The sequence below is a fragment of the Setaria viridis genome, chromosome 6 (assembly GCF_005286985.2).
Source record: "Setaria viridis chromosome 6, Setaria_viridis_v4.0, whole genome shotgun sequence".
Lineage (NCBI taxonomy): Eukaryota > Viridiplantae > Streptophyta > Magnoliopsida > Poales > Poaceae > Setaria > Setaria viridis.
In genome coordinates this window covers 20064230-20207637 of record NC_048268.2, presented here as the reverse complement: position 1 = coordinate 20207637, position 143408 = coordinate 20064230, and the positions used below count along the sequence as shown (strand labels likewise).

The 143408-nt window shown below is 45.2% G+C and overlaps 5 protein-coding genes across 12 annotated transcripts; 2 read left to right on the top strand and 3 right to left on the bottom strand.

The window, feature by feature from the left end:
- Nucleotides 1–20208: 20208 nt before the first annotated feature.
- LOC117860874 (grpE protein homolog 2, mitochondrial) lies at nucleotides 20209–23518 on the top strand. Of its 3 annotated transcripts, none has more exons than XM_034744282.2 (6): nucleotides 20209–20445; nucleotides 20891–21092; nucleotides 21162–21352; nucleotides 21593–21760; nucleotides 21866–21994; nucleotides 23136–23518. In XM_034744282.2, exons 1-6 carry the CDS (start codon nucleotides 20293–20295, stop codon nucleotides 23241–23243), a joined length of 951 nt encoding a protein of 316 aa, XP_034600173.1. In that variant the 5' UTR covers nucleotides 20209–20292; the 3' UTR covers nucleotides 23244–23518. The 3 variants fall into 3 exon arrangements, with proteins under 3 accessions (XP_034600173.1, XP_034600170.1, XP_034600174.1); XM_034744283.2 differs by having other exon boundaries at nucleotides 20211–20445; nucleotides 20891–21047; XM_034744279.2 differs by having other exon boundaries at nucleotides 20891–21352.
- A 931-nt stretch (nucleotides 23519–24449) lies between these two features.
- On the bottom strand, nucleotides 24450–28197 carry LOC117860875 (uncharacterized). Of its 2 annotated transcripts, none has more exons than XM_034744284.2 (3): nucleotides 27738–28188; nucleotides 26247–26390; nucleotides 24450–24823 (listed from the first exon to the last, which is right to left on the bottom strand). In XM_034744284.2, the coding sequence occupies exons 1-3, from the start codon at nucleotides 28056–28058 to the stop codon at nucleotides 24626–24628; spliced, it is 663 nt and encodes a 220-aa protein (XP_034600175.1). In that variant the 5' UTR covers nucleotides 28059–28188; the 3' UTR covers nucleotides 24450–24625. The 2 variants fall into 2 exon arrangements, with proteins under 2 accessions (XP_034600175.1, XP_034600176.1); XM_034744285.2 differs by lacking the exon at nucleotides 24450–24823 and adding an exon at nucleotides 24833–25455 and having other exon boundaries at nucleotides 27738–28197.
- A 46760-nt stretch (nucleotides 28198–74957) lies between these two features.
- Nucleotides 74958–78791, top strand: LOC117861367 (uncharacterized). Its single transcript, XM_034744906.2, has 8 exons — nucleotides 74958–75396; nucleotides 75514–76245; nucleotides 76609–76725; nucleotides 76819–76997; nucleotides 77082–77175; nucleotides 77280–77357; nucleotides 77831–77932; nucleotides 78233–78791. Exons 2-8 carry the CDS (start codon nucleotides 75700–75702, stop codon nucleotides 78362–78364), a joined length of 1248 nt encoding a protein of 415 aa, XP_034600797.1. The 5' UTR covers nucleotides 74958–75396; nucleotides 75514–75699; the 3' UTR covers nucleotides 78365–78791.
- Nucleotides 78792–80445: 1654 nt separating this feature from the next.
- On the bottom strand, nucleotides 80446–99837 carry LOC117862137 (protein ENHANCED DOWNY MILDEW 2). The gene is made up of 20 exons (XM_034745653.2): nucleotides 99679–99837; nucleotides 98877–99318; nucleotides 98683–98779; nucleotides 98070–98117; nucleotides 97800–97981; nucleotides 93902–93998; nucleotides 93712–93807; nucleotides 92450–92697; nucleotides 92271–92354; nucleotides 91709–92116; nucleotides 90671–90815; nucleotides 90489–90590; nucleotides 89544–89636; nucleotides 88689–88730; nucleotides 88326–88436; nucleotides 87378–87449; nucleotides 82283–82401; nucleotides 82122–82185; nucleotides 81902–82051; nucleotides 80446–81825 (listed from the first exon to the last, which is right to left on the bottom strand). Exons 2-20 carry the CDS (start codon nucleotides 99287–99289, stop codon nucleotides 80605–80607), a joined length of 3792 nt encoding a protein of 1263 aa, XP_034601544.1. The 5' UTR covers nucleotides 99290–99318; nucleotides 99679–99837; the 3' UTR covers nucleotides 80446–80604.
- A 19112-nt stretch (nucleotides 99838–118949) lies between these two features.
- LOC117860630 (uncharacterized) lies at nucleotides 118950–131541 on the bottom strand. 5 transcript variants are annotated; one of them, XM_034743978.2, is made up of 13 exons: nucleotides 131399–131541; nucleotides 129473–129919; nucleotides 129291–129387; nucleotides 128677–128721; nucleotides 128224–128426; nucleotides 125791–125887; nucleotides 125613–125708; nucleotides 124676–124923; nucleotides 124482–124562; nucleotides 124094–124402; nucleotides 123726–123807; nucleotides 121912–121953; nucleotides 118950–121437 (listed from the first exon to the last, which is right to left on the bottom strand). In XM_034743978.2, the coding sequence occupies exons 2-13, from the start codon at nucleotides 129904–129906 to the stop codon at nucleotides 119482–119484; spliced, it is 3690 nt and encodes a 1229-aa protein (XP_034599869.1). In that variant the 5' UTR covers nucleotides 129907–129919; nucleotides 131399–131541; the 3' UTR covers nucleotides 118950–119481. The 5 variants fall into 5 exon arrangements, with proteins under 5 accessions (XP_034599869.1, XP_034599871.1, XP_034599873.1 ...); XM_034743980.2 differs by having other exon boundaries at nucleotides 118950–121434; XM_034743982.2 differs by lacking the exon at nucleotides 131399–131541 and having other exon boundaries at nucleotides 129473–129538; nucleotides 129625–129765.
- Between the last annotated feature and the right edge of the window lie 11867 nt (nucleotides 131542–143408).

Below are 143408 nucleotides of genomic sequence, written 5' to 3'. Positions count from 1 at the left end.
TCTCCATTCTACGTTATTCTCTCCATTCTACGTTATAGGTCGTAAGGCTCTCAAAATATAGATTTAAGTCACTAAAATGTGTGCCATTTGAGATCAAAAGGTCAAAATGCCTAACACTCCTCGTTATAAATTATAAGTTGTTTTTGCTTTTATTTTCCTATGTATTTATATTTAGATATATAGCAAAAGTTATATACATAGAAAATCTAAAATAACTTATAATTTGGGACAGAGAGAGTAGTAAAGAAGCCCGAGAGTAAATATGGAAAGGTGAAACCTGAAGGTAGGGATGGATATGGATGTATAGAAATCTGTATTCGTATTGCCAAAAATGTCAATATTAATATTTATAATTATTTTTAATATGGATGTCAAACTTGATTTAGTTTTCAGTTTTTTTTCTCCATCCGATTTTAGATTCGATAAAATTGTGGAATATCCGACATAGTCATATTTCGAAAGAAGAATAAAGTATCGGATAAAACCATCTAAAACTTATTTTGAATAATTACTAATTACAAATATTTTTAATTTTAATATTGCTAATAAGATAATGATGTATTTTATATTTATGGAAATATTTATTTATATTTATTCAATATATTCAATCATTTAAATATTTATTAGTAAACATGTTATTTTCAATAAGCTATCTATTATGTATTATATACTCATTATTTACTCTTGTAGCATAATTTTTTATCGACTATTAAACTAATAATAAAGCAAATTGATACTCGTTACAACGCTATATGCTATATTCCAATATCCGAATGTGAACTATTTGTTTTGTATTCATATTCGATAATATTTGTATTCGTATCTGAGTTCGAATTGAAATGTGGTAAACAGTGATATTTGAATTCGATTACATGTGTATTCGATCCGAATCCATCCCTATCTGAAAAGAACTAGATAGAGTCTAGCTACAAAGATTCGTGTAATGTCAAACAACAGTATATGTGCATGAGAGTCAGCAGCTGCAGAGCTTGAACTTTGCCAAGTTTAGGAGAGAGCAAAATAAGGTTGCGCACGAGTTAGCCCATCTAGCCCTACGTTCGGACCAGTATTGTGTTTCTTTTTCCCATGTTCCTAAGTGTGTTAATGCGCTCGTTTGTAATGATACTTCTTAAGTAATAAAGCTCTCTCCATTTCGAAAAAAAATGAATAGGCTGGTAGAGCTTGTGATTGATAAAATCAACATGAACATCACAAGACTAATGATCTTTGCTTCCAACTTCAATTTTATAATATACGTGGACATGATTTTCCAACGTACTACCTCCGGTCCATAATATTTGATGTTGCCGACCAGACTTTTGGCCTGCAGTCACAAATAAAACGAATCGGAGGTAGTATCTACACCGGTAGAAAACTAAGTATTAGTCCCGGTTGGAAGGGTGCAAATCTCTAAAAAAATCATCCGGGATAAAGCCATCGAGACAAAAGGGGTGTCTTTTATCCCAAGTCCCTCAACCGAGACTAAAGACACCCTTTAGTCCCGGTTGGCATACTAAATGGGCTGCCACGCCAGGCACGGTACAGGCCCACTTTTATCCCTGTTAGTAATACCAACTGGGATAAATGGTTTTGCAAAAAAATTTGAGAAATAAATAAATTCCCGGGGTCCAGGGAGGCCTCCCTACACGCGCAAGTCACTAGTCACAGGTCACAAGTCACGCGATTTTCACGCAAAATATGCGCGTGCGCGGTTCGTGGATTCGAGCCACGACCTCAAGCCTCGCGCGTAGCTTCCTTGCCATCCCACCTACACACGACATCTGACTATATAGTGGATCCAATCCTTTTATACTAATTCGTGGGGGATCCTTTTATCCCAGTTGGAAGCACCAATCGGGATAAAAGACCCCCTTTTATCCCGGTTGGTATTACAAATCAGGATAAAAGTATCCGAAGGATTTAGTCTACACATGGGGACCCTTTTATCCCGGTTTGTAATACCAACCGGGATAAAAGACCTGATGACGTCGGCTTCTGACACGTGCTTGGAATCGGCGTCAAAGAAGGAGAAAGGGGGCCGATGCGGCGGACTAGAAGCTACAATTGGGAATCGGCCGATTGAAGCTACAATGTTCCGGCCGACTGGTAGAGGGAGTTGATAAAGGCTGGTTGATTGGGAGTTGGGATGGTTTGGCCAGTATGGGCCTAAGGTGGGCCAAGATGAAGATTAGATGAAGATGGAGTTTGGCCAGTGGGAAAATAATAACCAACTCGGATACGAGTTGTGTTTGTAAATATTCGTTGTCGTTTAAAATTAGAGATAGATTCTAGTCGGTTAGGAAATCAGTTGTAACAAGGTATAAATAGCTGCCTCAAGAGGCATGTAAAACAACACATCAATCAATACAACAAATCTACTCTTTCCTCATACTTTACTTTCAAGTCGGCGACTTCGCCAAAACCTTTTTTCTTTCACGAGTTCGTACGGATTGGCAGGACTGCATCTACACGATCTCCGGCCGATTCTGTAAGTTCCGCTTATCGAGTAATATCTAAGCTTTAACTTCGGGCGCAGCGCTGTTATTTTGTTTAGATTTATTCACCAATTATCGATATTAACTAGAGTCATAGGTTTTACCTATTATTTTAGTTTTTATCACCAGTTATCCAGCTTGAGGTACGGACTGTCGTCTTTTATTATTTTTATCCTTTATCATCACATAGCCGATTAGATCCACTCCAAGTGTTGTTTTTGTAGTGTTGTTTAGGTTGCTCTAGAAGTTTTCCTTACGGTTGCTACGTGAGTATCGGCTGTCGTATAGCCGGTCATCTCTATAGTAAATTGGCCGATTCGCTGATACGCTCTTCAAGACAGATCAGAACTCTAGCCGATCGAAACCCCTGGAATCTAATATTCTTCTTTCCTTGTCAATCAACAGCTCAGATTGACTGGCACGCCGCGCAAACCGCACAAAGGCAATAACCCGAACAGGAGCTAAGCAAATTCTCCCGGGTCGTGTGTCCGACGCTAAGGGTCATCGGCCGATTTTCAGCACCAACACACTTTTGGCATGCCTGGTGCGACAGAAACAAGATCCAACATGTCGAAGGCTGCTGAGATCTCCGAAGATAACATCATCGAAGTCACGGAAGCAGATCTCAAGGACGATCAAGAAGAGGAAGTGGCGAGGGCTATAGAAGAATACAGGAAGACATGCCTGCAATCTTTCAGTCGTATCAGAAGCGGAGAGACCGTCAAGAAAGCTCCTCTCCCCACTTCCCGCCATATCACCATCGCCGAAGACTCAGGGAAGATGTCTGAGATGATTCAACAGCCCGTGTATCAGGCTATGATTGACCAGTCCACGGTGATGACCAATACCGTGTACAACGCTGTTATCAGTTCCTTGGTCAGCAGCGCAGCTCAGGGGTATCAGGGACCAGCTTATGCCCCTCCGATCGTGGCACCAATTAGAGGATTCTCAGCGGTGCCAAACGCGTCTCACTCGGCTCCTCAGCCGATGCAGATGCAACATGGAGGGTACAACACTTCAATGCCCCTAGGGTACAATGGCGCATCATTCTACCAATCGCAAGCGCCATCTCATTGCACTCCAATCTCCTCGGTACAACCGCCACTCTCAAACTCGACGCCATGGGGGTAGCAGCAACAACCGCCGGTCTAGATCCGTCAAACAGTTATGGGAAGTCTCCAGTCCAGGCGTTATTCAAGTCGACTACTCGGCCGACAGCCCCGCAATACCAGCCAGCCACTTCAGAGATCGGCGGAGGGGTAGGCGCTTCAGAACCGCTCAGAATTGCGGCGTTGATGATATTGTACGATGAAACGGCGGATCCCCTACGTCAGCAACCATCGGCTACTCAACCGACAGCCCAACCACAAAATCTGCAGCATACTCCGGTCCATCACCCAATCGTGGCACCGCCAGTCCAACAGCATGTAGCGATTCCTCAACCGGTCGTGCATCAGCAGCAGGTGGATTGGACCGCAAGGATAGCGGAGGTAATTCAAGATCAGTTTGGGTTGAAACCAAAAATACAAACTTACACGTACAAGATGCCATACCCACCTGCTTATGACCTGTTGACGTTCCCTCATCGATACAAAGTCCCCGACTTCACCAAGTTCTCGGGCCTGGATGACACGTCAACGGTGGAGCACGTGAATAGATTCGTCATCCACTGCGGGGAGGCCGCTACGCAAGATGCTCTAAGAGTGCGACTGTTCTCGTCGTCCCTGTTCGGATCAGCCTTCCAGTGGTTCACTACACTGCTGCCCAACTCCATTGTTACCTGGGCCAATTTGGAAAAGCAATTCTATAAATACTTCTATGTGAGGGTCCACGAGATGAAACTGTCAGACCTAACCGGCCTCAAGCAAAGAAGTGACGAGTAGGTGGCCAGCTATACACAGCAATTCAGGGAAGTTAGGAACAAGTGCTACACCTTGGTCTTGACTGACACCCAACTGACCGAAATCGCCTTCCAGGGACTCCTACCGCACATCAAAGAGAAGTACGCCTCCCAAGAGTTCGAAAGCTTAAGCCAAGTCGTTCATCGGCTGTCCGGGCAAGAGATACACCCCTTTGACCAACAAAGGAACTTTCAGAAAAAGGTGGCGTATGTAGAAGGGTCCGAATCAGAAGAAGAGGCGGAAATCGGTCTAGCAGAGTGGGTAAAAGGAAAAAAACCGATATCGTGCCCGTTTGGAAAGAAGTAACCAGAAACATTTGGCTTCAACACGTCAAAGGCCGACAAAATCTTCGACTTGCTGCTTCCAGAGGGGCAGATCAAACTTTCGCCTTACCACACCATTCCGTCGGCCGAGCAACTCAAAAGGATAAAATATTGCAAGTGGCGCAATGCTACATCCCACGACACAAATGAGTGCAAGATCTTCCGACAACAGATACAGTCGGCCATTGAGCAAGGAAGACTAAAGTTCGAGGTTCCAGTGAAACCAGTGAAGCCGATGAAGATCGATCAACACCCCTTCCCCATCAACATGGTCGACATAGGAAGAAACGCACTACAAACCAAAGTGCTGACCAAAGTGTGGATCCCAGAAATCAGGCCACGGTCAAGGATGTCAAAGGAAAAGGACGGATGGAAGACGAAGGTGAAAGATCAGAAAGGCCACGTCAACCTATTACTTCCCAAGACTTACTCAACAAGTATCAGCAGCAGCGGGAAGATTCAAGACGCCGCGAGGAGATGATGCGCCGACACGAGGATCACTGGAGGTGCCCGTTTTTCATCCACTGCTGGGAGAATAACCTCATATTACCGTCGGTCGATAACTACCCCGAGTGCAACGACCAGTATCGCAGCAGCTGTCCGTTCAAGAGATCACACTCCAGGGATCGAAGACTAGAGCCGATCAGCAGAAACAGGCACGAGCAAGAAGATTGGCTCGTTTCAGAGCGTGATCGGCTGGGGGGGGGCAGAGTTGACCAGCATAATCGGCTGGGGGGCAGGACTAGCACACATGTTCGGCTGGGAGAGATGGCCGACGCGAGTCTCAGATGAGAATCCCCTAGGGCGAGAGCCAGACTGGGAGCGCACAAAATTGAGAAGCAAACCAGTAAACCCTAGATGGTGCCCAGACGGTTTGACTAAGTCCTAGAAACGAAGGGTCCAACGTCTGCGCCAATGGGAGCAGCAGGAAGAAGAACAAAAACAAGCGATGGATAAGAAAGGGGACATGTCTCGAGTTTGGCGCCCCAGAAGAAAAGTCGGTGAAGGAGACAACGATCTTGATTCGGCAGTTGACGTCAGCATGGTGTTCATTTTGCCGATGCAGTTCATGGCTCCCGCTGATCGAGATGACGCGATAGAGATAGAGGAGCGAATGGCACAATTGGCTATGGAGCCAATGACCGCCACTTTTGAGAAACCCAAGGATGAAAAACGCCAGCATCTCAAGGCCCTATTCCTTTGGACACATCAACGGATGACCAATCGCCAAGCTATTGGTAGATGGAGGCACTGCTGTGAACATCATGCCATATGCTATGTTCCGCATGTTGGGCAAAGGTGAAGAAGATCTAACCAAGATGGATATGATGCTCAAGGATTTCGAAGGCAATGTATCTCTGGCCCAGGGGGCACTTTGCGTCGACCTCACCATCGGAAGTAAGACCCTACCCACCACTTTCTTTGTTATTAATGGCAAAGGCTCCTACTACATGTTGCTCGGGCGAGATTGGATCCACACAAACTGCTGCATCCGGTCTACGATGCACCAATGCCTTGTCCAATGGGTCGGCGACAACATCGAAGTAGTCACCGCCGATTCCGCCTATAGCGTTGCCGCGGCCGACGCACAACAGTGGAGCTGCGATCACGTCAGATGCATATCTGGCAAGGTTTGGGACATCAATTTCCTAAAGGTGTTCGATTTCAGTCTACAGCCGATCCAAGCAGTCGGCTCAAAAGAATCAAGTTAAAATGGATCAGTTCGTCCGAGAAGATGGGGAGCTCGGGCACGGGTTTATGTCGGCCGATTCATTGGAGATGGTGGACCTTGGAGACGGCAGCAAGCCAAGGCCGACGTATATTAGTGCTAGGTTAGAACCCGAGTATAAGCGTGAATTAACGAGTCTATTACGAGAATTTAAAGATTGCCTTGCTTGGGAGTATCATGAGATGCCTGGTCTAGACCGGTCCATCGTCGAACACCGATTGCCTATAAAACCAGGGTATCGGCCGTACCAGCAACCTACAAGACGTTGTAATCCTAAAATTTTACCTGATATAAAGGCCGAGATTACAAGACTAATTGAAGTAGGGTTTATTCGACAATGTCACTATGCCGAGTGGATTTCCAATATTGTGCCCGTATACAAGAAAAATGGAAAGCTACGTGTGTGCATTGACTTCAGGAATCTTAATCAGGCTACGCCGATCGATGGATATCCGATGCCGACGGCTGACGTTTTAATAGACGCCACCGCAGGACACAAAGTCATCAGCGTCATGGATGGTAATGCTGGGTACAATCAGGTATTAATGGTCAAAGAAGATATTTCGAAGATGGCTTTCAGATGCCCAAGCCACCTCGGTTTGTTCGAGTGGTTAGTAATGACTTTCAGTTTAAAAAATGCTGGAGCTACGTACCAACGGGCTATGAATTATATATTCCACAAGCTTATTGGTGTCGTGGTGGAGATCTACATTGACAATGTCATGGTTAAGTCAAAGGGGTATCAGGAACATCTGGCCGATTTGCGAAAAGTCTTGGAATGCACAAGGCAGCATGAGTTAAAGATGAATCCAAACAAGTGTGCCTTCGGTGTTTTGGCTAGACAGTTTTTGGGATTCATGGTTCACGAACGAGGCATCGATATCAACCGGAAAATTATAGCTGCTATCAAAAAAGTCATGGCCCCACAGAACAAGATTGAGCTATAGTCCTTAATCGGTAAGGTTAACTTCATCCGACGGTTCATATCTAACTTGTCTGGGCGTATTCAAGCTTTCACCCCTTTGTTGAAATTAAAACCCGATCAAGAATTTGTATGGGGTGAGGAATAGCAGAAAGCATTGGACGACATCAAACAGTACCTAGTCTCGCCACCAGTATTGGTTCCGCCGTAGGCCGACAAGCCATTCAAATTATACCTGTCGGCCGATGAACGAGCTATTGGGTCAGCACTGGTCCAGGAATTTGAACAAAAAGAAAGAGTAATCTATTATGTCAGCAGGAGACTCCTAGACATTAAACTAGATATCCTCCGGTGGAATGGCTGTGCCTTTGTCTATATTTTTCATGCACCAAACTCAGGCACTATCTATTATCAGCAGAGTGCATAGTCGTATCCAAAGATGATGTGGTCAAGTACATGTTGTCATTGCCGATTTTGAAAGGGAGGATTGGAAAGTGGAATCTAGCTTTCTCAGAGTTCGACCTGAGGTATGAATCGGCCAAAGCTGTTAAGGGCCAAGTAATGGCCGATTTCTTGGCCCAGCACTGTGGACTAGAAATTACTGTCGTCGAACCAGCTCCATGGACACTATACTTTGATGGGTCTTCGTGTGGGGTCGGATCGGGAATCGGCATCATCTTCATATTGCCTCGGGGGGCAAGTTATGATTTTTCTCTGCCAATTGAGGCGTCCGCTACTAATAATCAAGTGGAGTATCGGGCTGTTCTAAAAGGTATCCAATTATTGAGAGAGGTCAAAGCTGACGCGGTGGAAATTTTTGGGGATTCCATGCTCATTCTAGATCAATTAACCGGAAAAGTCTGAATGCAAGGATGATATCTTGAGGATTTCCTACGAAGATTGCCTCATGTTATTGAAGGAGTTCAAGTCTGTGATTATTGAGCATATTCCTAGGGGTTACAACAAAGAAGCCAATAGGCTTGCCCAACATGCTTCCGGGTATCGGCCGATTCAAGGTGCCATGACCCTGGAGCTCACAGCCGATGATTGGAGAAGGGAGATCGTTGATTACTTACAAGACCCGTCCAAGAAGGTGGACCGGCTTGTACATTTTTAGGCCACAAAATATGTATTACTTGAAGATGACTTGTTTTACCGGATGATTGATGGAGTATTACTCAAATGCCTTGGGGTAGAAGAAGCAAAGGTCCTGATGGGAGAAATTCACGAAGGTGTATGTGGGGCACATCAGTCGGCTCACAAGATGAAGTGGATGATTAGAAACAATGGTTATTACTGGCTGACGATACTCGAGGATTGCTTTAAGTATTATAAGGGATGCTAGGATTGTCAGAAATTCGGCAATGTGCAATGTGCACCAACGTCGGCTATGAACCCAATAATTAAGTCGTGGCCGTTTAGCGGTTAGGGAATCGACCTCATCGGACAGATTTATCCTCCATCAAGCAAGGGACATAATTTCATATTAGTAGCTGTTGACACAAAAACTTATCTATTGTTTCTACTGCCGGTGAATTTATCGGCTCAGAGTGGGATCAAGGCATCAAGCCGATGGGGTTCTTTATATTTCAAGAGGAGTCAATGTGGCTTTGGATATTGCAATCAGACGTCATTGGCTCTAAAGGCAAGCATCGGACTTCTATAATTAGTTTCGGAACATGAAGCCTTCATACTCCAAAACTGGGGGGCTGTGTTGACACCGAATTATCGGACTTCTATAGTTAGTTTCGGAACATGAAGCCTTCATACTCCAAAACTGGGGGGGGGCCTGTGTTAATACCAAAATTTGGAAATATGCTGTGAAAGGAAGGAATCGACCGATGATGCAAAACATGACGAAATCTCCTAACTAAGGATATTTGCGAGCTGGCTGTAGAGATCAGGAACATGTGCATGAAGAAAGAGAAAGCAAGAAAGCTAGAAGATTAAAGTCAACGCACACATGTATACGGCAAGAGTTCCAATAGTTCGGCATGCACGTACGGGAGGTTGTTTTATAGAATAAAATATTCTGGAGATAGAGTTGGTTAGGGATAAGCTTGATTAGAGATAGAGTTGGGTTAGTTAGAGATAGAGTTTTGATTAGAAAATATTGTGTACGTGACTTGCCTTGTACGTGATTAAAATGCCAATTATGTAACGTCAAAGGCCATCCGCCCTATAAATATTAAGGGTCCTGGCCATTGTAATTATCATCACACGATCAATAATACAACATATTTACCTTTACCTTTCGGCTTCACGCTATTGCTCTAGGAGTAGGAGTAATGTAGCTTCTCGACGAGTTCCTTCTAGCAAGCTGGGCTGCATCGACCTCGATCTCCGGCGAGCTGCAAGTTCCGTCATCAGGTGTTCTAGGCTTTAACCACCGGGCGTATCGCTGTGGTTTCGTCTAGTTTCATCTACCAGTTATCGAGTATCTTGGATCTTTGACTTACGGCGCATCACTTCTGTCTTGATCTACGATATTCACCAGTTATCCTGCCTTGATTAAGTCTGCATCGGCTGATATTTATCTGTTCTATCGTCTTGCCATTCAATTTTCTTTAATTAGCTTTAGATCGGTTCATTATAGATGACAGATCGCTTAATAGCCTGTTGCATCTTAATCCTGGTTACCCCTTCGAGTGCTGTTGGGATTAAGTTTCGTTATGATTGGATTCATCGGCTGGTGGGGTTCAGATTAACATCCTGCTAAATATTTCTAGATTGCAACTACCGGGCGCATCGCTGTGGTTTCATCTAGAGATATTGGTGGTGATGTTAGTTTAGATCTCATCGGCTTGTGGCTCTAGCTATGGTGGAGCAACAACTCAACAGCATCGTGTTTCCTATCGGCCGTATGGCTGATGGCTATTGTAAATTATATTAAATCGGTCCGATCGGCCGACTCCATCGAACTTCGAGAGAATTATCTCCACCTTGTCAGTTGAATGGTCAAACTGACTGGCACGCCTGCGCACACCATGCGCGCCGATTTGGATTCTGCACTGGAGTTAAGCAGATCTCCCAGGTCCTCATGTGGTGATGCAGGGTCCACCACCTTCAGGATTTTGCATCAATAGTAGCCACTGACTACTTTACTAAATAGGTGAAGGCAATCCCCCTAAAAACCATGACGTCGGCCGTTATGATTGAATTCGTAAGGGAGCACATTATCTATCAGTTTGGTGTTCCTCAGACCATTACGACCGATCAGGGAACAATGTTTACTTCAGGAGAGTTTGAGGAGTTCACTGCCGATATGGGAATTAAGTTGCTATATTTTTCTCCGTATTACGCTCAAGCTAATGGTCAGGCCGAATCATCCAATAAGGGGATAATCAAGTTGATCAAGAGGAAGATAGAGGAGCAACCAAAGAGATGGCATACGACTTTGAGTGAGTCCTTGTAGGCCTGCAGGATGGCCTGCCACGGCGCTACTAAGGTATCTCCTTATCAATTGGTGTATGGACATGAGGCGGTACTACCTTGGGAGTTGAGGATGGTGTCTAGATGCACGTCACTTCAAGATCAGTTGACGGCCGACGATTATTCTCTCCTCATGAAAGGGGAGCTCGACGATTTGGCAGGTCAGTGATTGAGGGCCTTGATCAGTATTGAAGAGAATAAGAAAAGAGTTGCCAGGTGGTATGACAAGAAGGTCAAGGTCAAGCAGTTCTCCCAAGGGGATTTGGTATGGAAATTGGTACTGTCGATAGAGTCTAAGGATCCCAAATACGGCAAGTGGTCGCCTACTTAGGAAGGGCCGTATAAAATCGGTTGGTGCACGCCAGGAAATGCATACATATTAGACCATCGAAGGAGAGGAATTTACAAGGGCCTTAAATGGGAGATATTTGAAAATATACTATCCCAACATATGGGTAGACGCTTAACCAACGATTTAGTGTATCGAGTCGTTATGGCCGATTCCTATTGACTTGCGCTTATATAGCCGATGCAGGGAGGCATCACCTTGATGACGAAACCTCTGATGAAATAGGCTGATTATTATTCGGTACGGTGATCGGATACATGGCCGCCGTGGTACAAGTCGCCCTTAGACCAAAAGTACCAATACATCTATCGAGTTACAACATGATTAACTACGTTTCAACTAGGCTTTGCTTTTATTGATCTCTCTTTGGACTCGGCCTAGTTCTATTAAGAGACGGGTGCTCTTCTCCTCCATATCCACCATGGCATCTTCGAGGGTGACCTGGTGAGGTAACTGATGAATCCTCTCAAGCGACGGCTGAGGTGGCTTCTTGGAGCTGTTGGCTTCGATGTGATCCATGATCTTCTTGATGTAGGCCGGGAGATGGTCCTTAAGTTCCTCACGGTAGGCTTCAATCAGATCTCTGTCTGCTTGCGTCAGTGGTTCCTCGGAGTGCATAATCTCGGTAGCTCGCTCAAGATTAGGGCTGAGCTGGGTCGGCTGGAAAAATAGCGGGCAATCAGTCGTCGAAAGGAATTGGTCAAGGAGCGCAAGGGTGATCCCATACCTGGTTGACGGAGGAGGAGGAAGACATCTAGGCGCCTGGTTAGGGATCTAAAAATGGTCGAGCATAGTGTAGAAGGATGGATGAGATACAAGTGCTTCTGGGAGGAATGTAGAGACCCCATATTTATAGGAGGAGAAAAGGTAAGGGGCAACAGTTAGTAAAGCATCTATTCAAAACAGATGACCGTTGAGCTAAAAGCTGCGAAGGGGAGACGTTCAAGTTTGTATTCACATAGCAACGACAAAAGGAGCATTAAATGTTTATACAGAGGTATTCAGAAGATAATTCAACGTTTGATACATTCATTCAAGAAGAGTATTGATGGCCATGATCGCCCGCTGGCGGATCTGATCCGCTGAGTCTAGAACCCGTTGGTCGTTTTCGGCTGATCCAAGGACTTCTGGCATGTTGCGGTGAAGCTGGATGGCCTCATGGGCAAGAGTTTGTCTCTCCTGCTTCAGATCAGCGATGACGGCTGGAAGGTCATGGAGCTTCTTTTCTTCGGTGGTGATGGCTTTTGTCACCTGCTCCATTTACTTGGCAAGTTCTGCCCTACACCGTTTTAGACGATCTATGGTGCTGACAATATCTGGGTGAGAATTTTCAAGTACGCCAATTCGGTGATGTACCTCTTGAGCTTGTTTTTGTAGGAATCCTCTTCTTCACGTGCCTTTGCCAGCTTAGCACGATCGGCCATGTGCCGTAGAGCTCTGAACACCGGGATCTACATTGATTCGATATATGATGCAGGTGCAAGAGCTTCTTCTGCGTCCTCTGGGACTCGGCTTTTTATTTCGTTGAAGATCTGTCGAATCGGCGAGGCGTCTTCTACCAATCGGCCGATGTTATCCTGAAGGAGGACTCGGATGCTCTGAAGCTTTGCACGTACTTCGTCGGGAATTGAGCCCAGAGCCACCTGTCGAGAGGCTACCTCTTCATCATCAGAGACAGCGACTGCGAATGAAAAGAGGCTGTTATTGGGCGTATCTTGCTCCTGTAAAAGTAAAAGAGGAAGGAATGGGTTAGCCAATGATAGTGGAGATCGGTTAAATTGGATGTCGAAGGCCTTTACCTGCTTAAAACGAATTTATTCCCTTTGTGATGGTGGGATTGCTATGCTTGACTCAGGAATCGGCGCGATTGGCTCATCAGAAGAGGAGGACTCAACGATGATCGGCGCTGTGCTTGGGCCAGCCTCTTGGAGAGTAACAAAAGGAGAGTTTCTATAAGTATGAATTAAATAGTTAGATCTGAGGATGAGTACCAGTTACTTTACCTCTGCGGGTCGTCCAGCCGATGACGGTTGGAAAGGTACGATTGATGTACCCAGAGTAGCCTACATCAAAAATCAGTCAGTTTTGACTAAGGATCGACAGACTTGAATAAGATGTATATTCATTACCTCAGCCGAAAGGATTGCTGGTGGTTCGGTCTGTGCCTGGGGTGCAACCGATTGTTGCGAGGTCTACTCAGGAAGGATTTGCGCAGCCTAACAGAAGACGGAAGTTAATATTGATAGTATACCTGGAGAAATGTGATGCTTATAGAATTACTTGAACAGCTTCTACCAGTAAGGATGCAGCTGCTGATCCGGCTTCCGTAGCGGCTTGGGGGTCGACCTCCTAGACGATCGGCAGAGTTGGTGTGGCTGAAGACTCGGCTGGTAGCACCACTGATTGATCGGCCGGTTCTATGCGGGCGCGCACCTGGCGGCTTGTCTTCTTTGAAGAAGATATCTTCAGTTTCTGCTTCAATTGGCCGGTGATGATGTCTTCAATTGACGGGGCTTGAAAGCCGATGATTGGAAATGAAGTATATGGGTGGCGATTCTCTATCGGCCTGCCACTACGGCTGCGCGTTGGAGGGAGTTGGCTTTCAGACTGCAACGAAAAGAGGGAAGTTGGTAGTAATCTTGCAGCGTAAAGGGTACAGTGTCAAATCAACCATAAGGATTGGTACCTTTGCATTTGGATCAATATTGGCGGAGTCCAAATCGTTACAATATGTTGCAGGAGATGTGCAGAAGAGGTGTTGTTTCCACTCGCCCCACCATAGCTTAAATTGTTGGATAGCAAAGGAGGCCACCACCCAGTCGGCTAAGTCAACGGTACTGGAATCTGGCGTCAAGGTGCACAGCCGATTGTATTCAAGTCCTCTAGAGAGCTCCTCCCAAAACTTCACGCAGCCAGCAAAATAAATCTTAATCGGCAACTGTCCGAGGCCAAATTGTCGCGTTGCCACTGATGGGTTGTAAAATTCATAGGTTGGGGAGTCTTTTCCTGAGAAGAAGTTTGCTGGTAGGATCTCAGGCTTGATCAAAATATCCATAACTCATTATCAATGGAATTGGTGCTTGAATTGAAGCAGTCGGGGTTTTCAAGATTGGCTCAGTTCTCTGATATGGGTACCAGCTTGTAGTTTCTTCATTGAAGCCGTGGAAGCGTCTGAAATACTCGGCTGTCTTTGTGGGGGTAAACTTACTGCCAGGAAAAGCTGACGCTGCCTCACCAAAGGAAGTGCAACACTGTCTTAATGTTGGGTTTTCCTCTAACTCAATATTCGGGAACGTCTTGGTCTCAACTCGTTCCCTGGAGACCTTGCTCCTGTATAAGTTAAGCCAAAGGGTGATAAACCACCAGGGTTCCCAATCGGCTCTCCGGATGACAGCTTGACGGTGATTTGGTGCATCATATGATAGGCCGATCCTAGCAGGTGTTTTCCTAAGGAGATAGTAGAACCTTTTGCTAGGGCTTCGGCTAGAGCCTGTGTATTGGAGGAAGGGCCAACTGCTTTGCCCCAGATGAAATATTTCTCTAACCACATCATCAGGAAAGCTGTGTATTCTCTATCGCCGATGGGACCAGTCTTCATATTTTTATCAATGTAGCCTTTCCACCCACCAATTCCCTTTGTTTCTAGGTGATGGGTTGGTTTGATCAAGAATCGAAGGGCGAATCGGGGGAAGAGATGTCAAGACCGGTCAGCATTAGGACGTCGGCCAAGGTAGGGGTCATGGGCCCATGTCCAAAAAGGAACGCATTAAGAGTGTCAGACCAGAAATAAGAAGCTGTCATGACCAAGGGTTCATTCTTTTCCATTTGAGACAGAGATAAGTTTATGCATTTGCCGATTTTTAGTTCATCCCAGAAAACCTTCTTGGAATTGGACATCCTTTGAAACCACTCCTTCCAGCCAAGGGTTTCGTTCGGCCAAGATCTGAATGCGCCTGTCCACTGGCTTAAATCCATGGGTGACTGCTTGAAAGGGATCCTATGGGTTTCCAGGTTGATCAATTCAATGGGATCTGGATTCCCCATGGGGCCAAGACCGATGAGGCCGGGTGCATTAGAAATAGGGATGTTGATTTGCTGCCTAAGTTCCTAAGAAGAACACAAAGGGAGAACTAAGAACAGATCTAAAAAATGCGCGAAACAGTGAAAAGGAAAAAGTTTCGGATATTTACCTCTGGAATGAAAGCCATTGGAGTGAACGGAATGGGATGGTCGGAAGATGAAGGAGAAATCGCTGGAGGGATGCAGCTGGAAGATGAAAGGGCGCCGAAGTGCGATGGGAGATGATTCGCCGGGGAAAGAGGGTTTCTGAGCTCGTGGAGAAGAAGCGGCGGAGAATGCAAATATTTAAAGACGGTTCGAGAGAGGGGTAAAGGTGGGATTTTTACCGCGCCGTCTACACGAATTTCGGGAAGAGCGTTTGCATGTAGGCGCCTAGTTCGAAAAATTGTAATCATCAGAGAGAAGACTGCGGAATAGAAAGGGGCTTTCACTGCGCCCGCCTCGGAGGAGGAGTTAGAGTTGAAAGAATTTCGAAGCAAAAAGTTGTGTTTTACTCCGAAACTGGGAGGCATGTGTTGACGTTGGATTCTGACACGTGCTTGGAATCGGCGTCAAAGAAGGAGAAAGGGGGCCAATGCGGCGGACTAGAAGCTACAGTTGGGAATCGGCCGATTGAAGCTATAGTGTTACGGCCGACTGGCAAAGGGAGTTGATAAAGGATGGCCGATTGGGAGTTGGGATGGTTTGGTCGGTACGGGCCTAAGGTGGTCAAGATGAAGATTAGCTGAAGATGGAGATTGGCCCGTGGGAAAATAATAACCAACTCGGATACGAGTTGTGTTTGTAAATATTTGTTGTCGTTTAAAATTAGAGATAGATTCTAATCGGTTAAGAAATCAGTTGTAATAGGGTATAAATAGCTGCCTTAAGAGGCTTGTAAAACAACACATCAATCAATACAACAAATCTACTCTTTCCTCGTACTTTACTTTCAAGCCAGTGACTTCGCCAAAACCTTTTTTCTTTCACGAGTTCGTACGGATTGGCAGGGCTGCATCTACACGATCTCTGGCCGATTCTGTAAGCTTTAACTTCGGGCGTATCGCTGTTATTTTGTTTAGATTTATTCACCAGTTATCGATATCAACTAGAGTCATAGGTTTTACCTGTTATTTTAGTTTTTATCACCAATTATCCAGCTTGAGGTACGAACTATCAGCTTTTATTATTTTTATCCTTCATCATCACATAGCCGATTAGATCCACTCCAAGTGTTGCTTTTGTAGTGTTGTTTAGGTTGTTCTAGAAGTTTTCCTTACAGTTGCTACGTGAGTATCGTCTGTCTTATAGCCGGTCATCTCTGCAGTAAATCGACCGATTCGCTGATACGCTCTTCAAGACAGATCGGAACTCTAGTCGATCGAAACCCCTGGAATCTAATATTCCTCTTTCCTTGTCAATCAACAGGTCAGATTGACTGGCACGCTGCGCGAACCGCACCAGGGCAATAACCTGAACAGGAGCTAAGCAGATTCTCCCGGGTCGTGTGTTCGACGCTGAGGGTCATCGGCCGATTTTCAGCGCCAATGAGACCCCTTTTATCCCGGTTGGTGTTTCCAACCGGGATAAAAGGGTCCGAGGGCTTTAGTTCTTTTTCAGCCACCCGTGAGGGACCCTTTTGTCCCGGTTGGAGTTTCCAACCGAAACAAAAGATCCTATTTTATCCTGGTTGGTGTCGTGAGCTTTAATCCCAGGTAGTAACACCAACCGAGATTAACAGGGTGACTTTTAGTCCTGGTTATTCTTACCACCCGGGACAAAAAGGTCCCCCACGAGTAGCTGATTTTTTCACCCGGGACTAAAAGGTCCCCCACGGGTGGCTGATTTTTGAACCGGGACAAAAGGTGATTTTTAGTTCCGGTTGCAAATACAAACTGGGAGTAAAGCTCCGCGCACCCCTTTTGTACCGGGCCTACTTTAAACTGGGATTAAATGGGGGCACATCGAAAGTCAGTTCTCTACTAGTGGTATTATTTAAATTTTTCTTAGATAACTGTCAAGAAATTTAGGTGAGTTCTCGTATCTAATGAAGTCATCACAATTGTCCCCACTGTATCTAATCGATAAGCATACGCTAGGATTCAAAAAGAAGAAACCAAGCGGTGCTATGACAGGAGTGTTCGAAGGGGACGGGATTATTAAACTACGAGTGGTCTAAATACAAGGGGTGTTTGGTTCCTCTGACTTATTTTTAGCACCCGTCATATCGAATGTTTAGATACTAATTAGGAGTATTAAACGTAGACTATTTACAAAACCCATTACATAAGTGGAGGCTAAACGGCGAGATGAATCTATTAAGCCTAATTAGTCCATGATTTGACAATGTGTTGCTACAGTAAACATTTGCTAATGATGGATTAATTAGGCTTAATAGATTCGTCTCGCCGTTTAGCCTCCACTTATGTAATGGGTTTTATAAATAGTCTACGTTTAATACTTCTAACTAGTGTCTAAACATTCGATGTGACACGTGCTAAAAATAAGCAAAGAGAACCAAACGCCGCCACAATTTATTACACACCTAAGGGCAATGTAAATGGTACGGTGTGATAGTCGGTTTTATCCGTTGGTTGTAATCTTGAAATAATTTAACAGACAACTTATAACTTATATAATAAGTTATTGTCTAATAGAGTTATATAATTTTTTAATTTGTGCATATGAAAAAAATATTATAAGTTGTGGAGTTATCCATAATTCTAAAATTTAGCTTATGAGGCGGTGTTCGTGAAATAGTAACTTCTTTTTTCTCACCTCGCTTTCTCTTCCACATCACCAAAAATCCTACATGCTATTGAATTAGACGACATATAAGACTGCTTATGTATAGCAATGTGCCTACCCTAACTAACGGTGCCAAACTCACTTAAAAGTTGAGTTGGACGTGCCACGTCAGGTTCGAACCCATGTCGTGGTTGACTTGGACCTATCGATTAAGCAGTAAAAATTATAATTTTATAGTTTGGGAATTTATATGAATGGTTTAAAGACTGTCCATAAAATTTACTTTTATTTTCTTAGTCTCATAGTCACACCTTCATGCGTACCTCTATCCTTTCTTTGCACAATTTATATATTATGATCCTTGGAACCACGTAGAGCAAATAGTTATCAAAAGTGTAAGAATGTTTGGCAGGACGGGGAAAGGATGGGCCTTGCTATGCATAAATGATCAATAATTCAGGATGAAAAAAAAGGTTACGGTGAAGTCCGGGTTCTGGAGATAGATATTTTTTTTCGAAATACAGTAGATGCTCAAATAAACGGACGCACATAACCTTACCCAATGAGAATCTCTGAGAAACTAAGCCAGCATATACTCGAGGTTGATGAAGTCATCACTAACGTCTTGCTATCGATGAGCACATTGTCTACCATTGAAAGAATGAGTTGCTAGCGCCCGGACCTAGCGTCGGATGGTGGAGCATATAGGAGAAAGTCCCGCTGCAACATGTGCCTTATGTTACATGCAACATTCAAAAAAACAAAGCTCTGAGCACAAAAGAAAAATCCCACTGCAACCTATCTAAATGCTTTGTGTCCCATTGAAACATTATACCATGTGCCATGAAACATACTGCGAGTTTTCCATTACTGGCTAAAGATTAGGCATCACCTCCCTAGGCACATGAACATGTCACATATCCTTCACAAAATCGAGCTAGATTAAAACGCCCAAGGGTTTCTCAGGAAAAAGGGTCATGACATATCGATATGCTAGATGCAGCAAGATGAAATATGATCTGCAACATGTCAATTTCAAACCAATATATAAAACATTATGTATTGACTTTTGCAGCATTTGAGAAAAATTGATGAAACATTCATAATTACCCATTGCAACATTTAAAATTAATAAAATAAAACCTTTACATAAAACTGCAACAGCTCAAATAAGTAACCGAAACATTCCAAATCACCAATTGCAACAGTTGCAACAGTTGAAGATGAAACATTCAACTAGCTTGTCTTTCACCAAGTTTGAACCTCCAATTTGCTCTTGGAAGGAGATCACCGGAGGGTAACAGGATTCTGATTCCTAAGACCCCTTGGGCTGAAAAGTCTCATTTGGGGCAGCAGGGAGGAAGGTGGAGAGGAGCTCACGCTAGCGCAAGTGGGAGGAAGATCAAAGGAAATCACCAAAGAGAAATTTCGCAAAAGCAGACCCTTTGGGCTAAAAAGTCTCATTTGGGGCAGCAAGGAGGGAGGTGGAGAGGAGCTCACGCCAGCGCAAAGTGGGAGGAAGATTCAAAGGAAATCACCAAAGAAAATTTCGCAAAAGCAGCCAAAGAGATCTCTAGCGGAGGGAATCATGGAAGAAGCTAAATAGAGAAATGATGGCATTTGTGAGGTGTGATCCCTGATGGCCGGCGCGAGCTCACCGCCGAGACTGAGATGTGTAGGCAGCAAGTGGGGAGGGTCACGCCACCGACGCCGACGAACTCACTTCGAGGAGGGCAAGATGCGGAGGGGTGGCGCTAGTCTCAGGCAACAACACCTCTCGTGGAGAGTCAGGAGGACTAGATGAATGAGTGGCACGGGAGGAGATAAGGTCGTTACCTACTTTTTTAAATGGAAGAAGTTGCTAGAATGGATGTGGCAGTATAAGATCAGCGTTCGATTTTCTTATTTGCATCAGACGTTTTCATCCTAGCATTACCGCGAAAAAAAATCTCACCGGTGGTGAGTCGAGAATTCAAAATTTTAGAGGTAAAATTTGCCATAACGAATCTTAATCTGATCATAGCTTGTGAGCTCGCCTGGCAACTGGCATGATTCATTTCAAGATGACACGGAGGCGGAAACATAAACCCTTTCTGATCTTGCACGACACGTCTATAAAACCACTGGGCCAATGAAAGACACAAACACCCTCCAACTCGCAGCGACAAATAGCCCTGACGCCGATGGCATAACAGTCCTTTCGCACAAATATCCCCGCCCCAAAACCCTTCGAGGCCCTTCTTCGTCTGCCGCTCTCATCTCTCTCCTCCCCCGAAGTCTCCTCGCCGCAAAACTAGCTGATTCTCTTTCCCCCCTCGATTCCGGCCGAATAAGATGGCGGCGGCCGCGCGCCTCCTCGCGCGAATCTCCAGGCAGGGCGTCGCCTCCGCCGCTGTGGCGGGGGTGGTGAGGCGGCGGCCGGAGGCGGCGTCGCTCCTCGGGGCGTCAGCGCTGGCGGCGGCGGCGGAGCCCTGCGCTTCGATCAAGGTGGGGTTTCTGGTCTCCGTGCGAGGCTCGTCTGCGGCGCGAGTCTCTTATCGGAATTTGGTCTTGGAAGGTGCTGGATGTGTAGAGCGATTTAGAAATAGTGGGTCTTGTAGCTCCGTCTCTGGACGCCGGGAGTTGGTGATTGCCCATTGATTTTATTCTCTTTCTGAGAGATTAGGGTTTAGAGCGATTCACTTGGACCGAAGATTTTGATGTGTGTGTGTTTGGGGGGGGGGGGGGGGGGGGGGGGGGGGGTTGGCTCAATACCCCGTGGGAAGAGATTGGGGATACTTGCTAGGGTTTATACGCATAAAGGAATGTTTTAATCTATGCCATCTTAGACATGTATAGCACCTCTGGGCATATTCATTATATGAACACCAAGCTTCGTTTATTTTGTTTTTCTTGTTTTCTAATGTAACCTTACTAAGTTATTTACAAGCAGGTCATTCCTTTGTTAAATCAGCCAGCACGTTACTCAACATCGGCATTTCAAAGGTTTGGGTTTTCAACTTCGGCCCCTCAGCAAGACGATAAGGAGGCAAACAAACATGCAGATGATGGAGTTAATAAAACTGCTGGAGCGAGTACTGAAGCTTCAGGTGAAGCCAATAACGTTCCTGGAACCGAGAAGAACCAGCAAGCAGGTTCACAGGATTCTGTATCACAATCTAGCAGGAGGAGAGCTACTAAACGAACTGCATTTTCTGATTCAGATTCAGAAGACCTAGACCTATCAAAGGAGGACCTCGTGAAGCTACTTCTTGAGAAAGATGAATCACTGAAGTCGAAAGATCAAGAGGTTAAAGACATGAAGGATAAGGTGCTACGCAGCTATGCTGAGATGGAGAATGTCCTTGCCAGAACAAAGCGTGAATCGGAGAACACCAAGAAGTATGCCATACAGGTTGGTGCTTCATATCTACTCCCTCTGTCCCAAATTGTAGGTCGTTTTGGCTTTTCTAGATACATGTCTTTTGCTATGCATCTACATATAGGTTATTTCTAGATACATAACAAAACATATGTATCTAGAAAAGCCAAAACGACCTACAATTTGAAACGGAGGGATTTTCTTGTACATGGATGTATATCACTTTGCATTGTCCCTGGAAGTTTGCTCTTACTTGATGGTTCTTATATACAGAACTTCTCCAAGAGTTTGTTAGATGTTGCAGACAATTTGTCTCGAGCATCATCTGTTGTCAAGGAAAGTTTCTCAAAGATAGATACGTCTAATAACTCTGATGAAGCTGTACCACTACTAAAAACCCTGCTGGAGGGTGTTGAGATGACTGAGAAGCAACTTGGAGAGGTACCTATTTTCCCTGCATCAACACTACTTTTGAAAATGCTTTCTTTTGATCCTATTATTTGTGTGCGGTCCCGTAGATCTGAAACTAATAATTAATGTGTGCAGGTCTTCAAGAAGTTTGGAGTTGAAAAGTTTGATCCTCTGAATGAGAAATTTGATCCAAATAGGCACTATGCACTTTTCCAGATTCCTGATCCTTCAAAGCCTTCAGGGACTGTTGCTGCAGTTGTGAAGGTATGGATTTCTTATTGGTTGTTGTTATTATTGGTTTACTTTAATAATGTAATCATAGCTTGTTGGGACTCAGTGGTTGACGTTGCAATGTTGATAAATTGAAGTTTTTCTTGGATGTTGTATTCTGTTATGTTTTTGACCTACATGTTTGGCATAATACATTTTCAGTGTATGCTTGACACATTTTCCTGACAAGTTGCTTGAGTGTAGAGCTTAGAAAATAAGTTTTTATGATAGCTTTAAAACCTTAGAATACAGCATCGTTTGAAAACCTGTGGTCTAGAGCTTATATTTGTGACCATATTGTTTTGCAATATGTTTGGATGAAGCTAGCCTAACAAATAGTGTGGGTATTTGGTTCAAGACATAGTTGCATTGGGAACATGTTAATAGCATAGGACGCAGTTATTACTTGAAAAGATGTGGGCTTTGATAGAGTTATATATTTATCAGCAACTATCAGGTTACTCTGCAAATAGTTGTATTCTAGAATATCTATTTTTTTGAATTGAACAAGTAGGATAATATGATAGTCTTGTACATTGTATGTGTAAGATTGAGGTGGAGAAATAGTACGAACAACTTCACATTGTTTTCATCATTAGAAGTAAAAGTAGGCACAAGGAAAGTAGTGACATACAGACATTAGAAGGTAGAAGCATTGTTAGGAAGATTTGAGAATTTTTGTTTGAAAAACCTTTTTTATTGACAGTTAATGAATGGCAATGGCTATACGAACGACCTGCACATCCAATTGAGGCATAACTTCAAATCTGTGATTGTTGGGCCCACGTAAAGGGAGACTGACTTAGGTGTTTGGTGGATTTGAGCCCGCTGTACACAGGTCGGACGCATGCGTCATTCGCAAGCAAGGCTCTTTAGGAATAGGTGGATTCATGGCTGCAAGCCCTAAGGGGCCTGCGCATATATAGGCCATTGTAGTGCACTTACGTTTCAGTTTTTTACCCTAAAAGGCGCAGATGGGATCCTCAACTGTTCAAGAGACAGTTGGATAACAGGGCTTCTGAATATATTTAAGAATACTGTGAAGTAGAGATTTCTTGATGCACCAGCTTTTTTTTCACTCTCTAAATACATGGTATTTTGTTTGGCAGTCTTTCTGACAACTATTATTTTTTAGGTTGGCTACATGTTGCACGATCGTGTTCTCCGCCCTGCTGAAGTTGGTGTCACTGAGGGCGGTCCAGTTGAAGAAGAACCAGAGGAGAAATCTAGCAAGTCAGAATAAACTTTGGGATGCCTGCTGCACGCATCTGACTACCCTTCTTTTTGTTGGATAATCATACATCATATCATAGGTTGTGTTTTCACAAGGAGATTTGTAACACAAATCGCCATTTTTGTAGTGGTGAGCATGTTCAACGAGCCTATTTGTTGAAGTTAGTGCAGAAATTGTCCTTTAATAAAAACATGATTGTAGCCCATGTACATTACTGAATTTTATTTTTTTTTTTGCCAAAGACGGGTTCATCGTGCATTAAGAGGAATACTGACTTTGCCCCATCTTGGTGGTGCTTTGAGCGAAGTGTTCCTATTTGAATGTTATGATTTAACGAGATTCTTGAAGATGCTAGTAAATCTGTCCCATTTGAATGATAGGATTTGACGAGATTCCTGAAGATAGAAATAAATCTCGAATGAATTTTAAGATCCAGGGGACCGTTGCAGGAATTGACTTCTGATGTAGGGTGGCAAGGATGTCGTCGAAGCTAACATGAGTGACGGCAGTTGCGTGGACCAGATCATATTTTTGGATCTGTTGCTTTTTGGATGTCAGATTTTTGTAGCGGCAGATCAAAGTATTTACTATCTTAGCTTCTTGTGTGCTATTCGAAGCCAATGAAAGAAATAGTTCAAGCTAAAGGATTGGAAGTAATACTGTGTAGTGAGAGCAGCCTTCAGCTCTTTTACTCAGAGGCAATGATGGTGGCGGACCATTTGTGGAGTTCGAGTGGTGGCAATAAGAAAGTCTTCCGATGAAAGTTTTATGACACATTTATGGAGTCACATTTGCAACCTGATGCAATTGACCGGGAGGAGCTGCGCTGCCTGCGCATGCTGCGCTCCTGCATGCGGGTGCTGGCGAGCTCGGCTGGGCCTTGAAGTCGTTGACATGCTTGTGCGGCTGGCAGCTGGTGCCGACACAGCCGTAGACGATCGCAGCTATAGTCTGTAGATGGGGCAAGTCACTGACCAAAACTCCAAGCAGCAGCAATCCATCAGCTCTTTTACCATTCAACAGCAATGCAAGTTCTGCACGAATATTCTTATCTAGCCAACATATATGCTGAACTATATACATGCTTTCATCAAATAAGCTGTCTATAGAGTTCTGAGCTCCCAAAAATTATCAGGTATTCGGTAAGTTTTCTAGTATCCAGCAAACTTGGCCCCCTCTGCATGTTTTACAGAGTTGAGAAGGCCACCTTTCCAATTCTGAAAATATCTGGTATATTAAATTGATTCTGTTTGACAACGAGTTCAAACACTTCACACTCCTTTATGTCCTGTAGTTGATTTTGCTGAATTGTCTCTACGATGACAATGTACCTAAGTTACACGCCTCAAGGCAAATAGTAATGAAATCAAGAAAGAAATGGAACAGCCGGGTTACATTCTCATCTCAAGGTCAGGGGTTACAGATTTCCTCTTGAATCTATTATTCTCTGTCTGCGGGTTCTTGGCCGCTTCCTGTTGCTCTGCTGTGTCAGCTTCATTATCACCGTCCGGGTCTTTCAAACCTAAATTCAAATTTAGGTCTGTTCCACCACCATTTTTGCCAGAATCTCGAGCATCCTCATCTGATGCCTGAAAAAGGACAGCTTCATTAATTTCTTAATAGACTTCTCAAATGTTCAGAAAAAATTCTAAAGGTAACACATCATTGTTTTTTAGGGCATAACACATCATTGTGTAAATGGCGTTCATACAACAGTTGGGAAGGAAGGACTAAATGATACAAAAGATATAATTTGGCAATTCCAAATAAGACAATTTATTCACAACTGTATAACTGATCGGTTGAGATGTGGGAGATATTTTCATAAATTTAAAAAACAACTCATTTAGCATGGCTGGTTTTGATGGAACTGCCTAGGAATTTAAAATCATAAACCCCTTGTGAAAACTTCACTTTGAGTGGATTTTGCATGTTTCACATACATTGAGACGTTACCTTTATCTGATCACGGAAGGTAAATATGATCCCCAGGGGCTCTCTAAGCCTTTTGGGTGTCAGATGATCAATGGCATAAAGATTTGTACCAGTAAAATGAGGTACTTGCTATCACACAAAGAAATTGACTTTCCTTTTTAGTCAGTGTTGATGAGCTGACTTGTAACAAACATAAAACACAAATCTTGCCATCAGATCAAAACTTCAATCAAACCTTATCATGTATCTATCAAGCAGTCAGAAGATCACTGTTGTAATTTAGGACCTGCAGGATAGAAGATGGTACTTCTTTGGTAAGCTTGATGACCAGGATATACCCAATCGTGTGAAATGACTACCAAGCTACACTACTGTTCACCTATAGCTTCTCAATATCAACTACAACAATGGTTCCTCCCAATTCAGCATGGACATTTGAAGTAGGTAAAGAACCACATGTTGCAGAGGAAGCTCACAGAGATCCCAACATGTACCCACTGAGAAAATGGAAATCAGAGTTCCTGAGGCAGCTAGCTGGCAGTGATTAATTTGTTTGAAGTGCACATTTGACTACTACACGATTTGTTCAATCAGAGATCTGATACAGAGGGCAGAGTCTCTTGCATGCGTCAGGTCCGTGAACATAGGTCAATGGTGGTAAGTTTGATTCAAATACAAACCAATGTAGTTTATTTTACTCTAGGGGAAAAGTCTTCCCTCTGATAAACATAGGGTCTAATTGGGTCATGAACCCTTCAGACTGAGTAGCCGAAAGGAAAGTGGCAAGTTGTCATGTGTAGTCAGTCCACCATCCCCCAATGCCCCGTCCATCACACAAGTTCAGTGAATTAAACTCATCATAATTCGCACTGGCTACTGGAAATATTCATACTTCAAAAAAGATGGGAAACATCAAACAATAAATGGTTCTGAATCTCTGATGCATGGGGATGTCAGCAAGGTAATAAAAAACCCCAAAGAAAAAAATGGCAGTTAGATATTGTGAATTGGGACAAACAAGGAACGATAAAGTAACACAAACTACAGATTAGTAAAGTACTTAAATGATCTTGTTACCTGAGATTCATCCATAGGTGTATCATTGATATCAGTCTTTCCATTTGATGCCTCAGTTTCGTTTGGAGATGGATCTCCATCGTTAGCTTTATTCTCATCATCAGATTTGGCAGATTCTTGCCTTTGCTCTTCAACTACAGAAACCTGAAACATGAAGAGACTCGGTAAACACTCATTGACAAGATGTTGGAGCAAACAGTGAAAAGTCCATCTATTCCGAAAGAGAAGTGTTGCACAAAAAGTGAACTTGTCTGCAAATTTCAGCAGATGAACCCTAAAGAACCTATATAGTCCTTGAGATTTGATGAAAAGAAGCTCCAATCTAGTTTATTTTACTAACACTAAGAAATCACAAGGATTTGAATAACACAACATAATCATGTATAAGCAACTATACAAGGAGCGGAAAGCCAGATACTATCAATAATCCATACACATGAATGCTAAAACCCCAAAAAATATCTGCCGAAACAACCATTGAAAAAAATTAGAGTAACACTAAACATGTTTAGATACAACAGATGTAACAGATTGATTGTCAACTAAGAGCCATGTAAAGCAGTAATCTATTACACTGAGCAAGATACAACCTATGTCCAAATTACGTGAGCTGTCCAAAATTCATAATTATCCATATACACTGTGAAGTAACGTAAACTGTTGCGGACCAGGGGGTTTCTATCTTGAGCCTTGGGTACCTATACAGCGCAGTCACCCCAAGCATGGAAACAGTGACACGTGAGGCCATTGACGAGGTGCAGCTGTGGATCATGATGGTTGCAAAAAGCTAAGGAAGCTTTGGCGGGATCAGCTAGCGCCATCCGTTACTCAAGTGTTGGTCATCTTGTCGTTTGTGCCTCTTTCAATTTGGCATGTGTGCATTGAGGACTTTCTTTCCTGTTTTGCTTTGCTTGTTTTATATCCTCTCTTTCGTTCATGGTTTTGTTTTATGCTATTGGTTTGATTTATTTTGCTGTTCAGGACATTGTAAGCTCACCGGCATTTCTTTGGCTACCTCTAATACACAGATGTGAAGCTCTACTACGGATTCGAGGGGGCAAAAAAAGAAACAGTTGGGTAACATTTTTCTAAACGGAGTTAATCAAGTAACACTCCAAAAATAACTTTAGTCGAAGAGCAGTCTACTAACACGAAATTTTTTTTCTAAACACCATTCTACCTACACAAAGACATGGCAACATCTACAATTACCCAAGCTGAATAAATAATTAAGCCTCCTACATTATATTTAGGGATCAGAAATTTAAATCGGTCCTGACCAATTACTAACCGCAACACTAGTTCACATGAATCGAGCATCAACTAGCAATTCGAAAGCTCAACCCGCACAAGATCAAAAGTTCTCGAATCTTGACGCCAACAGACAGACCAAAATAAGCTGAAGATCCAATCATATTACAAATTCGCGCCCACGCCAGCGCCACCGAAAGCAACGAACGATAGCCAACAATTCTTATCAAGAATCCTCACCGGCACATACCGCCGGCGTCTGGTGGCCGTATCCGCCGCCGCCGCCTGCTGCTCCCCGTCGCTTCCCCCTCCCCCCCCGTTGGCCCCGTTCACAGGGGTCCACTTAAACAGGAGAAGGTTATTCCCACGGGATCCGCTGCCGGATCCCGTACCGGTGGAGGACGCCGCGCTGCCGTTGGCGCTGGCGCTGGTGTTGGCGTTGGCGGCGGCGGCGGCGACGGGGACCCACTCCTTGTGCCACTTCCTAACGGGCCCCGTGAACGTTGTTGCGGGGCCGTAGCGCGCGGAGGTGCGCCCCAGCCGCGCGCCGACGCCCTCCATGTCCGCTAATTCCCGTGGCTACGGCGGCGGCGGCGGCGGCGGAGGCCTTATTTTCCGGCGAGGCAGTGGGTGCGGGGCGCGGGTAAGGCCGGGGTTTGGTACACGAAATTAATGGCGTGGTAAGAAGCGAGATCTGACACGCAAGAGGCGTGATGATGTGTTAATTGCGCCGTTGCCGTTTGTCTGACAGGTGGGACCGGGCTGCAGCCACACGCGGGGTGGTTCGTACGCGGGTCGAGAACGGGAGCTGGGGGTTGGCCGTCACGTGCGCGATCCGAGCCCTCGGTTTGCTTGCCGACGGGCAGATGTACGCCAAGGAGGGGATACACTCTTGTGATGTTGGGGTCAAACTCTTGTGATGTTGCACTCGGCACTCTCAACAACAAATGGTTTCCTCCAGCATTTTAGACTCATCAGATACCCGATTTATCTGGTTGATGATCCAATGATGGTCCACTTTTGCGTGCGAACAGGGATACTAAATTATAAGTTCTTTTGACTATCATGGCGAGTTTTATATTGATTCAAATTACAATTACATCATCAACTAAAATTAGTAATCGAATGAATACCAGCCTCACTAGCTTAAAGTATGAGCTACAAAATTAGCTTCCTTAGACAATGGACATAAAAGAGCTGGCATACAATGGACAAAAATCCTAATAAGTGTATTTTCCTTCTTTTTTCTCGTAATAATTGCATTATAATTGTTTTGAAAAAAAATAAGTGTATTATAATTGGAAGAAGTCTAAGTTACTCCCCATGTTTGCCTTAACTCTGAATAAAGCCTCAACTAAAACTGTCATGCAACCCCCTTCATTTCATAAAACCGGACCACTTTTCACCTTTTGCTTTAAAATAAAACTGATTTTGATGAGGTTGCATCGGCTTTGGGTGGTTTTGAGAACGTGGCGGGGTTATGGGTTATTGTCGCTCATGTCATCCTTCTTTTCCCCTAAATATATCTCCTTACCTCTCTAGTTGCCCGTACCACACAAGCTCACCTCCGACACTAGTGGCCGCCATAGCAGATCAAGGGTGTTGAAGATGATTGTGACATGATGTTGTGTTGACTATCGGCATGTGCATGATCCTACATGTCGACCTGTAAGTCCATGTCGGCTAGTGGTAGCTACTAAAAACGGTTTCTAGGGACGAGTAAAATAACATTTTTAGGTTACCCGCTCCTAGCTTTCGCAGCTACAAATAGTTTGCACAAACAAGTGGACATACAAATCTGTCAGGGTGCTATGCCATCGTTTTTCGGGCCGTTGGGCCGTGTATCGTGTTGGAGCCCATTAGGAGCGCACTTTATATTCAGTAGAGTCGGCCAAGTTACGGTTTAGTTTTTTCTTAGATTCAAGCTGTCATTGACAGTCGCCGTTCATCGGTTTGTGAGACCCCAACTTTGTATGCTTAATCCAAAGTTTTTGCAATTGAGTTGCGTTCTTCCTTGCAATTGCTTGTGTTCTTGATTCACTTGCAGGAGGTAGCCTTCATGACGAGGTCAACCAGGCTGCACACGGTTGATAACTAGAGGAGAAGTGGTGCTTCGATTGCGGGGTTCGGATTTTGCTGATCAGAAGCCGGATCGAGTGTGTTGCTACTCCACGAAATCAAGAGTTATCCTTACCTGATGGAAGATCGGGCACCCTAGTTCCCATCAAGTGGTAATTAGAGATATTACCGTCAAGCTTACCCTAGTTTAGTTTGTTTCTCCTTCATCCCCACAGTCCATGAAAAAGGCAAAAAAAATTTGTAGTCATAGTTTCCTATCCTACAACCTTTTGTTTAGCCTTTGCACAATTTGGATTCGGAGTTCGCAGTTCTGAGTTTGTTTCCTAGGTTGAGTCTGGTTGCTTGTTTAGATTGTTCCTGTTTCCCTTTTTCATCGTTGATCCATCCGCTGCCACCCCCATCCACAATCCCCCTGCAACCCTACTCAAAACCCTGATTCGGAGGTGCTTTCTTCAAATAGCCATAACTTTTCGCTACAATCTTAAAATCAGATATTTTTTCATGGACATCTATAAAATTTTTTGCATCTGATGCTCCCTTGATTTATCAGGGTGATCCGAAATTAGAATTGCCAAATTCACCTTGGAAGATTGTGTTTTCGAGCCGACAAGTTTGAAAGTGATGTCCTACGCACCTTGCCGATTTTCTATAGTGCACATCTTAGCTCCGTTTGAGCTCAAAATTTTTGTGGCTCCTTCCTTTGTGCACCTGATTGAGAAAAAATATAAAAAATAAATAAAAAAGTTGCAAAACATTTAACTCCAGATCCATAGGAAAAGGGTAGGGGTACATCAATGCAAGTTACATATTTCATACTACTCCTCTTCGCTTCCTTAGATATGGAACACAGTTAAGGTCTCTAATCGTAAAGCCTAGAATTTCATCAAAATAAGTTAGAGCATGGATGAGTGCACTCTCTATCGCTTCACACGGACGGTCACATACACTATCATAAATATCAAACAATGGAGTGTAGCCTATAGAAAGTGAGATGAGCCTGGTGCTTGTAATCTCTGATGCGTATCGGGTTTCCATCCATGTAACTATAATTCAACACATCCAAGACTTGAGCCAGAATAGCATGAAAGCTCATTGACGCAATGGTATTACCAAAGAGATCCTAAAAGATGAGAATAACGTGATGGAAGTTAAAAGATATAACATAACTAAAGATAAAAGAATGATTAGAATGGTAAAAGAATGTTCCATACCATGTCATGTTGATTCAGCCAACAAAGCCTCTCAGTAGTCACAATCACATTGGTTTCTTCCTCCTCAAGTTGCTTTATTTGAAAATATGAGAAGTCTGGCATAAAGTACCCATGATCCTTAAGCTGTTGTAGCCAGGCCTCCACGATGATCCTATCAAAAGTTACCCTATTTGGTGCTATTTGACCCCATGCGGTAATTGAAACCATTGGGATGGGCTATCCTGGTTCCCTATAGGTGAACTGTCTTTCTTGGTTCACCAACAACCTCGGTTTGCACTAAAGGAGGAGTACCACCTATAGCTTCGACAACATGTTTAAGCCATCTAATAAGGTCAATAAGCTACATTGTATGTAAGTAAATTTAAAAATTGTTCTTGTGTAGTAAAGAAATCAATTACAAGAAGGAAATAATATTACTATGTTGGGAACTGCTCCTTTGCTTCGATCGCGGTAGGCAAGTCAATGACGCGATTGTGGAAGTGAATTCTTGGGGGACGAGCCAACGGTGGCTCCTCGAAAATGTAGTGTCCCCTGCCACCTCCACGGGAAGCACCACCACGGTGAAAAGAACTTCCACTTGCTATAGTTAGCCCAAGCTATCCAAATAAAATTGTAATAAGATAGATTATTCTACAATCATCAACTTTAATGATAATTACACCGTAAAACATCATAATTCAGAAAATACTAAGAATAAAAGATTGTCCAAAATAATAGAAGAAATTTACAATTGTTGGTTTAGATCTCATGTACATTGTGATAACTAATCATATCACCAGAACATTTTTCATTCCAATCAAATTTCAGCCCAAACTATCCAATCAAATTTGCTAATACTATCCCATCAATAGCATGTACATTGTGATAACTAATCATACTCACATGCATGCATCCCTATTGAGAATTCACATTTCAAAATTGGATTCACATTCACAACTTAACATTCACATTCACATTTCACTATGTACTACTATTCATAGTTAAATTAAATCAAAATGAAAAATGGAAAGAAAAGAAACTGATTGTGGACTGGTAGGGAGGTGCCAGGGCGGCGGCCCGTGGATGGGGAAGCATGTCGCCAGCGACGGGAGGGGCTCGGCTAACGGTTGCGGCGGCGCTATGAGGGAGGTGCCACGGGAGGGGAGGCAGGTCACCGATGATGGGAGGCGCCACGGGGAGGGAGGCGCTGCGAGAGAGGTGCTGCGGGGTGGGAGGTGCCACGGGGAGGGGAGGGAAGGCGAGGGAGGTGCCACGGGGAGGGAAAGTAGGTTGCCGGCGATAGCAGGGGCCTAGCCCCGGCGGTGGCGGCAAGGCGTTGAGGCGGCGCGAAGGGAGCCACGGGAGGAGGGGGAGGCACGGCCGGTGCTGCAACCCGGTGGTGGAGATGCAGCGTGGGGAGGTGCCGTGATAGAAAGGCGACGCGGGGAAGAGGAGGATGCGCGGTGCGGTGGCTCGGCGGGGAAGGGCAGGCACTGCAGTGGTGGAGCCAGTGGGGAAGGGGAGTGGCGCCAGAGCGGGGGAGGAAGGTGAAATTTCGGTAGCCTAACCGCATCCCACGCGCTTCTCTGAAAATTTGGCTAAGTCCCCAGGGCCAACTGCCTATATAGGGGGGCATTAATAGGGGCAGGTGATGACGTCACCCGTCCTGAAAATGATTTCCAGGGGCGCGTCATGCCATCAACCACCCCTGCAAATTATTTTCCTTTTTTGTCAAAAATTCATTTAAAACATAGAAAATAGCAAAACACCATAAAAAATTGGAACTCCCACACTTAGGTTATAATGAACTACAGATCACGGAAAAAATAAGCCAAGAGTATTTTAGTACATATAAGGGTTAAGAGTGTAGAAACCCTAAAGTATGGCTTAAGTTACATGACATAATTGATTCAAACTACATGTAATAATTGATTCAAATTACATGAGATAATTGATTCAAACTACATATTACATGAGATAATTCACTCAAACTACATGAGATAATTACTAGCTATGTATTATGCGGTAACAATTCTTGATTCTCCGCCCTTGCATGCCTAGGGCATTTCATGTTTCTTTATGGTTGCTTCTAAAATCATCATCTTCTGTGGTATGTCTGTGAAGAGGTTCATTTTATTGTACTGATTATATTCTTCAATGTCTTCGACACCATCAACTCCTAAGATTTCTTGTTTCTAGGGACTACAATGTGATTTGTCTTTTTGCAGGATCATCAACATACATAACTTGTGCAACCTGTGAAGCAAGTACCCAAGGGTCATCTTTGTAACCAACATTATTGAGGTCAACAATTGTGAGCCCATAGCTGTCCACTTCAACACCTTTTGGGTGTTTGACCCAACGGCGCTGAAAGACCGGGATCTGTATATTGGAACCATAGTGGACTTCCTAAATATCATCTATGACGCTATAATATGTGGTACTTTGGCCGATTCTCTCGTCTAAGGCCTCAAGATGAACACCAATGTTCTGAGACACAGTCTTCTTATCCTTCGTGGCAGTATAAAATAGATATCCATTAATATCATTATGGTAGAACCATCCAAATTAACCCAGCTAAAGTGTGCTAAACATTGCCTCAAATGCGAATAGACACATTAATCGAATCAAAATGGTAGTCTGTCGGGTTTCACCCGATGCAACCACGTATTTTCGATTGAAACAAGCATACAATACTCGTACGAAGATGAGCCTAGAGATTACAACAATCTAGATAAAAGATTACATAGGTCCCAAATTAATTTATTGCAACCGAGTGTTCAAATCATAAAGAGTGTTTAGAGTTCAAAGCAACGGAAAAAGAAAATGATAGTTCTAATGATGTCACTCACCACGATCCTCGCCCACCGAGGATGGGTCCCACTCAACCTTCCATCCTGGAGGGAGCTGGCACGGCTAAGTCACACTAGCAATCATGTCATCAACATCAACATTACCTGAAAACATAGCCACAAGTAAGGATGAGTATACTAATACTTCGCAAGACTTAACCATCAAGTGGTATCTAATCCATCAACTCCTAGACATGCAAGGCTTTTTGGCTGAGGGGTTTGTTTTGCCAAAAACTTCTAAAGTGGATCCTTACTTTCAAGTTTTAGCATCAAGTTCTAGTTGATTAACCATTCTAGGTAAGCACCTATTCTAAGCAAGCATGGTAGAAGAAGCAAATTAATCAAGCATCAATATTTATCATCATCCTTGTTCCTCTTCTTACTCAGTGCAGAAAGACAGTCAAGTAGTCCCAAATTGTGAGAAGCAGACGATTCGAATCGAATTTATTAACCTTGCAGGGTGGACCTAAACACAAGACATACGCATACCATGACAGGTTCGCATATATCAATGATTCCCATCGATCCCCAGTGCGTGTCTAGGTCCCACTTCCCTTGGATACAAGGCCCCATCGGTCACAGAATGACGCCGTACCGAGGCTGCACTTGTACCCACATGATGCATCAGGGGAACCCGGTTCCAGAGAGAGAGGGGAGTATGTCCACGCCCCAGTTTAATCAGGTACTAGGCTTCCCGATCCCATACTCGGTATGTGTTTAGTACGTTCAAACACCCACAACTCTAACACATTTCGACCTTAGCAGTTTTCCTCTAAACAGACGGGGCATCCACCAATTCAGAACATGTTACTAAGCCCCGCCCGTCAACCTTATGATTCCAACATAAATAAATAGGAAACTCCTATAGCTCATGAGTGACAGGAAATCACTCGACTTTTACCGTGTCCCTATTTAGCATAGCAACTAAATGACTTATCATGCTAGTATTCAAAATAGGGTACTAGGGAGCATGCAACTAAGGTTTCAATACAACTCCTATGAACTTAATGCACAAACATAAGTGTAACGACCTCGGCTAAAATCCTTCACGTTAATCTTAATCCGAGTCCCTGATCCCCTGTCTCAGCTTTACCAAGTCTAAGCGCTCAACCTCCAGTTCAGTCCCGACCCCTGTGATCCGACCCCTCACCGTTTTCCCCCAGTTCCGACCCCGCGGACCCCAACCCACCCGCCGGATCTTTCTAAGTCCTCCCACAACGCCTCCCTTCGATCTGAGCCGTGCACCACCGAGACTGACCGGTGGACCCACGAGATCTTTCTCCCAGATCTCCCGCGACAGGCGCACTCGAGTTGCATGCCCGGTCCTTGCGCCGCTCCAACCTTCTCTCTTCCGCGCAGCTATAAAAGGGAATGCTGGAGCCCCGCCGGAGTTTCCCTTCGCCATCACTGCCCTCCCGCTTTGCTCCCTGTTCGTGCTCGCAGCACCACCGCCTAAGTCCTGAAGAACTCTCCTCTCCGCTCCACACCGCTCTCTCAAACCGCCCAGCCTCTTGCTCCCCGTGCTGCACAGAGCTTGCTCGTGGTTCACAAGAAGCACCGCCGCCGCCGGAGTACCACCGGGCATCATCGCCGCTGCCCAAGCCTTAGTCTTTCCGCCCAAGCCTGTTCTTTCCCGAACCCAAGCTTCATCTGCAAGACGAAGGTAAGCTGCCTTCCCTTTGTTCGTCTCGCCTGACCCCTCCTATCCGCCCGACCCCGGTTCCGTCTCGCCCGACCCTGTCTGTTCCGCCTCGCCCGACGGCTCGGCTGTATCTTTTTCCTTTAACCGAGGGTATATGTGTAAAACTTGAGGACTTCTCTGCGTTAAGTCTGAGGACCCCAGCACACCTATTCCTCTAGTCTAAGGGTCAGCTCCTAAGTTCCTCCGTCCGACCCTCATATCTTGATCTCCACCAACTCAAGCGAACCTCCCCACCCTCCTGTAACTTGCCGCAAGTTTCTGGGCTCAAACTTGCAAGTGTTGCTGTTGAAATAACCGTCTAAATGCTAACCCATGCATTGCATTCGTGTAGAGCTGCGTCTCGCCGATGGCTTCTACGAGCTGCACCCGGCGCCAGAAGACGAAGGTGTAGCCGAGCTCCTACCTCCAGAAGCCGAAGCCGGCCAAGCAGAAGAGCAGCTTCCCTCCTCCCTGTTCGAAGGCAAGCCCCGGATGCATGAATCCCCTGTGTTTTACCAAACCTTCGCATTCCTTATTTATCCTGCTTGTGCATTTACGTATAGGAGTTGTTTGGAACCGTAGATGCATGACTTAGTTTTCCCTTGACCTGAACACTAGCTGTTGGACCGAGTAGATGCTTTTGCTTAAATAGGAAATGGTAAAAGCCGAGTGATTTCCTGTCACTCGCGAGTTGTAGGAGTTGACTGTTTTCCTTCTGTTACAACTATAAGGACGATGAACGGGGCAAGGTGTTGGGTAACTCTTTGGTGGTCGGCTGATCGCCCCGTCTGTCTATAAAACTTGCTAAGGCCCGACAGTGGTGGTGTTCGTGATCAAGTGTTTGAAAGTACTAATCTCATACCTAGTATGGGATGGGGAAGCCTAGTACCTGATTGAACTAGGGCGTGGCTTATACCCCTGCTGTCCCTGGAACGAGGTTCCCATGGTGCATCATGTGGGTGCAAGTGCGGTCACAGTACGGTAGAGGCCGGGACTGTGGAGCATTGCATGCCAAGGGAAGTTTGGACCTGACACGCGCCTGGGAATTGATGGGGACGGCTGACACAGGAAGCGACCCTTGTGGTGTGCGGATGTCGTGAGATTAGGTTTACCATGCATGGTTAAGAAACTCGAATTGATTCGTCTGCCTCTCACAGTTTGAGACTGCTTGATCGCTATGTCACCCTGAGTAACAAAGGAATCTGATGATGACATGGTCTTGATGATGATATGTATACCCTTTGGTTGGTTCTATGTTTGCTTAGAGTAAGTTGCTAACTTAGATTGGATAATGAACTTAGAACCGGAGCTAAAACTGGAAAGTAGGGATACACCTAGCGTTTTTGGCAAACAAACCCCTCAGCCAAAAAGCCTTGCATGTCTAGAAGTGGTGGAGTAGCTTCCTCCCTGTCGGTTAAGTCTTGTTGAGCTTAGTAGCTCAGCCTTGTTGTGGCTCTTCTTTTTCAGGTGAAGTCGCTGTCCCTGAGCCCTCCTCTGTTGGCGCTTGGCCGCCCCAACTCCCTCCGGGTTGGACGGTTGAGTGGGATCCCTCCTCGGACGGCGAGGAGAGGGATCACTGACATCCCGGTTGGCCTCACCAGGGATGTCCGACCCCGACGAAGTAGCTTCCGCTTGTTGTTTTACCTTCTGTCGTTTTCTTTTGAACCTTGTAAACTTTGATGATGTTTTATGGCCGAACTAAAATGTTTAATTTGCTTAACTCAGTGGACTTGGTGTATTCTCTGGAACCGCTCACCTTCGTGTGAGTTTGCTATTCGGTCCTGTTCAGTGGTTAAATCGGATGAAATCCGACAGCGCTTCGTGTTTCCTTGGTTAAGGCATGAGTGTCGCATATCAGGCGGCTGAATCATGTTAATCAAGCAAATCCGAAGTGGATCCGCCACAGCTGGTACCAGAGCCGGTTTAGCAAGACAGAGAACACAATAGGCCCTAACACACTTCTTTTGCATAAAAGTTGCAAGAAACTCTTTGAAAAATCTCGTACGATACGATCGTTAAGGATGGCTTTAGTATGAGAGGCCCTAGGGGATTTTGGGGTTGTTTTTAGGGGGCTAATATTTATTTGGTTATCTTGCTAACCCTTCCAGCACTTCACCACGTTTATCATACGTGTGCCGAGTTCCGCATCACGAGTATGCGAGGGTTGATAGGAAGTTCTATTCAAAGGACCCTATCATCGCGGTTGTTCGCCCACGTTTATCATACGTGCGCAGGTTCCGTATGTTGATCCATACGAAGGGTGGTATGGTTCGATTCTAACGAGCCTATCATCATGGTTGTTCGCCACGTCTATTATACGTGCGCTGATTCCGCATCATGAGTATGCAAAGGGTTATACGGTTCCATGCAGCCTTAAACGCATGGGTGCCGTTCCTATAGTGAATGATAATGTGTGGGGACGCTTTCGTGGGTGCTGGCACGAAAGGTTCATGTGGTTGTGTTTTCTGTAGGTACACTAACCGCATTCGCTTAGGAGACGTTGCTAGAACCGACTAGTTACTATAGGGAGAGACGTACTGGTTGCCTTGCCACCGGCACTAACCGCGTAATACCAAGTTTTGGTAAGAACGAGGTAGGCCGTGCATGCGACATAAGCTAAAAATCTGTAAAGTCACCCTCCTCAAAAGTAACCTTGCTCGGAAAAGCTCTTCTTTGGTTCTAAGGATTTCTAGTTTCTTCCAGCTTGTTCTCGGTTAAAAAAACATCTGGATGCTTTTCTGTCCGACCCCTTGCTCTTAGAGTTCATCTCACGTTGTTTTGGTTCTTGGTTCTAGATGGCCGCCCCCGGACACGTCCTGTATGGCACAGATGGCACCTCTCACTCGACGTGCCTGCACTTGGAGGGTTTTCCCGCTATCTTGTGGGACACCTTGAAGTGGTTCGGGTACCAGTCTCCACCTTTGTATGCAGGACGGTTGTACCTGGAGCAAGGCATCCAAAGGTGCAACGTGCAGGCAGTAGTACCTCCCCCTCCTGTATGGTCCGACTGACCCCAGTTTGGAATCTCAACGTACGGCCACACATTGGAAGACACCTGGGAGTCAGCTGCTCTACAACTCCTCACTCAATTCTATCAGCTGCACCTGCTGGAGGTCACCCTGAACCCCATCGGCCTGTTCCCTGCCAGGAACCGGTTAGACCCGGCGTGGCTCGACCGCGTCAACAACATCGAGGTGTTGGCCACCTCTCACTCGATGGTCACCATCTCCACCAATGTCAGGTGTATGTCAGCCCTATATCGGCTGATTGAGCTCCAAGGACAGGCCATGGCTGTCCTTGCTCGAATTGATACTCAAGGACACCTCAACACCGCCAGAAGAGACATGGTGGGCCAAACATATCAGCTCATCCAAAGAGGCATTCAAATCCACGACATGCAGGACCGAATCTCCGAGCTTGAAGGAGAAGTAGCCGATTTGGTGGATGGCATGATTGAGCTGTCAGAGGAAAAGATGGAAGTAGAAATGGAGTTGGCAGTTGCAAATGCTCATCTGGACGAGCATCACGCCGAGCTCGATGACATGCATGCCCTCCAGATGCAGCTGGAAGCACAAGAAGACCCTGAGGAGGTTGAGGAAGTGTCCAGCATGGACATTGAAGAGGACGACGCCCCTTCTCCAACTCACAGTGTTCCCTCGTAGATGGAGAGTTGTAGGGAACCCATTCTTTTGTTGTACTCCTCGGCAGCCTAAATTTTGGATAGTCCTGTATTAGGTTAGCCTTGAGTTGAGTATTCCTTGTGTTGTAGGAACAACCTTGTAAAGATCTCAGTGAAATCAGATCCTAGGTTGACCTTTGACTCCTTGCAACACGTATGGGATGCCAGACTATGTGAGTTTGTGCTGTGACCACACACACCGTTTTCTGTGGGTCTATCCAAGTTTGGCCGACCCCGGGTCGCGAGAGTCGGATGCGCCCGACCCTTCGAGGCAGTTCTCCACCTCGCCCGACCCCTTTTTGTGTGGTTCGTTTTGCCGACCCCTTTTCTTGAGTGTTTCGCCTAACCCGACCCCTTGGCCTAAGGTCAGACATAATGGAACTCCTGGAATCTGGTTAGGGTTCGCCCAAAGTCGTGTGCAGAGCTGAGATGACTGCTAACTAGGATGGTAAGAGGAAGTGTATGTCTCCTTTATACAGCTGTGTTGTGTTGCTTTGTGGCCAGAATCGCATTTGAGGATTTAGCATGTGCGCTCCCCTCTGTTGGAGTCCTTCTAAGGTTATGAATTTAATGGAACGTTAACTCTTGCAGATGGCGCACCGCACCAGATCCGGCTCTGTGCCCGGCAGCAGCGAGCAAAGACAGGATCTTCCACCACCCCCACCCCCGTCTCCACTGGAGGCGATCTTAGCGGCTCAAACCGAGCTGCTGAGGCATCTGGTACAGGGGCAACAACAGCAGCATCCCCATGGTGGAAGGGCTCAGCAACAACCTCATGTTGCTCGTTATGAAGACTTCTTGAGGACGCAACCCCCATTGTTCCAGAAGACACAAGACCCGCTCGATGCAGACGCCTGGGTTCGCACCATCGAATCCAAATTCAAGCTTCTCACCGCCCAGTGCCCCAACTACAACAAGGCCCGGTTTGCAGCTCAGCAGCTACGTGGTTCCGCCCGGCTTTGGTGGGATCACTACCACGCCATGTTGCCAGCCGACCATATCGTCAGCTGGAACGAGTTCAAGACAGCGTTCAGAGCACATCACATTCCGGAGGGTCTCCTGGAGCGCAAGCTCAATGAATTCCTGGATCTTACCCAGGGAAACCGAGATGTGTTGCACTACGCCCAAGCCTTCAACGATCTGTGCCGTTATGCCGGATATCACGCGGACACCGATGAGAAGAAGCGGGACAGATTCCGCAGAGGGCTAAGTTTGGAGCTTAGAGAAAGGTTAAACCCGATAAGGGTGGATACGTACAATGAGTTGGTCAACATGGCCATCTCATAAGAGGACTGCATGAAGGCTCTGGCAGCCGAGAGGAAGAGGAAAGCTCCATTGCCAACGCCCAGCCCACCTGCGCAGCATTTCAGAATGGTTCCACCCCAGGCGCCCAGCCGACCCCAGCAGTCGGGAAGATGGATTGCCCGACCCCCGCCAGCGGCAGCGCCTCGTTTTCCTGGTTTCCAACCACAGGCGCCCCGGCCAACCCTGCCGTCACCCCCACGCCCTGCAACGGGTAACCGCTGCTTTGCCTGTGGCAATGTGGGGCATTTCACCAAGGACTGCCCCAGAAATCAGAGCCCACGCCCAGGGCAGAGCAATGCAACGCTCAACAAAGGGAAAAGGCCCAAGGTGCAAGTTCGCCAAGGTCGACTGAACTTCACCCACGCAGCAGAGCTTCCTGAAGGTGCGCCGATAATGACGGGTACCTTTCTGATTCACAGTTTTTCAGCTTTGGTTTTGTTTGACTCAGGAACTTCACATAGTTTTGTCGGGAGAAAGACCCGTGACAAGTGTGGGTTACAGGAACGCCAAACCAGAGGGTCTTTTAGAATATCCACCCCGGGTGGAATAATCACATCTGATAGGATGAGTGTCAATGTGCCTATCCAGCTAGGCCAAAACCTTTTTAAGGAAAATCTTATCATCCTTGACCTGGAAGGAATAGATATCCTCCTTGGGATGGATTGGATGACCAGACACCAAGTGGTTCTAGACCCAGCTGCCCGAACCCTCCACATCAACTCACCCTTTCATGGCAGTTCTACCCTGTCCTTGAAATATCCTAAGTCCGCACTTCCCTGTGCGTACCCTCTATCGCAAGCCCGGCTAGAAAGCCTCCCTGTTGTCTATGAGTACCCGGATGTCTTCCTAGAGGACTTGCCCGGCATGCCGCCCGACAGAGATGTGGAGTTTGCCATATAGTTGATCCCCGGCACCGCCCCTATCTCCAAAAGACCCTATCGGATGCCACCAACTGAGCTGGCCGAGTTGAAGACCCAGTTGCATGGTCTGTTGGAAAAAGGTTTCATCCGACCCAGTGCATCACCCTGGGGTTGCTCGGCCCTGTTTGTGAAGAAGAAGGACGGCAATCTACGCATGTGTGTAGACTACCGACCTCTCAATGCGGTGACTATCAAAAACAAGTACCCACTCCCCCGAATTGATGTCTTGTTTAATCAGTTAGCTGGGGCTAGAGTGTTCTCCAAGATTGATCTCCGTTCAGGTTATCATCAGATCAAGATCCGACCATGTGACATCCCTAAGAGTGCCTTCTCCACAAGATATGGACTCTACGAGTACCTGGTCATGTCTTTTGGACTCACCAATGCACCCGCATACTTTATGTATCTCATGAACTCAGTGTTCATGCCCGAGTTGGACAAGTTTGTAGTGGTGTTCATTGATGATATCCTGGTGTACTCGAAAAGCGAAGAAGAACATGTCAACCATCTTCATGTGGTTCTCCAACGGCTGGGAGATCATCAACTCTATGCCAAGTTCTCCAATTGTGAATTTTGGTTAGATAGTGTCAAGTTCTTGGGACACACTATCTCTAGGAATGGCATAGCTGTCGACCCCAGTAAGGTACAGGAAGTCATGGACTGGAAGCCTCCCGCCTCAGTGCACCAGATCCGAAGTTTCCTTGGACTAGCAGGCTACTATCGGCATTTCATACCGGACTTTTCCAAGATAGCTAAGCCGATGACTGAGTTGCTGAAGAAAGATGTCAAATTTGCATGGAACAATAAGTGTGAAGAAGCCTTCAAGACCCTGAAGCACTTGCTGACCACAGCCCCGGTTTTGGCTCAACCCGACCCCTCTAGGCCGTTTGACGTGTACTGTGATGCCTCTGGCACTGGACTTGGGTGTGTTCTTATGCAAGACAATCGAGTCATTGCCTATGCCTCACGGGCGTTACGACCTCATGAGCTGAACTACCCAACCCATGATCTTGAGTTGGCAGTGGTGACTCATGCCTTAAAGATATGGAGACACTATCTGATGGACACCCACTGCAATGTCTACACCGACCATAAGAGCCTCAAGTACATTTTCACCCAAGCCGACCTCAACATGCGCCAAAGAAGGTGGTTGGAGTTGATAAAGGACTATGATTTGGAAGTGCACTATCACCCCGGCAAGGCCAATGTGGTGGCCGATGCTCTTAGTCGCAAGACGCCTTGCAACTGCTTGTCGGCAACAACCTTCACCGAGACTTTGTGTCATGAGATGGGAAAACTCAGTTTGAAAATTGCTTCCCATGGAACCCTCGGCCACATCGCCCTTGAGTCTGTGCTGGAAGACCAAATAAGGTCAGCACAAGTAGAGGATGAGGAAGTAAGGCAGATCACAAGGAATATTTCCTTCAAGGATGAAGGATATAAGTAGTTTCAGCAGGATGAGACTGGAAAAGTGTATTATGGAAACCGACTGGTAGTCCCAGCCGACCCCAACTTGAGGATGCAAATCCTAGATGAAGCCCATCTCTCTAAGTTCTCACTCCATCCTGGCAGCAATAAGATGTACCATGACCTCCGTCAAACCTTCTGGTGGAGTGGAATGAAGCCGGAAATTGCCCGGTATGTTTCAGAGTGTGACACCTGCCAACGCATCAAGGTCAGTCATTTGAAGGTAGCAGGTACTCTACAGCCCCTACCTATTCCCTCTTGGAAATGGGAAGATATCAGCATGGATTTCATAGTTGGACTACCCCTTACATCGCAGCGACATGATTCCATTTGGGTTATAGTGGACCGTCTGACCAAGACCGCCCACTTCCTTCCTGTCCACACCACCCACACGGTCAAGCAGTATGCAGAGCTGTACCTCGACCGCATAGTTTCCCTACACGGTGTGCCTAAGACTATCATCTCTGATCGAGGAGTTCAGTTTGTAGCACATTTTTGGGAACAACTACAAGCATCCATGGGCACCAAACTCATCCGTAGCTCAACCTATCATCCTCAAACCGATGGTCAAACCGAAAGAGTCAATCAGATCCTTGAAGACATGTTAAGAACTTGTGTCATCCACTATGACAAAAATTGGGACAAGTGCTTGCCATTGGCAGAGTTCTCCTACAACAATAGCTACCAAACCAGCTTGAAGATGGCACCGTTTGAGGCATTGTATGGACGAAGATGCCGGACACCATTGAACTGGTCCCAAGCTGGAGAGAGACAAATTTATGGCCCTGACCTAACCTATGCAGAATACCCGGCCAAGGTCCTTGACCAGAAGGAGAGGCGCACCCGACACCAAGTGGTCAAAATGTACAAGATCCTTTGGAGAAACCACACGGAGGATGAAGCAGCGTGGGAAACAGAAGAGTACTTGAACAAACTTTTTTCAGGTTTCCTCCTCAACCAAGGAGGTAAGGACTACACACCCCCACCAGTTACTTCTACATCCGAATCTCGGGGCGAGATTCTTTTTAAGGGGGGTAGGCTGTAATGACCTCGGCTAAAATCCTTCACGTTAATCTTAATCCGAGTCCCTGATACCCTATCTCAGCTTTACCAAGTCTAAGCGCTCAACCTCCATCCCGACCCCTGTGATCCGACCCCTCACCGTTTTCCCCCAGTTCCGACCCCGCCGACCCCAACCCACCCGCCGGATCTTTCTAAGTCCTTCCACAACGCCTCCCTTCGATCTGAGCCGTGGACCACCAAGACTGATCGGTGGACCCAAGAGATCTTTCTCCCAGATCTCCCGCGACAGGCGCACTCGAGTTGCATGCCCGCTTTAGAGTTCCCTTGCCGCGTGGCTCAACTCCTCCGACGCCCGCCGCTCCGCCTCGTCGCCAGCCACGACTGGATGGATTCTCGCACCCCCTTCCCCAATCACAGCGGAAGCTCCTCTGCTACCCTTTCTGCAGCACCTCGCCACCCGCGCCCATCATCACCTCGCCAGATCCCGGCTGCAGAGCCCGATGCCGCCCGTCTTTTCCGTCATCCCTCCACAGTCGCGCCGCCCCAGTCTGCGCTACGCGACGATTCCTCCTCCGCTAACCCAGACCGCGGCAGCGATAGCTCCTTTCCCGCCCTGTTAGAGTTCCGCCCCCGACAATCTGTTGCTCCACGCTCGCCCGCGCGACCGCAGCCGCCTGTCTTCTCACCTGTGCGCCCTCGTTTCTAGCGTCGTTCCCGCGGTCACTTCCCTCAGATCCACCGCACGACGACGCCCGCCTCTGCCAAATCTCAACCACCGGCAAACCCGCGCCTGCGCCGCCCTGTCATCGGTACCCAATGACCGCCGGTATCATCCCCGAAGTCCTGTTCCACCACCCTCGTCGCTCAATCACCGTCCCGGCAGTGTACTCCATCGTTTCCTTCCCGGTCCTTGCGCTGCTCCAACCTTCTCTTTTCCGCGCAGCTATAAAAGGGAATGCCGGAGCCCTGCCGGAGTTTCCCTTCGCCATCGCTGCCCTCCCGCTTTGCTCCCTGTTCGTGCTCGCAGCGCCACCGCCTAAGTCCTAAAGAACTCTCCTCTCCGCTCCATACCGCTCTCTCAAACCGCCCAGCCTTTTGCTCCCCGTGCTGCACAGAGCTTTCTCGTGGTTCACAAGAAGCACCGCCGCCGCCGGAGTACCACCGGGCATCATCGCCGCTGCCCAAGCCTTAGTCTTTCCGCCCAAGCCTGTTCTTTCCCGACCCCAAGCTTCATCTGCAAGACGAAGGTAAGCTGCCGACCCTTTGTTCGTCTCGCCCGACCCCTCCTATCCGCTCGACCCCGGTTCCATCTCGCCCGACCCTGTCTGTTCCGCCTCGCCCGAGGGCTCGGCTGTATCTTTTTCCTTGAACCAAGGGTATATGTGTAAAACTCGGGGACTTCTCTGCGTTAAGTCTGAGGACCCCAGCACACCTATTCCTCTAGTCTAAGGGTCAGCTCCTAAGTTGCTCCGTCCGACCCTCATATCTTGATCTCCACCAACTCAAGCGAACCTCCCCACCCTCCTGTAACTTGTCGCAAGTTTCTAGGCTCAAACTTACAAGTGTTGCTGTTGAAATAACCGTCAAAATGCTAACCCATGCATTGCATTCGTGTAGAGCTGCGTCTCGCCGACAGCTTCTACGAGCTGCACCCGGTGCCAGAAGACGAAGGTGTAGCTAAGCTCCTGCCTCTAGAAGCCGAAGCCGCCCAAGCAGAAGAGCAGCTTCCCTCCTCCCTGTTCGAAGACAAGCCCCGGATGCATGAATCCCCTGTGTTTTACCAAACCTTCGCATGCCTTCTTTATCCTGCTTGTGCATTTACGTATAGGAGTTGTTTGGAACCGTAGATGCATGACTTAGTTTTCCCTTGACCTGAACACTAGCTGTTGGACCGAGTAGATGCTTTTGCTTAAATAGGAAACGGTAAAAGCCGAGTGATTTCCTGTCACTCGCGAGTTGTAGGAGTTGGCTGTTTTCCTTCTGTTACAACTATAAGGGCGATGGACGGGGCAAGGTGTTGGGTAACTCTTTGGTGGTCGGCTGATCGCCCCATCTGTCTATAAAACTTGCTAAGGCCCGACAGTGGTGGTGTTCGTGATCAAGTATTTGAAAGTAATAATCTCATACCTAGTATGGGATGGGGAAGCCTAGTACCTGATTGAACTAGGGCGTGGCTTACACCCCTATTGTCCCTGGAACGAGGTTCCCATGGTGCATCATGTGGGTGCAAGTGCGGTCACAGTACGGTAGAGGCCGGGACTGTGGAGCATTGCATGCCAAGGGAAGTTTGGACCTGACACGCGCCTGGGAATTGATGGGGACGACCGACACAGGAAGCGACCCTTGTGGTGTGCGGATGTCGTGAGATTAGGTTTACCATGCATGGTTAAGAAACTCGAATCGATTCGTCTGCCTCTCACAGTTTGAGACTGCTTGATCGCTATGTCACCCTGAGTAACAAAGGAATCTGATGATGACATGATCTTGATGATGATATGTATACCCTTTGGTTGGTTCTATGTTTGCTTAGAGTAAGTTGCTAACTTAGATTGGATAATGAACTTAGAACCGGAGCTAAAACTTGAAAGTAGGGATACACCTAGCGTTTTTGGCAAACAAACCCCTCAGCCAAAAAGCCTTGCATGTCTAGAGGTTGGTTGGGGAAGAAAACCTAGCTTTTATTTTGATGGCGAGACACAGATAAGATTCTAAGAAACTTAGTATTCAAAAGATAGAAGATGGGGTCATGTTGGTACTGTTTAGCAACCTTTTTATGAGTGATCATGTTATTGAAGAAAAGCACAATAATTACTCATGAGCCTACAAGTTCTAATAGTACTTATTATTAACGATTAACTAGCATGCAACACGAATAAATATTTCAGGAAGCATCTGGTAAGATATGAACTTGAAATTTTTGCAAGACCTTTCCCTTTTCACAAGAATTCTACTGTAAAAATTTGAGATGGATTTGACAACTACAGAATTTACTAAAAATCAAATAGTGTTAATTTGTAGAACATGAAGAATGATTTTTAACTAGTTTCATCATCAGTTTAGTTCTACAAATTTTCCAGAAGGATTACCAACACTAACATATGCTACTGTGAATTTTCAGGGTTTTATGAGTATGAAAACTATTTGTCCCATAAAAAGGAGATTAAACAACATGTATTTCATTCAGCTATGGAAAACACATATTTCACAGGCGCAAGTATTTTTTACTAGTCATACATGAGCATCAAGAATCTAACAAGATTTATCTTGCATTTTTATCTATTTTCCACTAATTATCATGTAAATAACAAGATTAAGACAACAATTAGGCATTTAGATTTAAAACAATATGAACACCACGGATTTCATTAACACAAGTTGTAGATCCAGAACATGCATGTTAAAAGGAAGCTAACAAAATTGGTTTCACAATTTTTAGACCACTATATGATTTATAAGGCATTTATTGGCTTTTATACAAAATAAATCCTAGTCTTAGATACATGACAGTAACACAAACATTTTGGAAATAAACTAGGCATCAACAGGAACCCAACAAAACAAGTTTCATATTTTTCGCATCTTTCTACAATTTCTTAGATATTTTCCAAGTTTCAGCCTTTTAAATCAATTTAAAACCGAGGAAAAACAGGTTTCGTGATTAGGCCCTTAGATCTTTTGAAGCTTCACAACAATATCCCCGCGCTTTTGCACCTAAGGCCTTGGAACAACTTTTAGGTTTGCAATGTAGTCCTCGGTGGTCGGCCGACGGTGAGGCGGCGCAATCCGACGAGGAGCTGCTGCGGGGGTGCCGGATAAGGGCGGTGGAGTGTTGAGGGGCTCACCAAAGGTCTTTGGGCTATAGGGGTCGAGGACGGAGGAGGTCCGGCGAGAGGGCTCCGTGGCGAGGCTTCAAGCGTGGCGCGGGTGCTCCGTCTCTGGCGAAGGCGGCGGTAGAGATGGCCAGGGAAGGGATTAGGAAGGTGGAGTGTGGCTCTAGTGGTGCTCTGGAGGGCTCGAGTGGCAGCAGTGTGGCTCAGAGGTAGGAGCTCGATGGGCGGCAGTAACAACGACGACGGAGCTCGGGTGCGGGGGTGAAAGGGTGGCGCCAGCTATCCTGGGCCTGGCCCTTTTATAGCGGCAAAACGGTGGGAAGATAAGGCGACGCTCGGGCGCTCCTTCTCGTGCATTGGCATGGGCGGCAATGCTCAGGTAGTAGCGGCAGGAGGGAGCAGCGCGCGACTGGCCGGTAGGACGGGCGGTGCGCCGGCGTGTCGTGGCTCGCGGACAGCGACTGACCAGTGAAGATTTGCTGTGCCGAGGGAGGGATCGCGTGTGCGGGGAGTGGGTAGGAGCTGGGCGCATGTTGTCGCATCGCCGACGGTGGTTGGGCGACAACGCGGAGCCAGGCGGGCAGCGCCGTGTGGTGATGGCGTGTTCGCCGCGTGTGGTGACCACGCTCCGGGCGCACGTGCGGACGCATGTGGCGCACGAAGACAGGATCTTTGTGCTGAATTTTCTTCAACTTTTGAACTAAATGATGAAAACTTCAAATATAAAAGTTTGAGTTTGAACTATGGACTCCAACTTCTACAATGGCTGATGGGTGAAAATCGTACTGGATTTGGAGATAAAGTTGTGTAAACTTTGGTAGAACGCCGGACAAAGATGATTTGAATTTGACTTGCATTCGACCCAACTTTGACCCAGTTTTTGAATGTTTTCCACTCAAAATCAGAAAAAGTGAAAAGTATGAAAGTTGTTCAATTTGAAAAGTTCTACCACTTTTATATTGGCCAAAAATTGAGTTCTTATATAAAAATCTGTTTTTATTTCCTACCCATGTGAGCACCATTTAGGGGGTGTTTTTAACACTTAGCTAGATTTTGAAGTGTTTTTGAATTTGACACTTGGCAAATTTGAATTGTCTGTTAATCTCTTTGAAATTTCTTTGATTTAGCCTCTTAATGACTAGGGATTTCACAGCCATACCCTTTCCATGACGTGACCTGGCTAGACGAGCTAGCTGCCGATCTTTTGATCGTTTGATCTTCCCTGGTTTCCCCATCTGGTAGATTCAGGTCCTTCAACAATGTAGTCAAGCAACGCTTGTACTCCCTCATGATCCAATCTTTCGAGCAGCCATTACTTTGGGCATGAATCACACTCAAGGGTTGACCGACTAAAGGTGACATTATTGTGAGGTGTTTCATGATGCTATAATGGGCTTGTTGCACATCTTTGAAATCCTTGTCGATGAAGGTTTTCCTCCCAACTGTTCTGATCTCTTCCAACTTCCCCTTAAATTGTGGAATAGGAAAACCAATGCGTACTTTATCCTTTAGGTAAACTAGGAAAGACTTGATGATTTACTCTATATTATATCCCTCTATCATGGATCCCTCGGATAAGCACGATTCAGAATGTATCGGTTGAGAACTAACATGAAATGCTCATACGTCCACATTTCGTGCAGGTAAAGTAGACTCAGTGCCCATATCTGATCGAGCATGTGAATCATGAGATATTCCGTTATATCAAAATAACCTAGAGGGAAGCACATCTCTAGCTACACCACAGTCTCCCTAATAAATTCTTGGAGGTGTTTCAGTTCATCTTCGTCGATAACCTTTTGAGAAATTTTGTTGAAGAAGTAACACAATTGAGAGATAACCGTCTTCACATATACGGGCTTTATCTCTTTAATTGCAATTGGAAGGAACAACATCAGCATCACATCACAATGATGACATTTGTAGCCGGATTGAGAGAGATGTTTCATCGAGACTAGTTTCCTGATGTTGGATGAGAATCGACTTGGTACTCTAATCCCCCGTAACGACTGGCACACTGCCTTCTTCTGATCTAGTGTCAAGTTGTAGCTAGCTGGGGGTAGTTCATATCTTTCATTCCCCTTATCAACAGGGTGAAGATCTTGTCTTATCTTCATGGCTACCAAGTCTTGTTGTGACTTCAAGGTATCCTTTGTCTCGGCTGAGATCTCCAGGAATAGACCAATTGTGTTACCAAACACATTCTTGTTTAGGTGCATACCATCAATGGCATGGCAGACCTCAAGGTCCGACTAATACAAGAAGTACTTGTTAAAGATCAACAGTTTCTTGAATGGCACGCCATCGATAGGTGAGTTATCTCTATTTCTCTTCCCATCTTTTGTCATCTTCCCATAAGGATCCTGGATGCTCCTAACTATGTTGAAAACATAGTGCCCATCTCATTGTTTTGGAGCAGATTCTAGTTTAGGCATGCTGCCAGTAAAATTATAGAACTTCTTACTTTGGTACCTGTGTCCTTTCACCAAGCAACGCTTGTACCCAAAGTAGACTACCTTTCTAGAACCTTCTAGGAAAGACCATACGGTGTCACCAATGCACACCGTGCATCATGTTTTACCTTTCACCTGTCCTGACAAGACAAACAATGCTTGGTAATCATTGATGGTGACGAAGATAATGGCTCTTAGATTAAAATTCCCGCTATGTAAAACTGCCAATGATGTCGATACCATCCTTTCTTAAAGTTTCCATCTCTTGCATCAAAGGCTCAAGAAAAACATCTATAATGATGCCTGGATGCTTTGGTCCTTACATAAGGATGGATAGCTATTGATGGCTCTTAAGTACCAAATCTAGGCCGTCAACTCATGCATAAACACATAAAAGATGAGCATCAATAGTAGTTGTAGGAGTTATTACTAATGACTTCCACAAGTGTTGGTGAATATTTGTATATAGGTCCACTAAGAAGAAACACACCTCAAGAGCAAGGAAACACATTCTCAACCAATCAGCAGCAAGCACGCGGATCCATGGGCCTACAAACAGGAGTAAACCGACTAGATTCACCGTGTAACACCCCGTACCCACCCGAGGGCCCACCAAGCAGCGTCCCAGATGAAATGCGGTGTGAGAGGCGGTTACCAAGGGTCGCCCGAACCCCTGGTTAGGCCAAACCCCCAGTGGGCCCTCTCGTGCCCAGCTTGCACGTAGCGGCTCCTGGTGGCTTCCTGAAGGCGATTGTGACCGTTTCACCAGGAGTTGCCGCCTCTGGACCTCGGATCCTGCTAGGTTGCACAAGGAGAGGGGTTGGAGGAAGAATATTCCCTTGGAATGCTTGGAGCATCTTCACTCTCCCAAGACACCTCCACACTATAAATAGAACCCCATACCCCCTCTCATGACACACACCACCACTTGGATAAATACTACCATTCCTATCAAGCGAAGAGCACCACTCCATGGTGAAGCCCTGTTGTTGGCCATACATCTATGGGTCTACTAAGAGGCTTGGACAGTCCTATAATATGGGGCTATACATTTAGACGTGTCAGACATGGAGACTACACTGCCGGACGGCATGGTCTACGTGGAGGACAAGGACTAGTCGAGGATTAGGAAACTACTTGTGGCAATTAGAGTAGGGCTCTCTAGTCGAATCCGACTACTACTCTTGTAAAACAACCGACCTATAACTCTGCCCCCGGCAATATAAGACGAGGCAGGGATCCCTTCCAAACAAGTTCAATCAATACAATCCAACCAACACACAGGACATAGGGTATTACGCAACATAAGCGCCCGAACCTGTCTAAATCATGTGTTCGAGTTCACTTTTGAGTTCCTGGTCTTCGGTGAGCCCCACGCATAAAACACTATCTCAGGTACCCCCTCGGTAGGTTGCCAGGTCTAAACACCAACAGTTGGCATGCCAGGTAGAGGATCTCGCCAAAGATCCACCGGCGAACTCGATGGCTCAAGTCATCATCAAGCCCACCGTCACGTTCAAAGCAGGCACGATGTTCATCTTCGGTTCCTGGGTCTGCATCACAGACGGTGCTGGAAACTTCCACCGCCACATTACACCAGCCTCGGAGGAGAAGCATTATGACATCAACCTTCATCGCCAAGCTTTGAAGGATTTTGTTGAAAAATTCAACAAAATTTTCAACCTCTTCCGAGGCTCAAGGGACGAGTCCGAGTACAACTCGACTTCTCCCACCAATCGGACTGGTTCTCATGAGCTAGCGCTCAAGCCATCGTGTGAATCGGTCTACGATACAAGTCAATTCCCGTTCATACTCCCAAACTCGGCACTGTCTACCAAGCAGCCCTGTCCAGATCTCAGTCCAACTCGGATTCAATCGAGGACCTTGACTACTACTCGAATCCAGAAGAGAAAATCCCTTTATCAAGTCCGCAGTAGGGCCTGGTAATCACATCTACTCCACAAGGTAGATTTATCTACTGGCCCAACATGAAGCCATCTGCTCTCACCAAGGATGACGAGTCACGCCTTGTCGCATACCTCAATACTCTCCCATACCAGGAGGGTACCCCTCTGTCTCCTATTTACGAAGAAGACGGCCCTACAGAAATCCTCATGTCAAGCTCGGGTTGTTTTTCTCTAAAGCGGGAATACTCGCCATCATCGCTCCTCAAGAGGGCGATGATGAAGAGCCACTAGAAAGGCATCCGTGACGCGAGAGTCATCTAGACGATGTGTCAGCGGATGAGCTCTCCACCAATGTGCAAGGAGAAGAGACCGAAAGTCAAAGGACTCATCGGTGTGCAAGAAACATGGCACGAGCAGATTGTTGTAGCCACCTTGTAGTAGATCTACCCATCATGAACTTGGACCACACGTTTGAAGCAGTTCAATTGCATCACCACCACACTCCTCTCACCACCATCGTGTCCATCAACATGATTACTCAGGCAATGCCGCAAAACGAGTACACCAGGCAACTATCTCTATTGGCGGGGCATGCATACGAGCAACTCGATCGACAAAACCCAATCGGCTCAGTTCAGCACACCTCATCCTATCACTGCAGCAGTGGCAGGTATCCAAGTTGTAACGAGAGTGCCAGGCCTAGTCGCAACGAGGGTGCTAGACCTAGTCAAAACGAGGCTCTTATAATTGAGAACCCCAGAGCAAGTCAGCATAGGGCAGAAGGTAGTCAGGTGAAACCCTCGGGAGGCCGTGGCCACCGTGGGCCCCAGCCACAGCCTGAGCAACCAACACGTGACCTCCATTTGAGGATCAACAAGAATCACGACACTCATGACATCATCGAAGGGTGCCATCGTGAACACGAGCAGGAAGTCGATTACTCGGGAGAAGACTCTGACGGGTTTCCCGCCTTCTCAAAACGGTACGCAAGACGGTTCTACCTGAAAAGTTTAAACCTCCGGGTATTACCAAGTACGACGGCAAGCAGGACCCAATCCAATGGCTAAGGTGCTACTTGCTATCAGTCCACGCGGCGGGAGGAAACGACGACACAAAAGTCATCCACTTTCCCATTAACATAGAAGTAGGGCCACTCACATGGCTCGAATCTCTAGAAGAAGGCTCCATTGACACGTGGAGTCAACTGAAGGCAGCGTTCACAAACCACTTCGCTAGGGCAATGCAATGTCCTGGAAACAGAATCGACTTGTCACAAATCAAACAGTAACAAGGTGAGACCCTGCGTAGCTATCTACGTTGTTTCTTCAACAAGAAGGCCACTGTCATGGACATCACGGAGTGGTACGCCATAGAGTGCTTCCAAAACGGTCTTCATGACCGCCAGATGTTCCAAGATTTTGGCAAGAGACGCCCGGAGGACATCAAGTCTCTTAAGACTATGATACAAGCCTGGGCGGATGAAGAAGACAAGGAGATCGAGTGGTTTGAGTCTAATCGTAACAGAGGCCAGAACAACAACAACCTATACAACGGCCAACACAATGATAAGAACCGCAACGATCGCCCCAACGACAACCAAGGCAACTACTTGGGTGGTCAAAATCAAAAGAGGAAGCCAGACAATATTATTGCGGCAATGTCCCAGTCCTCCAAGAAAGGTGGCAGAAATCAAGATAGGACACCATTCAAGAAGCTCCTGAAGAAGCAGTGCCTATGGCACCCAAACACTCCACGATGGATTGCTATAGACTTCATAGAGTCATGAAAGATCTTCCGAACCTTCTAGAGCAAAGGACAAGGGCAAGGAAAAAGAAGGCGAAGACGACGATGGCAATGGCAAATTCCAGAACCCGTCCAATACCATCAACATCATCTTCAGCAGCACACTGGGTACTGCCACAAAGCGGTCCCAGAAACTAGCCCTCCGAGAGATCATGTCCATTGAGCCAGCAACGCCTATGTTTCTCAAGTGGTCCGAGGTGCCAATCACCTTCTCCAGAAAAGATCAATGGACTAGTTTCACTGACTCAGGATGCAATCCTCTCATCCTGGATCTAGTAGTTGTAGGCTCCAGACTCATGAAAGTACTCATCGATGGCGGCAGTGGCCTCCATGTGCTCTTCACCAAGACTTTGAGGAAGATGGACCTCGACGTAACGGATATGCTCAACTCGATGAACTCTCCATTCTATGGGATCGTCCTAGGCAACGTGGTTGTACCCCTTGGTCAGGTGGTTTAGCTAGTTACCTTCGGGACAAAGGATCACTACCGGACCGAGTACATCTGGTTTGAGGTGGCTGATTTCGAAACATTGTATCACGCCATCCTCGGAAGACCAGCACAAGCCAAATTCATAGCCATCACGCACTATGTGTTCCTAGTACTCAAAATGCTGGGACCCAAGGGAGTACTTTCTCTACACGGAGACTTGAAAAGATCCTACGACTACGACACAGAAGCTATGAAGTTGGCAGTGACTACTCAGGTGCCAAACTCAATGATGCAAGTCTTCGCTACTTCAAAGAAACTGTCCCCGACAGAACTTGAGATCCCTGAGAAGAAGTGGGGAGCAACCAAGGTCAAGCCGGCAGGTGAAGTAGATATCAAAGCCATTGACCTTAAGACTACCGATAGCTCCAAGACAGCCCTGATTGGCTCAGGGCTGGACCCCAAATAGGAAGACGAACTCGTTAGCTTCCTCCGGGCCAACCGAGACATTTTCGCATGGAAGCCATCTGATATGCTGGGGGTGCCCAGGGAGTTGATTGAGCACTCACTGAATGTGGATCCCAAAGCTACACCCAAGCGACAACGACTACGTCGATTCACCCATGATAGGAGAGAAGCCATAAAAAAAGAGTTCGCCAAACTACTCGTGGCCGGCTTCCTAAAAGAAGTCTATCATCCAGAGTGGCTGGCCAACCCTGTCTTGGTGCGAAAGAAGAACAACAACGAGTGAAGGATGTGTGTCAACTACACGAATCTCAACAAACACTGTCTAAAGGATCCCTTTGGGTTCCCAAGGATTGATCAAGTCATCGACTCAACAGCTGGATGCGCTCTACTCTGCTTTCTTGACTGCTGCTCGGGGTATCACCAGATAACTCTCAAGGAAGAAGACCAAATCAAGACCACGTTCATTACCCCATATGGAGCTTTCTGTTATACTACAATGTCCTTCAGGTTGAAGAACGCAGGAGCCACATATCAACGAGCCATCCAGGAGTGCTTCAAGAAGCAACTACACCGCAACGTAGAGGCGTATGTGGATGATGTGGTCGTAAAGACCAGAAATCCCAACAATCTGATTGAGGATATAGAAGAAACCTTCGCAAGCCTACGATCATATCAGTGGAAATTGAACTAAACCAAATGCATGTTTGCGTACCCTCGGAAAAACTACTTGGATTCATCATCAGTCATTGAGGAATCGAGGCAAATCCCATGAAGATCATCGCCATCACAAATTTGCATGCCCCATCATGCATCAAGGACGTCCAGAAGCTAACTGGATGCATGGCTGCCCTCAACAGATTTATCTCAAGACTTGGGGAACAGGGACTACCCTTCTTCAAACTACTCAAGCAGCAAGATAAATTCCAGTGGATCGAGGAGATGGAACAAGCCAAGAAGTTCTCATCAAAGCCACCAGTCCTCACGATGCCTACTCCCAATGAAGATTTGCTGCTCTACATCACTGCGGCTACTAATGTCGTCAGCATGGTGATCATGGTCGAAAGACCAAAACTAGGCCATGCATACAAAGTACAGAGGCCCGTCTACTTCATCAGCGAGGTGTTGTCAGACTCCAAAACCAGGTACCCGCTAGTCCAGAAATTTCTATATGCAATACTACTTACCTCGCGGAAGCTATGATACTACCTCAAGGAACACAACATCTCCGTCATCACAGACTCTCCTTGGGAGACATCCTCCACAACAGAGTTGCAACAAGAAGAATCTCATGGGCAGTAGAACTCGAAGCCTTGTCCCTAGAATTCAATTCATGAACTGCCATCAAGTCACAGGCATTAGTCGATTTCATGGCAGAGTGGCGGGAAAATCAAGTACCCGGCAGAACGCCCAGAGCACTAGGTCATGTACTTTGATGGATCACTTAAGCTCGAGGGCGCCGATGCGGGAGTACTCGTAATATCTTCCAAAGGTGAACAACTCAAATATGTGTTGCAAATCTTCTGGGAGGTCTCAACAATGAAGCTAAATATGAAGCGCTTCTGCATGGGCTCCGCCTGACAGTCTCGCTGGGAATCAAGCGGTTGTTGGTCTACGGCGACTCACTAGTAGTCATCAACCAAGTCAATGATGAGTGGGTTTGTCACAAGGATAATATGGACACATACTGCATGGAAGTACGCAAGCTAAAGAACAAATTCTCTGGTCTAGAGTTCCATCACGTGGCTCACGACAACAATGTAGCGGCAAACGTCTTGTCCAAGCTTGGATCTACTCGTGCTCAAGTTCTAGCTAGGGTTTTCATCCATGAGCTACACAAGCCATCCATAGTGAAGCTGGCACCATCTAAAACCATCGATCAAGGCAATGATGCGCCAGACCGGGAGGTTATGATGATCGATGTAGACTGGAGAATCCCCTTCATCGACTACATCAAGGAACACAAGTTGCCTCCCGACAAGACAGAAGCAGAGCAAGTCTCGCGGCATTACAAGAACTATGTTCTAGTCGGAGATAAGCTCTATTGGTGAGGCACATCATCAGGGGTACTCATGAAGTGCGTCTCACGACAAGATGAAAATGACATATTGGAGGAGATCCACAAAGGCATCTGCGGCAACCATGCATCATCAAGAATGATCGTGGGAAAAGCTTTCAGAGCATGATTCTATTGGCCTACAGCTCTCGCTAACATCGAAGAACTAGTCCATCAGTGACAAGGTTGTCAATTCTTCGCCAAACAGCAACACGTCCTTGCCTACAAGTTGATCACCACACCACCCTCCTGGCCCTTTGCATGCTGGGGCTAGACATGATCAGCCCTTTGCCTATGGCACCCGGAGGCTTCAACCGAGTACTCATGGTGATCGACAAGTTCACAAAGTGGATCGAGGTGAAGCCGGTGACCTATCCCAAGGCAGACAGGTTACTCGACTTCCTCGACAAAATCGTCCATCGCTACAGCTTCCCCAATCACATCATCATAGATCTGGGCTCGAATTTCAACAATCACGAGTTCTGGGAGTACTGTGAGAATAGCCGAATTGACATCCGATATGTCTCTGTTGCTCATCCTCGGGCTAATGGCCAGGTTGAGCGTGCCAACGGGATGGTACTGAAAGCTCTCAAGAAGAGACTACACGACAATGGCAACACCAAAGGAGGCAAGTGGCTCAAAGAGCTACCCAATAACCTCTGTGGGGCTTCGCACACAGCTGTGCAAGCCCACAGGGTACTCACCCTACTTCCAGATCTACGGATCAGAAGCCATCCTCCCTACCAATGTCATGTGGATATCTCCATTATCGAGCAGTACGAGGCAGGTGTGGCTGAAGAAACAAGGCGTCTAGAATTGGACAGCCTCGAAGAAGCTCGCTATGCAGCACTTGTCCAGTGAGCAAGATACCTTGAAGGAATTTGCTGCTATCATGATCGCAATGTCAAAGAGCGTTCGTTCAACACAAGCAACATGGTCTTCAAGCGTATTCAAGACACCAAGGACTGCACAAGCTAAATTTGCCTTGGGAAAGTCCATTCATCGTCTCCAAGGTTACTGGACCTAGGTCATATAGGCTCCAAACTCTCACTGTCGAAGAAGTTGACAACTCGTGGAACATTGAACACTTGTGTCAATTTTACCCATAGTTTACCTACTCATGTAAATTGGCCATTGGTCTTAGTTGTATAATTACGTTTCAATAAAGTAGAGTTATTTTTTGTCTCAAAAAGACTAGGCTCTGCCCACTCATGGCTTGTATTCACAAGTCTGCACATATATCTTTCAGGTTATTCAACTTGTTAGACAAAACAAGCAACTAGAAAAAGCAAGCCTAAACACAAAATTACTGAGCTTATCAACTCCTTGGACAAATCTGTCCATCGACGGCCTTCGCAAAAAGATGTTGTCAAGCAACTTGGGAGTTATCTATACTATTTGAGTTCTTACCTAGACAAGTCTATCTAGTCGCGGCTTGTAATGAAACAAGTTTGCAGTTCCAGGTCTTCAGAGCACAACACCCAAACAACCCAGAGAGGTTGCAAAGGTAAGCTCCAGATGATGAAGTTCTGAAGAGTCTACTCGCCTGAAGAGTTTGACTACCCTAATATCAGAGTACTTGCACTCCGCAAAAAAGGGGTCGCATCCTAAGTGTACTCAACATTGCATATCTGAAGAGGCTCACAGGAGTAGCCTTGTGCGCAGACACTCACGACTACCACACGAGCAAACATCAGGTTAGTTCATAGGATGCACTAAACCGAAAAGATTTAAACAAGTCGACAAGCAAAATAGAAATTGTGACAAGACTTCAAATAATTTACATTTCATATTCATGACTTGTTTATATTACAATAATTGTTTTTTTCAGCTACTCAAGGTCTATTTGACTGACTACCTCCTTGGCAATAGGAGGCATCTCCTTTAGATACTGTTGGAACTGCTTATCAGAGCAGTCCTCGGTGATGCCTTCTACCATAGGAGCCAAGTTGGCTTGTGGATAGAATGACTTCACCATTGCTAGCAACTGCTTGGAGACGAACTCTGCCATCTTCTGGATGTAGTCGATGATCTTCACGGGTACTTCCTTAAGTACTTCCGCCATGGGGCAGGGCTCCACACCTTGTTTTGGGGGTTCCACCATATCGGCAATGGGCTGAGCGGCTTCTGATAGTTCCTTCAGAGAGAGTTTTGTCGCCACAAACTCAGCCTCCTACGCTCGGAGTTTCGTCATCAGAATCACCATTTTGACTTCTCCATCGACGCGTAGCTTCTTCTCTTTTTCGAGCTTGTGCTCCAAGGTCTCATACTTCACGGTCAACTTATCGTGCTGATTTGTTACTTGATAGTACGAGTTCTGCCAGTCCATGGCACGATCCTGGAGATCTCTATTCTCTCTGATGAGCTCTTCAAAGACACAAGCAAGGAATAAATCAGCATCACCAAGTATCAGTACTTGGAAACTACCAGGAGGTGACAACTTACCTTCACATCAATTCATCAACCCTTTGTTGAGCTTCTACAAGTGGTCTTTCTCCTCCGGGGCTTTTTGTATAACATTCTAGTACTGGGTGGCTTGCCCGTCGTACTTCATCAGTAATCGGGAGGAGTACTGCCGCTCTTTGATTAGCTTTTGCTCCAGCTCCTAGTCCCACATGATAGTGTCCCCGTACCCTTGGATCATCTTGAATTTATTGCAGGAGCGCTCGATCAGTTTCTTCAAAAATAGAGCAAGTACTCGTGTAAGCTACGAGTACCAATTTCAAGACAAAGACAACTGCAAGAAGTGACACTTACCATTGTATACTCACCTACACGGTGGTGCATCTCCATGACCATGGCCTGTATCCCACGGTGGCTAGAGGGTCTGCTATTAGTTGGATTTTCTCCGGGTCCACCCTAGGAGCAATCCATTCTTCTCTGTGCTCCTCCTACTCCTCGACCACTGATGCACCAAGAGGGACCAGCGCTTGGCTTGGCGATAGACTGCCCTTCGAAGGCAGGAGGGGGGAAACGCCACAACTAGTCGACGGTTCCACCTCGGACGGTGGGATGATGATAAGTACTTGAAGTGCCCCAGCAGCCTCCACATCAGCTTCCAGCTCGGGGGCTGCAAGTTCAGCCTAGACTTCGTTAGTGGGAACCACCTCCACCTCGGCCTCTAGCTCCGACTCGGCTTCAGGGTTCAGCATGAGAGCCACTAACTCCATCACCACCGTGGAAGTACTCTCCGCTATGGGTTCGGCCTCTACTAGCTCGGGGCTGGCACAAAAATATTAAGTGATACCAAGACATCGTGCATAAGAGCCAAGACAAGGAATACCGCACCTAGAACAAACTCGGGAGCAGGCTGCTCCTCTGGCGGTAGAACTGCAGACTTTGGGATGACTTTCTGGGTTGAGCGGCTACTGCCATTGGCTCCAGACTTCAAACTCGGACCCCCAGCTTCCACGCTGGTGGAGTTCCTAATTAAAGACAAGTGTTACAACATACTACTCGGCGACATCAAGTTAAAATCAGTACACGGATACTTACTTGGTGGACCTCTTTATCTTGATGAAGGGCTCGGTTCCCAGACATAGTGCCTTAACAGGAGGCGATGACCTCTTTGGTGCGGCTCGCCGGATCATAGTTGGATCCTTGCTAGCCTTAGCTGTCATCTCCTCTCTTTGAGTACTCGATGCCAGGACTTCTTCTATAGTCGGCAATCTCTGTTGCACGACTACCATAGCCGTTTCTTCCGCCTCTGTCTCCACCTCGACTACCTCAACTCAACAAAATTCAAGGTGGTGATAAAAGCAAACAACTTACACGTACTTGATCCTTAGGATTTTGTCTTTCTTCAAGTAAAATTACCAGCAGCGGGACTTCATTGGCCGATGAGTTCTTCGCCACCCGCTTGCCAGCAACAGTGCGCACCTTCTTCGGGGGTGGTGCCAATTCGACTTCAAGGACATTCTTTTCTTCATGCTTGGACACCCCAAAAGATAACCCCACCTTGTCGGAAAGATAGGGCTTAACAACGTACTTCTCAGTAGCCTCTAACTCCGAGCTGCTGAGGGAGGACCAATTCAACGAATCCTCCTTCTCCTCCTCCCCCTCAATCGCCTTCTGTATAGCCACAAGGGACTGCACACAGGGTGTGACATCAGCTCCAGTGGAAGAGGGTTGGAGATGTACAAGTTGAGTTCATCCTGCAAGTAGAAGACAAGTCAGTGCATTAACAGATGCCAAAATTAGTACTCGGGGACTACAGGCCACGCGTACTTACTTGGTTTGGTAGGTTGGTGATGCAGTGTTCTCTCAAGACCATAGGGATGCCCCTGATGTGCTTGAAGAAGCACTTCAACCACGCCATTACTTCATCCACGGACAAGTCTTGCGATGTCATCCGTGATGGGTCATTAGGACCCGAGTAGTCATATCCCCATATGCAGTGCAGCTGCAGGGGATGGACTCGCCTCCTCATGAAGCTGAAGGCCACTCTGACGCTGGTCAAACCTTCTGTCGTGAGTGCGCAATCTTCGCCATCAGCTTCAGCAGCTAGAAGCTATTCGCAGTACTCAGCTCGTCCAACCAGTGGTCATTCCACACTGGACGATGGCCGGTGACCTTGGGAAGACGGGGATCATGGTTTCTGATATAGAACCACCGTTGCTTCCATCTAGAGTAGGAGTCTATGAGTTCATACTTCAAGTACTGACCCTTAACCTACTCCTAAAGCTGGATCCCTGCCCCTCCCTGACTACTTCTATGTGATCCAATCTGGGGTGGGGCTTCACTCTGAAAAACTTCCTGAACAATTGGGAGTGGGGCTGAATGCCCAGGAACGTCTCACAGAGGTGTATGAAGATGGTGATGTGAAGAATGAAATTGGGGTTGAGGTGAACTAGCTCCAAGTTGTTGTACCTCAAAAGACCCCAGAAGAAGTCGGATGATGGGAGAGCCAGCCTGCGCTCGATGAAGTGTGTGAAGATGACTGTCTTATTGCCAAAAGTCTCCATAGGCCACGGGTCACCGTGGGCTTTCCTCCAGTAGGCAAAATCATGCTCCTAAAGCAGATCAGCATCCACCAACGCCTGGATGTCCGCCTCCTTCATGATGGATTTTTTCCAAGCACAGGCCTGGTCCATCAGCGCTATCTAATCGGTCTTCCCATACTTGGGCACCGGTAACTGGATCTTATTCTCTTTCTTGGTTGCCTTGCACTTCTTGGTCTCCACCACCTTGCTTGAGGATGTTTTCTTTGGTGCCATTGCTCCGATTGTCTTCTTGCGCATGAGATGGAAGGCTAGACAGTGGAGGATGGTGGCACTCGAGCTTGGGAATGCCAAGCGGCGGCGCTAAGGCTGCAGTGCAGAATGTGGATGGGCACAATAGCATGGGTCAAATGGAAGGGATGAGTTCCTCCATTATTTATAACCGCAGCACAGTTAACCAAGAGGTGAAAATTACGGGGAATATTCCATTTTTAAAAGCCCTCAGTTATCGATGGAATGGTTTCCAATTTTTCCGGAAGAGATAAAGTTACTAGAGGCGAATGGTCACGTTGACTAGTGGTTGACCCTCATACCCAAACTAGTTGTGTAACAGCTTGGGGCTGTGTGCCACATGCCTATCAACTAAAAAGTTTTTTCTCTGGATTTTAAGGATAAAGAGATGTGAAATTACAAGGTTGACCCTCAGCCTGATTCTTCGATTCAACCTAAGGCTCAGGGGCTACTCTATATGGAGTGCGATTTTCATCGCACTTCCATAAAATTCAAAGTTGAAGATCCAAGACCAAGTTAAATGAGGCTTGAGCACCTTCTAGCCGCATGGCAGTACTCGAGCACATTCGAAGACTCAATCCGATGGAGTACTCAAAGGAGCACCACAAAACTAGTCGGAGATGTCTACTGAAGTACTCGGGACTGCTGCATTTGACTAAAAAGTACTCGGGGACTTGTCGGCCATATATCTGTAGGCCCACTGGGAGGCCTGGACAGTCCTATAATACGGGGTTGTACATTGAGATGTGTTAGATACGGAGACTATGGTGCAGGACAGCATGGTCTACGTGGATGATAACGACAAGTTGAGGATTAGGAAACTAATCGTCGCAATTACAGTAGGACCCTCTAGTCGAATCCGACTAGTACTCTTGTAAAACAATCAACCTGTAACCATGCCCCCAGCAATATAAGGCGAGGCAGGGACCCCCTCCAGACAAGTTCAATCAATACAATCCAACCAACACACGGGACATAGGGTATTACGCGACATAAGCAGCCCGAACATATCTAAATCGTGTGTTCAAGTTCACCTTCGAGTTCATGATCTTCAGTGAGCCCCACACATAAAACACTACCTCGGGTACCCCCTTGGTAGGTTTCCGCGTCTAAACACCAACACCTGCTTAGGATAGTGCTTAGAATAGAGAGGGAGGGAGTAGTTCGGAGGAGTGTTGAGTTCCTCAGCACTCTGCTCCGGTCATGTACCTCTACGGATGCTAGCTTGCTTCTGAGTAAAGTAAGTAAGTATTCGTGATTCCTGATTCTACTTTAATACTTTTACTTAAGTGAGATCAGTTCTCTTACTTGCGTGTTCATCGTTTCGTATTTATACGGAGTGTTGTAGTTTGCTACAGGTCGACATATGTAGTTAGGCTACAGTAGTAATCAGTAGTGTAGATGTGGAGTCTAGGCTAAGGGTTATCCTTCATTTGCCTTATAATCCATGGGCTGCTTGAGGTAGGCAGCAGGTGGTGATAGCCCTGTCCATCCTTTGTAATCCTCCATGTTCCAATATAGTGTAGAGACGTTCGCCGGAGGCGCCTGATTCATTCAGGGTAAGCCGATGCTCGAAGCAAGTATTTGACCTGAGAGATCGACCTCTAACTTATCTAAGTCCTATCTCTAGGAATCCTCTCTACCTTTTGCCTACCTTAATTGGTTATTTGTCCTTGGATACTAGAGTCATAGTTATACACACATGTTCCCTTGGATTCGATACCCGTGGAATACTCTGAGGTGAAAGCTATAATGGTATCCGTGGGCTTGCAGATTTATTTGCATCATAATTATACCAACAAGCTTTCTGGCGCCATTGCCGGGGAACGGTTGCTATTTAGCTATGAACTTAGTGGTCCTGGTATCTTTTAATTTGCTTTTCTTTATGTCTACCTTTACCCCCACTACCCATGGAAGGTTATCCTCGTACACACCTTTTGACCCTTCGGGGTGAGTCTTTAGAGCCATCTTTTCCGAAACCCAAATCCTCATCCGGCTACAAATTTGACGGGTCCATAGACCCGGGGTCCCCAACAGGACTACATTCCCGCGAAACTTAGCCCAATAAAGGGCATAACAACAAACGTATACCTGGGCCAGCCCAGATACGCACAGCCAGGCCGAGACCACGATCCGGGTGCCGACTGGCCCCTCTGACCAGGAGGCTTGGTTGACGCCTCGATTAGAGGGAGCCAGCCGGGGGCGGGGCCACAGTCCACCCCCGTCTGAGTACTCCCAACTGAGTGCTCCCGACCGAGCACTCCCGATTGAGTACTCCCGACCAAGCACTCCCGACTGAGTGCTTCCGACTCGCCGTACCACTTGCATTGATCTCCTCGACCAGGGACGCCCGCCCGGAGTAAACCCAGGGAGCAGGTGGGACGGATAACGAGGCAGCACCGAGGTCAGCCGGCCGTACACGGAGCTGTACCGCACCATGCCCTACACACGTCTGCATAGTGGCGCCGTAAACCTACCGGCTATGGCATAGTGGCCTGACGAGGAGAATAGCGACCGAGGACGGAAGCCATACCGTATCCACCGATGTGGGATTCGACAAGACTAGGCAGCGCTTGTACACTCACTCTATTGTCCTCCCCCGACCTATAAGGACCGTCCCCTTATACTATAAAAGGGGACGGACCCCTACTGCTTTTAGACAGAAATAAGAGACGTGCTCTCAGACATTCACACACACACACACACTCACACACTTAGCACTTGTCTGAGCTCTTGCCACTCTCTTCCGCAGAGACGAGAACAAGGCCAGGACTCAGGCACCCCCCTCTCATACTCCTTTTGTTTGTACCCCCACTTCAAACTTTGAGCACCTGGCGTCAGGAATAAAGTTGACCGACTGACCCCGACTGGACGTAGGGCGCGTTGCCCGAACAAGTATACATCCCGTGTCATTGCATGCTAGGCCATATCCAATCTAACGCATGGCAAAACTACAAATAATTACTTGTCGGCCAGATTTCGCACTGACAATTGGCGCCATCCATGGGGAAGATGCCATTGCGTTCGCGTTTTGCAGGTCATAGGATGGCCCACCTTCCCGCTACTTTCGGCATGACGAGCTCGAGCAACACGATTCGCTTCGGCTCGCTGGAGTTTCCCGCGCCCACGCTTGGTGGGATGTGGGTTCCACTCGTCTTCGCACCATCCCAGACCTTCCTCTTCGGAAGTCTGGACTTCGTCACTGATCAGCTCGGCGTACTCCGCCTCCGCAAGGAGGCGGCCACCTCGGCGTCCCCGGGAGGAGGAGCTCCCTCCATCGACCGCGAGCTACTCCACGATTTCGACGTCGAGGCGCTCGCGCTCCACCTCGAGTCCTCGTTGGGCTCGAAACCCACGATGAGTGATGTGGACACTGTCATGTACTCACTGATCAACACTTTCCGCCAGCTCTCCGGAGGGACCCCGCTACCTCCGCCACGCTCGCCACACGGCTGGTTCCCCTATGGTCTCGCGTCCCCTGCGAACGTGTACGCACGGGGGCTCTGGAGGGTCATGATGTGGCAGAACCACCTAGATTAACCTGGCTAAAGTGTACTCAACTTCGCCTCACATGTGAACCGACGCTTTAATCAAGTTAAAATGGTAGCCTGTCGGGTTGTACCCGATAAACCACTTGTCTCGGATTGAAACGAAAAGCATCTCACATGAAGGCGAGTCTAGAGATTACAACATTCCAGTAGTTTAATACATAGGTCTCACTTTATTTATTACATCACAGTAGTTCGAAAGTGCATAAAATAAATTGTTCAAAGTTTAAGCAGCGAAATTAGGTTAGTGTCTTTAATGCCAGTTTGGTATCTTTTGTGTGTATCCTTGAGAAGATGAAGTGAAGATGATGGTCACAACTCATTCCAACCTACAGAGTTAGGAGACTGGAATCAATCAAAGTAGAGAGTTGAAGAGCAGTAATGATATTGAACGGCCATCCGACGCGCACACAAAACATCGGACGCTGCAGTCAGGCTCCACTCCCTCTCATCCTTATCCCTGGTAGCTTATCTAGCTAGTTATCCCCTTCTGCACCCCTCTCTCTCTCCCTCCCTCCCTCTCTCTCATGCGACCAGCAAGATACGGGGATGATTCAGGGGTAACAAAGTGAAACGATGCGATGAGAGGCGGTGTGCGGTGAGCGTGACTAGGAGGGCAGTGTTGCACCACTGGTGAGCTTGATGAGGAGGTGGCGCACAGTGAGCTCATCCATCGCGTCGATCACAACATGACTAGGAGGTCAGCATTGCGTCGAGCGGCATCCGAGGATTGCTCCGGAGCCTGGAGGAGGATGGGCTTGTCTCTAGGAGTTGGATTTGGTGTCGACTAGAGGAGTTGGACGGCAATGCTTCTCGCGGAAATACAGGTCCAAATGCTTCTCGGTGACTTCGGATGTTGCTGAAAAAATAAACTAAGATATTACAATTTTTTCATTTTTGATGTTGCAACATGCATGATAATTGTTTTTGTTGCACTGACCTTTTCTCGATGTTGCATGAGATGTTCTCCGATATTTCAGTAGCTAATGTTGCAAAGTTGTGATTCTTGGATAAAAGGAAGGAATTTGGATCGGATGTTGCACGAAACATCTCCTGATGTTGTGGTGTGAATTTATTTTTTCTTTAGATCTTCAGAGATTGGATGCCAGGAGTTGTATTTAGCATATATATTTTTATGTTGCAAAAAGTTTATCTTCGTGTTGCCGACTCTGTTCTCAATGTTGAGATGGACCGTCCTGTCCGGGTGCTAGTAGCTCCGGTTGAAGAACCCACTATCAGATGCATACAAGAATATGGTGGATTGTGGATGGGATATCAAAATTTAATCAAACTAAGCCCAGCCAGCCAGTCTGTGAGACCCTTGTGTAGGCCCAGATTCCAGAGAACCTAAGCCCATGTCCGGCGAGCTCCCACTGATCAACTTTTTTTCTTTTGCGAATCCCTCTCATCACGTTGTGTTGTCAGGGGTTTGCACGCAAAGACAGATGCAGAGTGGTGTTTAGTAATTTATTCTTTATGATGGCGGATTAGATTGATAATGCCTCGTTGCGCAGAGACAGTTTCCTCTGTTAACCTTGTCAGACTAGGAGGAGTGGACGCTGCCAGGCGCCCGAGAATCGAGAAATTCCACGAAAGAATCTCTGTGCCGTACCGTATCACCGTAGACTTTGGCACCTGCTCCTCCTGCAACCTGCATGCTGCCGCGCGCTTTGCGCTTTGCCCTGGTCTTTTTTTCTAACTTTGGCACTAGAGATTCTTATCACATCAAACTTGCGATGTATGCCTGGAGTACTAAATATAGATGAAATAAAAAACTAATTGCACAGTTTTGTTGTACTTTGCGAGACGAATCTTTTGAGCCTAATTAGTCAATGTTTGATAATAATTCACAAATACAGACGAAATACTACAGTTGCACATTTATGACAAAATGCAAACTTTGCCACTCCAATTTAGGAACTAAATAAGGCCCTGGTACAGTACTATAGCAGCTTGCCTCTAACATTGGGCAAACGGTAATCCCAGCGAGTTTCCTACCGCCCTAGTTAATTAGCTACTCCGCAGCAGGTAAAAACATACAGTCATGGCATTGTTATCGTAAAAAAGAAATCATCTATCATGTGCTGGGTTTTTCTTTTCTAGCGGCTCGTGTGAGCACTGCACCAACGGATCTTCGTCACATGGGTGTTTGATACTAGATGCTAAATTTTAGCAGTGTCACACGGATGTTTGGATGCTAATTAGGAGGACTAAACATGAGCTAATTATAAAACTAATTGTAGAACCATGTATTAATTCGCTAGACGAATCTATTGGGCCTAATTAATCCATCATTAGCAAATGGATATTGTAGCACCACATTGTCAAGTCATGGACTAATTAGGCTTAATAGATTTGTCTCACGAATTAGACTCCATCTGTGCAATTAGTTTTGTAAATAGCCTATATTTAATACTCCTAATTAGTATCAAACATCCAATGTGATATGTGCTAAATTCTAGTGGGGTGTATCCAAACACCCCCTAAAGCAGGCCAGAAAGCAGTCAAGCACAAAGACTCTTCAAGTCCCTAATCTCCCTTCAGCCCCATCTCCCACGGGTGGCTAGGGAGGCCCCTAGCCTCGTCCTCTTGCCCGCGCGCGCACGGACGCGAGCGTACCACCCCCCGCGTGCAAGCTCCTCCTCCTTCTCCTAGCCACGCCGGTGGCTATCCCCGCCACCCCTGACCTCGGATCTGCCTCCTCAAGCCACAACGACACAACGATGCCCCCTCCCGACGAATCCACACGACTTCAGCGCTGCCTGGTCGATTCCACCCCGTGATTGCACGGATTGCGCTCGCAAGGAAGAGAGGGAGACAGGGAGAAGGGTGTGGTCATGACCTCGCTACCGAATCGAGGTCGTCCGCTGTCGAATCAAGCCAAGTCGCCATTGAATCGAGCACCGGGGCCGTGAATCGACCACACAGCACCTCGCTGTCCATGACGACAGCTTCCCGTGGACGGCGATGACGACGTCCACTCGCACCCTCTCGACGATGCTCACGGTCGGCCCCACCCTTCTTCCCACCAACGAATCGTCATCCTTCTCACATATTCAAGCCCCCCGTTTCGCCTCGCGTGGCCATGAGTGAGCTCCACTGCAGCGAGCTTGAGACATGGCACTCTTGTGCATGGACGAGCTCTGCTAAGCAAGCGTGCGGCCGCGGGCGAGCTTCTTCGACGAAAACGATGTCCAATGAGCGTAGCACGGAAAGGACCGGGGATGAGAAGGGAGATGGATCGGGCAAGCTCGAAGCTAGCAGAGAACATACGAAGAAAACGACGGGCGATGGCGGAGTCTCGCACGAGAAGGTGGGGAAGTGGTAAATAAAAAAAAAGGAAAAAGAAAAATAGATTCTCTGACAGGTGGCTCCCAACTATCATAAAAAGGTAGGGACTGTAAACATGTGCTAATCATGGATTAATTAGGCTCAATAGATTCGTCTCGCGAATTAGTATAGAGATTCTGCAATTAGTTTTATAATTAGCTCATGTTTAGTCCTTCTAATTACCATCCGAACATCCGATGTGACACTCCTAAAGTTTAGTGTCACATCTCCTAAAATTTAGTACCATGTATCCAAACACCCCTAAGTATGGAGGCTATGGCTAAAATTTGAAACCGTACAAAGTTGGGATAGTCCCTGTAAAAAAAAGTAAGGACCTCGAGTAGTAGTTATTAGTAAGGACCTCGAGTAGTAGTTATTGCTAGGGGAACTTCTCCAAGGGTTTCTCCACTGACTTTTGGTAAAATCCTACCAAAGAATAATTTAAAAATGGCTCCACCATCGAAGTATGGGTTAAAGCCGCAAAACGACTTACACTAAAGAGAAGGAGGCAAAACAATTAGCTTCACCGGCTTCTCATCCCTCTTAAGTATTAAAATGATCATAAAATTATCCATATTGCAGTTGAGAAGCCGTCTTACCAAACATTTTTAAAATGACTTCAGCTCCATTAAAGTTCAAAATTTGTCTTAAAAAATGTATTATATAATTTTGTTTTACCAAAGTGCATGCGCATTTAATTGACATAATTTTTTTCCTTTCTTAGATATATTTTATCTTTTCCAAGTTCCTAACATTTTTCTCATTCCAAGATTATATTCTTTTTTTTTGCGAAAATCCAAGATTTGGTTCATGTTGGTTAACTACTTTAATTAGGGGCATCCATGTCATTTTTTATGGATAAGTATCCTAAACATCCTAAAAGTACACTTATTTGTGTATATATTTTTTTAAATATATTATATATGCACCGTTGTGTGGCCCCTCCCAGCTACGGGCGCGGCTACCGGCAGTGGCCCCGACGACGCCCAAGCGGCAATGGCGAGCGGTGCCCCTCCCAGCCGTCGGCGCGGCTCCCAGCAGCCAGTAGGAGAGGGGGCGGTGGCGTGAGCAGGGGGAAGCGGGAGGGAGTGGCTGGCTTGCAACTAACGGTTGCCTAGTTTGGTGGGGAAGCGGAGAGGATAATGTTAAGATTTCTATATTTATATTGTTGGCAGCAGGTCGAGCCGATCAAAAACCGTGCCGGGCTTGGGTTGGCCCAGCATGCCAGGGAGGTGGCCTAGGCCCACGTTGTGCCGGACCAACCTGGGCACTATCCACCGCGGGTCGTGCTGGATAGTGCCGGGCTTTTTCAAGCCGTGCTACGGGCTGCCTAGCGGGCCTAGCCCGTCTGGCCATCTATACACGGAGGTTCTAATCTCAGGAAGCTTCCATTCCATTCCATCGGCAGCATTCCAGCGAACCTGCTTTGTTATAACGAACCGATTGATCACCAAGGATCTATCGATCCACCGGCACCTCCGATCGATCCGGTCGTGTCGGGGTGGCTGACACAGCACGTGAACCGGTCTGCTCCTCTGCTCTGCTCTTCTCGACGACGGGACCCACTGACCGACTGGCAGGGGTGGTTGGCTACGGTCAACAAGGGCCTGAGGATAAGCAGGGAAGGCCAAGCCTCCGCGTGGCGCCACCGTCACGTGCTGCCACGTTTCGAAGTTCAACATCTCGTATTTAAAGCAAGTCCAAGCCAATACATCCAAATCCAATTTAGGCCCTCTTCTTTTCAAGGATGAGGTAAAACTCACTCGTGTATTTTGGCTGCGGTTTGTATTTAAATTTTGGGTGACCAATCCTCTTGATTTGCTGATTGCCGAGAGAGTGGTAGGGCCCGGCATGTCTCAAAAGCTATACAGTTCCTTCAAAGAAAACAATACCGGAACGAGTCTCATGAAGTCATGATTCCTTTGAAGCTAAATCATGCTTTCTCCGCCAAACCCTTCAAGTTTTGCGTGTTGCAAAACTCCATCTTATTGCAGTAGATCTCCCCCGGTCTGAAAAAGAAGCAATTGAAAGATGTCTAAAAGAACAGTACGCTGGTCGCTGGACAAGACGCATATCAATGGTTTATTTTTTTCCATTCAAATAAACGTGGCACGGACTAATCAGCGCAGTGTGCTGGCGGCATATGTTAACGTGCGCACATGTCCCCTCTCAAAAGAATATCAGGCACACTTAGTCTGGACGGCTTCAAAGAAGCTTCTTAACTAATTAATCACCTACTAATTGGTCCGAGCTAATTTGATTTGGTCTTTACGCAAAGCTTTGTGAACTTAGTACTAAACTAAGAATAGAGATGGGGCAAAAAGACCAATAACAAAAAGGCCTGCATTGCGACTTATTGCAGTGAAAGATATGTCAACCAATTGGTATACTCCTAAGATATTCTTTCTTATTAAAAGAAATGTTTACGAACAATAGAGATACTCCCTCCGGTCAGCAGAAATTAACGTTCCCGGCCGGAGAAATGATCTAGCACCAGTATAGAATCAGCTGTTCTTTTCACAGGAGGAGGGAGTATATGGATGCTAATGGTTTGGTCTCAAACTGATTTTAGTGGTTTGATTTTTTAACTGGTCTAACTTGGTTTGGTGGACAATAAAGTGAGATATATAACCGTTGAGTTTGGTTTGGTTTAACGATTGCAATGGTTTATTCCGGTTATAATTGGTTTGATTAATTCAAAATATTCAATAAGAAAATTAGTATGGCTATATGTGTGACCTAGGGTCAAAAGCCGAACCTTAAAATTTAATTCTCGCGTTCACACCTTAAAATTTTAGCGAATTTAACTGAGATTTGTTGGAGATGTCTCAGAATGATTGTTAGCAACTTTGTGTAGATTCGCGTACCTAGATCAATACGTGGCCCTCATGTCGAAAGCCGGACCCTAAAACTAAAACCTCACGTTCACACCTTCCAATTTTAGCGAATTTGGCTGTAATTTGTTGGAGATGTCTCAGAATGCCTAGATCAACACGTGGGTCCCACGTCGAAAGCCGGATCCTAGAACTAAAATCTCGCGTTTACACCTTAAAATTTTAGCGAATTTGATTGAAATTTGTTGGAGATATCTCAGAAGGATAGCAAGTTGCTTTAGGCAAATTTTTACTACTACATCTACATGTGGGCCCATGTCGAAAGCTAACCATATGATATATATATATATATATAGAAAATAGGTTTTAAGTGGCTTAAACCCGATTCGAGACATGTGGTTTGATTGGGTTTGGAGTTTTTATACCAATGAGTTGGTTTGGTTTAGATATATAAAAGTAGTTGATTGGTTGGTTGGTGTGGTTTAAAATTAAGTTTTGGTTTGTTTGGTTTTGGGTAGTTCTTGGACCATTAGCAGTCTTGATGGAGTACGGGGTGTTTGGGAGACAGGGGTTAAAATTTAGCCCCTGTCACATCGGATGTTTGACCCTAATTAGGAGTATTAAACATAGGCTGATTACAAAACTAATTGCACAATCCCTAGGCTAAATCGTGAGACGAATCTATTAAGCCTAATTAGTCCATGATTTGACAATATGGTGCTACAGTAACCATTCGCTAATGATGGATTAATTAGGCTTAATAGATTCATCTCGCGATTTAGCCTAGAGGTTCTGCTATTAATTCTATAATTAGCTCATGTTTAACCCTCTAATTAACATTCGAACATCCGATATGACAGGACTAAAGTTTAGTCCCTGTCTCCAAACACCACCTACATCTCACAGCAACGGACCTTAAAACATTATTGAATCGCAACTAGGACATGCATGAATCGCAACTAGGACATGCAGCTGTTCAATAAGGATTTATAAATCAAAGAGAAGTTGACTGTGTTTGTAAAGCACCTGTTCAACATGGGCATGCACTAACTTGGCTGTGTTTGTATACAAATATTGTTTCAAAATTAACTGACAAGCATTGCTGCGCCTGCACCATTACACGTGCATACCTGTTGAATTTCATTAACGATCTACGTCCTCTGGTCCAGCCGCAGGTGTATCTAACATCTAAATTTCACAGAAGTTAAACTTTTCAATAGAAGTATTTTATATTTTTTTTCCTTTTCAATTTTCGTCCTAACAGCAACTGAGACCAAAATTTCAACCCTTGCTTCACATGGCCATATCTTTAAACCTAGTAAACCATACAGAACACAGCCAGTCCATTGACTATGTTGTCTAATACACTATTGCTAGTTACCATTAATCGAGAAAGTAAGTTCCAAAATTTGATGACAGGTATTAGCTGATAAGGCTTCTTCTAGCTCCCTGATTGACCAAATCATTGTAATAATATCTCTCTCTTTTTTGCGAAGCATTGCAATAATATCCGAGGCCTGCAAGGCTGCAATGGAGAAATTAATGCAGCCAATGATGCCCGTACCCACGGCAGCATGTAAAAGACAGATCAGCTGCGGCCGTGAAAACCTATTGCAACTTTAGGTTAGGATGTGGTGCTTTATCTTGTGGGGGGCCAATTCTCCGGTACCATTTCGATGCAAATAAATGTTCCAGTAAAAAAAATAGATATTGCCTTATTAAAAACATGTGTGGCAAATATAGAGAAATTTTAGAATGGTCGGAAAAAAAATGAGAGCCGTCCATTGTGAAAAATCTAATTGTGGAAATAAAGAAAGTACCTATCTAAAGAGAAGTACCAAGGAGTACCAAATTGGTGGGATCAAGTAGCAAAAATAGTCATTAATTTTAACTTCTTTTAGTTATTTTTTCAAATTAGACAGTGGACAAAAATTAGAGACAAAAGTATCACTCATGGGTACTTTTAACTAAAAACATATTTTTTGAATATTTAGATACTCCCTCCATACAAAAATAGTGTTATGTTAGTATTCAAATTTTATCTCACAAAGAGGACATCTTTAGCTTCTAGTGAGACTCAGCTAATTAAAGTAACAGCCACACAAAAAAGAGCACATGAAGAAGCGTGTGAAGCCATTAGATGATTAATTGATATTATTTTTATGATTCTTATGCATTTAGGATCTAGAAAATTAAACAAACAACGCTGCTTCAATCACAATTCCTATGAGTAATAAAAGGTAACATAGTCATTTGTCACAACAACTGCTAATGTGTCTGAATTTTTGTAAAAAAAAAACACTTGGAATGGAGAGGGTACATGCTTAACTATCTAAAAGTAGTATAAAAGTAGTATGTTATAGGTTTAGGATTTATTTTCTTCAATAGAATATGGGAACCAAAGAGAAGTTGGCTCGGTAGCGGATCATGTTGCATACAGGTGGTAGGGTGGACGCGTGCCAAAAGTTTTTTTTTAAAAGGTGTGGCTAAAGGTAGTGATTAGTGAGTGGGACTAGAACAAGGCCTTCACAAACAATAAGAGCGTCGGTGGCCACAAGGTAGTGACTATGGAGATGGAGATGGAGATGTAGTGCAGTCAAGCAGGATGCCACTGGAGTTGGACTTGAAGCACAAAAAGAGGTTTATGAAAACTAGAGGTTGAAGAAGGGTAGCGAGTTTTTTTTAAAATATAATGCCAAATCAGATGCATTTTTGTTCACATATCGCACTTAATCATGTTAACCTCTGTGAAAACTAAAATCTCTCGTAAACTATTATGGCACTTTCACCCACTAACACACAAATCTGTTGTGGACGGGGCTACGAGAAAGGGAAAAGTGATATGAAATGTTAATATTTTTCTCCCATGATGTGTATGGCCGATCCCTTGCGCACATTTGCATCACAAGGCTCCATCACCATCAACTTCTCTAGTTTCTATTATTCAGTCAAACCTCTTTTGTACATTTTGCACTTATGTTCAAGCTGAAAGATAATTTGCAAACGGCTCTAGCAGGCTGTCAGCTATGGCAGTCACGTAACAAATGAGAGAATATGTAAATGTAAATTGTATTGTAACATAGTTCTTGTTTTTAACTGAATATTAAGTACGGACAACGCAACATCCCTACAACATAATCAGTATGATTTTATATTTTCGTTTATAAGCTGATCGTTTCAAACATATTTTATCTGTAAATATTTGGTTGATCCGGGAAAAAACAAATTAGGTGAATTAGTGCACTGTCCTTCTAAAATTGAGTCATTGTTAGGGTACAACATGTAAAAGGGCCCATTTGTCGTATTCAATGTGATCAATCTATAGAGCAATCCTTTTCTGCTTAAAAAATATAACATTTTTTTTAGAAAAAGTTGCATATTAGGAGCAGCTGACACGGTCACATGAAGAAGATATCCTCCATTAAAGCCGTGTCCCAAGCTCCCCCCTTCCACCAAATTTGCAAGAAACCCGCCGCCACCATTGCAAGAACCTCGAAATACAATCAAATCTTTCGCTATTCCATCACGCTGGTGATCGAAATGGAGCTCCCAATCCGGCTTTAATCAGAGCCATCAGACCTCCGAAAATAGTGTTCAAATAGGGGCAGGAGCGAGGAGCCATCCCATTTTTAGCCGTTGCCGCAGGCCCGCAGCGGGTCGTCGTCGTCGCTGCTCCCAATCTGCGGCCGTCCGTGTTGCCTTCGCCTCCAATCCACAAGAGCGAGCAGCACCGACCGAGTCGATCCGCTCCTCTTCTTGGTTCTTGGTCAATAAGTCAGCTCAGCAGGAAAGATCCGTGAGGGTTACTGCAGTCGGCAGGTGATTTGCTTTTCTTTAACTAGTCGCGTTCTTTCTCAGGAGTTATTTGTCCTGATTGCTTGCTGTTTCATGTGAAATGCGGTAAATTTCTTGGTTTTTACTTTTAAATGGTTGCAGGGTTCGAGGATTAGGAAGGTAACCAAGAACGCAAGGAGCATCTAGGAAGAAGGGAGGGGAGATTTGGGTGTAGATTAGTAGATATATTACAAATAGATTTGCTTTTTGAGGAAGTTAATTAGCAAATAGATTGGTGAAGAACCCTTGCAAACAAAAAACTAACAGGGAAAATTTGCAAAGAAGAACATGTTTGGGACCCAAATTAGGGATGTGGCAGATGATTTCAACCCCAGTAGGAGGAGGACATTGTGGAACACACCCAACAAATCGATGCCCACCACCACCCACACCATCAGGTACAACACAGGCAAGAAAAACCTGTTCAACCCACATCTCATGTCTGTCAAGTTTGAGGACCTGTACGGGTTCATGGTGGAGGGCAATGTGGATGATGTCAATGTGCTGAACGAGGTAAGGGAAAGAATCAGGGAACAAGGGAGGGTGTGGTGGGCTCTGGAGGCAAACAAGGGTGCAAATTGGTACCTCCAACCAAAGATATCTTCGAATGAGGGGATGATTAGCGTCACGTCACTTAAGCTATCAGTGCTCACAAATACTATTACACTAAGGAGGTTGATCAGAAAGGGTGTGCCGCCAGTGCTGAGGCCAAAGGTGTGGTTATCTGTGTCAGGAGCAGCCAAGAAGCGATCAACAGTGCCAGAGACATACTACGATGAGCTGATCCGGGCCACGGAAGGGAAGACGACGCCAGCCACAAGGCAAATCGACCATGTGAGTTTTATGAAGCTGTTAGGGACTTTTTATCTGCATATTGATGCCTTCTTATCTTACATCTTATAGAATCAATGTTACTTAAGAGTAAAGGTAAGCAATTAGGTGACCTTATACTCAATATTTAGCAAATGTTTATTAAAAAACATTATTCTTTGATACTGTAATATGTGTTGGTGACTCTTAAATATTCTCACTAGTTTATTCTGTTCTACTGAGAAATTAAGTCCATAAAAAAAAACTAAAGAAACTGCATTAGCATAAATTCATCCTAGTTACAAATGTGGGTGGTTTCATTATATCATTTCCCTATTTCTATAAAATGGTGTAGAAACTAATACTAATGTGAAGAGGATTTTACAGGATCTTCCTCGGACTTTCCCTTGCCATCCTTGGTTGAACAGTGAGGAAGGCCAGGCATCTCTTCGACGAGTACTTGTAGGGTACTCATTCCGTGATTCAGAAGTTGGATATTGCCAGGTTAGAATAATTCCATATACTTGGTTGGGGCTAAAAGGCTTTGCTGTTTTTGTATATCCATGATCACATCCATCACTACTGCATCTACTGCAGGGCCTAAACTATGTAGCTGCACTCTTGTTGCTCGTGATGAAGAAAGAGGAAGATGCATTTTGGATGCTTGCTGTACTCCTTGAGAATGTACTTGTCAGCGATTGCTATACTGACACTCTTTCTGGATGTCATGTTGAGCAGAGGGTGTTCAAAGATCTCCTGGCTAAGAAATGCCCAAGGTATTTCCCTTTATGTTTGTGACATTCATAGCAGAAACCATCTTGCTATGATTGCTAACGATATTGTATTGATCACTGGTGTAGGATTGCTTCTCATCTTGAAGCAATGGGGTTTGATGTTTCACTTGTTGCAACAGAATGGTTCTTGTGCCTCTTTTCAAAGAGCCTGCCTTCAGAGGTTAGACACTAGTCCCTTCAGTACATATGTTTATGCAGTCCCTGTATGATTTGCCCAAACTTATTTGAAGTTCTTCTCACACTTCTTGTCATTGTTGTGAGCAGACAACCCTTCGGGTGTGGGATGTTTTATTCAACGAAGGAGCAAAGGTTTTGTTCCATGTTGCTCTGGCAATTTTCAAGGTAGGATGCCTTCCATACTAGATTTAGGGGGTGTTTGGATAGCAGGTGCTAAATTTTAGCACCTGTCACATCGGATGTTTGGACACTAATTAGGAGTATTAAACATAGTCTAATTACAAAACTAATTGCACAACCCCTAGGCTAAATTGCGAGACGAATCTATTAAGCCTAATTAATCCATCATTAGCGAATGGTTACTGTAGCACCACATTGTCAAATCATGGACTAATTAGGCTTAATAGATTCGTCTCGCGATTTAGCCTAGGGGTTGTGCAATTAGTTTTGTAATTAGACTATGTTCAATACTCCTAATTAGTGTCCAAACATCCGATGTGACATGTGCTAAAATTTAGCACATGCCTCCCAAACACCCCCTTATTCTGGGTGTTTAAATCCCCAACCTATATCAGTTAAAGAATACCTTCTTTTTCTATCACATTACTTTGTTTTTCTTATGTTCTCCAAATTTGTAGATGAGAGAAGATGATCTACTACGCATCCAACATATAGGTGACGTGATTGATATTTTGCAAACAACCACTCATCATCTATATGACCCTGATGAACTACTCACGGTAAATCTTCCTTCTTCCCTGTTATATTCATAGTCTTTCCTTTTGCAGGGTATATTCATAATCATTTGTTTACTGTACCAACAAATTTGGTGTAGGAAGTGACACATTGTTTACTAGTCTATGCAAATGACTTATAGCAGCTAAATTTTTTATAAATAAAAGAAAAGGAGAGATTGCTGGGAAAATCACAAACAAAATCTGTAACTCAAGAGAAATGCCCTGTATAACTTATATTGTAGATGATGTTCTTGAAAACTTCTTTTTCCAAGCATTGGTTAATGATCTTTTATGCTTTTCCAGTTCGCATTTGACAAGATTGGTTCAATGACAACAAACACAATCACAAAGGAGAGGAAAAAGCAGGAGACAGTTGTCATGGCTGAGCTTGATCAAAGGATAAGACGGCTGACTTCACTCAAGATGGATGGATAGTGTCATAGTGTGTAAAATACAAGTTTGTGGAAGTTGTAGCCCTGTAGGTTTTGCAAAGGCGAATGGCACAGCTAGTCAGTATTTCACACCTGGGGTCAGACAGCGCTTTGCTCCAGTGAGCGAAGATCATGGACAACCAAGCATTGTTGTGAGATGACACAAAACTGCAATGTGGGTTTGTTTAAGACTAGTTTCCGGACTTCATATTGTGTGCTTTTGGGCGTTCTTGGTGTCTGCCATTCATATTTGCAAGATACGGGTCATGGTGCTGATTTTCCTTTATGGTTGGAACCACCTGTATAGATTTAATGTTGGAAGTTTTGTTTTGTCGGCTCTGAGCCCAGCAAGGGGTGCTTTTTAAGGGTGCTTACTGCATTTCCTTTGCTTGTAAATTACTACAGATACGAAATGGTGCTCTTCAAGTCTACTCTTTTGTTAGCAAGTGATTTTCGTGCAGTATACCGTCATTCGGCAATGCACCGACTAAACAACGCATAAAAGCATTTTTGTAGAACAGACTTTCAGTGCGCTAGGACAATAGAGCTCGATTCTTCCTTCGGATTTAGTGCCACGCACGCACTACTCAATGTTGCTTTGTGATGCCATAAGAAATATTGATGTATTCATTGATATTGCAAAATCCATGTTAGTTTTTACGTCAATTGTTGACTGAATAAAAGCACAACATACAACAGCGACGCCGACGCCGACGCCGACGCCGTTTCAATATGTGCTTGCTTATTTAAATACAAAATCGTAGTGGTGCAAATAAGATAATCAGATTTGATACCTAAATAAAGGTAGAAGAACCTGGTTTGCCTTATTCAATTTACCTTGACTTCCTCTCCGTTGAATGGGTAGTGCCCATGCACTACTACGTTGTGTGCTGTACCACCACTTCAGAAATCAATATTCCCCCTTCCATATCGTGGATCTGCTAGCCTGGAAGAAGAGACATGAATAGATTATTATAATAATAGGAGGATGAACATCCAGATCTATATCTTACAATGGGATTATGTAAGAATTATGATCCTTTATATACGTCGGCACGCATGATATCTCATGCGCTGGTACACTAGTCTGGAGGACGAGACATGAATAGATTATTATAATAATAGGAAGATGAACATCCAGATCCGTACCTTACAATATGGGATTATGTAAAAATTATGATCCTTTGTATATGTCGGCACACATGATATCCCATGAGTCGGTACACTAGCTGTATTTGATTGGCATGTCAAAAAAAAATATACGCCAACACGCATGATATTTTCATGCACCAATACACAATATGTAAGAGGTAAAATAGAATCCCGTAGTTCTATTCCCTCCGTTCAAATTGTAAGTCATTTTACTTTTTCTAATATATAGTTTTTCTATTCACTTAGATGTAGTGTCTGTGAATCTAGAAAAGCTAAGGGGATGTTTGGGAGATAGGGGCTAAACTTTAGCCACTGTCACATCGGATGTTTGATACTAACTGGAAGTATTAAACATAGACTAATTACAAAACTAATTGCACAACCCCTAGGCTAAATCACGAGACGAATCTATAAGCCTAATTAGTCCATGATTTAACATGATTTAACAATGTGGTGCTACAGTAACCATTCATTAATGATGGATCAATTAGACTTAATAGATTCGTCTCGCGATTTAGCCTAATGGTTCTGCTATTAGTTTTGTAATTAGCTTATGTTTAGTCCTTCTAATTAGCATCCGAACATCTAATGTGACAGGACTAAAGTTTAACCCCTAATATCCAAACAAGACCTAAAACAACCTACAATTTGAAACGGATGGAGTATCAGCTGTAACGGACACCGGGACTTTTGAAATTAGCTCGATATAATTCAAACTTTCAACTGGATGTCCCTGACATCGCAGGAATGGGATGCGGAAACAACACGCTTTCTTGAGAAAATAGCATAGTTATTGGAGGACTTCAATGGGTACGCATCAATTTTGAATGCGTCAAACATAGCCTATGTACCTGCTCACGACAAAATTATATACGAGGGAAAAAAAACATGTAAAAACAGCCGCTTCATAGATGAAGCTCAAGATTACAACCATGAAGCGCAAAATGGAACCACTAACCAACTTCATTTATATACATAGTAACTTTTAATTTTAACATCCTTGGGGTTCTCTTCCATCTTCATACTATATTACATTTAAACCACAAACGCCGGTTAGAATCTGATCCTATGGAAATTTCAAAAGTTCAGTTACTAGCCATGCCAGTCACCGAAAGAGCCGGGATGTGGGTATGGATACTGCTGCCGAGAGGTGAAGTTCAAAGGATCTGGTGTCAATTCGCTTCTATTGCCAGGAACACCGTACAGGCCTGTTGCATGGTTTGTTTCATGAAGGCGGGGAGTATATCTGTCCATGGTGGACCTCCCTGCTGAACCCAAAGACGAAACTCCATGGGAGGAAGTTAAAGTAAACTGTGTGTCTGCATATCCAGGGTATCCACTTGTATGTGTGCTCTGTCGTCCGTACATTCTTATTTGTGCTCGAATATCAGTGGTAGGAGGGTAAATGGGTGTCTGGGGATGATCATTCCCTGTGTGTGCTCGAATATCAGTGGTAGGAGGGTAAATGGGTGTCTGGGGATGATCATTCCCTGTGTGCCCACCATACATTCTTATCTGTGCTCGAATATCAGTGGCAGTGGACACTGATAGGTTATGGTTGTCCCTGATGCGTCCATCATACATTCTTGCATCCTCCACGTCTACACCAGTAACAGCATTCCTTTGAGCAAAGACAGTATTCTCCATGCTGTAATCCATTGGGTAGTTTTCTAAGTTCTGGTTCCTGTAAAAGCTGCCACCAGTTCCACCAGACGCTGGACCGTATAAATTACTATTTGGACCACCAGCATTAACCCCATTCAGTTCTTTGAGATCAGGACTGTGCATCCTCAAGCCAACACCAACGTTATCAGCAGAAAAGGCAAGGTGCTTTTCTACAGATGCAACTCCATACTCAGCAACATCTCTAATGTAGTCCTCATAGGGTACCCTCTCATGGGGAGATGTGCAGGGCTCATGAACAGGATTACTGAAATAATTGTCCTGATGTGCCATTCTATCAGAGGGGTATTCACTATGAATTGGAGAATCACTCCTCGATTTGTACTGAGAATTCCTAGTCTCAGAGGGTGAGATGCTCATGTCCGAATCTGGTTTTGTAGCATATACTGTACTCTCCAATTCCCTTATCCTCCTGGTGGTATTTGAGGCTATTTCTTCTCTTCTTTCACAATGAGCACCATTTTGATTTTCTTGACATTCATCACTTCTTTTCAAAGCAAACTTCATTTCCTCACATGCAATTTCTACATGTTTTTCTGCAGGGAGTCCATTTACTCGTTCTTGTTTCTCAAAGATGAAGTTTGTGTTCTCACCCATGTAGGTTTCATTCCTAGTCCCAGATCTGCCATTCTGCTCATAAGGAAATTCACAGTTATTATGTGTAGGAAATCATTAAAAAGACAATCCACTTTGGTCTGGAAACAACCTTCAATGTAGAGTGACCATGCTCCTCAGCTATTCTCCTGTGCTTCTGTGTCCAATCAGGACGGCTCCACAAATAGATTGGGGGTGGGGTTACATTCCATTGGTCCATTTGTTTGTCAGTCACATCCAATGAACCGGGTAAATAGAATGACTGCAACACATAAATAAGTCAACTACTATGTGAAGCAGGAGATTGGTTCTTCCATTGGATATGTTCATACCTTTCCAGAAAGACTTCCAGTATCCTCCCACACCAAATCATAAGGCTGCCGCTTTTCATCCAACCTGATAATGTCCAGCACAGAGGTGAAATATGAACAAGGGAGAATAAATGACAGTATAAATCTGTCTAATTCTACTTTCCAAGAAATGTTTCTATTACCTTTCAGTTTCCTTAGGAACAATTAGTATAATGAGCTTTGGCTTGAAAGTAAGCGCCTTGTCAATGAATTTGTTTGCAAGGATTGCTTTTGATCCAAAAGGAGGATTAAGGCCCATGATCTGCAGAATTGAAGTTTCATGACAACTAGTTGAATATATGGCATACACAATTCTTGAAGTAAAACATTGTTTTTTAACAAATCACCAAATGCTATATGCGCCAAAAGGGTAAGACAGTAGGCATCCTCTTATGGCCCCACATAAGTATAAAAATATGTAGCCTCTTTGAACACATTTAAATCACACACAATCTGAACTCATACCTTGTTCGGTTTGAAGGGGATTGGAGAGGATTGGAGGGGATTAAATCTCCAACAAGTCAAAATTCCCCTCAACCCCCTCCAATCCCCTTGGGAAGGGGATTAACCGAACAAGGCCTTAACGCCATCAATTTTTGGAGCACTTGTATATTCACACATCTAGATTCAAGACAACAACTCCGCCTATGTTGTCTCAACATAGCAGGTCCCAAGCCCTGGTAAAGGAGGAGGGTTGTGATAGGCTTGGCGAGCCAACATTAAACCTAGCCATTCTAATGGAGATGAAACCCAAGAGAAATCCATTGGGGGCATAACCCTCTTAGCGACGCGCCATATCGGAACCCGGGTACGGTGTTAAATGGGCAAGGGCCGGGTCGTCTCCCCCTTGGTGACACGACGTGTCGCGATCTGGGCATGGTGTCAAGTGAGCAAGGATCGGGTCGTCATTTCCTTAGTGGCGCGCTACATCGGCGCCCGGGTGTAGTGAAAAATGAGCAAGGGTCTTCACATCTCTCTCGACGGGTGCGAAGGGCAAGGAAGCTAGTCGAACCAACTAGGATTTGTGTAGGTAGTTTGAATGTAGGGTCTCTTACAGGTAAGTTAAGAGAGTTAGTTGACGTAGCAATTAGGAGGCGTGTAAATATCTTGTGCGTTCAAGAGACTAAATGGAAGGGCCAGAAGGCGAAGGAGGTGGACAATATTGGTTTCAAGCTTTGGTACATAGGGACAGCTGCAAATAGAAATGGAGTGGGAGTTTTGATTGACAAGAGTCTCAAGGATGGAGCGGTGGATGTGAGAAGGCAAGGGGATAGGATTATCCTAGTTAGGCTTGTCGTTGGTGATATGGTCCTCAACATAATTGGTGTGTATGTCCCCCAAGTAGGCCACGATGAGAGTGCTAAGAGGCTTTTCTGGGAAGATTTAGATAGCCTGGTTAGAATTGTACCTTCTAGCGAGAAGCTTTTCATAGGAGATCTTAATGGGCATGTAGGTACAAGTGCAGGCTTCGAGGCGGTTCATGGAGGTTTTGGGTATGGTAGTAGGAATCAAGAGGGAGAGAAAGTCTTGGACTTTGCAGTAGCTTTTGACTTGATGATAGCGAACACTTTCTTTAGGAAGAGACGGTCCCATTTAGTGACTTTTAGTAGTGGCCAACACTATAGCCAGATTGACTTTATCCTCACAAGAAGAGAGGATAAACGGGCATGCTGGATTGCAAGGTGATACCAGGGGAATGTGTTGTTTCTCAACATAAGCTTGTGGTGGCGGACTTTCATTTTCAGATGCGCGCACGCAGGGATAAACAAGCCAAGATTGCAAGAACAAAGTGGTGGAAACTAAAAGAGGAGACGTCAGAGGTCTTCAAGGAAAGGATAATCAAAGAGGACCCTTGTAAAGAAGGAGAGGACGCAAACAACATGTGGGAGAAGATGGCAAACTGCATTCGGAAGGTGGCCTCGGAGGTGCTTGGAGTGACCAAGGGGGGTAGAGGTGTAGATAAAGGCGTAGATAAAGATACTTGGTGGTGGAATGAGGAAATCCAAATGACTATTAAGGAGAAGAACGAATGCTATAGGCGCTTGTTCCATGGCAGGAGTGTGGACAACATAGAAAAGTACAAGGAGGTAAAGAAGATCGCAAAGCGAGCTGTAAGTGTGGCAAAGGGTAGGGCGTATGAGAATCTTTACCAACGATTAGGTACGAAGGAAGGAGAGAAGGACATCTATAGGATGGCTAAGGTTCGTGAGAGAAAGACGAGGGACTTTGAAGTGCATTCAGGATGAAATGGAGAACATCTTGGTAAAGGAGGATGAGATCAAACATAGATGACGAGAGTATTTTAACAAATTGTTCAATGGTGAGAATGAGAACACAACCTTGCAGTTGGATGACTCTTTTGATGACACCAACAAGCACTTTGTGGGAAAGATCCAAGAATCTGAGGTGAGAGAGGCGTTGAAAAGGATGAAAAGTGGTAAGGTGATGGGCTCGAATGGTATCCCAATTAAGGTGTGGAAATGCCTCCAGGATATAGCCATAGTATGGCTAACCAAGTTGTTCAACCATATTTTTCGATCAAACAAGATGCCGGAAGAGTGGAGGAGAAGCATACTGGTACCAATATACAAGAATAAGGGAGATATTCAAAGTTGTACTAATTACTAAGGAATTAAGTTGATGAGCCATACTATGAAGCTATGGGAGAGAGTTATCAAGCATCGTTTGAGAAGGATAACACAGGTCTCCATGAACCAATTTGGTTTCGCGCCTGGAAGGTCAACCATGGAAGCTATTTTCTTAATAAGAAAAGTTATGGAACGGTATAGGGAGAAGAAGGACCTACACATGGTTTTCATTGACTTGGAGAAGGCGCATGACAAAACACCAAGGAATGTTATGTGGTCGGCTTTGGACAAACATAAAGTCCCAACGAAGTACGTTGGACTTGTTAAGGACATGTACAACAATGTTGTAACTAGAGTCCGAACAAGTGATGGCGACACAGATGACTTTCCGATTAGAATAGGACTGCATCAAGGGTCTGCTTTAAGCCCTTATCTATTTGTGTTGGTGATGGATAAGGTAACAAGGGATATTCAAGGGGATATACCTTGATGTATGCTCTTCGTGGATGATGTAGTGCTAGTTGATGAAAATCGAGCAGGAGTAAATAGGAAACTAGAGTTGTGGCAGGAGACTCTAGAGTCAAAATGTTTTAGACTCAGCAAAACTAAAATTGAATATATGAGATGTGACTTTAGCACTACTACACATGAGGAGGGAGATGCCAGTTTGGAAAGCCAAGTAATGCCCACGAAGGATACATTTCGATATTTGGGATCAATGCTACAATGAAATGGGGATATTGATGAGGATGTTAGTCGTAGAATCAAAGTGGGGTGGACGAAGTGGTGCCAAGCATCAGGAATCTCATATGACGAGGGTACCATTGAAGCTAAAAGGCAAGTTTTATAGGACGGCGATTAGACCTGCAATGCCATATGGTGCAGGATGTTGGCCTACAAAAAGGCAACATGTCCAGCAGATAAGTGTTGCGGAAATGAGTATGTTGCGTTGGATTTGTGATCATACAAGAAGGGATCGAGTCCGGAATGAGGATATACGTGGTAGGTTAGGGGTAGCACCAATTGAAGAAAAGCTTATCCAACACCGGCTGAGATGGTTTGGACATGTCCAACAGAAGGCTCCGGAGGCACCGGTGCGTAGTGGAACCCTAAGGCGTGACAGTAATGTGAAGAGAGGCATAGGAAGACCAAAATTGACATATATGCAATAAAAGAAGATTTGAAGGGATGGAATACACCCAAAGATTTAGCCTTGAATAGGAGTGCTTGGAAAATAGCTATTCATGTGCTTGAACCGTGATTTGTGGCTCTTGCCCCAATTTGCTTGGGACTAAAAGGCTATGTTGTTGTTGTAGATTCAAGACAACATGATAAACTGGGGGAGACCGCTTCCACAGCTTTTCACTAAGAAGAATCTCTTCATGGCCCGGTCAAGAAAAGACCCCGAAGGCCAGCTGCACGGACATGCCAGACGATGCCCAGGAAACGTGGGCCACATGCATTTTGCTGAAAGCAACCACAGTGATTACAGGTATAACTCGAAACAGCCACAAGGGGCCTTTTTCTCCAGCCCCGTTCAATTCGCTCCCACAGGGGAACAAGGCCTGCTGGATGCTATTCAGGTGCTCTGACCACTAGGGTTGCCCATCCGCGGATGATAATCACATTGCCAGTCAGTTACTGTTGCCTGTGTTAAACAAAATTAGTTCAGGTGGTGCCTAAGAGCTAGATGGTGCTGATGATGAGGTAATTAGCATATCTAAGCAATGTGCTTTTAACATGCCATCTGGAGGACATTCAGCCACCTAAGTAGTACTTAGGTGCTAGGTGCCAGGCAGCAGCTGGTCACCCACATAGCGTCTTCTTTTTCTTCCAGATACACAGGAGCACACAGCGTCTTTTGAAACACTGCTGCTGTGAGCACGTGTAATGCAAACAACTGTTGTTGGCAATAGAGGAAGATCGAATGAACCAAGATATCCAGGGCGAGAAAGAAACAATATAAACTTCAATGCTATGCTTGCGATAAATGAACAGAAGTTTTACTGGATATGTCATAAGTTGGTGAACCTGTTATGAAAAATGGCATTGGTTTACAAAACTTTCCCTGAAAACGCCAGTAAAAATTACACTAAAAATGCAAGCTAGTGGAATGAGACAAATTAGCGAAAGAAAAGAGGTGACAAACTGAAAGTGCAAATCAACCGTACGAAACTATTTTGTCCAAGGGTAATGCATGTTCTATGACTAAAAATACAGAAGTTTACAAAGAATTGGCAACAATGAAAACAGTGGCCAAATTTGGGAGCAATCAAATTACAGCGACAATGGTTAGGCACCCGCTAATCTACAGTAAGCATAAACTCCATCCGGCATGGAGGTGGTAAGTTGGATGGCCTGGCTTTAATGAATGTACAATCATTCCCGACATACATCATTTTTATTTTCATTCAACATAAAAAATTCAAATTCTGAGATCTAAACAACATTGTCCAGAGCAAACAGCTTATTATCACCATTAACAATCAAAAAGAGCATCATATTTGTGTATTGTTATTAGCAAGTGGAACTAAATAATGTTGTCATTTTAGTCATGATCGGTCAGGTCAGGATCGTAGTTCTGAGCAACACTGCAAGTTATCAAATTTGGAATTCTCAATAGCTTTAATTACAGAGAAAAGATCCATACTAGTTTAGAACCATGTGGTAGTTCTTTTGGACGCACAGTCATCCAGTCCCTCTTTTCAAAACAGAAAGAATTCTGCAAAATGACACTTGCTATGTCAGACCCCATGTAGAAAATGTATGCAATTATAAATGTGAGGCACAACTGCTTTGAGTAAGCATGCTAAATGAATCTTGAAAAGGGATAATAAGAAAATTCAAGTAATGGCAATTCTCACAAGTGACACAATACGTTCCAGGATGTGATGAGTTGCGATGCATTGCATCAATGAGTGCAGACATGAGTGATGCAACTAAGTTCAAATGAACCCACTAAAATTATACCTTCCATGGACATAGATTATATACTTATGGAAGTATAATAAATAGTGAATGGAAAGACCATGTTAATTTGAATATCTGTAGTAATAATGAGAAATTGCTTGAACAAGTATAAAAGCCAAATTTAATAGTTCGGCTAGATAATCAAGTGAAAACAAACTGAATCCACCCTATAGTCATAAATACACAGCCCGCACTAACAATTTTCTATAGTGTAACCCAACCAATCAACCTTAGAGCACAAGTCTTTACTGGGTTCAATCAAGTTTATTTTCTGACAAAACAAAATCGCAGACTAAAATCATCTTCCGAAGAATCGCAGGACATGATGCATGTTGAAGACTAAAAATGTGATAGTTACTGGATTTGACTCACTTTTGGACCAGAGATGACACTGTTGACTTGGTACTCTACGAACCTGCTCTACCAGCATTTTTTAGTAGGCAGATCACCGACATATGAAAAGTCCAACACAAGGGAATTGCTACTGGACCATTATTTTCTGAACCTACAACTGAGGCATCCCTGACTGGCTCTTGTAGTGTAATTGCATAATAAACAAACGAGTTTTCAAAGGGTTATTTAGTCAAGCATGATCTTATAAAAAGGGACTATAGTTTACCAATTTTACCTTTGGTCGAATAACATCATAATTCCTGAAGTTGCATTTTTTGCCAACTTTATCAAGCTTTTCTTTCATAAACTGACTGAAGTCATTTAGACCACAAGAGAAATCCACAATCTGCTAGAAAGAGCATTTATGTGACCATGTCCCAAGCAAGTTACTCAATGTACTTAATAACAAATGAAAACTATAACAGAAACAAAAGATGCATATGCTGTCACAATAGTTGTAAGCATTTAAGTATAAATAAAGTGAACCCTGCAAGTTTTGCACTGCCTTACATCTCTGATTTACAGACTACCAACTTTAGTTGATCTACAAAATGTCAATGCAAGCATGTGTGGCTTTGGGGTTGCAAGGTGAACATACCGTGTCGCCAGGTTGAACATACCAATGAAGTTTATCAACAATCTGCGACAAGAAAGACAGATTCATTTGCAAGTGTGAAGCAGGTTAAAACAACAGAACAACATTAATTAAGAAAGTCTCAAATGAAAATACTAAAGAAGCAAATTATTATGTTTGCTTATATGATAACTGAAAAGAGGTATATTTTCAGGAGATGTTATCGTTGTTAAATCACAGCTAGATGATGTTACTCATACAAAACCCACTGGAGCCCAAACAGTTGAATAGACCCAGGCAGCGGTTACTAAACATGCATAGATGCATTTGCAGGTACCACACTTTCAACTAAAATATATATAGATGACAGGAGGATTACTAATAATGAGATGTCCAAGTGGAATTTGCATAGATATTAAATAAACAGACAAATTCCAGACTTTCAATCGAAATGCAATGCTCACAAAAACATGTATACTCAATTATTGTCTTTGAAATAGAGGCGTCAAACAAGCTTAACTATATATACGAGAAGTATTGAATGCACACATTTAATTGCAAATCATTCACATTAAATGTCATTTGTGAACTGGTGTTTTACGGTCAAGCATTCCATTGTTCACCACCATGCAGTCGTCTCATGTTAGCACAGACCTCAAGGTAGGGCAAGACCCATGGTTACAATAGCCACCTCAATAAATGGATAAAATTTTGGGAATGTGCATTTTTTTCTATCTTTGCTTAAATCAAGCATCTAATATTGTCCTATTTAACAAAGGCGCTTTTATTTCATCAATGTAGAGACCAACATATATTTGAGAATGAAAGCGTTAAGTTCCCACTTATCATGCAATTGCAAAGCTTTGAATATAAATGTACCTCATTGAGTTTCTCCTTCTTTGTGAAATGCCGACCAAACGAAGTGTAGCGCATACCATGAATGAAAGGTGCAAGGTACACTCTGAGCTTATTCTGGTAACAGAATGGTACTATATTAGAATAGTTTATCAATACAATAAGATGGTGTTTGGTTCATGGAACGGTAACGTAAATGCAAATGGAATGGGATTGCAGTGCTTTCAACTATGGAATGAGTGATTACACTCTTTGTTTGGTTCAACTGCGGTAACGTAATCAAATAGTATGCTTCTTCTAATCTGCAAAAACAGCTTCTGTTTTCTGATTACGGAGGGAAAGGGGTGGTAAGATGCTTATATAGCATGGGGATTTGATTACAGTGTTAACCGATTACGGATGGGTGCAAACAAACAGCTGTAACATGATTCATGACCATCCGTAATCCAAATGCGTTACATTTTGCTGAACCAAACACCACCTAAGTAGCTACAGTTACAATAAGTGGTAATTCATGAGATATGCACTGGCCAGGTACTATTAAATCTACAGACATGTACCCACTGAATTGTGCACTATTTCTAATGACCAGTCTATTTTATTATTTCTACATAATCAAAGATCAAAGTTCCACTACATGATTTATGAGAACTGGCATCTTGCAGCCGGATGATAATGGTTTGTGAGCAGGGGAGTAACCGCTAAAAATGTTCAGTGCAAACATAATAAATGCCACAATAACTTACCATTTGCTCAACTAAACCCATAAAGAAAATGGAGACCATCCTTATGCTGTGCAACTCAAAAAGGTTAACACAACCCTATTACTGGTTTGCTCTTTCATAGGTTGTTTCGTTGAATGATGGATATACATTTTTTTTAAAGAAAAGGCTATAGCTGATCAGAAAGGGAAAGAGGCTACAAAATGACTATTATCAAATGATACATAAAGTGCTAGTATCTACATACATTCCACCTTGTTAACTGCCTCAAGACTTCAGCTTCACATACTGCTTTAGCATCATCAATGGTACCTCCGTGTTCCAGTTTTTGTAAAGCAGCTTGTACAGCCTGCAAAAGTCATAGATCCATACATGAACAATCGACTATCGATGGATATACTAGTTTTCACTGTTTGAATTTTGGGGTACCTGAATAGAACGCTCAAGCTTGCCCCGTGCAATGATTTTGTCAATCTGCCTGCCGGAGGTTTTATAAGTTGAAGGGATGGCACACCGTCGAGAGATATCGTCCAATGTCAAGGAACAGACCTCCTTTTCTACCAAAGCTAGCACCCTATGATACAATAAAATATATCATCATTCATAACTGGCATCAGGAATCTTTATGTTTGGTCATAGCTTTTACCCCTATTATGCCTCATTATTATCACTGCAATTCCAAATGAGCCTCAACATGTTACGTCCCAAACATTCTGTGTTGAACACTCTCGCAAAATTCTCTTAACTCTCATAATTCCAAATAGTACAGCAACAGATTCAGAGATCATAAAAGCAAAAGATTTCTTATATTTTAACACATAAGAGTAAGGATAATTGACCTGTTTCACTTTATAAAAGACAGCATTTTCCCACTTTGTTTCATGGATATACCCTTGTATCTGGGTGGTCCTAGATTAGAGGTGTCAATGAGCTAATGCATACAATTAAGATGTACAGGTGGCATATTGCGAATAAAAAAATATAAGCACACAGGAATCCGCAATACTAGGAACCATAAAAGGAAGATAAATATTGGAAAAATAAACCAAACACAGATACTTTCTCATTAATTCTTCCATCAAATGGTGATTACATATTGGATCTGAGCAATCACTCATCCTGAAACAAACTGAAAGGGTTAACACTATATGTTTGGTGCAGGACTGGCCCTGGGTAGAAATATCTAACTCTGGAGCCACTGAATACTCATCTCTACATGATGTCAAGGCGAGGCAGCCTAGACATTATAGCCTATTAAATCAAATTCAGAGTCTGGACATATCCAAAAGCTCTTTTGCTGATAGTCAGAAGGAAAGGAGGCTTGAATTCTTGGATTATGTCAACTAACTAAAGGAGTTTCTGCGAGCTAGAAAATTAAGCAACATGTGCTCTTGCAAAACAAAATAACATATTCTAGTGCCTTGCTATAGTAGTTTGTTTCTATATGAAATGGTGGACCCAAGTTACCTCTTCTCAGTATCACCATCAATAACAGGAAATGAGCTCTGGGGTGTTTTCCCTGTTGCCAGTGAAGACAAACTCTCCAACTCTTGCTCCTCTTCCTTCAGATGTTTTAGACTACTTACAAGAGCAGCACGCTTGACCACAGGTTCTTCAGGCTGTATCATTCCTTTGAGGTTTTTAGCTTTTTTCTTCTCAGGTTCAAAACCAGATTGGTCAAATGAACCCTTCATACCAACCCTTCTTGAAGATTTCTGCATAGGTTCATTAACATACAAGTAGTCAGAAGTCCTCTTTTTCTTCTCGGCTAGTTCCTTAACTTTCTTCTTTACAGAATCCAGTGGCTTTGAAATATGAGGAAATTTTAAGTGATCTCTGGATGGTGTTCCAATATCAATGTCCATATCATGGTCCCTGTAACAGTAAGTTATATGTAGGGTTTGATAAGCAATTATGGTATAAATTTGGCGAGAAGCTAAAAGGCACAAATTATGGAAGTTATGAGAAACTATGACAGAAATTTTCATGTGCAACTGGGCCTGAAAATTTTACAAGGAGGTTTACATACAGGCAGTAGATAAGAATTCTCTTTGAAAGTTCCCAAGCTCGCGTTATGATGCCCTCAGCATCATTGTCTTCAAATGAAATTTCCCTATAAAACAATTTCAACAATTAGATGTATAAAATCATTTCATGTTTTTATTAAGAATAAATTGATCCAGGGAACAAATAGTAAAAATTGTATACATTGGCAAACATTTTCTGTGGTAAGATCTTGGGCAACGTCTGCAAACAGCAAACTGCAGCGGCTCTTGAGTCCTATCCTCTAGGCCTTTACACTGAAAGCACCAATGCACAGGGCATGTGAATGAAATCCCAGCCACAATACTTTTCTCCAACTCCAAGGCTTCATTCTTGTTGTTAGGATGAAGTAGTTGCGCAACACACTTGGGGTGGTAAAAGTGCCCACATGTTGCGTTATTGCAAAGAAACACCTAAATAATAATGTTAGTCTCAGAAGCTTCAAGAAGGAATTTTAATCAACTATCAACTAAGATACATAGGATAAAGGATTTATGAGGAAAAGTATTGGCATCTCTTCAACTTGCACATTCATCTATTGCTAGAAGAGTTCCAGGAAGCGGCACTTTTTAGCATGTGAAACTTCTAAAATTTCAAGTAGATGCTCCTCACTTTAATAAAATGTAATGTAAAGGTATAATGCCCTAGTTAACATTAGAGAAGGAATTTGCAATAAATGTGAAAATACCTATAAATAGACATATATATTCCTGGCTCTGAGACCAGGTACCAGAAGCATCAAGACATAAACGCCTGGTGAGATCATGAGTGACCATCAAAAGTAATGCTGGATTGCTGATACAAATTGCTGTCCGACACTATGGACAGCAAGGAGCCACAGCCCACAACAACTTGGTGCTCTCAGCACTTCAGCAGACACCGATGCCATATCAACTCAGCCTCAGCAGTAATGGGATACAGCCATCTGCTTCTTAGGCTTCAAAGCAATAAGAAAGGAACCAAGGAAAACAATAGGTGGAAACAGGCCAACAGGCAGGAGGGAGATAGACCGGATCACATCACAATATGCCTAAAACTACAGCAAACTAGAGCAAGGAAAGAACAGATGGCAACATGGTTCCATTCAGATAGCGAAGGAGTTCAAGATGACTAGTGAATAGCAGTAGGTGCAACAGCAAACTGGCTTATGGATGTGAACATGTGACTAAGTGACACGTGCAATAACCATCTTAAAGGGTATGGAAACGCTCATATTAAGTGCTCCGCTGCCACTTATTGATGACAGTCAACCTTTAATGATGCAGTACTTTCATAAAGGATATGAACAAGCCCATTATATTCTTGCTTCTACGATGACAACTACCCTTTTTGCTTGCAAAGGATGACTCAACATATGCACTGTTTTGGCAAGGCTTAATATAGTTGTCAAGCACTTATAATGTCCATTGTTTCATAATGCCATATACCTTCGCATTTGTTCCATCTGAAGGCTCCAACTCTCCACAGACAAAACACTGGTGCTGCTTATACTCGCAATTCTTGCACAGGAAATTTTTTATAGCCTACAAAGAATTACAAATGAATACCTGAAAAATAGGGAGGAAAGAAAAAGCAATTGAGTCTGGGTGCTCTTTATCAGCCAAAGTTCAAAATTACCTTAACTTCTGCCTTTGTGTACCCCAATGTTGCACAGTAAGAATCTTCACCATCTCCTAATTTTGCATGGAAGGATCTCATGCATGAACCTTCACAGCTAACAAGTAAAAAAGTGGTGAAATTAGAATATTGGAGAAGTATGCAAAATATGGCAGGCTTTATCACTCAGGAAAGGTGCATGGAAATAATAATTCATGTTCATAGCATATGACAAAAGCACCTTTTGTATCATTGCAGAAGGAATCCCATATATAACATTTTATATGCACACGTAATTTAGACTTAGCCTATTCAATTCCATTGTCATGTCAATCAAATATCATGAGAGCTGGATCAAATGAACTACAATCAACCGACAAAGGTCTCCAGTAAAGAATGATGGAAGCAATCATGATGTTTCTCAAGTACTAGTGTGTAGGACTTGACGTGCGGCACAAGATAGTCAAAATTTTGTAGCTAGTGGTAAGGTGTCTAATGTGGCAGGAGCTACATGTATGGAGTCCTCAGGTGACTAGTTAGGTAAGAGATCAAGTTGTTTTGTTTAGTATGGTAACTTTGTTAGTTATGGGTCCGTGCTTGAGTTGTTGCATGAGTCTACATGCTATACGATGTTGGGAGTTTGAGTTCATCATGTGTGCATGATACTATAATAGGTTGAGTCATGCTTGTATAAGCTGGTATGCATTCCTGTTTTTGGTAGCTCTTTTTCATTATATGTGGTACGTATGTTGCAAATGTATTTTAGGTGGGTTGGGGTTGTACTTGGTCACTTCCTCTTCTTTAATGAAACAACACGCAGCTTGCATTCTATGTAACATGAGAAAAAGGAGTGGAAAAGGAAAGGAAACGGGGCTAAGTAATCACAGCCTCAAAGAAACTTGTGTTCTCTTGTGTTTATGTGAACAACCAATAGTTTTGGCATCAGAGACTTGAGCCAATCAAGATGCAGAAGATTATGCTCTCCGGAGGCTAGTGCTACATCTAGGAGCGGCAACACTAGCAGCATGCCATCATCAGATTAGTAGTGAGAGGCTACGACATCGACAACACTGGTCCAGAGATGCTAGGCAAGCAAGGCAGCATTGAAGGCACCGTTAAAGGAGGCAACCCAGGTGCACCAATAGCACAAATTCATCAAGGTAAGGGAGACCATGGAAATCCAGCTGTACAAGGTGTCTAGAATGCCTGCAATCTCATTGTGCTCAATGATGCCACAGGTACACGCAGACAACAGTATCATATCATGGCCATGAATGCATACTATGGTACTATTATGTTATGTCGGTATGCATGTTAGTTCGAGTCAATACACATGTTAGAAGATAGTGCAAAAGTACATGTGGGTGCACGCGAGGTGAGTAGAGTGTGCAGAGTTCTTGTGGGTCGGCTCCAGTGAGTCTATAACACCATCAAGATGTAGAAGATAATTGGAGCTGAGGCTAAGATGAAAGGTTGCTGGTAAGCGTGTCACGGCGATGGAGCCATCAAAGCATCCTCCGTGGTGGCAAAAACATATGCATGAGTTTGGCACGACACAAATGGTAACCTTGTCATAGTTGTGACGGCGCTGCGTTGAGGTGAGGTGACGTCCAACTGACTGGATGCCTAGACGTCTAGACGCTTCCCTAGGCGAGGATTAGATGATGCCCTTTGTTAGTCTAATTGGCTGAGTTAGCACTATATGTACCAGAAAAAAACAAAAAAGAACGAGAGAAGAAGAATGAGTAATGAGCCAAAGTTATCCCACGAACAGCCCAATAGCCCATTACTTTCATCCTCCCCAGTCATCGTCATCCTCCGTCTCAAGTCTAAACTCTCGATACCGATGCTGCCGTCCCAACCAGCACCCCTCTAGCCTCTAGCATCGCGGCTTGGCCCTCCTCCCGGAGCTTCGCTTCCTCGCGGGCTCCTGATCCCCACCATCTTTGCAACTCGCTGTCCTCTGGCAAGGTACGTCTCCATCACCTCCTCGTTAGGTGCCAGTATGCCATCCTCCAGGGTGTCGCCGCCTGGCTCCCTGCCAGCACGCGCTGCCTCCATGTCAAGTGGAGATGATAGAACTCGAGCGGAAGCAGGAAAGAAGTGCAAGGGTACTTGAAGATACCAAGATTAAAGGCGTGAAATGACAGAAATAATCTTAATCCTGCATTTAGGAGGTGCCGTGCAGGTGCAGATGGTGTTGTTGCCCGAGTAGCTAGTAGGAAGCTGTACACTTTGGCAGAAGCCACATCTATGGAGTCCTGCGTGACTAATTTGGTAAGAGATCAAGGTGTTTCATATACTATATGGTAACTTTGTTAGTCATAGGATCCATGCATTAGTTGTTGCATGAGTCCATGTACTAAACAATGCTGGAGTAAGACTGTAATAGTCCATCATGCATGCGTGACAAGATGGGAATAGCTTTGCATAAGCAGATGTGTTTTCTCTATATAACATTGGAAAAAGGAGGAAAAGGAAAGGAGACTTGTGTTCTTGTCATTGTCGTCTTCACGCAATTGTTAGATCAAGTGAACAGCCAACAAAAAATGCCAGGAGTGCCAACCCCAAAAGTGCTGTACAATGGAGGATACAGTGCTACCACAAACATAAGACAGAATCACTGAAAACCAATGAGAATCATGAACAATACAAAGCATAGGGCAAATAAACATTAAATAGGAGCACAGATGCAATTCTGTAGGCAAGGTTGCTACAGCGAGAAGATGCATCATCATATTAATATATCAGAGAATCCGAACATCAGCATGTTTGTTAACAATTTTAAATGGAGGATATCTCAAAGCCTACAATTATTTTTACACATGTTGCACAGAGCTAAAAGTTTTGGTGCCCACTGCAGAAACCTACAACTATTTCAACACTTCTGTCGCAAAAAGCTACAACTTTCTCAAGATGGACCCACCCATCAGCCTCTAAGGTAGGCCCATTATGTCAACCTGTAGCTTTGTAAGAAAATTGTAGTTTCCAGCAGTAAGTATCAAAATAGCTGTAGGTTTGTGCAATGGGTGTCAAAAGTTGTAGTTTTCTGCAACATGCCAAAATAGCCGTATGTTTTTGAAGCTTACTCTTTTAAAATGTGATATTCGCAAATTGAGAGACCGGTAATTGCTAGAGATGAAATAAACTCAACTGTACAACCTTATTCAGTTTGAGCATATAGCTGATAACAGTCTTTGTCTCTACATAGATCCTATAAACTATCATATTTTTGGAAATAGAGAAAGAAGCCTCTTGTATTCCTTTTAAATTTTATTTATCACATTGTTTTAATTTATAGCTACAATCACATGATGATTAACTTAACATAAAAACCCATAGACAATATTATAATATAGTTTTTTCTACAGCTAACCACAACAGATCCTGAACAGAGGGTACATGTCCTATTTGTTACCTATAACTCTAATGGTCCGAGTTTACAGTGCCAACATGATAGTGATTAATTGATCATTTTCACTTTATAAGAATAGAAGGACTCTTCCTACGGACAACACACTTGAATGTCTATGAAAACTGTGAACTATTAGCTTGTGAGGAGAATTTAGCTACAATCATTCATGTTGGGTCTAAGCAGAACAGAGCGATATTAGAAACTGCTACTGGTAATCAAGTTGTGCATCTTTGCCCTATAATAATGCATATGACCATCAACTAAGCAACATCAAATAGCTGATTTATCAAGGTATTGTGTGTAGCCAAACATAAGCTTTGAGGAACAACCCTATGTTCCTCTAACAGAAGCCTGAAAGATCATGAAATGCATTGAGCTGTTGAAGTCATACACAAGATACATCCGGTTACAACTTGCAACGTTCAACCAGTATGTTTGAAACAGGACAGTCAGCACCTAATTAACAAAAACATCATGCTTCTGCCAAAATAGAAAAGGGCTTACCATAAGAGCTCCCCTCCATTGTCACAGATAGCACAAACTGAATCAAACAAATCTCCATCATCCTCATCCTCTTCATCATCATCGTTACTAGGCTCATGCTTATTGTTATCTTCAACTACCTCCTCCCTTTCTTTATCATCAACAACAAATGGTTGTTTATTGTCCAGATCATTTGAGCCAGCCTAATTGAAATTCAAAAAAAAAAGAAAGAAAGGTTAGAAGCATGGTTTTGATACTTAGAACTTTCAATATGGACATAATCTGGGTTACCTCGTCAATCTTCTCCATAGATTCCTCTTTAATGAATAGTTGCAAAGTCTGTCAAAATTCATCATTAAGTTGTCATGAAGCATGATATTGTAAGCAGTAGGAATCAGTAGTAAGTAATTATAATGATAATGAAGACATACATGACATTAAGATTATAAATCGGTAAATGTTGCAACAAACACATGCTCTTTTAGAAAATCAAATATTTCAATCTTAGACAATTATAAAACAAAGGTTACGACTATGTATTAAGCTGGTATTATTCTTTTTTCATAACAACTAAATCACCAATCTGGAAAAATAAAAATTAAGTGGTGCCTAACAATGAGGTGATAAAATACAACAGCATGCCTAACAACAAGTGGTGCTAATAGTGCTATTAAGATAAGACCTTATGATGGTAGGAAATGTGAAAACAAATTCGACAGCATGCCTCACACTATAAAATCGAATCCATACTATTCAAGATGACAGTACTTTGCATTCATACCAGAATTTTCCTTTATACAAGTTTACAAGAATTTATTAGTAAATATTAAGGACTACAAACACTGAAAGCTGGAGACAACCCCACTAAACCCAACTAGCATATAACAAGAAAAAGATTACATACCTGTGATTTTGCTATAGCAGGGTCTCTCTCAGAAAACAGTTTTATTAGCCGTACATGATCCCTAATGTCATCATCTGAGGGCTTAACCTCATATTTACTGTGACACAAAAAGGTACGCTTCAGAATCTTAATCAGACTTCACAATCACCATGAGAATAAAATAAAATAAAAGAAAAAGATGCAGTAGCACATACTCAAAAACTCGGCGGAGGTAACCCCAAATATTCTCCTCAGAGGCTGTGGGGCTCCTCCGAACAAAGTGAAGCATCTCCACAGTGACCAGCACGGAGCGGACAGTCTCCTCGTAGCTCGGCCTCGGCTTGAGCAGGGCAATCCAGCTGCCCTCCGTGCAGAGCACGGTGATCTCGGGCGAGTCGCCGTCGAGGCCGAGCTTCCACGCCACCACCTGCTTGTAGACGTTCTGGAGGCCGCCGTCCGCCAGGCCGCGCAGGTACACGTCCTTCTTGAAGGAGGGGACCTCCTCGGCGGCGTCGAACTGGAACGGCAGCACGTCGAAGGAGACGAGCGCGTCGTCGTCGTCGACGAAGTAGTAGCCCTGCACCGCTCTCAGCCGGGGTTCCGCGTCGTCATCGTCCGAGGACATCATGGCGCCGCCGCGGCCGTGGCCTACCCAATCTGGAAATGGGAAACGTCAGGCGCGCGGCACGGGGTAACCGACTAACCGAGTACAGATTAGATCTCCAAACAAAGTTGGGGAGAAACTCCATAAACAGAAGGGGGAATTCGGCAAGAGCAGCACGCCAAGTGGAGTACGGCATAATCAGAGTCACCAAATCAATCGGGGAAATCCGCTGCCAGAAACAAGCAACAATCGGAAGGCCCGAATTTCACCCGGAACGAGAAGCCGAGGTTTATCCCCCCAAAATCGCAGCTAAAACCAACCAAAAATCCCCCAAATGAAGAGGAGCAAGGACAGCACGAGGAGGAGGGGCTCTCAGGCTTAGGCGGAGGCGGGAATCGCGGGATCGTACGCACCCTAGAGAGGCCGAGGCGGAGGAGCGCTTCCTGCCGTGGTTCGGCACGGCTCGCCGCCGTCGCAGTCGCGGGAAGAGGTGATTAGTGAGAGGGCCCCCTCGGCTGATGAGGAGGCACACGATAGACGAAACATGAGAGGGAGGGGTCGGGCGGTCAGGCGGCGCTTTTTGACTCGGAGAGTGCGCCGCGCGCGTGCGTGTCGTCTGCTGCTGGTGAGGGGGTTTGACGTGCGGATGCCGCGAGGACGTGTCAGCGGAAACAATCTGCGGGCGACCCGCAAAGCTTTCGACGGATAGGGAAAACGTGGCGCAAATTCGCACGAAAGTCCTCGCCTGAATATTTTTCAGGAAAAAGCATAACAAATCACGAAGGGGCTCGAGGAAAACCATACACAAATCATTTGGTGCTTCTCGATGGTTTTCCATACGTTTGGTTATACCTCGTTTGAGATTTAGCTATATCTTAATCACTTTTTTATGATTATCCGATTGCAAATCAATGACTTGGATCTGCGCTCTCTCTCCCCCTTATCTTCTTCCCAACCGCCTTCCTCCTCTTCATCTCCCCCGATACCGCATCCTTCCTTCTCTCCTCCGATGCCACCACTGCCCGCCCGCCCTCCGCCTCGCCAGCGCCATCCTAGCACCGGCAAAGCCCGCCATCGAGCCCCCATCCCCCACCGCTCCTCCTCCTCCTCCTCCACCGCTGCCGCCGCTGATGGCCGCTCACCCCCACCTCCGCTGCCGCCCTTCCCGTCTCCGACGGTGGGGTCGTCGGATCCACCGCCGCCGTCTCGAGGGCTCCCGCGCTAACCCATCAATGGCGCTTGCCCACGTCACCTCCACCGCCCAGCCGGGGGTCCTCCGCTGCCGACTCCAGCAGCGCCTGCACCACCTCCACTCTCCCGCCATCTCAACCGCCACCACCGCCGGCCGGCGAGCCGCCCCGAAGCCTCCTCTAGATCCGAAGACCACATGTAACCACATGCCCCAACTCCAAACCCAGAACCTGAACTCTAAAGCTCGCCGACACCATTGCCGGAGCTAGGGGAGAACACCTAGAAAAAGTGATTGCGACAAACTTAAAAATCAAGCATTTGAGCTCTAGGAAATCTCTTTTTGCATTCAAGTGGCTTGAAGCGTTTGATATGAAGTTATCCACGAACGATTGCGCGTCTGCGTCTCTTGTTCGCAAAAGCTTTCCAACCAATTTGAACAAAATTCTAGGGGCTAAGTGAAATTGCAATTAATGCATATGATCTTCCGCGCAAAGGTTATACATTCAATTGATTTAGAAGATCTTGTGGGAAAAAAAAGATTTAGACGATCTTTGAAATCAAAGGCTTCCGATACTTTCTATTAATTCCGAAAAATTCCCAAATCAAATTCTTTGACCCTATTAAAATTAATTGTTACTCCCTCCGTTCCAAATTATAAGTCATTCTAATTTTCTTGGAGAGTTGAACCATTTTATTTTTGATCAAAATTATAAAGAAGATCACAAAAGTTTATGGCACTGAATAGATATACTATGAAAATATATTTAATGAAGAAACTAATGGTACCTATTTGGTATCATGAATGTTAGTACTTTATTGTATAAATTTGATCAAATTTGAGATGCTTTGACTCTCCAAAAAAGTTGGAATAACTTATAATTTGGAACGGAGGGAGTAGCATTTATTTCACATTGTTGTACCTCTCCTCGCTCCCTCACCCTCACATGATGGTCAGATTTTAAGCAAGCTGGTGCAACCTAGTTTTAGAATAACCCAACGGTTAGACAGATTCCACCCAAATTGCAAAGGTACTCTTTGTAGTCAACCAGACTTAGGCAAAGATAATGTTCCTAATTTTGCAATCTAACTAATTTAATCAAACATGCTATAATGTCACATGCTAGTTGACAAAGGGCACGAATAGACCTGAGCATTTTGCGGGGTCGAGTTGAAAAAAAAGCTCGATTTATTTTAGACTGAAAATTTGTGCCCACGAAAGTTCCATGAGTGTTGTCGGGCCAAGTTTTCGGGCCGAGCTTGGGCTGGACTCGGGCTTCCTGTTCCTTTTAAGTTAAGAAATAAATAAAATTAATTGTTTGGACTATCGAGCCGGTCCGATTTTTCGCTCGGCCTAGCAGCTAGCATGGGCGGGCCAAAACCCACAGGCTCGTGCTGGGCTCAAAATACTCAGATCTAGGTACGAACCAAACAATTGCTCGGGTGATTGTACTTGTACCTACTACCAATAAAGAATCAAACCATATTTTAGGTTGATGTCTTGCTTTTCGTCAAAGTGCAGTGGCTACTTATTTAGTGGCAGGTGATACATCCATTAATAGTAAGATCCTTGCAGAGTCAATATAGAGACCTGCCATAATAGTCTTTCATAGACGTTTGTAGGTGTATGTACATGTGTGTGATTTGTCTGCATGGTGTTTCTCACGCCAAGCAATTTGCCTTTGTATACCTCAAACATGGCGGAGAAATCATTATAAAAAAACATGACGGAGAAATTGGTAAAGATAATAAAATCTTTCACTGCAAAAATAAAGCAAGAGAAGATTTGCCACCGCGCAATATAGCGCCACCGTGTAACTACTTTTTAAAAAAAGCATCTAAGGGCATAAAAGTCCATAAAAAATACGAACGGTTAAAGCATACAAATACATATCATGTAAAAATTTGTTAAACAAAATTTATGCAAGGAGAAGAAAATAGAAAGTACATGTATGTGAACAATTGTGGATCAAAATTCAGACAAACGCTTATACCTGCAGTTATTCTTGTATAAATTTCTTTTTTATTTCTCCTTACACAAGTGTTTGTTCATCTTCAAATGTGCATGATGACAAATGCCTATAATACCGAAATCCATCTATATTTTTTGATAGATTTTTTACGCACACGCAGATGTAGAAGAGTTATAATAATACCGCAAGGGTAAGAAGGTAATTTTTGATAGATTTTTACGCACATGCATTCTCCAAATGGGTCATCATGGAGTAAAATACCGTGCGAGTTAGCATTGACCAAAGTTAACTTCAGTCGCCAGATTTTGGCTGTAGCCGTAAATTGGCAACCCGCGATATGGTTTGATTAACAATGGCATGTTCCAACACCCAAAACTGGGTCATTTGTGGTACTGGCATCGATAAAGCTAAACACACATGGCTGAGATGGGAGGTTTGGACGATCCTCTCCAATGCAGTGACAAAATGCAGAAATGAACGGCTATATGCAGTAATGCACGATCTGTGGGCGATCGGATTTCGGTTTATAAAATGGAGCACTGTAGAACTGATGCAATCTCTACAACTTCTCTACAATACAACTAATAAAGGTGATTAGGCGAAAAAACTTTCAGTCCCATTGACTGACCCCTGCGAACCATAGTCGGCCTTCGTTTTCTCCTGCCATGGATAGTTTCGCGTAGTTCGATCACATCGAAGCGGCTCACGTTCCGTTTTTTCATCGCAACAACAATTCATATGGATCCACCCTGGATTGCTCGGCCAGTCGTGACGCGGCTCTGAGCACACGCCGCCTTGCTCCGCCGTGTTGCCGGATAGTTAGCAATTTGAGGCCTACAATCCTAGTTTGCTCCATTTGCACCATCGCCCTCACTCAGTCGTACTAATCTGGTCTATGCTGGAGATGTCTATGACCAGTGACGCCATGCTCATATAGATGGCCAGATGGGCCAGGCCCACTGGGCGGCCCGTAGCATGGCCCGAAAAATCCCGACACTAGCCTGGCACGACCCATAGTGGATAGTGCCCGGGCCAGCCTATCACAATGCGTCGGGCCGTGCCTGGGCCGCCTCCCCAACATGTTGGGCTAGCTTGAGCCCAGCATGGTTTTTGGGCCGGCCCGATACCCTAGCGACCCCCCTCTACCCCGACCGTTGGATCGGACCGTTGGGGGAGGGTAGTATATAACTCAGCGTCGGCCGTGTCCCCCTGCCAGAAACCCTAGCGGCTCATTTCCTCCGTTCAGTCGACGCTCTTGCCCTCTCACACCTCTCTGGCTCTCTTGCCCTCTCGTCTCCTCCCTCTCTGGCACCGGAAGCCAGCATCGGCCGCCGCCCCAGCCAGAAAACCTAGCCTCCTAGCTCCCCCACCCACTCCTCTCTCTTGTCGCCGCCTCCCTCGACTCCCATCGCTCTCCGCCTCTCTCTCTCTCATCCTCTAACCTCTCGCACCTCTCTAGATCTAGATAACTAGATCCACTCTCCGGTCGCTCTCGTCATCTCTTTGCTAGATCCGTTGTTCGTCGATCTCGCCGTGTAACATCCGCAGAAATCACCAACTAAAATCATCCGTTAAAAATCGCTTTCAAAATCTTTTTACCGCTGAGCTCCCGGTTATCGAAAACTTTCCCGGCGATTTCGCCGTCCCGGCACCTAAGCCGACAGCCATCATCTTTACCCGTGCCCGTAAATCTCGCCGTGTGCCGTCGTCAGACCGCCGCGCGCGTCCTCCGACCGCGTGCCGCAATGGCCGCCGGTTCCCCCTTTTCTTTCTCTGTTTCCTCCCTCTTTCTTTCTTTTCCTCTACCTTCTCCTTTCTTTTTCTTCTTCCTCCTCCTCCTTCTCTCTCCTCCTCTCTTCTTCTTCCTGGCGCCACTCCTCCCGGTTCCTGGCGCCATTTCCTTTGGACGCCCCCCCACCGGCGCATTTACTCCTCCCTAGCGCCACGCCGCCCGGCCGCCTCAGGCCGCGCCCCGCCGCTCGGCCGACCCCCCCTCCGGCCCCGCTCCGCGCCGGCCGACCCCGCCGACCCCGCCTCCGGCCCCGTTTCGCGCCGCCCGACCCCTCCCGCGCCCCTCCTGCGCCGGCCCCACCTCCGTCCCCATTCCACGCCGCCCGCCGCCGGCCCCTACCTCTCTTCCGGTGCCGCCCGCCGCACGCCACCGTTACCGTGCCGCCCTCCCCGCAACACCCACCTCCGGCGCTCGAGCCCCTACCGCCGGCCCGGCCTGCCCGGCCCCCACCCCCACGCCGCACACCGCCGGCCGCCCCTCGCCGGCCTATAAAAAGGGCCGCTCGCCCGGCCTCCCTTGCCACTCCACCTCCACCCAGCTCGCCACCCCAACCTACACCACTCGCCAAGCGCCGCCGCCACCAGTACCTCCGCCGCTGCCTCCACCGAACCACCGCCGGCCGCTCCTTCCCTATCCGAAGCTCCAAGGTATCGGGCAAAATGGAGCCCCCACGGCCTCCTCTAGCCTCTCCCGCCGCCTCCCCTCGCCGCCAGCGAGCCTAGGCCGCCGCCCCTAGGCCGGCTGTGCCTCCCTCTCCCTCTCCCCTGTGCACTGTGCGCCCAAGGGGAAGAAGAAGGTCCCAATTCCGATCTAACCCCAACAAATCCATTATTCGCGAAACAGTCCTTCCACCACTCTCATAAACCTATTCGCGGATAAGCCCCTCCACCTTCAAAATTCTTTACAAATAGGTCCCTGGTTTATTATAAATAAGTCCTAAACCTCCGTTTAAGCCCCTAATTCATGTTTAACCCGTCATTTCATGCGCCAAACTTCCTCCAATTAATCCTAAATTTCACCACTTCATCCTCCAGAATACTTTCGCCGATCCATATCCAAATTTCCCAAAAATAATCTTTCTACCTATTTTCCGTTCACATTTTCTGTTCGGAGCTCACGGTTAAAAACCGATCTTTCTTTTATTCATTTGTGTGTCCGTTTGTGTGTGCCGTATATCGCGGATTGCCTGAGAAGGATCCCGAGGAGGAGTTTGACTGCGAGCTCGAGCTCGAGCTCGAGGACTAGCAGCACGAGCCGGAACTCCCGGAAGGCTTTGAAGACGGCAAGTCCAATCTCACCCTTTGATGCATATTTAATACCTAGTTTTTCAAACACAACCTATTGGCCTGTTTTACAAAATGCATATTATTTCATCGCAAGACATGGTTGGATAGCCACCCCTTGATTGTTATGAACATTCCTTGTTATCCTATGGTTGTCTCTAAATATGATTCGCTCTATTTGGTCGATAGCCACCGCTAGAATGCTTAGGATATTACTACTCAAGCACAATCACCACTACAACTATGTTTTCGGAAAATAAGCGTGTGTGTGTGTGCAAATGAGGAAAATGACTTTCTGGGTTCAGAGGAAAAAGGATGTGTAGACAGGATGGATGGGTATTCCTTGTGTGGGATGCCAGGATGTTGTGCTCGTACCTTAGTGGTTGAGCAATGTCGGGAGATATCCATCTTGTTATGGTTAAGGACCGAGTTGATGTGTCATCTTGCCTAATTCCACCATCGTGCAACCACTCGACCGTTGTATGGGCAACGGCTTAGCATAAATCCCAGATGCCACCCCAGCGCCACCGCCCTCGGAAAGGAACTCCGAGGTGTCGGATGGAGAGGCGCCTGAGACCCCTCCAGCGGGCGGGACTCTGAAAGATGAAGTACTGGCCCTCCTCATCCCGTTAGAAGACCACTCAGTCCAGGGAGAAGACTCGCCCCGCGAGTAGTATGCCCAGCCCAGAGTTGCCCAAGGAATGAAGTCGACATGGTCCGCGGTTTAGAGTTGTACCCCTTCCAGTTGTGTTGCTGTAACCGGTCGTGTAGTACGTGTTTTGGCCTTACCCCAGAAATGTTGTACCCCCCCCAAAATAAATAAAATCACTTGTGTTTGTTGCTTGTCAGTCTGTGTGTTTGTCGACAGGAGGTGGATTCTGTCTCTTCGAAAATACGAAATAACCACTTTAAAGATCACTAAAATCCAAATCCCACTCTCATAAAGTCTCACTCAATCCGCAGATGCCGCCCAAGCGTGCCACCAGGACTTCCCCAAGTCAGGCCCATGCCACCCCTAGTGCGGAGAGGCAGCCAGAAAGGCAAGCACCGCCTCCGGCAGTACTCCTTGAGGAACGGGAAGTGAGCCAGCCAGAAGGAAGGGGAGAAAGCCAAGTGGGAACACAGCAGCCACCACCCCCACCAGTTATTGATCTGGTTCAAGTGATGAACAACCAGACCCTTCTGCTGGAAGCTCTGGCCAACGCCGTTACCCGCCAGAGGCCCCGCGGGCAGAACATGAATGAGGAGCTGACGGACTTCCTCCGGACCAAGCCGCCCACTTTTGGTGGGTCCGTCAACCCTCTAGACGCAGATGACTGGCTGCGCGTCATCCAGAGGAAGCTGGAACCATTTGGCTGTGAGGGTAGGGACAAGGTTCTCTTGACTGCCCACCAGCTCACTGGAACTGCCCTAGCTTGGTGGGAGAACTACTGCTCTGCCGCCCAGGATGCCTCCACTATCACTTAGGATGAGTTCGTGACGGAATTCCGTCGCTACCATATCCCCGCAGCCACCATGAAGCGCAAAGCGGATGAGTTCCGTGAGCTCCGCCAAGGAAGCAGATCTGTGGAAGAGTACACCTTCCAGTTCATGGAGCTGGCCCGTTATGCTCCAGAGGAGGTGGACAAGGATGAGAATAAGCAGGACATGTTCAAGAAAGGCTTGAACGCGGAACTGAGGACCCTGCTTACTCCCCAGATCTACCCCGACTTCAACACCTTGATGAACATGGCCATCTTGACTGAGAGGGCCAAGGCAGAAGAGCGGAGGGACAACAAGCGTCGGTTCCTAGAGAGCAAGGCACACCAGCAGGACCGATTCCAGAAGCCAAGGAGCTTCGGTCACCCCTTGCCCAGATCCCAAGCTCCCATGCATTATCGGACCCAGTCCCAAGCACCCGGTTCACACCAGACTGCTGCCCCGTTCAGGAGCCAGAACCCTACCAAGGCCCCACAGAGCGGCGCCATCCAAGTCACTGGCAACGGTAGGGCATGCTTCAATTGCAGGGAGCCAGGTCATTTCATCGCCAACTGCCCCTATGCCAGCAAGCCAGCAGCATCAGCCTTCTCCAACTCAGTAGCTGGGCCCAGAGCTGCCCTGTCAGGAGCCAACCGCGTGCCGGTCCGTAGCAACAACAACCCCAGCAACAACAACAACCAGCAGATGAGGCCGCCCCAGCAATCATTCGGACGAGCCCGCGTCAACCACATCGGCGCGCAGGAGGCTCGTGAAGCTCAGGGCGTGGTACTCGGTGAGTTTCTAGTCAGCTCAGTCTTGGCAACAGTACTTTTTGATTCTGGAGCATCACATTCCTTCATATCCTCAAGTTTTGTGGAAGAACACCATATACCTACAGTACTACTAAAGTTACCCCTATTAACCCGGACTCCTGGAGCCGACATTCAGTGTCGACTAGGTTGTTCTCGGGTAAGGATCCATTTAAGTGGGGTAGAATTTCTAGCGGATCCAGTAGTACTTAAGTCTAAGGGGATAGATGTGATTCTTGGAATGGACTGGTTGAGCCTGCATGACGGTCATATAGGGTGTGCTGATAAGGTAGTGCACCTGATCAATCGGGATGGTGTGCAAGTGGCCTGTCACACTCGAGGAAGTGGCCCAGACCCCATTGTGTTTAGCATGGAGACCAAGACCATAGAAGAAGTCCCGGTAGTGAGTGAATACCCGGACGTCTTTCCCGAGGAACTACCTGGAATGCCCCCAGATAGGGACATAGAGTTCGTAATCGACCTTGTCCCCAGAACCTCCCCTATAGCCAAGAGACCCTATAGGATGGCAGCCTCAGAGTTAGCCGAACTGAAGAAACAGTTGGGAGAATTGCAGCAGAGTGGCTTTATCAGGCCCAGCTCATCCCCATGGGGAGCCCCCGTACTCTTTGTCAAGAAGAAAGACGGGAGTATGAGGATGTGCGTAGATTATCGCGCACTAAATGAAGTCACCATTAAGAACAAGTACCCTCTCCCTAGGATAGATGACCTATTGGACCAACTAAAAGGAGCCAAGTATTTCTCCAAGATAGATCTGAGATCAGGGTACCATCAGCTCAAGATCAAGGAGAGCGACATCCCGAAGACAGCCTTTGTCACCCGTTATGGTCAATTTGAGTTTACAGTGATGTCTTTTGGATTGACCAATGCACCTGCGTATTTCATGAATCTCATGAACAAGGTGTTTATGGACGAGTTAGATAAGTTTGTCGTAGTCTTTATTGACGACATACTTATTTACTCCAAGAGTGTTCAGGAGCATGAACAACACATACGGGTGGTGTTGGAAAAATTAAGAGCCCACCGACTCTATGCTAAATTCAGTAAGTGTGAATTTTGGCTCGAGAAAGTGGCATTCCTTGGTCATATCTTGACTGCGGAAGGAGTAGCAGTTGATCCTAAGAAAGTTGAAGCCGTCTCCAACTGGCAGCAACCCACCAATGTTAGTGAGATCAGGAGTTTTCTGGGTTTAGCTGGGTATTACCGGAGATTTATTGAGGGATTCTCCAGGATAGCCCGGCCCATGACAGAGTTGCTCAGAAAGGACAAGAAGTTCACCTGGACCGAGTCATGTGAGCGGAGCTTCCAAGAGTTGAAGAAGAGATTGACGACAGCCCCAGTATTAACCTTACCAGATATCCAGCGAGACTTCGTCATCTACTGCGATGCATCCCGACAAGGATTAGGATGTGTCCTCATGCAGGATGGGAAGGTTGTGGCATATGCTTCCCGACAACTTAAGCCCCATGAGCAGAACTACCCAACCCATGACTTAGAGTTTGCAGCCGTAGTGCATGCCCTCAAGATCTGGAGACATTATCTGATTGGGAATAAGTGTGAAATCTACACCGACCACAAGAGCCTAAAATACATTTTCACCCAGCCCGATCTGAATTTAAGGCAAAGGAGGTGGTTAGAACTGGTAAAGGACTACAACCTAGAAATCCACTACCACCCCGGCAATGCTAATGTTGTGGCTGACGCCTTAAGCCGGAAATCCTATGGACCGCCCGGACCGGAGAATGCCCGCTTACAGGAAGAAGTTGTCCGGTTAAATGTGCACATAGTTCACCAGAATACTAGCCGCAGGCTAAGTGTCCAGCCCACCTTGGAGGATAAAATCCGAGAAGCCCAGGGTTCAGACCAAGACTTAGTAAAAATCCGCAAGCAGACCGGAGAAAATAAAGCCCCGGATTTCAGAGTAGATGACAAGGGAACCTTGTGGTACAAGGACAGAATTTGTGTTCCCAAGGATGGAGAATTCCGGCAGACCATCATGGAGGAAGCCCATAACTCGGCATACTCCATCCACCCCGGATCCACCAAGATGTATATGGACTTAAAGCAGAAATACTGGTGGAATGGAATGAAGGCAGACATAGCTCAGTTTGTCACCCATTGTGATACCTGCCAAAGGGTCAAGGCCGAGCACCAGAAGCCAGCCGGCTTGCTGCAACCATTGCCTATCCCGGTTTGGAAGTGGGATGAGATTGGCATGAATTTTGTGGTAGGCTTGCCCAGGACTCACAAGGGAAATGACTCCATATGGGTAATAGTGGACCGACTCACCAAGGTCGCTCACTACCTACCCGTGCGGACCACATACGGTGGAGAAAGATTAGCTCGACTCTATGTTGACAATATAGTGAAGCTGCACGGTGTGCCTAGCCGAATCGTCTCGGATAGAGGAACTCAGTTCACCTCTAGGTTTTGGAGAAGTTTGCATAAAGCCATGGGCACCAAATTGGATTTTAGTTCAGCTTATCACCCCCAGACCGATGGCCAAACAGAGAGGGTAAACCAAATCATGGAAGATATGTTAAGAGCGTGTGTCCTAACCTATGGCGAAGATTGGGAACAAAGTTTACCCTATGCAGAGTTCTCATACAACAATAGTTATCAAGCCAGCCTAGGCATGTCACCATTTGAGGCCCTTTATGGTAGAAAGTGTCGGACCCCTTTGATGTGGTTAGAAGTGGGAGAACGCTCCCTAGCCGGACCAGCTTTCATCAAGGAAGCAGAAGACCATGTGGCAGAAATCCGAGAGAAGCTGAAGGCTGCACAGTCCAGACAGAAGAGCTACTCGGACAAAAGAAGACGAGAATTGTGCTTCAATGAGGGAGATTTTGTCTACCTCAAGGTCTCTCCGATTCGGGGTACTCGAAGGTTTCAAGTGCAAGGAAAACTAGCCCCTCGGTATATTGGACCATACCAGGTGTTAAAGAGAGTTGGAGCCGTAGCATACCGTATCCAACTTCCTGAGGAAATGTCGGATATACACCCGGTATTTCATGTTTCTCAGCTGAGGAAATGCTTGAGAGTACCGGAAGAACAAGTACCCGTGGAGACAATAGATTTACAGAAGGACCTTCGGTATCAAGAAGTGCCCGTCAAGATTTTGGACACCGTCACCAGAAGGACAAGGAATACAGCAGTCCGGATCTGTAGAGTACAATGGAGTAGACATGGCGAAGAAGAGGCCACGTGGGAACGCGAGGACGCGTTAAAGAAGGAATTCCCCCATCTCTTCAGGACTCAGTTGAATCTCGGGGACGAGATTCAATTTAAGTGGGGTAGGTTTGTAACATCCGCAGAAATCACCAACTAAAATCATCCGTTAAAAATCGCTTTCAAAATCTTTTTACTACTGAGCTCCCGGTTATCGAAAACTTTCCCGGCGATTTTGCCGTCCCGGCACCTAAGCCGACAGTCATCATCTTTACCCGTGCCTGTAAATCTCGCCGTGTGCCGTCGTTAGACCGCCGCGCGCGTGGTCCGACCGCGTGCCGCAATGGCCGCCGGTTCCCCCTTTTCTTTCTCTGTTTCCTCCCTCTTTCTTTCTTTTCCTCTACCTTCTCCTTTCCTTTTCTTCTTCTTCCTCCTCCTTCTCTCTCCTCCTCTCTTCTTCTTCCTGGCGCCACTCCCCCCGGTTCCTGGCACCATTTCCTTTGGACGCCCCCACCGGCGCATTTACTCCTCCCTGGCACCACGCCGCCCGGCTGCCTCAGGCCGCGCCCCGCCGCTCGGCCGACCCCGCCGACCCCGCCTCCGGCCCCGCTCCGCGCCGCCCGACCCCTCCCGCGCCCCTCTTGCGCCGGCCCCTACCTCCGTCCCCGTTCCACGTCACCCGCCGCCGGCCCCTACCTCTCTTCCGGTGCCGCCCGCCGCACGCCACCGTTGCCGTGCCGCCCTCCCCGCGACACCCACCTCCGGCGCCTGAGCCTCTACCGCCGGCCCGGCCTGCCCGGCCTCCACCCCCACGCCGCACACCGCCGGTCGCCCGGTCCCCCACCGCCGGCCGCCCCTCGCCGGCCTATAAAAAGGGCCGCTCGCCTGGCCTCCCTTGCCACTCCACCTCCACCCAGCTCGCCACCCCAACCTACACCACTCGCCAAGCGCCGCCGCCACCAGTACCTCCGCCGCTGCCTCCACCGAACCACCGCCGGCCGCCCCTTCCCTATCCGAAGCTCCAAGGTATCGGGCAAAATGGAGCCCCCACGGCCTCCTCTAGCCTCTCCCGCCGCCTCCCCTCGCCGCCGGCGAGCCTAGGCCGCCGCCCCTAGGCCGGCCGTGCCTCCCTCTCCCTCTCCCCTGTGCACTGTGCGCCCAAGGGGAAGAAGAAGGTCCCAATTCCGATCTAACCCCAACAAATCCATTATTCGCGAAACAGTCCTTCCACCACTATCATAAACCTATTCGCGGATAAGCCCCTCCACCTCCAAAATTCTTTACAAATAGGTCCCTAGTTTATTATAAATCAGTCCTAAACCTCCGTTTAAGCCCCTAATTCATGTTTAACCCGTCATTTCATGCGCCAAACTTCCTCCAATTAATCCCAAATTTCACCACTTCATCCTCCAGAATACTTTCGCCGATCCATATCCAAATTTCCCAAAAATAATCTTTCTACCTATTTTCCGTTCACATTTTCTGTTCGGAGCTCACGGTTAAAAACCGATCTTTCTTTTATTCATTTGTGTGTCCGTTTGTGTGTGCCGTAGATCGCGGATTGCCTGAGGAGGATCCCGAGGAGGAGTTTGACCGCGAGCTCGAGCTCGAGGACTAGCAGCACGAGCCGGAACTCCCGGAAGGCTTTGAAGACGGCAAGTCCAATCTCACTCTTTGATGCATATTTAATACCTAGTTTTCAAACACAACCTATTGGCCTGTTTTTTACAAAATGCATATTATTTCATCGCAAGACATGGTTGGATAGCCACCCCTTGATTGTTATGAACATTCCTTGTTATCCTATGGTTGTCTCTAAATATGATTTGCTCTATTTGGTCGATAGCCACCGCTAGAATGCTTAGGATATTACTACTCAAGCACAATCACCACTACAACTATGTTTTCGGAAAATAAGCGTGTGTGTGTGTGTGCAAATGAGGAAAATGACTTTCTGGATTCAGAGGAAAAAGGATGTGTAGACAGGATGGATGGGTATTCCTTGTGTGGGATGCCAGGATGTTGTACTCGTACCTTAGTGGTTGAGCAATGTCGGGAGATATCCATCTTGTCATGGTTAAGGACCGAGTTGATGTGTCATCTTGCCTAATTCCACCATCGTGCAACCACTCGACCGTTGTATGGGCAACGGCTTAGCATAAATCCCACTAGCTGAACTGTTAGTCTTCAGGGGTGATGGTGAGCAACGGGAGCCCATGGAAAAGGAATAAGATCTTGGTGACTTAGGTCCTGGTTACGGTCTCGTGGATGAGCCGTGAACCCCTTGGGTGCTTCCGCGAGGGCTAGCCAGTCTTAGCTAAGGTGGGTAATGGCTTTGTTAGGATCCGCACCGGCACTAAGGTGATCGTACTGCGGTACCCTACTTGTGGGAAAAGTGTACAACCTCTGCAGAGTTAAAACTTATCCGGGTAGCCGTGTCCATGGCATTGGACGAGTTACGGCTTGGTCACATAACTAGCACTTGGGCATGGATGGTTTGTGTGTGTGTGTGTGTGTGAGTTGAATTTTGGAAGAGTCCGGCAGTTGTGCCATGCGCTATGGCGGACGGGGAGTCCGATAGCGATAAAACTTGGATCCTTTGTGTAGGATCAACCCCACTCAATGTTTCGGTTACCAAAGGAAAAGCTTTATGAAAACTTGTTTGAAAACGACCCTATGCATGTGTTGAAAAATCTAGCTTTATTGCAAATAAACCCTAGCCTATCCTTGTTATATCTTGTGCATATACTTGATTGTATCCTCCTCCGTGGATGGGGTTGGACTTGTTGAGTACGTTCGTACTCACCCTTGCTCCGTTACTACAGAGGAAGACCCTGACTTCATCGCTGAAGACCTTGAGTAGAGGTTGTGTCCGCACCCGACGCTGCCTGTGGTGTTGGCCTTTCCAAGATGCTGCTGCTGCCGTGTAGTCTCGAGTGCTGTCTTTTGGCAGTTGCTTGGTTAGCCGCTGTTGTTTATTTACTTCTTATCGCTGCGTGGCTTTCACGCCCGCTCCCTCGGGAGTTGTACGGTAACCGAATTATCTGTTGAATAAATGTGTTATCAGCCTCCTGGGACTGATATTTGTATCACATTTAGTCTCTACTTATGTGGGGACGCTTCACGCCGATTGCTCTAGTGCTCCAGAACCGTCTGTAAGATCTCCCCTCGTCGGTCACTCTGGTGCTCCAGAACCGTCGGTAAGATCTCCTCCCCTTGCCGGTTGCTCTGTGCTTTGGACCCGGAACCGCCGGTCTCGAAGCTGTTGAAGGACCAGAGGTCCAGTGATTCGCTAGTAAGCCATCGATCTTGTTCTTGCCTAGTTGTCTTCTTCCCCATCCCCGGCCCACTCCTCTCTCCTATCGCCGCCTCTCTCTCGTCCTCTCGCTCCTCCCTGGCTCTAGTGCTCCGGATCCATTGTTCGTCGACCTCGCCAGCCGTTCTGGTGCTCTGAATTTGTTGGTAAGCCATTGATCTCTCACTCCTCCCTAGCTCTGGTGCTCTGCTTGACTGCTTCTTTTCTTTGACGTCTTGTCATCTCTATTTGCAAGGCAGTTCGTTGAGGGACCAAAGCACCAGCGATGGACGAAGATGACAAGTTCCAGGGGCACACCTACAACGATGAGCTTCGGATGTTGGGCCAGCGTCCAGATGACGAGAGTGACGTAGAGGCAGAGCGGGAAGAGCTCTTCAGTGGTAGTGCTGCCGAACCAATTGACATCACTGAGGGCAGCGATGACGGTGCTGGTGAAGCAGCACCTACTACTGCTGATCCAGACATGGTGAGCAACGGCACCAAGAGGAGCCTTTCCACCACCTCTGAATTCTGGAAGGACTTCGAAAAGATATTCAAGGACATCAATGGTAAGAAGGTAAGGATCTCTGCCAAGTGCATTCATTGTGGCACTTTATACAATGCTCAATCTTCTATCAGCACTAGCCATCTAAACCAGCATGTTGAGAAATGCCCAGCAACGAAGTCAAAGCTTCATGTTTCCCAATCTTTGATTCAGTTCAATACGGACGAAAGTGTCAATTACTAGGATTACAATTTTGAGGTAGCTCGTACTCAGATTTGTCGAATGACTGCTAGACTTGATCTTCCTCTTAGCTTTGGTGAATCTGCTGCATTTGAAGAGTACATTAAGCTTGCTCATAATCCTAGATTCTCTACTGTCTCTAGGCAAACGACCACTAGAGTTTTCAGCAAATACTTTAATGATTGTCGTGCTAAGCTTATTGAATCATTAAGTAGTGTTTCATCTGTATCTATCACTTCTGATATTTGGTCTGGTAATACTAAGGAAGATTACCTTAGTGTGGTTGCTCATTATGTTAATGTTGAATGGCAATTAGAGAAGAGGATAATTGGTTTTAGGCTTATTGATGAATCTCACACTGGCTAGAACATTGCTGATCGTGTGATTGCTGTGCTTGAGGAGTATGGTTTGATTTCAAAGGTGTTTTCTGTTACTTTGGATAATGTCTCCGCTAATACCAATGCTATTAAGAAACTGAGTCCTAAATTGTCTGCTTATGTTGGTAAAGTGTTCTTACATCAGCGTTGTGCTTATCATATCATTAAGGTTAAATCTGCCTTGCATCATATTAAGCAATATCTTGAAGCATTTAGAGGTGCAATTTATTTCATCAATTCTTCTAACCAACGCATTGCTGCATTAAGAGATTTTGCCTTGTTGTGAATATTCATCCTAGAAAGTTTGGTTTGGACATGAATGTCAGGTGGAACTTCACATACCTCATGCTTAAGCATCTGATCTCTTACAGGCAGATATTTAATGTTTTTATTAAGACTAACTATCCCACTGGTGAAAAGGATCATTTACTTTTGACAAAAGATCACTGGACTGTTGCAGAGAGTATGTTACCATTCCTTGAACTGTTTTATGATTCTACTGTTGCACTTTCTAATGTTTAATATCCTACATCTCCACTTATATTGCATCAGCTTATTTTGATTGCTAAGCATCTGAAACATTATGAATATGATGAATTCCTTAGGCATGTGGTTGTTCCTATGAAAGATTACTATACTTACTTAAGTACTGGAGGGATATTCCAATGCTTTATTCTGTTGCATTCATCTTGGACCCTAGAGCTAAATTGAAAGGTTTTCAAAATGTGCTCACGTTGTTATGTAGTCTTACTGGTACTAATTATTCTGCTTACTTCACTGATGTAAGAGAGGAACTTTCTACTGCATTTAAGCTGTATGATGACAAGTTTGGTGCATTTAAATTGCAAACGCCTCCACCACCATCCAGTTTTGGTAAGAAAAATAATGCTTGTGATGACGTTTTTTCAAGTGGTGGTGATGCTGATGTATCTGCTTTTGGATTTGGTGATGTCCTTGGTACTTCTTTCTCCACCCCTCCTCCTGCTTTGCCTCTTGCTTTGTCTAGAAGATCATCTGCAAGTGCTTTGCTGCAAGCAGCAAGCACTAGTGCAACTAGTATGGGTATTGGCTCCGAACTCTCTATCTACTTGGACAGTGACACTGTCACCCATTTTGATGATAGCTTCAACATCTTAAATTGGTGGCATGAGCATAAAAGAACTTATCCAGTTCTGTTAATCTTAACTAAAGATGTTCTAACTATGCCTATCTCTACAGTATCATCAAAGTTTGCTTTCAGTACATCTGGCAAGATCATCAAGGAGAGAGCTTGGAGATGGTGGAGATGCTCTCTTGGGTCAAGTACTGGGAGGCTGCAAAACAAGAATTCAGAACCTGTTGGAGGATAAGGAACTTGAAGATAGTTTTGCTAATTTTTATCTATATGTTCCTGGTGATTCAGATGTGTAAAACTTGACCTGTAATAACTTTGAACTACTTTAACGTTTATTTGATTAAGCTGGACTGCACTCTTTTTTCCTATCTAGGGTTTCTCATGAAGTGTGAGTTTTACCTAGATAGGTTTTTAATGAGGCAGTCATTGCACCAGCTCAAACTTTTCAAAATGTTTCTCCTGTCTCTCTGGTTGTGAATTCTGTGATGTTGATGAAAAATTTTGCATCTCCTTAACTTGGAGTCTTGATTGAGTGGGGCATGGCCTATAGTGCCTCGGCACTAAGACAGTAATGCCAGCCGTGCTAGTGGGCCGGCCCGGCACGATAAAAAGACCATCGTGCCGTGCCTGGGCTAACAGTAGCACGCAGTGCTAGCCTGACCTGGCACGAAAAAGCCATCGAACCTATTCGTGCCGGGTCAAAGTGGGCTACTGCTGGACTAGTGCCAGACGATCTATCTGACCATCTATACATGCTCACATCACATGGGCCACCAACAATGGAAGCCGTCCCTGTCGCGATCAAGATCTCCTTGTGTGCGCGGGGCCGAAACGCCTACTCACCTAGCCACGGCATGACGAGGGCCAACGCTCTCTTGTCCCGAGCGGGTGTACGGGCTCCGATATCTCGCATTGGCAAGGCCATCGAGTGTCATGAGTGAAAGCGTCACGTACGACACTGCTGGGGTGGCAATGAGCGCTGGACGGAAGACGGAGGACAGGAACAGGCAGTTGCTTTTTGGGATGTTTGGATCCAGACCACCAATTGCCATGCCAAACCTATGGTTGCAATAGAGAATCGTAGTTGTTGTTTGGTTGGAAGCCGTGACGTGTGACAGCAGCAGAAAAAGAATAAAAAATTTCGTAGGGAGTGTGGCGCCGAAAATCAGCACCATAGCTATGGCGAGTTGCATGTGTGGCGTGGCAGCCCGTGGCTGGCATGCGAGCACGCCCTTTATCTATCGAGCAATAGCAGCGTGCATGGGCGGTGGCAACCTGCGGTTAAAACACACGAGCCACGCAGTTGTGCGGCGCGGAATAAAGAGCAAGGGCGGTGACAGCACAGCTGCAACCCGTCGCCAGCTGCGTAACGGAACGGGGAGAGACGACAAACGGAACCGTGGTGGCTGAGATCATGGGTGATCACACGGTTGTTGAGCGCGCTTCGCTGCTGACGCTGGCAATGGGTGGACGCGCTACAGCTACAGATTACAGAATAACAGCTACAGCATTCCAGCAGGCAGGAGTCTAGGCAGGACCCATGACGCATGAGCATGCTAGGAAAGAGTTGGGCTGGCTTGCGTGCTTGGGTCGCTTTGCTGAAGGAATTGATTAAGTGCAACTGGGCCTGCGACTGGTTGTTACCAATTAGATATGCAAATTATACTATCTGGTGATCTCAAGTAGAATAGTAGATTATACTATCTGGTGATCTCAAAATATGTTTTTCATGCTCTTATTGTGTAGCAATGCACGGCCATATACCTATAGTACAGAAACACTATGTATTAGAACCAACGACTACATCCAGTGATTATGTGTACATATTACCGTATGTGTACATATGACCGTATGTACATAAAGGACCCCTCGAGCTGCATCCTGGTTCGCCACTGCTATCTGCCATCATTTTTCTTGATAGAACTGGCAACTTGATATACGGATAAATTTCGCTGATCTCTATCTTTGATTTTTCTTTTTCAAAAAGGGGTAAAGCTCATGCATTTTTTCACCTAAAAAGGAAGGCATGGATGCATGCCGAATGGAGGTGTGTTCTGATTTTTTTTTCGTTTATATGCATGCAGCTAGTTCCATTTTGTGCCGCTGATGCAGGAGCCTGGTCGTGGTTCGAAATTGCTTACTAGACAGATTATTAACAAATGAACAACTTCCATTTAGTATCAAACTACTATCAATATCATCGAACCAAATCTAAGATCTCCTTAGTGCACAAGCTCTCATTGCAAAGGCAATGAATGTGACACGAATTTATGCGTGCATGAGAACAAATAAGCAAATTCATCTTCGCAACCATCAAAACGAAGGAGAAAAAAAAAGGTAAAATACTGTACAAATGAATCACATGCAGCAGCGAGTCAACCAACATGACAACGACAAAACGCCTAGGGGTATAGGAAGATTATAAGCCTCTCCACACAAGTCACGTCAAGTAAAGCATCTAATGAACGACAAACGCACGATGCTTTTCGGATCGGGTGCATTGGAGTTCTAAAACTCAGATCATATCATACAAGCCATCACAACAGAGGATTACGTGATTACGACAGTGACTTCAACCTTAGGACATGTCGGAATACATACGCTACCTAGCCCTTGTTTACTTCCCTCCAAACTCCCAACTTTGACACTATGCAAAAAGAAGATTCCCCATCACATCAAACTTGCGGTACAGAGTACTAAATGTAGATGAAATCAAAAACTAATTGCACAGTTTTGTTGTACTTTGCGAGACGAATCTTTTGAGCTTAATTAGTCAATATTTGGACAATAATTCACAAATACAAACGAAACGCTACAGTGTCGCATTTATGGTAAAATGCCAATTTAGCACCTCCCAACTTGGGAAGTAAACAAGGGCCTACTCAGATTAGGTTCCTGAAAGCTTTTCGTTGTCTGAAAAGGGCAGGTGATTGTGATGTCATAGAGTTAGTGTCAAGTCCTGCTACCACTGAATATGAGGCAGGTCATGATGTAGGTCACCCTCTTGGTCGATTATTTGTTTCCTCAAGGCGAGGAGCATACCTTTCCATAACTGACCCTGCAGCTGGGCGCTGAGGTCCCAAGGCAAATGTATAATTCGATCTAGCTCCATACTCTCTATTGCGCCCACCATATGCTGCTCCCCGTCCTTCCACGCTGACATCTGGGTAAGGTTGATATGTGCCATTGTTGCTGACCTGAAGGGGGGGATAAATAGAGGAAGGATCAAATCCCATTGCACGGTATTCACCATGCATGAAATTGCCGCGCTCATCATATCCCCGAAAGGGCAAGTTGTTCACATTCCTTGAATAGTCTACATCCTCTGGTCTTGCTGGACAATAAGGAGGACCGTGCCATCCACTGGTAAAATATTCCTGATTTCCAGGGTCGAAACAGGGACTGTTCCATCCAGGAATATCATGTTCTGCTTCTCTCAGGTATAAATGGGGATCATAGCATCCATTAGCATCAAAATCAGTAGGAGCAAACACTGGCCGCAAGGGATCATGACTCCTCAGGTCATAATTACGATTACTGGGATAGCTAACATGATGCCACTGTTCATACCTATGTTTGTTGGTTGCGGGATGTTGTTCATACATGTCATGGTATGTCCTCTGCCTGTTTGGTGAATGCTTTCTTGGTTTCTCCCAAGAATTTCTAGGCATCTTTGAGTTAGATGAATTTTCCCTTGTACTATGGGTCAAGATTTCTCTTCTATTTGATCTAGTACTCTGTATGGATTTATATTCAGAAACCTCAGTTCTACCGTTCTCATCATGGCACCGAGAACCATTGGGCCACCTATCTTCAATGTGATTGCATCTCTTGTTCTTATCCAAGTCTGTGTTGTTACCATCAGCTGCTTTTTCCTTGAGCTTTCTTCTCTTTCTTGACTTGTCACCTGAAGTATCTATGGCCATCGCTTTACGATTAACATCGCATCGAGAACTATTTGGTTCCTCCTGAAAAGCATGACCCGCATTAACCTCTTGGTCTTTGTCACAACCGTATTCTGGCTGAGTGTGTTTTCTATCTGTAATAGTCATCTTATCCACATGAGGAACACGCAGCAGCTTTTCAGGAGGATTGCCATCAACATGATCTGGTGTCACTACAACGTCGCCCAAACCAGATTTAGCACTTTCATTACTGGCATTCTTCCCATTACCTGATCTTGATTCTTGTTCACACAGGCTTCGACACATTTGATTTTCTGCCATTGAGATCTCTTGTCCTGATATTGAGTCATCTCCATCTGCATTTTCTCCCAACTCCATGCTTCTCCCTGATCTTGATTTAAATTTACTCTGATCCACATCAGCGTGTATATCCACAAAGATCTTGTCTAGCACATGATTTCGCTCATTATTTGGCTCCTCTTGAAAAGCATGGCTCGCATTACCTTCTCGGCCTTTCTCACGACAATATTCTGGCTGAGTGTGTTGTTTATCTATAATAGTCATCTTATCCACATGTGGAACATGCAGCAGCTTTTCAGGAGGATTGTCATCAGCATGATCTGGTGTCACTACACCGTTACCCAAACCAAATTTAGCGCTTTTATTACTGGCATTCTTCCTTTTACCTGATCTTAATTCTTGTTCACATAGGTTTCGACACATTTGATTTTCTCCCATTGAGATCTCTTGTCCTAATATTGAGTCACGTCCATTTGCATTTTCTCCCAACTCCATGCTTCTCTCTGCTCTTGATTTAAATTCACTCTGATCCGCTTCAGTGTGTATATCCACAAAGTTCTTGCCTAGCACACCATTTGGCTCATTATTTTCATTGGAAGTGGCTTTGTTGGTAGCCTCTTCTGCTTTTCCTGAACGCTCTGATGATTTTTCTTTCCCATTGCCATCTTTATCCTCTGGAATTCTGCAGATCTCATTGTCCAATTCAGCATCCTTGACCACAGGGGGATTATCCATCAAGTTGTCCTGCTGTCACAGATATCATATCATTTTCATACGACGTGAAGTTGGCCTTGTAGGGCCAGGTACTATAGGATTAGCCCATACCCAACATTTACTCTTATATATCCATAACTATGGCTTAATGGAATGAAGTATATGATTGCATATCTTTTCAACTCCCTCAATTAATTCATTAGGATCTACTCCCTCCGTCCCAAATTACTATTCATTTTGGCTTTTCTAGATACATAACTTTTGCTATGTATCTAGGCATAGTATATATTTAGGTGCATATAAAAAATTATGTACCTGAAAAAGCCAAAACGAATAGTAATTTGGGACAGAGGGAGTAGTTTCATAAGAAATGGCATGACACAAAGATCATAAACAGCCATTCCTAAAACATAACTGTACATTCCAGGATACAATGACTGAACAACTTACGAGTAGGGCATGTGCCAAGGATCTATACAACTCATACTCCAATAATAAAAAACATACCATGTCACTGGGCTGCATGTGCGAATGAAGCTTGTCAGAAATCTACAACAAAAAAAGGACATAAATGAGCCACAAAAAGGAACTTCAGAAAAATACTACAGATGCTTGAAGGACCATAATTCATAAGCATTTTGTATTTCACAGGGTTTCTCTTTCCTAGATAATGACTTATGTTGTTCGAAACACTCTTACAGAGCCATAATACTGAAGGTAAAAAAACCCCTCTTATGTAAGAGAAAAGTGCATAATGCCACTATGATCATTAAATTGCAAATTTGCTAAAGACCTAAACTATACAATTCCTATGGTGCGACAACAAGGTGACAAACTTGAGGTTCCTTGTAATCTACTAATCTGACAAGGGTTAACAAGCTAGACCAAGAACAAAAGAAATTTGTATAGTTAAGGCTATTCATCAAAGAGATGACACCATGCCCTCCTACTGCAAGTCGTACTGTGGTAGTCACAACTATTGGTTGATTTTGAGGGCTACTGTTCCATCACTGTGGGTGTGATAACATGGGTGCAGGCCGTAAGCTGTGGAGACTACCGTTCCATCACTGTGGGTGTGATAACATGGGTGCAGGCCGTAAGCTGTGGAGACTAGGATCGCTCAAGGCAGAACAAGTATGAAGAATGAACAGCAAAAGAAGAAACAATCTCTTGAAGTGATGGCAGCATGAGCAGTGTAGGCCCAACCGCCCAAGGCAGTGGCGTCACACCAAGCATGTAAGTGGAAAATATTAAGGGGCCAAGTGGCAGCAGATCAAAAAGGAATTCGTTTATGAGCAGACAACTGTACTAGGTATCAATAGCTCCACAAATGTGAGTGCAAAGTGCTAGTATGACTGGATAAGTGTCACAACGTGTCACACCACACGTGCATGCTCTGGACCACCAAAGTCAGGTGTCATTTGTCATATCACATCACTGTGGCATGGCTTTCCTCCTGGCAAGCACTGCTGCAAGCTGGAGGGATGTTGTATTACAACAATGGCTGCGTTACGAGTACGGATGCCTAGCTGGCTACCTTCAACCACGGTGTTACCTTCGTGGCAGAGCTCACTGCCACGATACCTATGCAGAGGGTAGCCCTCCATGTTAGAGTTAAGTCCTGATGGTGATAGAATAATATATTAGTAGTGCTTGTGTGCACTTGGTGCCTGTGAGCACTTGTACCCGTGGGTGGTTCGTGCCTACGTGCACCTTATCACCAATTACTGCTTTAGATGCTCTTATCTACTTAGATGCTCTTTAGATGCTTTGCTTAGCTTCTAAGCCATCTACCCATGGTTGGCCTATATGTACCCCAAACAACCCCTTTGTGGGTGTGTGGAATGTTAAGGATCATTTTGGGCTAACACTCCACACCACTGAGCTGGTTGAGCCATCCTCAGACTTCCAAGCCACTGCACCCACACCTAGTATGCCACTACCTACATGCTTGTCTCAAAGTCGCGTTGGACTGGCCAACACCAAAATTTGAGTGTCTCAATTACAAGCCACCACCACACTAAGAGAAACGAACTGATTAGAAAGAACACCAGTGAACTCAGCCAAGACAAGGGTGCCTAAACCAGCAGCAGAGCAGCCCAACTGGTTAACTTCAACTAGCGCATGACATTTAGGTGCCTTCCAAGACACTCGGGGCAGGGAAGGAATTTATGGTCTGTCGACCTCACCTGAAATTCAGACAGCTACCTCTCTACCTCTACATCATAAGATAACAACTGGTCCAGAAAAAAAACCTCTCCCAGCGGCAGCATGTAGGGATAGTTATAGCCTTTATAGGGTATCTTCCTTAATTTAAGTACCTGAACAGAACGATCAACACACTTCTTAGCAATATTGCAGGATGTACTTGAGGATCTTTCCTTCTTTCGTCCACTTGTTTTCCTGGGATGAAGAAACACAAAAACCCCTGTCACTTGTGACTTGTTTAGAGGATTTATGAAGCATGTTGCCTTTTGCACAATACTACAGCTAATGGTCAGAAAGGTAGAGAAGCCTACAATAAAGTAGAAAAGAAATCAAAAGGTTCGCTTTCAGTAGATGCAAACACTTGTATACCAAATAGCCTAACAAGCTAAACCATTTGGAATCTTCTGTAGCAAAAAATTATCTGTATATTCTATGGGAAATGAATTGATTAATTATGATGATGATGAGGATGGCGAGTCACCTCTTTTTTGTTCTGCTATCCACAACAGATGGTTCAATTTGCAGGTCCTCTTTCAAGTTCATTGCGGAACACTCAGGTTCGAGAACCATATGCTCCAATGAGTTCTGTGTGTGTTCGATCTTTTCTCTAGGTAACCAGTTTAAGACCTTTGTGGATTTCTTTGAACACTGATCAATGCTCTTTTTCCGTTTGCCGGCCATTTTATCTTTCTTTTTAGCAAGACCTCCAACTTTGGTTATTTTTGGAGTGTGTGGGAACTTTATATGTCCCCTTTCAGCATTTCCAGTAGGCTTGCATATTTTGTGGTCTCTGAGATTTCAGCAGAAGTTAGTCGCTCTGGGAAGATAATGCAGAGAAACACAAGGAACCAAATCAGTAATAAACTTACAGACAGTAAATTATAACAATTCCAGAAAGCTTCCAAGCACGTTGTTTCGTATTCTTGTCCTTTGTTTCAAATGATATCTCCCTAAGAAATGCAATTAGATATCATGAGAACAATCAAATATGCAAACAAAATACATACAAACTATTATAGTTTTCAAAAAAAAACATACAAACCATCCAGATGCTCTACAGTACCTTGGCAAACATTCTCTGTGATATGATTTTGGACAACGTCTACACACAGCAAACTGCATTGCTCTTTGGGTTCTGTCCTCCATTCTTCTACATTCAAAGCACCAATGCACAGGGCACGTAAATGACATCCCCGTCCTAACCCTTTTTGCCAATTCACAAGATCCACGAGAGTCATCAGGCAGCAGTAATTTTGCAACACATTTGGGGTGGTAGAAGTGTCCACAAGTTGGATTATTACACTTGAACACCTAAGAGATTGCACATAACAGAGTTAAGATGACTGGAAGGGACATTACTAAGATATACTATAATTACATAATCACTCTCACCTAGGCATTTTGTCTAAGCGTTTTTTCCACCAAGAGCATCTAAAAGCTTGATTTATATATGAATGCGGGAGAATTGGAGATGGAATAAGATTAGTTATGGTCACAGAACTCATGGATGTCTTATTATCTTAAATTCTTTATTTTCATATAGCAAATTCATATATTTAACATAATATTGCTTTAACTATCAAGAAAAATACTATCGCCTAGGCACTAGTTGGAGCCTAATCGCCTACCTAGCACCTATCACTTTTTGAAACATTGCATAATCATTCCAATAATTAGCACTCAACAAGAGTTTACTATTAATTTTCCATCCCTGCAGGCAGCAGCAGTTAGTCACTCACCATAGCATGAAGAAAGGGTGCTAAAATATAGACATAAAAGGGGTCTAAATAAATCATAAAAAGAAAATAAGCACCATTTTTTAAGGCCAGAAAGCAAGCATTGTCTTCAAATAAAAATGTAGTCTCAACATACCAGAACCAAAATAGGGGGGGGGGGGGGGATGTCATGAGCTCAACCTCATTCTTTGCAGACTAGGAATCAAGCATTGTCTTCAGATGAAAAGTAAAACACTAGCAGTCTGCCAGTACACAGATTCATACCTTAGCATTTGGCTCTGCAGATGGCTCAAGTTCTCCACATTTGAAACATTGGTGTTCCTTATATTCGCAGTTCTTGCACAAATAAGAATCAATTTCCTATAATATATATAAAGAGAATATGTCACCAATTCAAGCCAGGAAAACGATGAAGTTGCCGTACCAAAGTTTCAAAAATCACCTTTAACTGTGCAGAAGTGTAACCAAGAGTTTTACATTTAGATTCCCTGCCATCTTCCTTCCTGGGATGGAAGGACCTCTTGCACTGGCCTATACAGCTAGATAAGAAAATTGCAATAAGCAAAGGATATAACCAAATTGATTCAGTTATTCAGCAGATGTTTATGCTTAGGAGGTTTTATAAGCTGCTGAAACAAAAGTAATTTCTCCATGGAAATAATGGAATCAATCTGATTTGCACTAAAGCATGAAATTGGAAACATCAAATATATGGAAGATACAACTCCATAAAGTATATGCTGTCATCCCTAGGTATTAACACAACTGACCCAGAAAATAAGATGGCGCAATTGCTGCTAATCAAACAATCATTAGTTAAGTGATGCCAAAAAGAAGGGATGATAATATGAGAGAATAATGCAGATAGCTGCACTGTTATAGACATGAACACATAAAACACAAACTGTATTGCACAATAAAAAAATTTCAAGAAAGATCAATAACATAATTTACATAGCAAGGATAAGCTTCAACATGAAGCAATACGTTTTTTTTGTCTTTAAATAGACATGGCAAAAATTTCAGTGTAGATGAGATCTCCTTTGGGGTCATAACATTAAGTTTTGCTATGCTTTTATGATCTACTAATCGCTCTCAGTAAGGGAAGCTGTTATTGGGTAAAATAGGGAGGCAAGAGCCAAACAAGCCTCATCACTTGGTTCTGCTATTTCTTCAGACTATCAGGCTAATTATTTATCTTAGCATTTTTAACATCGCTTAGAGAAATGCAAAAGGCCAGGGGGGCTGCAGCCCACCTTGCTTTGCATGAAGCTCCGCCCCTGCACATATGATCCACCCACTTGTTGTGTACTCCCTCCATTCCAAATTGTAGGTCGTTTTGGCTTTTTTAGGTTCATAGATATTACTATGCATCTAGACATACACTATATCTAGATGCATAATAATATCGGCGCACATACGCCAGGCGCAGACGCGCCCGCGACGTACGCCGCGCTGCTGAGCACGCTGGGCAGGCACTGCCAGGCTCAAACTCTAGCGGCTAAAGATAGAAACTTAGATTAGGAAACTTACAATCAAGGAGAACCTTCTCCATTTAGGTTGGGCCATTGGCCATATATATATTCCTGTAATCGCTGGACAATGGGAAAGCAAGAATTATATTCCTAATCTTCCTTTCTCTGTTAAGCCTACGGCCGAGGGGAATAACCTCGCCGGAGAAGACGGTCGACGGCTACGAGCTACGTAGCCGCGGTCCGGCCAGTCGGGGGCTCGATGCCCTTGACATCTATGCACCTAGAAAAGCCAAAACGACCTACAATTTGGAACGGAGGGGGTAACTACCAAAGCTGTGAAGCATCACTTTATCTGTAAAGTGCTTCACTCACCCCATATGCACAACCTTATGTTGGCCCAAACACTACCGAAGATACACGCAAACACACTTGTTTCACGCAGAAACATATACTAGTTGCCGCAGCAACCTATCTGGAACTGATCCACTTGATCAGCTCCTTCCAAAGTGCCTATAGTTGCCTCCGGCTACGGCAACTCCTACACTCCAACCTGGGCAGTCCTCTAAGGCAACCTGCCAGCCAGCCACACACTCTCCTTTTGAGTGTGGAGAGAACAGCCACCAGACCACTCTGCTTTGGTGCTGCTAGAACTCTCAAGGGAGTCTATCCCTTCTCTCTATTTATAGCACTACTACAGAGCCATAGTGGCTTACATGCCAAGGCCAAGGCTTGACTTGACTAGACTTGGTTCCTAAGGCAAAGACTTGGTCCCTAAGGCAAAGACTAGACTTGGACCCTAAGTAATTTACATTTAGCTACTCAGCACTACTAGTCAAGATTACTGGTAACACCTTATTATGACGTTCCTCTTAGCCAAAATGCCCAGCCACCCTATATGTTTTAACTACTATATATATGAAAGAAAGTACTTTTTCTAAATAATCCATTTTCATATTGTTGAAACTATATCATCACTGTCCAATTCAATTGCCAACTAATCACATCAGCTATGGAATACTGATGAGGCCCAAATCTCTTCCACTTGGATGAAAAATAATGAGTAGTTAACCTCAACAGGTTTGGCATTCTCTTGAGAGACCAAATTCCTAGCAATGAATACTACACGTAAAATACAATAAGCACCATGATGTTGTTTTCCCTCAAACGGGTTCCATTTCATTAAGAAAGAGAACCCAAATGTACAGCACCACTCACATTACTCAGTATGCTCCCCCCCCCCCCCACACACCACCACCAACCAAATACAAACACGCACACCCAACCACCACGGCATCATGATGTACAAAAAAGATATAAAGCACATGGCATCCCACAGTGGATTAAAATGCATAAAAACAATAGTCTCTGATCAGCTTAATAAAGTACAGAAGCTCACATACCTGAGCAATCTTCCTCCATCATCGCATAAAGCACATAATGTATCAGTACCATCATCATTATTAGTATCACCATCACTGTTACTGTCACCGTAATCAGAATGATCGTTGTTGCCATCATCCCCACAAACACTATCAGTGTCATTGTTTCTTTCATGTGTCTCATCACTACCGGTGAATTGCACTTCGGTGACCGAGGCCCTGGGCTAATCAAAACAAAAGTAAAAGAAACCAACAATTAAATATTTTTTCCCTGGAATACACAGGAGAGCTGCATATGACACATCACTTGAGATTAACAAAGAATCAGTGTGCGTGCATGTGTGCGTGCACATGCACGTGTTGTAATATGGGTTTCTTTTCTCTTCTTTAATGAATTGAAACACAGCTCTCCTACACATTTGAGAAAAAAAAAGGAGATTATAGGCCACAGCAGATGCATGTCTATTAGTGTACCTCTTCGGTAGTCTTGGTGATATCCCCGATAAACCTGTGCAGAATCTGCATAAAAATACCATACAAACAAGTGGTTTCTCAATTTTGTATATGAATAAAGCCCATGCCATTCATGATGACAATGGATTCCTAAATAGACTTCCATAGAAAAGGTCAAATCGTATCTGAATTATGATGTCATTAGAATTCAAAAAGTAGATGTGATACGGTGTAGCTTATTGCGTTACTTGCTTTCGAAGTACGAATCCATGAAACTAAGCTTTGCTGACTACAAGGCTTTGCATTTTAATCTACACTGCAATGCAACAGCAAAATATTGAAGGTTTAAGTAACCTCTAAGCTACTCTACACTGCTAAATTGATTAAACTATTAGTCGAAAAAAAATAAGTAACCTATTTAGGAGAACAGTAGGGAAGTGTGCCCTACTGAATATATTAGAATGAAATAAGTTCTGAGACCAAGAATACAACACTAATGAGCCAAAGAAAGCATAACAAATTCAAAGAGTGAAAAGACATGAAAATCATATTGGAATTAGAATATCTAAGAACCACATTATCGGATAATTATGAAGATAATTTAATTAAGCAGTAAATATTCTAGTAACTTATACCTTTAACTTCATAAAAGCTGGATCTCTCTCTTGGAATAGCTTGATGAGGGGATGGTGCTTCCTCAAGTCATCTATGGCAGGTTTAGTACCAAGTTTACTAAAAAAACAAATAATAAATATTATGGGTTAATACACAACTGGCACAGTACCAAAGGACAAAAGAAGGCCTGTGGATGGATTACTTGAAAACTTCATTGAGGTGATCCCAAAGGCGATCCCAAAGGCTTCTCTTATCTCTATGCTGCTTCCTGAGAAAGTGGAGCATTTGAACTGTGATCAATATTGATCGAGCAATCTCATCTTTGTAACATTTCCATGGATCCAGCAGTTTTACCCAATTGCCTTCACTCGAAAGAACTGAGATGTTTGGCTGCTCACAGTCAAGTCCTACCCTCCAAGCTACCACTTGCTTGTGCACTAGATAGAGGCTTTTATCCATGACTCCACGCAAGTATACTTTCTTCTCAGAATCACAATCTCCCACTTTATCATTCTCATCAAACTGAAACGGCAAAATACTAAAACAGACATACTCGTCCTTGGCAACCTCAAAAGAATATTTGTGCACAGCCTTGAACTCTGGCTGCACACCATCATCGTCATCATCAAACATCATGGTTCCTCAATTTCTGCAGGGGCAAAAGAAACACTTTTTCAATGACAGGCAAACAACAATTAGAAGTCATCTATTGAACTTTCAGAGTAAAATAGCAAGTAAAGAACCATATGTCAAATAACAGTATAGGGCATCCTTTCATGTCCACTAAAGGAAGCATGGAAAATATTAAACAAAACATAAAGAACAGTGATAAGCAATGTTTTGGATAAAAGGAAATATTGCTGGCAATAACAGCCACCAAAACACCAGAAATGTGTCTACCAAACTTCAGCCAAGATGAACTGATTAATAAATTCTTTGTGGTTACTTAAGCCAAGGCCAAAAACTATATAGTTTGAGAGAAAACCACAAGAGATAATATTTTACCCCAATTCAAATGCACAAGCATTTGAACTGATGGCAACCCTCAGAAATTTTTTTGGAACCAATGGCAGTGGTAACTAATGAACTCATCACTCATTTAAACACTGAAGGCTATTACTGAAAAATAAACTTACTTATAACAATCAATACAACAGCAATTTAACTGACACTGATTCAACAGCCAACAGATGAAAATGCCATACAGAAAAGGCTACTAATGGAGCTGCATCTCTAAGATGTTAACATTTCCCACCAGTAATCTCACATCATGGAAGGCAATATGATGAAATGAATACTTAACTCTTCAACTAATCCAGTAGCTACTACATGTTACGGAACAACAAAGCCAATGCTTTATACAGTCAAAGCGAAACTGAAACTAAATATCTTATAAGTTTTTTTTTATGTTCAACTGGATCATCAAACTACTAGGCAAAGATGAGTTGAGCCGGCAAAACTAGATAATGCTATGGATCCTGCATTGTGCAGGCAATAAACTAAACACATTAAGGAGCAGAAATGCCCTGGAAAAAAGGAACATTTACTTGGGCAGCAATTGCAACCTAAGACCATAAGCAGCAGTAATGGCAAAAAAACCATTTAATTGCACAATTGAGTCTGGATATTGTGCTTGAACCATTATAAAAGATGAAACTGTAAATGGCCATGAATGCTTGTGCAAAAGAATTCACAGAAAAGAACTGACAAAATCAGTCGACACTATGGCACAGCATCTAAATGTATGCAACGGACTACCAAAGAAACCTTTTTTTTTGTTGACAAGAAATCTAAAATCTTACCATAACGCATCTGGATTTCGCCTTTTGTTCAATCAGAAATGGGGCGAGATTTACTTTCCTCAAGAACAGAAAATTCATAAAATGGGCTCGAATTTATTATTCCTTGGGAGAAAAAGATAGCATAAATCTCTCACAAGGAAGATGCTCCACCCACATCTGCACAGCGGCGCCACCACAAAACGAACCAGAACAAGGACCGCATTGCACAAATAATGAAATAAACCCTCCCAGAAATCACCAAAGAACGGCGCGCAAGAAGGAACGGAAGCGCAGCACTGGGGAAGGAATCGAAGCGGGGGAGGAACAGGTGGGCCAAAGATTCGTACCTTTGCGATTGCGGGCAGACCTTCCCCTTCCCAGGCGCAAAACCCCCGAGGAGGGGAGAAGAAAGGGAGCGCAGACCTCGACCCTTCTGCTGTTCTGCGGCAATTAAAAAAAAAGGTGAGCTTTGTTTCTGGTGGGAGGCGCCGCCGCCCTCAGCAGGCCGAGCGAAGCGTCCACGTGTCCTGGACGAGCTGCCGTGGGGACATCTGATACGTAGAACAGACGGAGGCGGCGTATAGTTGGCCAAATGGGTTGGGCTAAACTGGCAGCACGAGGACGGGCCCCAGCACCAGCACGGCCTGGCCTGTGCCAGCACGGCCCGACGTAGCAGGCCGGATCTAGGCCTCAGCTGTGGCACGTCGGGCGACCCGTGTAACGGGCGGCACGATGACGGCTCGTTTTCCCTGCTGCTCCTCAGCTCCTGCCCCACTCCAGTGCGACAGTGACACAGGCGGCCGGCCGAGACGCCGCCGCAAGCCGCGCCGGCAAGCCAACCCCCGCTGGATCTCCTTGCGTGGCCGCGCCTCCCTTGCCCAGATTCGGCGGGGGCTAGCCACCTCGCGCTGCCACCTCGGGCGCCCCAATCGGCGAACGCTAGGTCCATGGGGAGGGGTCGAGGGGGGATCCGCCGCCCCTAGGTGGGAACGGGGGATCTGCTGCCGGCGCAGGCAGGGAGGAGGAGCCTTCAGCCCCAGCCCAAGGCGCGAGCAGGAGGAAGGAGCCGCCAGCCTTGGGAGAGAAGACGCCACTGCTGGGCTTGAGAGAGAAGCCGCCGCCTGCGACTTGAGGGAAGAGGGGAAGAGCTGCTAACCTTGAGGAAGATACGTGCGCGAAGGTAGGAGGTGGCTCGCCTCCTCGAAGCCCCGAGCGAAGGAAGATTGGAATGGAATGGGAAAAATGAAACGAACGAAAAAAAAGTCTATTCGCGGGTCGATGGACGGCCCAGCCTACCTGGACTGTTGGGCTATCGTACCGGCCCAACCCGTATAAGGTTTAAAGAGGCTGGGCCGGAGCCTCCAAGCCGGCACGGCAAACGGCCTGGCTCATCATGACACTTTAGCCGGGTCGATGCAGGACGGGCCAGGATGGGCCCGTGCCAGGCCGGACCGGACGGCCCGTTTGGCCATGTATAAGGCGGCGGCACTTTCGCCACGGAAGCCAAGTTGTTTCCCAGCCGTAACCTAGCCCTCGCTGCCTCTCCCGTCGTGGGTGGGAGTGGGATACAAGCACTTCCTATCCCATTCTCAGAATTCCAGTCTAACTGATTTGAGAGAAGAAATTATTTTCTTTGTAAAAGTTCAAATTAATCCTATTACATATAACAAAGTTTGGTAACTTTTTAAAGTATTTATTGGTTCAGTTTACCCTCTAAACTATGTCATTAGATTCAATTTATCCCTTAACACAATTTGTCTTTTTTTTCTCCATGCACAAGTGGAATTTTAAGTTCAAATATTTACATCATAAGACATGTTAGAAAAATATATGATGAAATCTTTATCATTATTTTGATAGGGTAGGATATTTAATAATAAAATTTAGCTTTGAGATACAAAATTATATAAGAAATAATGATGAAAAATCATAAAATATTTTTAATATAGATTGTGATGTCCACTACCACCCTACAAAATCTCAAATTAAAATTCAACTTTTGTAATTCAATAACATAGAATTTCTAGATAAGACATTCCCTATCCTCTAACATTCTGGGCAAGTCGCGACGTATCTTTTCAAATCTTTGTGCATTTCTGGCCAATAAAATCCACTCGACCATACCTTCGCCTGTGTCCTGAAGTGCCCGTAATGTCCGCAATACTCCAACGAATGGCATTGTTTAAGGATTTTCTCTCTTTCTTCCCTTGGTATGCATCTCCTTAGCACTCCATCTTCGCCATATCTATAAAGGTTGTGGCGGAACCGTCCAAATTAATTTGGCTAAAGCACACTTAAGTCGCTTAACACGCGATCATGTACTTTAATCAAGTTAATTCGGTCATCCATCGGATTTCATCCGATGAACCACTTACCTCAGGATCGAGAAAGCAAGACTCGCACGAAGGCGAGTGGTTACAGAGATTACAACAGTCCATCATAATTAAATAAGTGCATCAAATTATTACAACCTCAAGTTCGAAATTCAAGCAAAGTTTGCAGAGTTCTCAAACAACTGAAATAACTGAGCGGAAGCTAAACGTCGTTGCAGGATAACATGACGGAGCCGATCATGACATCAATGATCCCGATCCTCACCGTCTAAGGAGGGATCCCACTCAACCGTCCAACCAGGAGGAAGTTGGGGAGGCCAAGTGCCACTTGCAGCGAGCTCAGAGGCATCAACATCACCTAAAAAGATGTGCCGCAACAAGGCTGAGCGACTACACTCAACAAGACTTAATCGACCGGTAGTACTACTCCACCAACACCTAGACATGCAAGCTTTTTGGCTTAGAGGGGTTTGTTTTTGCCAAAAGCAACTAGTGCGGATCCTTACCTTCAATATTTTAGCCACAAGTTCTACGTTTAATTACCAATCTAAGTTAGCAGCTATACTAAACAAGCATAGTTTTCCAAGCAATTAGTACAGGTAACAAAATTTGATCATCGTCATCTTTCATTCTTACTAAGTGTAGCATAGCGATCGAGCAGTCCCAAACTGTAAGAGGCAGATGAATCGATTCGAATTTCTTAACCATGCATGGCGAACCTAATCTCACGACATCCGCGCACCGCGAAGGGTCGCTTCATTTGTCAGCCGTCCCCATCAATTCCCAGACTCGTGTCGGGCCCACTTTCCTTAGTACAAGGCTCCATAGACCCGGCCTGTGCCATTCTATGACCGCACTGGTCACTACATGCGGTCGCAAGGGAACTCCATTCCAGAGACAGTGGAACGATCCACTCACATTCCGGTTCAATCAGGTATTAGGCTTCCCCATCCCATACTAGGTATGAGATTAGTACTTTCAAACACTTGATCATGAACACTATCACATCTCGACCTTAGTCCAATTTCTTATAGACAGACGGGGCAATCCACCAACCACCAAAATAGTTCACAGAGCTCGGCCCCGTCCATCGTCCTTATAGTTGTAACAAAAGGAAAGCAAACAACTCCTATAACTCGCGAGTGACAGTCAATCACTTGAATTTTACCGAGTCCTATTAAGCATTGCAACTACTCGGCCTATCATACTAGTGTTCAAATCAAAGGGCACTAATTCATGCATCTACGGTTTCAATCAATTCCTAAAACGTAAATGCGCAATCAAGCAACCAAATATTTTTCAAGAAGTTAAAGATAGAAATTTATGCTCCGGGGCTTGCCTTCACACGGGGAGTTAGCGAACTTGTCCTCGGCTTGCTCCGGTACGGGCTCGGCTTCGATTGGCTACAGATCAGCTACGGCTCCTTCTTCTGATGCCGGGTGAAGCTCGTATGTCCCGTCAGCGAGGTTCAGCTCTACACGAAATGCAAATGCATCAAGTTTAATTCCAAGCTTTCTCATAGGATGTAAAACACGAGTTAGTATTGAAGTAGAAGTTACATTATGGCCACATTCACCTAAACAAGGTTCTACACCTTCTTTATCTGCATAAGGTAAGGTGCGTTGTGGTGCAAAACTTGGGGTTGATTTGATGGTGATTGTGTACATATATGCACTTAAATTTATTAAACTTTAGATCGGAAAGTTATCCTAATTCTGAATGTTCTTTTGTAGCTCTTCCAAAAATTACCTTTATCATTATTCGAGGTTTCTTTCTTTCATTTAGTTAGGTTCATCTTCCAAATTTTATTTCTATCTTCAAACAGTAAGCTATGAAGTTGAAACTTCACCAGCAAGTTAACTTTGGCATAGGTAAGCTACTGCATAAATTTGGGATCCATTGGAGGTGCATAAAAAGAATTAAAATTACTTTATCACCCTAAGGTAGCATACATTTAAACATTTTTAAAACAAAAACCATAATGAAATTGATCATGAAAGTAGTGAGTTATAGGGTGACACAGAGCTTTTGGTAAATTTTTCATAATTTTTAGTGAAGGGCATCTTTTTCACACATTTACCCTATTTATTCTTCCCTAAAAAGGAAAGTGATTTTTCTTTCTGTTTCTGATCAGGTTCCATATTTTTCCTACAAACTACTCTATACCACTAACTTATTCCAATTGGTTTCACATTTTTTTTTATCATCTCTGGTTTAATTATTGTGCAAAACGACAAGAGCAATCTTAAATTTCCATGATAAAACTAAAAAATAGATTTAAACATCTGAGCTAGGCTCCACATGATTTTTATAAGCTTCCATTCTCTGAAACAAGCACTTGAGAGTTAGATTTACCTTTTTAGTATTTTCCTATGATTTGCTATGATTTAATTAGCTTAAATAAGGATTAAATCATATAACATTAATCCTAGCAGAGACATGTGCCAAAAGTATTTTTATTAGAAACTATGCTTTATACTGAGTCTAGCAAAATTGGTTTGACATTTTTTTCTGAATTTTCTATGAGTTTTGGTGAATTTCCAAAGTTAAATACATTTTCTGCCGATTATAAAACAAAAAACCGAGGTGAGCTTGCGATCTAACCCTTGCGTCTATACTTTATTTGTGTAGGGGTCCCTGGTTTTTGCACTAAAGCCCTTGATTCGATTTTCTCAATCGCAATCGGGTCCTCGGGCGGCGCACGGTGGCGAGCGGGCAAAATCCCGGCGAAGCGCCGGCGGGCTTGGGGCGGAAAGAGGCCGGGCAGGAACGGTGGCTCACTTGCGACTGATTTGAGGCGGTTGCGGGCGTCTGGGAGGTTCAGCGGGAGTGGAACGTGATGGCGGATGGTGTGTTGCGGCGGCGGCTACGGGCGGTGGTGTTCTAGCGGCGACGGCACTCTTCGCGGGCAAGGGACAGACTCTAGAGCTGCACGAGGGGGAGCTGAAGCTGGTGATGGTGTCAGCGAGGTGCGGGGCAGTGCGGAAGGGGGAGCTCCACAAAGAGGGTGTACGGCGGAGCTGAGAGAGAGAGAGAGAGAGCAGGAGAGCGTGGCGAGGTTCAAGGGCGAGTGGGGAAAGGGGCATAGGCGGCGCTGGGCTTCCCTTTATAAGGATAGAGCGAAGCGGTGAGCAAGGCGGAACAACAGCGCTAGCGGGCGGGACCAGAGGGTGTCGGGGCGCTGCGGCGGTCATTAATGGTGACGGTGCCATTGGCGGACAGAGGAGGGAGAGAGGGGTGCGACAGGCAAGGGCACTGCAGGCGAGGCGTGCAAGCGCGGGCGAAGCGAGCATGCGCGGAAATAGCGGCTCTTCCGAGATGCGTCACTAGCGAGGCGGGGAGGAGTTGCCATGGCCGGAGTGGCGGGTGGTGGAGGCAGCGGTGTCGTGGGGCATGAGCGGGCAGAGCCGCAGCAGGGTGTGCCCTCGGGTGAGGTGAGGCGATGTGGCAGGCAGGGCATGCAGGGCGGGCGCGAAGCGCGACTGGGCGTGGGGCACTCGAAGTGTCATCCTGTCGCGGCCGGAGACCAGGTGAGACGGCTTCGCCGGTGAAGCCGTGCCACGCGGCAGCGGCGCTCTGGAGCATGCAGCGCACGTGCCCTGGCGCTCTGGGCTAAGGGATTTGCGGGATCTCTCATCGGGCTGATTTCCAAGTGCAAGATCTCCCGATTCTTGAACCGCACAACATTAACTCCCTTTACAAAAGTTGTAGTCTTCAAATCCAAGTTTAACTTTCATAATTGAACCGAGTTCAAAATCTTGGCAGATTTGAAGGTATAAGTCTTCAAAGTTTGGAGGAATGCCGGATTTCAGACTTAGGCAAAAATGGCGGTTTGGCCGATTTTTGGGTCTTTGGCTGATTTGAGCCCAAAATTTGAAAGCTTCTGATGTGAATTTGACCACAGTCCAAATGATAAAGTTGTTGTACAAACTTAGTTCTCAAACTCTTGTAAAGGGTTTTTCTGATGTTCTGTTCAACTTTTGAGAGATAATCTCATGCCACGATGCTTGGTTGAGCTGCTTCCAGATTTGGCCTAGATTGCTGATTGAGGCTGGGTTGACCGAACTAGCTAACTTTGACCTGGGTTTTGGAAGCTTTCTGTGCGGATTTAGACCTTACTCCTTTAGTCAAATTTGTTAAGGGCTTCAAGCTCTAAAATTTTTGTACAGAGCTCAGCTTGAGTTCATATTAGAAATTTCGAAATAAAGAGCCCCAAAGTTGGGACTTCAACTGTTTTTCTTAAATTGATGTAGATTCAAATTTCGTTTTTTTGAAGGTATTTTGCTTAGATTCAGATAAAACACCAAAAATAAAAGTTGTTGGGAAAGTTGAGTTCTACAACTCTTAGTTGGACATATTTTTAAGTTCTTAAGCAAAAATTTGAGTTACGCTTTAAACAACGGTTAAGCTTGTGAGGGCAAAAGTGTCTTTTTACTTGTCTTCTCAACTGCCAAATGCTCTTCTTTATGCTCTAATGGATTTATTTAAGATTAAACATAGTTTAATTAGGCTAGGTTGTTACAAAGGTATAGCGCGGACCACTAGTATTTCCTGCTCTCGACGATCACTCTTCTTTTTGCATTTTTATCCAAGTGGTTCAAGGGAGCCCTTCGTATTGCCCTCACTATACCAGTATTCTATATAGATGGTTGTCTCTCATCTCATCCTCAATATGTTCCATCCCATCGTCTTGGTGATTCATCCTTAATAAGTGATCGACAACCACATTTTCTGATCTTTTTTATCTCTAATCACAACATCAAATTCTTGTAACAGTAGGATCCAACAAATCAGTCGTGGTTTTGCTTCTTTCTTGGACAAAAGGTATTCAATTGCAGCAGATCAGTGTACACTATCACCTTAGAATTTATGATATACGATCTGAATTCTCAAAAGTAAATACTACTACAAGTAATTATTTTTCTGTAGTTGCATAATTTACTTGAGCTTCGTTTAGAGTCTTGCTTACGTAGCAAATTGCATGCACCTTCCTTTCTTTCCTTTGTCCAAAAACTACTTCGACAACATAATCGCTTGCATCGCATATTATATTAAAGGGTATGGCTGAATAACATGTGCGCTGATCAAGGACTGCTTTAGAGTTCTAAAAGCATGCAGGCAATCTTCGCAGAAGTTGTGCCAATGGTTTTGTGATCTTTGAGAAGTCTTTATAAATCTCCTGTAGAATCTGGCATGTCCAAGAAAACACCTTAAGGATTTAATGTCTGTTGAAGGTGGAAGCTTCTCTACAGTCTCTATCTTTGCTTTATCCACTTCTATTCCTCTTTCTGAAATGACATGCCCCAATACTATTCCTTGCTTCACCATAAACTAGCAATTTTCCTAATTCAAAACCAGGTCGACTTCTCCGCAGCGCTTAAGAACTTTATCTAGATTCTCCAGGCAACTGTCAAAGCTTTTTCCATGCACCGAGAAGTCATCCATGAACACCTCCATAATAGCTTTGATGAAATATTGCCATCATGCAACATTGAAAAGGATGCTGGTGCATTGCATAAACTGAAGAGCATTCTTCTATAAGGAAAAGTTCTATAGGGGTACGTAAATGTTTGTCTTGTGTTGATCATCTGGATGTATAGGGATTTGGAACAAACCTGAATATCCATTGAGGTAGCAAAAATGTGAATGTTTTGCCAACCTTTCCAACATATCATCGATGAATGGCAATGGAAAACGATTCTTCTTGGTTGCCTTGTTCAATTTCCTATAATAAACACACATCCTCCATCTAGTTACCGTCCTTCGAGGAATCAGCTCATTCTTCTCATTCTTCACAATGAGCAATCCCCCATTCTTTGGCACACGATGCACTGGGCTCTCCCATTCTTCATGGTGAAGGCATCCATGATGTTACTCACCACTATAGCAGATCTATTTCTCTTCTTCCCCCACCTTTCCGTTCCTATTTTCCTCCGTTGCGATTGTCTAGCACCGCTGTCGCCGTTGTTGCTCCTCTGAGAAAGATCTGAGGTTGAGTGCATTTTGCTGCTGGTGAAGCCGGTGGATGCGCACCAAGAAGATGGGGAACAAACCCGAGAAGGCTCAAGGCAAGGCTCCAGCAGCGGGCAAGGTAAAGTCCAAGAAGGGAAAGGAGCTGGTGTTGCCGGCGTCGAAGGTGGGGCCGACGAATCAAACTACGCCACCGCCACCTGGAGCGACATGGTAGGATTCTGTGATGAAAGAGGCGGTCGTTCAGGCGCTCGTCGACGCCAAGCTTCTGCAGCCAAAGCTGGTACTCGAGTGGAGGCCTGCCTTTGCTGACGTGTGGCAATTCAAGAAGCATCCAAATGAGACGGTCATGCTTGTTCATTTTCTGGAGAGGGGGTTGGCAGTGTCCACCTCCGACTTCTTCAGAGGTATCCTCGAGTACTACAAGCTTCAACTTGTACAATTGAACCCCAATGGTATACTGCATATGTCGATTTTTGTGCACCTTTGCGAAGTTTACTTGGGAGTTCCGCCTAGCCTTGAACTGTTTAGGAAATTGTTTCGCTACAAGCCTCAGCCTAGTGCACTTAGGACAGAAGTCTTTGGGGGCGTTAGGTTCCAACTCAGGAACTCGGGCGCGTACATTGACTACAATTTGACTGACTCCCATGGGAAGTGGAAAAAAAGGTGGTTCTATATTGGGAACCATAATCCTCGCTTGCCGGTGGTTACTGGTCACGCACCAAAGCACGTAGAGAATTGGGTGAGCGAGCCTGAAGATACCCCAGAACTCGACCACTTGCTGCACCAGATTGCCGAGTTGAAGGCACTCGGTTTGACTGGAGTCAATGTGACAGCCAACTTCCTCAAGAGAAGAATTCAGCCCTTGCAAAATCGGGCGCACTTGGGTGGGGAGTACTCGGTTTTTAATGACTCGTCATGTATGTCACCGGATGATATTTCTGATGATGATGTTGAGGCGCTGCTGGCCAAGTTCTTCAGGAACTATCAAGGAGTACCAGTTATTCCTTTAGCTCTTCGTCAGTATGATGCTTGGTATGAGCCAGAAGTGGTATGGCCTTTCACTTGACTTGTACCTTTTGAACTTTTGGGATATTTGTTGAGAATAACGACTTGTTTTTGTAGTCCCGAGTTCTTGCTGGCTATCTGGCGCAATCAGAAGAAGAATCTGTTGTTGAGGAGTCAGAGCACGAGCCCTCTCCTCCCATGAAGAAACGTCGAGTAGTCCGCAAGAGGTCTGCTGCTAGGTCTACCTCAACTTCTCCTCCTAAGAAGTCTCATGGTGCCAAGGTATGTGGCAGTGTACTCACTTGTAGCTAATGAATTTTGACTTGTAATTTTGTGATCACTTTGTGTGTCTCAAAAGGTTGACGACGCGACGCTTGGTGACGATGAGGCTACTTCGGATGAAGTAGTCACGATCGCCCAGGGTGTTGATGTTGCGTTTGTTGAGAAGGTGCCAGAGGAGGTGCCGCCAGCAGATGCTGGAGTCGCCCCCAAGCTGACAGCCCAGGCGCCGTCGGCTACCGCGCTGCCGGTCCCTGACCAGGCAGTCCTGGGTTTGCCTGCTGGAGTAGTGGGTGCCGCGAAGGGAGTATCGCCAGTAGTTGCTACCGGCTCGTTATTGTCCAACATGATCGCTAGTGGTGAGCTTTTTTCCCGACTATTTTTGTTCGTCTGAGTTTGTAGTCTTGACTTTGTTTTTCCCAGGGCTTGGCGAGAAGACAGCGCCAGCGGCTACTCCTGTGGTGCTGAGTACTCGTCCGCCTGTTGCCGAGAAGAAATGCGTGCGATTGCCGCCGCGCTCAACTCGATGAGTTTGTTTATCCTTGATCTGTATCTTCAAGTTTTCTTGAAGCCGTGAGATGACTCTATGTTTTGATGTAGGGATGCAGAGGAGATTATCCCCATGGAGGCAGGAGTAGAATCGTGTCCCCCGACTACTCTTGCCACTCCTTTGGAGGATCTGACTGTTGAAAAAGTATCCGGAGTTGATGCTAGTCGCCTTGGAGCTACCATGTCTATGCTTCAAGAAGTGATCCGCTCGGTGGAAGATCCCTCCTCTGCTTCAGGTTCTGGGAATGTATCCCTGTCAGCGTCTACTGGCGGAGCTTTGGCTGTAATGGATGCAGAGAAAACCAAGGAACCAGCTGCTCCAGGTATGTAGCCGTGGTTCTGGTGTTGTAGTCGTAGTATTGCAGGGATTAATGTTATTCTCTTAGGTACCGCCTTGGGTGCAGTTCCTCATGTCGTGAAGAGGACTCAGGGTCCAGTACTTGGACTTCCATCTGAGTCGGAGTTTCAGAGAGCTGTCGATGTTTTTCGAAGCTTCCATGTGTGTTTTCTTTGCTTGTCTAACAGATTTAGTAACTAAGGGACTTGACTGATTGCATTGCTTTGCAGGATCTGTATGACCAGATGCAAAGGAACACTCGGGCCCTTCAGGGGTGAAACGAACAATTGGAGCAGGAGTGTGCCCGGCTTACGGAATCCCTGAGGGTTCATGAAGACGGAGCGAAATCCTTTGCCGTTGAGCGGTCAGATCATGAAGTCTTGCAGCAGAAACTGGAGAGCCGCTACAAGTCTTTGAATAAAAAGTATCAAGGTGAGTACTTTTCATGTTCCGAGTATATCTGATTGTAGTCGGTTTTTTTTGAACTTGGTCATTTTTGCAGGGCTCAAGAGGAAGGAGGCAACTGTGAGTAGCCAACTCCTTGACTGGAGAAACACGCACGACCGAGTTGTGGATGAAGCTGAACATCTTCGGGCCGCGCTGCCTGAGGCACAGGCTGCCTGTGAGCATCAGCGAGATAGGAAGATCCAGAATGGAGTGATGCTTGCCATGGCCATGGTGGCATGCAGAGATCATGCCCAAACCGTAGGAAGACTTTGAGGCGAGCTCCAGGAAGTGACTGATGCCGCTCAAGACTTGGTGAACGCCATTGCCCCCTTGGAAGAGGACACAGGACCTCAATCACTAGTTGAGCGCTTGAAGGCTGCTCCGGGTAAGGTGGCTGGCCTCTGCAATGCTGTTTGTAAACAAGTCCTTGCTGTGGTCAAGTCATACTACCCGAGGGCAGATTTGTCGGCGGCCGGTGACAGCGTTGCTCGCAACTGCACAGAGGAAGCCTATGCGCAGTACCTCGAGGAGGCGGAGCCAATCGCGTCGAAGATGTCGGAATTTGTATCTCTAGAGGAGCCTTGAACTTTTATGTGCTCTTGTAAAGTTCCGAGTACTTTGAACGATATTTTGTCTAAGAGATGCGCACTTGTCCATACTTTGTTGTTTGAAGTGGTGCTAACCCGGCGCGGGTAAGGAGTAGTTCACTTCGTCTTGCCCGACCCAAGGTCTCGGGGTCAGACACGCCTGACCCTTTGCTGATGAAACTCCACCTCACCCGACCCTTGGCCCTAGGGTCGGATGCGCCCGACCCCTGGCCGCAAGGCTCCGCATCGCCCGACCCTGGGCGTAGGGGGTTGGACTCAATCCGGGCCCCCAAGACAAGGAATCGCCTCGGGCGCAAACCAGGCTTGGCAGAATTGGTTCTGAGGACTAAGTTTAAGTAGTCGCGATGTAGTCAAGTACCCTGCCTTGTTACTCTTTGAATAGGGGGTGCACGGGTGTACTATACTCTTTTGTCCTTTGTGGCATGGATGCTTTCACGTGGGCAGTCAGAGGTCATCCAGACTCATCGATCATGGGCGCATAGTAACTCCTGGGTGGTTGGCAGTTATAGCACTTGGCTATAAATAGACCGCCATGGAGAGCGACCTGGATCAGACTTTGAGTAGCGATGGATTGCCTTCGGTTACTGTTATTTGAGTGTAGAGAGCTGTCAAAGAGTGCACCGGTGCTAGAAGATTCCTCGTAGGTTGAGGCCACCTTCCCTTCACAGACTCTAGCGCTCGTAGGGATAGCCGCGATGCTAGAAGAATCCTCGTAGGAGGTTTCATCGCGCGCCTCATCTTGCAGCTCGTGATCCAGCGGAGTACACGCTGGAACTCGCGGGTGATGGGTGATGAGTGCCGCGGTCTTTATCCCGCTCACTTAGAG

Excerpts from the sequence above, each read along its gene's own strand:
- LOC117862137 (XM_034745653.2), bottom strand. The coding sequence starts at position 99,289 with ATGATGTCCTCGGACGATGACGACGCGGAACCCCGGCTGAGAGCGGTG. Across the intron at positions 97,982-98,069 it reads CTATGGAGAAGATTGACGAG|GCTGGCTCAAATGATCTGGA; the intron begins GTAACCCAGATT and ends AATTTCAATTAG. Across the intron at positions 93,999-97,799 it reads AATGGAGGGGAGCTCTTATG|CTGTGAAGGTTCATGCATGA; the intron begins GTAAGCCCTTTT and ends TTTACTTGTTAG.
- LOC117860875 (XM_034744284.2), bottom strand. The coding sequence starts at position 28,058 with ATGGAGGGCGTCGGCGCGCGGCTGGGGCGCACCTCCGCGCGCTACGGC. Across the intron at positions 26,391-27,737 it reads GACGCCGGCGGTATGTGCCG|GTTTCTGTAGTTGAAGAGCA; the intron begins GTGAGGATTCTT and ends TTCATGTTTCAG. Across the intron at positions 24,824-26,246 it reads CACCTATGGATGAATCTCAG|GCATCAGATGAGGATGCTCG; the intron begins GTAACAAGATCA and ends GTCCTTTTTCAG.
- LOC117860630 (XM_034743978.2), bottom strand. The coding sequence starts at position 129,906 with ATGATGTTTGATGATGACGATGATGGTGTGCAGCCAGAGTTCAAGGCT. Across the intron at positions 129,388-129,472 it reads CACCTCAATGAAGTTTTCAA|TAAACTTGGTACTAAACCTG; the intron begins GTAATCCATCCA and ends TTGTTTTTTTAG. Across the intron at positions 124,403-124,481 it reads ATTGTTATAATTTACTGTCT|AGACCACAAAATATGCAAGC; the intron begins GTAAGTTTATTA and ends CTGAAATCTCAG.
- LOC117860874 (XM_034744279.2), top strand. The coding sequence starts at position 20,293 with ATGGCGGCGGCCGCGCGCCTCCTCGCGCGAATCTCCAGGCAGGGCGTC. Across the intron at positions 21,761-21,865 it reads CTGAGAAGCAACTTGGAGAG|GTCTTCAAGAAGTTTGGAGT; the intron begins GTACCTATTTTC and ends TAATGTGTGCAG. Across the intron at positions 21,995-23,135 it reads CTGTTGCTGCAGTTGTGAAG|GTTGGCTACATGTTGCACGA; the intron begins GTATGGATTTCT and ends ATTATTTTTTAG.
- LOC117861367 (XM_034744906.2), top strand. The coding sequence starts at position 75,700 with ATGTTTGGGACCCAAATTAGGGATGTGGCAGATGATTTCAACCCCAGT. Across the intron at positions 76,246-76,608 it reads CCACAAGGCAAATCGACCAT|GATCTTCCTCGGACTTTCCC; the intron begins GTGAGTTTTATG and ends AGGATTTTACAG. Across the intron at positions 76,726-76,818 it reads CAGAAGTTGGATATTGCCAG|GGCCTAAACTATGTAGCTGC; the intron begins GTTAGAATAATT and ends CATCTACTGCAG.